This window comes from Tiliqua scincoides, chromosome 3 (genome assembly GCF_035046505.1).
Source record: "Tiliqua scincoides isolate rTilSci1 chromosome 3, rTilSci1.hap2, whole genome shotgun sequence".
In the NCBI taxonomy this organism is placed as follows: Eukaryota; Metazoa; Chordata; class Lepidosauria; order Squamata; family Scincidae; genus Tiliqua; species Tiliqua scincoides.
Window position 1 is genome coordinate 216,430,806 of NC_089823.1, and position 144,179 is coordinate 216,574,984.

The 144,179-nt window shown below is 44.8% G+C and overlaps 3 protein-coding genes and 2 pseudogenes across 3 annotated transcripts in view; 2 read left to right on the top strand and 3 right to left on the bottom strand.

The window, feature by feature from the left end:
• Nucleotides 1-321: 321 nt before the first annotated feature.
• Nucleotides 322-441, top strand: LOC136646651 (5S ribosomal RNA; annotated as a pseudogene).
• Nucleotides 442-21,832: 21,391 nt separating this feature from the next.
• On the top strand, nucleotides 21,833-95,675 carry MME (membrane metalloendopeptidase). Its single transcript, XM_066618986.1, has 22 exons — nucleotides 21,833-21,992; nucleotides 24,509-24,544; nucleotides 45,301-45,462; nucleotides 46,273-46,353; nucleotides 49,140-49,235; nucleotides 49,336-49,454; nucleotides 51,500-51,565; nucleotides 55,184-55,318; nucleotides 57,168-57,269; nucleotides 61,775-61,911; nucleotides 62,004-62,097; nucleotides 67,045-67,173; nucleotides 70,124-70,222; nucleotides 71,516-71,596; nucleotides 74,693-74,796; nucleotides 77,515-77,573; nucleotides 84,859-84,978; nucleotides 85,732-85,865; nucleotides 88,125-88,190; nucleotides 91,016-91,111; nucleotides 91,530-91,606; nucleotides 92,993-95,675. Exons 1-22 carry the CDS (start codon nucleotides 21,833-21,835, stop codon nucleotides 93,090-93,092), a joined length of 2,253 nt encoding a protein of 750 aa, XP_066475083.1. The 3' UTR covers nucleotides 93,093-95,675.
• Nucleotides 95,676-95,913: 238 nt separating this feature from the next.
• Nucleotides 95,914-96,033, bottom strand: LOC136646177 (5S ribosomal RNA; annotated as a pseudogene).
• Nucleotides 96,034-108,990: 12,957 nt separating this feature from the next.
• STRIT1 (small transmembrane regulator of ion transport 1) lies at nucleotides 108,991-116,981 on the bottom strand. The gene is made up of 3 exons (XM_066622303.1): nucleotides 116,933-116,981; nucleotides 111,034-111,132; nucleotides 108,991-110,418 (listed from the first exon to the last, which is right to left on the bottom strand). Exons 1-2 carry the CDS (start codon nucleotides 116,943-116,945, stop codon nucleotides 111,038-111,040), a joined length of 108 nt encoding a protein of 35 aa, XP_066478400.1. The 5' UTR covers nucleotides 116,946-116,981; the 3' UTR covers nucleotides 108,991-110,418; nucleotides 111,034-111,037.
• Nucleotides 116,982-130,658: 13,677 nt separating this feature from the next.
• Nucleotides 130,659-144,179, bottom strand: part of LOC136645292 (amine oxidase [copper-containing] 3-like) — a 14,501-nt gene continuing 980 nt past the window's right edge. Inside the window, exons 1-4 of the mRNA XM_066621528.1 lie at nucleotides 143,677-144,179; nucleotides 134,722-135,007; nucleotides 133,892-134,021; nucleotides 130,659-130,943 (exon numbers count right to left, since the gene is read on the bottom strand). The exon at nucleotides 143,677-144,179 is cut by the window's right edge and continues 980 nt beyond it. Of these exons, the coding sequence (XP_066477625.1) occupies nucleotides 130,659-130,943; nucleotides 133,892-134,021; nucleotides 134,722-135,007; nucleotides 143,677-144,179 (1,204 nt within the window). The remainder of the gene's footprint in view (nucleotides 130,944-133,891; nucleotides 134,022-134,721; nucleotides 135,008-143,676) is intronic.

The following is a 144,179-nucleotide window of genomic DNA, read 5'->3' on the forward strand; positions in this document are numbered from 1 at the left end:
TCAGATGCAACAGAGCAGTATTTGTGTTTAGGGGAGAAGATCATGAGCACTGCCGTAACTCCAGAGCCCAGGTCAACAAGGTGGATAGACCTGGGCTCCCGGCTGAACTTTGGCCTCTGTGGTCCTGCCCAGATTCAGAGTTCAGATCTACCTGCCAGGTAGACCTAGGCTCCCATTCTGACTCTACCCTCTTACAGTGGGCGTTCCCCAGGCACCCAACTTTGCTTCCAATCTCAGCAGGTGCCCTTCCCCACTGGCATGACAGTTTGAGGAGAGCCATGCACCCATGCCCCCCCCCCCCGAATGCATCCCTGCAGCAGACACTACAGCAACTGTTACCCTGCACATGCCTGATTTCATCTGATCTCGGAAGCTAAGCAGGGTCAGGCCTGGTTAGTACTTGGATGGGAGACCGCCTGGGAATACCAGGTGCTGTAGGCTTGTACCATAGTCTTTCGAGACTGAAGGTTGCCAACCATTTATCAAGCAACAGTGGATTGAGTGAGGATTGAGTGGTTATTTTTTCAGTGTAAGAGCTGAAATACACAGTATTCAACTGTTACCCTACACATGCCCAATCTACTCTGATCTTGGAAGCTAAGCAGGATCAGGCCTGGTTAGTTCTTGGATGGGAGAGCGCTTGGGAATACCAGGTGCTGTAGGCTTATACCATAGTCTTTCAGACTGAAGGTTGCCAACCATTATTAAATTTTTCTGATTACTATTATTATGATTAACAGTAACAACTTTGAATTAATATACACAGTCCTCTAAGAGCAAAATAACATACAGAAGTAATATATTCCTGATGCCACATTGGACAAGACACAAGCAGAGTAATTCCCTTGTTACCAGAGCTGTAGAGTTATAGAGAGGGACTCTTGGGGACTCCATCAAAACCTGAGCTTCCTTCAGAACTGTTGTAAAGCAAATGTTATTTGAGCTGCCTTATATGCGCAAGGTTGAGATGTGAGAGGGTATGGCTCAGCAATAATAAAATGTGTTACATATTCAGTTATTTGTACGTAAATAGGACATTACATGGCTAATGTTATCCACCCTGAAATTTTGAAATGCTGTGGTTTATAGTAAAAGACAATTTATTGCCCAATCCTATGCTGGCCACCTCTCTATGGAGGGGGGATAGAATGCAGCAGAACAGAGGCGTAGCTAGGTCATTTGACACACGAGGCCCATAAATTTTTGTCACCCCATATGACTTAATTAATTAATTAATTAATTAATTAATTAATTAATTAATTAATTAATTAATTAATTAATTAATTAATTGTTTAATTGTTTAATTAATTAATTCACTTTTTATACCACCCTTCCTCTAAGCAGCTCAGGGTGGTGTACATGGTTCCTCCCCTTATTTTGTCCTCACAACAACCCTGTGAGGTAGGTGAGACAGAGATAGTAATAGTCATGACATGGAATGAATAACAATGATGACCAGAAAAATAAATGCAGTGAATATTTCCCCACAAGCAATGGATGAAATTCTGCATCAAATGGTATATAACATGATGGTATTATTCCTTAAAGCCATGATTTCCAGAATTTTGGTCACTAGGGTGTCACCCGCCCCCTCTGGATGCCTCATTGGCCTGTTTTGAGTTAAGGCAGTGGTTCTCAAACTTTTAACACTGGAACCACTTGTTAGAATGACAATCTGTCCAGGAACCACCGGGAGTGATGTCATGGCTGGAAGTGACATCATCAAGCAAAATAAAATAATTATAAATAATTAAATTAAAGAAAAACAGATAACTAAGGGGAAGCCAGCCCTATTTCACCAAGTGAATTTTCTCTGTAGCCTGCCTGCCATAACACCCTGCCCCCAAATAAATCAGTGAGATTTTCAGCCCTCCCCAGTGCCCACCTTACCAGCTCAAGCCTCTGGTTTATTCTTGGGGGGGGGGGGCTGCTTTCTGAAGCATTTGTTGAGCTCCACTTTCATCAGATGGGGACCATGCAGCTAGCCTTGCATTCCTCTTTGCCTGACTTGACCAGGAGCCAAGGCACATTTGCTTACTCGCAAGTAAACGCGACCTTGTGGCTTCCTTTTGCTTTCCATAGGGCTCAATACATTCCTCTGCTTGGAGGGAGGAAGGGCATTCTTGGGTGTTTTTGGGGGGCTGCTTTCATTGGATAGGAACCATTCTGGTGTCATTGGATTCCACTCAGCCTGCCCTTTCCAATGAACTATGGCACGTTCACCTACTCGCGAGTAAACGCGCGATATAGCTCAGTTTCATTTTCCATAGGGTTCAATGCATTTTTTTGTTTCCGGTTTTTTGGCCATAATTTTTGATGGAAAGGAGATATTTCAATCTGGTTGAGGTGCATTGCATTCTGCTGGAAATTCCACATCCAACGGTATATGGCATGATGGGGTTACACCTACCCTTCGCGATGTTAGCGATGTTGGGGCATTTGTGGTGTTACACCCCCCAAGGGTGGTACCTGAGGCAGACCGCCCCCGCCCCCTGCTAGCTATGCCACTGCAGCAGCGGCTGAGGCTACCATACCCCCCTCCCTGGCCTGAACCACTCTGGGCTGCCGTCCCCTATCCAGAAACATGCCCCTACATAAAAGCATTCAAGAACTTTCAAGATACAAACATGCCCAGCTGTATGTCCATAGATGGCAGTAGCGCCTTTTTCCAAATATTCCTCATCTGAGGGCCCAATCCTATCCAACTTTCGAATGCCGGTGCCGTTGAAATGCAGCCTTGAAGAAAGGGAACAAATGTTCCCTAACTTGGAGGAGGCCTCCATGCTTGCCCCTCCCCCACAAGATGCAGCTCATGCCCCACTGTCACAGCTGCACTGGAAAATTGGATAGGATTTGGCCCTTATTCATCTAGCTGAGCATGCCCTGTTAACTTGCTTTTCAAGGTAAGACCACACAACATAGCATACAGTACTGGGGGGGGGTACTGTAAATACATTTTTTGTCATATTTCACAACACATTTGCTACTGATAATAGTGACGTTGGACTTAAGAACAGACAGACAGATCCCTGGGACCCAACCTGACCTTAAGCAGGGGAGCTTCTGTATGCTAGTGATAAAGGTGCAGGATTCCAACCAAAAAAATAAATGGCAACTTCTCACTTCTTCTGTGTTTTTGCTCTCTCTCTCTCTCTCTCTCTCTCTCTCTCCCTCCCCTTAATCTAGGCTGCATTTTAAATCTTAGTCCTTATAATGGAAAACTTTTAGACCTATAAATAGAGCAAAATGGCTTTCCTGCCATCAAAGTTTTGCAAGTTAGTACAATTTAGAAAGCTGACAGTGATAATGGGATAAGACTTGGGAGTCGATTTTAAAGCCGCATTAAAAAGGACATTAGGATGGGCTTGTAAAGCAGATGGGCTGCTCTAATAACCAAAGTGGCAAGTCTTGAAAGAATCGTGGGGGGAAAAAAAGTGGAAATTGAGATAGTTTGATTAATTGGGGAACTTTTTCCTTCTTTTTAAAGACAGGGGTATCATTATGGTTGTGAGACGTCATTTATCATTTTATTAGCAGAAAATGAAATATCTGTTCATTTGCTTAATGCTCATTTGCTTAATGGAAAAATTTTGATACACTGTTGGACGCTTTTCCTTGCATCCTGTGCAGTATATGAAAACGTTTTGTCACTTTTCACCCCATCCTCTTCCAGGAGCTTCATATCATGCTTTTCTGCTTAATTGCTGCCTATCCATCTTCATTGTGCTAATCTCCATTCTGAGCCATTTGCTCCTGGCTGACAAAGATTCTTTTTTTCTTCTTCTTCTTCTTCTTTTTCCACTGCATTTCTGAGAAAGCAAATATTTGAATTGGCTAGACTAACAATATCCTACAGCCTGTTCATGACTTTCTTGCACCAGTGCTGGGCTTTTATTTTCTTTTGCCCAGACTAATTGTACTTCCCAGGTGGGGCGTCACAGAGTGATGAGTTGGAATGGCCCAGGGCTCACCAGAACCCAGGCACAGTATATATTTTCAACACAACATGGCTCAACCCTGAAACAAAACAGAAGGAATTTTTTAAATTAGAAACCTGTGTATTCTCCAAGCAAGTGAGAGTGCATTTTCCAAACCACCAAGTCAATACAAAGAGCCTCCACACATCAGGGATTAGGGAACAAGGTTTCTGGACTGGGGGATTGTTGGCAGCAGGGCGGGTCTTAAGGCAATTTGGCCCTGTACATGGAGGAGCCCTGCACTGGAGCAAAGAGAGGAGTGCCTGCAGTTGCGGCTGGCTCTCACTCTGATGCTCTGGCTCATGGACTTTTCTCATGCAGAGGTATCATGATCAGATGGAAAGCTCTTCAACCTCTCCAGACTGAGAGCAAAGTCCAAAGTCCAGCTGAAATGTCTTCGTGACTTCCTCTTTGCCGACGATGCAGCTGTCACTACCCACTCTGCCAAAGATCTCCAGCAGCTCATGGATCGTTTTAGCAAGGCCTGCCAAGATTTTGGACTGACAATCAGCCTGAAGAAAACACAGGTCATGGTTCAGGATGTGGACTCACCTCCCTGCATTACAATCTCTGCGCATGAACTGGAGGTTGTCCATGACTTTGTGTACCTTGGCTCAACGATCTCCGACACTCTTTCTCTCGATACCGAGCTAAACAAACGCATCAGTAAAGCAGCTACCACGTTTTCCAGACTCACAAAGAGAGTCTGGTCCAACAAGAAGCTGACGGAACATAACAAGATCCAGGTCTACAGAGCTTGCGTCCTGAGTACACTTCTGTACTGCAGTGAGTCATGGACTCTCCGCTCACAACAGGAGAGGAAACTGAACGCTTTCCACATGCGCTGCCTCCGGCGCATTCTCGGCATCACCTGGCAGGACAAAGTTCCTAACAACACAGTCCTGGAACGTGCTGGAATCCCTAGCATGTATGTGCTGCTGAAACAGAGACGCCTGCGTTGGCTCGGTCATGTCGTGAGAATGGATGATGGCCGGATCCCAAAGGATCTCCTCTATGAAGAACTCGTGCAAGGAAAGCGCCCTACAGGTAGACCACAGCTGCGATACAAGGACATCTGCAAGAGGGATCTGAAGGCCTTAGGGATGGACCTCAACAAGTGGGAAACCCTGGCCTCCGAGTGGTCCGCTTGGAGGCAGGCTGTGCAGCATGGCCTTTCCCAGTTTGAAGAGACACTTTGCCAGCAGTCTGAGGCAAAGAGGCAAAGAAGGAAGGCCCATAGCCAGGGAGACAGACCAGGGACACACTGCACTTGCTCCCGGTGTGGAAGGGATTGTCACTCCCGGATTGGCCTTTTCAGCCACACTAGACGCTGTGCCAGAACCACCTTCCAGAGCGCAATACCATAGTCTTTCGAGACTGAAGGTTGCCAATACAATACTGGTATCATGATGTAAGTGTAGCAGGCAGAACATTGCCACTGGATGGCCCTCCCTCCTGCCTGCCTCTGGGTTTGATGTCTTGAAATACCCCCCCCCCAGCAGTTGGTGGTGATGCCACTACTGGGTGCCTCGCTGCTGCTGCTCCTCCTGGGGTGGGGGGTCCACAAAAATGTATTGCATTGGACCCCACAGCTCCTAAGGATGGCCTTGTTTAGCAGATAGACCTGGGCTCCATCGTCTCTTTGCCTGGAAAGCATAAGAGGAGATCCTGTTTGAGGAGATCCTGTTTGAGGTGGACAGAATTATGACTAGCTTCACCACTGCCATGTTCCTTTTAAGCCACTTTCCATCTTTGCCTACTTGGCATCTGTAAAGCCCTTTTCACCAATACAGGAGCTCTGCCCAACAGCCACACTAGGTGAGATGTTGGAGTTATGTGACTTGATCTCTCTTGTCTCTACATTTAAAAAAGCATTGGGCGGCAATCGGAAACAGACTGAAACCATAGCTTTGGTGGGCAGACAATTTAACCTTTTCCCTTGCACCTCCCAAACTGCTGTTTATCCCATTAGGGAAAATCTGTAAGTCTTTCCAACCAACATGTGGAGCTGGACTTCTGGCTGGAGAGATGTAAGGAGAAGACTAGGACAAGAGCAAAGCCTCATGTAGCCGAAGCCTGTTTACTTGACAGTCAGTTTATCTGAGCTAAGTGGGACTTACTTCCTGGTCAACAAGGTTAAGACATCGCTAAGGGGATGCAGGGGTGTGGGTTGCACTGGGTGACATACTCGGGGGGGGGGAAACACCACTACTGGCCAAAATTGTGAAATCTTGGTATTTTCGAATAGTACCATAATGTTATATATCATTTGATGTGTGATTTACTGCAGAATGCAATGAAACAAACCATGTTGAAACATCTGTATTCTGTCAAACGTAACAGCCAATTAACCCGAAAAGGAAAACACAACTGCTTTATGGAACAAAAAGTGGATTTTCATAACTCAAAACTGACCAATGAGATTGATTGTTCTGAGAGCCAATGAAGTGTTATTAGGACACAGCAGGGAACCAATAAGGTGTTATGAGAAGTCAGCTCTCACTTCCATGTATCAAATACTAGAACTCTTATTCAGTTGTGTGAGTGTCATCAAGTTGACCACTGGTTTTTTTTGTTGGTTACTGATTTGCTTAGTGACCTGTACTGTTATATATCAAAATAATTAAATAAAGTAAATGGGGGTGACACCAACCCTGGTGATGCCGTTGTGTTTAGGCTGTGCATATGATGTTGTAAAGTATTCTGTATGGTCTGGTCCATCATGGGGGTGACGCAATGAGGTCTTGCACCAGGTGACACAAACCCTAGTGAAATCTCTGGGCAGTGATGCAGCAGTTACCTTACGCAACTTTATTTGGAATCCAGTTCCACCCAGTACTGGAGTCACGCTAGAGCACTCAGACAGTCAGGCTGTGCTCAGAATTAGAGTCACGCTGGAGCAGTCAGGCTGTTGAGCTTAGTGTCAATTACAGCCCGCCCTTAGGATCAGGTTGTGAGTTGCCATTGTATCCTGCTCTGATCTGTATCTGCTCTGATGCTCCTGTATCTGATGGAAAGTATTTTGGCTGAGCCCTGTAGCTGTGCCTTGATGACTTGATTTGCAACAATAAGCAGATGAAACTTTTTCAGCCCTTGGAGATATACATTACCCCCTCTAAGTGCTGCAGATCCCAACATAGTTAATAGCAGATTCAGCAATTAGCTGAACCTTTGGAAGCCCTGCCCTAGGCAGTTTTTGATAGCATCAGGACTTCGGTTTCAAGACAGACTTTGGGAAAAATACAGGTGAGTGTGAGTATGTGGGTGGGTGGGTGGTGGATGTGTTGAGAGAGCAAGAGCAAATCTCAAATCACCTTAAAGATTAAGAGATTTGCTGGGTTGCAAGCTGTCATAGTCTTTTGCCCATTCATCAGCAATTTGAAAAGGTGGGAGAAAATGGTTGTGTTTTTTTCAGAGACTTTGGTGTTTTCCAACAGTTAGAAGTACAGAAAGTGGTGTTTTAATTCAAAATTTACATTATAATGATAAATTACAATCATTTTTAAAATGTACTAGGTAGGTCATATGGGTGGTATGTCAGCAGATGCAGCCAAAGTAATTACCCATATAGCCACCCATTAAATAATAAATAAAAAACCAAATAAAATGGGGTGTTTTTCAGATTTTGGATTTTTTTTTTTTTACAAAAATTAGGTGCAGAAAGAGGTGCTTTGTGTTTTTATTTCATTATCACTGTTTTCTATCACCTCTAGCTATATTTTGGGTTATCCTCTGTTGACAGATATCCATATACAGGGTATGGGGGGGGGGGGGAAATATAAACAATGGGAGGGAAAGGCCATGAAACTCAAGTGGTACAGCTACAGCCTATAAACTGCATAGATATGTGAATGGACTGCATGGACTTATGTGGACTGGGTGGAGAAATGTGAATGGACTGGATGTGGATGGATTGAAGACCTTTTGATTCCAAGGCTTTCATGGTCTTTTCTCCTTATATCCATGTCCAAATACATCTGCCAAGTGAAGATAATGTTTCAAGCATCTGATTGAGTGGTCCCTTGTCCACAAAAGGTTCTGCCTTTTGAGACTAATCAATCTGTTAGTCTTAGGGCGCAATCCTAACTGTGCCCACGGCTGGCGCACGTCCCTTGCACCAGCCTGGGAGGGTCACAAATGTACTGTAAAGTAAGTTTGCACCTCCTTAGGAGTCAGCCGTGCTGGCACACGGAAGCCAGATCCAGCCTCTGCAGCAGCAGTGGAAGGTAAGTCCGTACCAGCCAAGCTCAGCCAGCATAGGGATTGGAGGGCATGGTGATGACAGGCATTGGGGGGAGGGGAGGCAGGTGGCAGGCAGACCTGTGGTCAAGTGGCAGGAGAGTGGTTGGTGGAGCTAGGACTCCGCAGTTCTACCTGATCCTGACCCCGTTCCAGGGCAGTGTGGAGCAGCTCCAGGCTGCTAGGTTCTGCTTGGATCTGCAGCACCTCTTTAAGTGACGCAGATCTGAGTAGACCCATTGGGGCTGCTACAGTTATACCCGGGGTAAGGGGAATTAGTATTTCTCCTTGCCTCAGGCTGAGCCAGAACCAACCCGAAACTTGCACTGGATACAGCACAGCGAGCTGGCCTGCCTGTTCCAGCGGAAGTTAGGATTGTGCTGTTAATGTGTCAGAAGAGTGTTCTTTGATTTTGCCGTAACAAACTCACAGCCCAATCCTATCCACACTTTCCTAGGAGTAAGCCACTTTGACTCTAATGGAATTTACTTCTGAGTAGACATGTATAGGATTTTGGCTGTAACACAGCAAATTTCAACCAGTGTGCCACAGCACATTTGTGTGCCATGAATGGTCCACAGCAGTGCCAAGGGGGGGACATTCATTTATTAGTAGGGCCATGGGGAGTGTGTGAGCCCCCCACAGGCAGTGTGCCTTGTCAATTGTAAAAAAAAAAAAAAAAAAAGCTGATGGTGTGCCCTGAAAATTTTAGCACCTTGTCAGCACACCATGAAATGAAGAAGGTTGACAATTGATGGACTAACAGCACCGTCCTATTTGGGCTCACGTGGAATGGAATTCTGTGCACTCCTTGGGACTTCACAAATAATTGTGCAAGCCCGAGGCTACAATCCTGCACACAATTACTTGAGAATGAAACCCATGAAATGCAACCAGACTTACCTCTGAGTAGACATGTAGAGGATTGGACTGCATCAGATGCTCCCTTTAGGGCAGCCATTTTCAACCAGTGCGCTGCTGCACATTGGCATGCCTTGAGTGGTCCACAGGTGTGCTGCAGTTTTGGGGAGAGTCGTTAGTAGATGTGAGCCCCTCATTGGCAGTGTGGTGCACCTTGTCGATTGTTGAAAAACAGATTGTGTGCCCTGACAATTATAGCGCCTTCTCAGTGCGCCAGGAGATGAAAAAGGTTGGAAATCACTGCTCGAGGGATATGGGTGGTGTGGGAGAAGCATCTTTGTACAGACAATGGCATCCATGAGACCTGGACCCCTCTGGAAGATCCTGTGTGCTTTAGCCACTTAAACCCTGTTTGGTCTGCTTTGGAAGTCCTCTGTCTTCCTAGCTGAGGAGCAAAGGGAAAGTCCTTCTTCCCAGAGCGTGCACTTCCATGTGGGACCCCACGCTGCACACAGAGGGACAACTGTGGGACTGAGCTGTTTCTAGCCAAGAGCTGAGCTGTCCCCACAGGTCGTGGGGGGGGTCCCCCCCACAGGTCAGCTCTTCTGGAGGAGTGAGGACACTCACAGTGCCCCCAGGGCACCTCCTTGCCTGCTAGAGGCTGACTAATCTTGGAGGGGGGGGTGCAAAAGCCAGCCCTGCTGGGTTTCCCCGTGGGGGGGGGTGAAGAGATGATGATGAGGAGTCCTTCCTCCTGCCCCCACACTCGCCTGTGAGCACCTGGTGGGCGCCAGGACCAGAGCAGGGGGGGCTCCTCCAGCAGCAGCAGAGAGTGGCGAGGCGAGCCCAGCGCCTGTCTCTCGGCTGCGGCTGGGCAAGCCCACTCCTCTCTCCCTCCCGAGCGGCGCCTGGGCTCCCGGGGGGCCTGGCGCTGCTGGCCAGAGGCGCCGCCTGAGCCCCGGGGGAGCCCCCGCAGCCCAGCGCACGCCCCTCTCCGGATCGGTGCGCCCTGCGAGCGACTCCCCCGCTGCCCTCCTCGCCTTGCCTCATTGGCTGGGGATGTGTCCATTTACGTCTGCTCCGCACTTCTGGCAGGACCCGCTTGGTAAGTCCAGGGACGGGGAGGCGCAGACCCAAGCGGAGCCCGCGCGGGGCGGGAAGGGGCTCCGAGAGGGGCTGGCGTGGGGTGGGGGGGCAGTGCCCAGGGGACGTCGAGCCTCGGGGGCAGCGCGGTGGTGGGCAGAAAGGCAAGGCAAGAGACAAATCTCGGGATGAGCTCCAATCTTCACTGGAGCCAGCTCAGCCCTCCAACCGCAGTGCAACTCCGGGGACAAAGAAGAGTGCCTCTGAGCATGTGGAGAGTGCTTTGCTTTCCCACCCCTGGGATAGTCGCAACCAGCCGCAGGGATGTGGGAGCTTCTGAGCCAAAGGGGTCACTTCTCTAAGAAGGCTGGAGTCGTGCATCTTTCTTGGGGCGGGGGGGGAAGTGGAGAGAAAGGGACGTCGAGCCTAGTGGCCAGCGCGGTGTGGGGAAAGGCAAGGAAAGAGAAGATCTCGAGGCAAATCTTGGGATGAGCTCAAATCTTCACTGGAGACAGCTCAGCCCTCTTAACTGCAGTGCAAATCTGGGGATGAAGAGTGCCTCTGAGCATGTGGAGAATGCTTTTCTTTCCCACCCCTGGGATAGTCGGAACCAGCCTCAGGGAGCTTCTGAGTCAAAGGGGTCACTTCTCTAAGAAGGCTGGAGTCATACATCTTTCGGGGGGGGGGGGGCTTGGAGGGAAGTGGAGAAAAAGGCATCTCTCTTCTTTAAACTTCTGGCTCATCTCACAGCACCCCCCTCACTTCTGTCTGCGCTCTCTCCCCAGCTGTTTTGAAGAGAGGTTTTTAATTTGATCTGTCAGCTATGACGATTTCTCAGTTAAGTGCATGCAAATTGCGGTTCAGGTGGACAAGCAGAACCCGCTCACTGTGTTCAGACCTTGCCTTTCTTTCTCAAAACAGCCTTGGCTTTTCTTAGACACCAGTTCCAAAACCTGAGACATGCAGTTCAAGCGCTAGACCAATAACTAGATGTGTTTGCTGACGGTGAGCGAGATAGAATTTACAGCCTAAGTCTTGCTGAACACACAGCGCAGTCCTATGCATGTCAACTCAGGAGTAAGCCCCATTGGGTTCAGTAGTGCTTACTTCCAGGAAAGTGTGTAGGATTGCAGCCACAATGGGCTAACTCCTGAGTAAAAGAAATCACATCATTTTCAAGCCCCTCTACCAACCAGACTAAATGTGGTGCTATTTTCCCTTGTAAATAAACCTGAAAACTTTCATGTCGTTGGTATCGCATCTTTTAACTGCAGCCCTGGCAAATTCGACCACAGTCTGCCTGGATTGAACTTTTATCACTCTCTTTTCTGAGATGGGCACCAGGAACTATATATTGGAAGACAGTGGGGTTGGCTCCTTCATCCATTATTTTGTGGATGTGAACAGTAAGCGTTCAGTTATTGGCTCCCTATTGTCCTGAGCTTGCAACTCAGAGAGTTTTGGAAGAATGCTCTTTTGCTGTGTTGGTCCCAGAGAGTATATATAAGTTGATGAGCACTTGGCTTCTATTGCAGTAGCTTGCCAGAGCAGCAACAACACACACACAGAGGGGGGGGGGAATGAGGGCACAATCCTAACCAGGTCTACTCAGAAGTAAGTCCTATTTTGTTCAATGGGGCTTACTCTCAGGAAAGTGTGGTTAGGATGCAGCTTGAGTCTCCTTGAACTCAGTGGTAGTTACTTTTGACTCAGCCTGCATAGGATGGGGCTGTGAATTACAATAACCCCTTAATCAAGCTTGCATACTCTTAGATGAGTTCAAACATGATAAAGAATTGGATCCCTGCGCAAGGCTATCTTGGCACCTAATGGACGGAAAGAGATTTCTAATACTGTATGTACTCATAATATCAACTAAGGGGCTTATAGTTATTTCTGGCGAATCTACTAGTCAGATGCCTCATATGCCTGGTTTGAGTTCTGTATAAGCCATTCTCCTTTAATACGCATCAAATAGTAATGGACTTGACTATTTTTCTTTTCATGATATGATTTCTTCCAAAAGTTTAATGGCTACAAGCTCTTTTTTTAAGGAAACTCACAGTGAGCAGCCTTTTCATTCATGAAAAATGTTGAGCTTTCAGAAGTGCAGCCTTTACTTTAGCTTGTGAAAAACATGCATTGCATTGTCAAGTATTTGCAGTAGGAAGACTGGAATAGATTATGGGGTTCTTGCAAAATCTGATACACAATCCTCCTCCCCTTTCCTCATTTCTCTTTAGGACATTAAATGTTCACTATACTCAGTGTTTAAATTTACCTTATACAATCCCATGCTATAAAAGGCCAATCAGTCCCAATTTATTCAGCAACCTTGCAGCCATTGGTCAATCAATCTTGTAATTTATTATCAAACTGTTGGTAAATTTCTTGTTAGATATTGTGTGTGAGTGCATGCGTGAGAAAGAAGGGTGTCAAGGATGCCACCTAGTGAACAGTAGTGATTGGCCCCTAAAAGTCTGGCATCTGATCCAATTAGCATCAGGAGATAAGATCTGGAACCCAGATAGAAGGAGTTGCAAAGAATGCGTTATCTAGATTTGCTAATCAGTAACAAACTCAGCTCTGTTCTGCAAGGAATTCAAAACTGTAGATGTATATAGTTGCCTTTGCTTCTTTTAAATGTCCCCACATGACTTTATATGAAGGAAAGTTTCTTTATTTCAGAAGATTGCTGATTATCTGAATGATAATGGCTTACTCCCAGAAAAGCGTGCATAGGATTGCAGCCTGAAGGCCCAATCCTATCCAACTTTCCAGGGGCAAAGCAGCCACAATGCAGCCCCAAAGTAAGGGAAAAAAATCTTCCCTTACCTGGAGGGGGCCTCTGTGACTATCCCCATACCACAGTATACAGCACTCACCCTGTTGACTGCCTCAGCATTGAAAAGTTGGGTAGGATTGGGCCCTGAATCATTAGTATTTTCTTTTTTATGGAGTACAATCCAGAGTACAATCCTATGCATGCCTACTTAGAAGCAAGCTCTGGGAATTCAGTAAGACTGACTCCCAGGTAAATGAGCATAGGATTGCAGTCCAAGAATCCAAAAAATGGTCTTTATTGTTTTAAAGAAAGATACCATTGTATTTCCTGAATGAGTGTACTTCATATTTGGTTCCACTTTTGAGGTCTCACAGTTTTCAGGTCATCCCTCTCAGAGCTCAGTTACATTCAGTCATGATATTCTCCTTGCATTTAACCTGAAAGGGGGGAGGCAGCCCATGGTTGCCATAAATTCCTATTTGTCAAACTAATTCTCCACCATAAATGGCAATCAGGATCTCTCAATGTTCTAGCTCTCCCTCCGGCCGTGAACTTTCTCACTGGAGTGCTGCTTCTGAAGTCTCTCCATATCAACAGCACCAACAATTAAAATGCATGCCTTAGAAGGGGTAGAAGAATTTCAGTTTCTGTGAGCTAGTAAGCACTTCTTTTTCACCCTGGAGGCACCAGGTCAGTAACCCTTCCTAGCAAAGCACTGTCTCTGAAAGGAAACTGACACAGCAGTCAAGGCGTCATTGTGACATGCCCCTTACCTTTCTCCCAACTTATGTCAAAGACGTGCATCTCTATAATTTGAGAAATGCCAGTGTATACTCTCTACACATTTTGATAAGCCTTTTCTGAGCCACTCAACCAAATGAGAGTTTCATAGAAAGCTTAAATTATAAAATAATTATAGAAATATAAAACACTTCATTTTATTTATTTTTCACATTTTTATACCACCTTTCCGCGGAGGAGTTTAGGGTGGTGTACATAGCTCCTCTCCTCCTCTTGTCCTCGCAACAACCCTGTGAGGTGAGTGAGTCTGAGAGAGAGTGACTGGCCCAAGGTCACCTAACAAGTTTCATGGCTGAGTGGGAATTTAAAGCTGGATCTTTCAAGCCTGACTCCTGAACCACTACACCATTGTGGCTTTCTCTAAAATTCTATAAATTTTATATTTATATAATACCCAAATTATATGCCGTTCTTTTTGAAAAATCCACTCCCCTGCTTTTTTTTTCTTTTTAAGCACAATATAAAGAATACTCTCTCTCTCTCTCTCTCTCTCTCTCTCTCTCTCTCTCTCTCTCTCTCTCTCTAAGTATAGTATAGTATAGTAGTTGCTCACATCTCATGTGTCGTCATCTCCCCAAAAATGAAATTGCCTTCAGTCAATCATTATGCTATAGTACCTCATAAGAACACAAAAATAACCCTTCTGGGTCAGGCCAAAGGCCTATCTAGTCCAGCTTCCTGTTTCCCCACAAGTGGCCCACCAGCTGCCTCTAGGCAGCCCAGAAGCAGAAGACATAGTTAACTCCTACCTTTGATTTCCTGCAACTGATTTTCAGAGGCACACCTGGAGGTAGCATCCTACCCAGTAGTTCCCAATCTCTACCATGCCACAACCCACCTTGTCCAACGTGATGCTCCTAGTGGTGCCAGGGGAAGTTCCAGAGGCCTCTTCTGAGTCATACTGGGATGGTGACCACCTTGACTGGCCTACACATGCTCAGAATGGCCTGCAGAAGCCTCTGGAAGCTATTTCCGATTTGTGGAGGCAAATCAGACATTGCCTTCTTAGAACAAGAAGTAGCTTTTGGAGGCTTCTGCAGGCCATTATGAGGCACATAGAGGCCTGTAGGGGGGTTCATCATCCCAGTGCAACCCAGAAGAGGCCTTTGGGGCCTCCCTACACCTACCTTGCAATCTACCTGGCATGGGCTCACAACAACTAGTGGGTCATGACCCACACTTTGGGAAACGCTGATCTAGTCTAGTCATCACAGTTAGTAGCCAGTGATAAACTTGTCTTCCATGAATTAGCCTAATTCTCTTTTAAAGCCATCTGTGCTAGTGACCACCATAATACCTTGTGCAACAAGTTCCATGAATTAATGATGTGCTTAATTAATGATCTCACAGGGACAGTCTACCAATGGCTAGTTAGAGCATATGAAGTAGAGTGGCTCAAAAGTTATTTTGGAGAGGACAGCTGTGCTCCCCTCCTTCAGGCTGCTTCTGCACATATGAATTGAATAAAAAACCAGAAACCAACATCAGCTCCAGCTACTAACGTAATGTTTGGAGCTAACAGTTCCTAAGTATGTGTGTTTCTATTACAGGATATGCTTTTCCAACAAACTATTTTACCTGCAACATTTTAAGTAAGAACATGCAGTCCATTCCAACTAGCAGTGAGTTTTAAATAGAGACAGAAATGAAAAGGCAAATGCGTTAATTCCCATTAACGCAGCAGTCTATAACGGGTCAAAATACTTACAGTTGTCTGTTTCATGTGCATGGTAGAAGGCAGTTGTGGGAGAGTCACAGGAGCACTAGGAGAAATAGAATGCAACTAAAAGACCTACAGGTCAATCCTATTCATGTCTGCTCAGCAGAAAGTCCCCATTAAGTTCAATGGGGCTTACCCCCAGGAAAGTGTGCAAAAGATTGTAGCCCTAAGCTCATATTTGCTTTAATTATTCCCAGAACTTTGTGGTATCTGAAATTAACACTGAAAGAGACCCTTTCTAAGGCAGGCTTCACTGGGTTTCTGAAAAATAACAAGTAAGAACAAATGAATGGGATGTCCTCAGATAACAGAACCACCACAGCAGCAATATGAAGACTTACAGCCCAATCCTGGAGTGCCCGGCGCCCAGGGCTGGAGCGGCACCAAAATGGCAGCCACTTCATCCTATGGATACCGGGCAGCCACCTGACATCTCCTTGAAAAGAAGGGGACGTTTGCCCCCTTTCCCCTGGTAAGGTAAGGAGCCCCGCAATTGCGCTACTCAATTCTGCACCAGCTATTTAACCGGTGCATAGTAAAGCAGTCCTGTGCTGGGAGACCTGATATGGGGCTATGGATCCAGTGGAGCTCTGTTCTGCTGGTCCCGCTCTTCCCGTCCCACTCCCTCCTCCTGCCACACCTTCCCCCATCTTTCCCCTGCCCAGTCTTACCTTTCCACAGCCTGGTGCTTACCCAGAGCTCTGGGTGGCGGTCCTCTTTTCGTCGGTTGGCACTAGCTCAGCGCAGACTTGCACTGAGCCTGCTCAGATGCTGGACCAGCGGAGACTGTTGCAGGTGTGCCTTACAGCACATTTGCTACAGTGTGCACCAGTGGTGGACCGGCATGCATTGCATAGTATCTGCCCCCGCACCCACTCACTTGACCCAGGAGGGTGGAGTTCTCTTGGAGTGGTCCACATGCCACAGGAGAGGCAGAGGGCAAGGGTTGGCAGGCAGACAGCCATCATGAATGGGCAATTTACTCACAAAACAGTATTTTATTTTTACTCTACAGAGCTTTGCAACCTGCCTCCAACATACCCACAACCCCATACTTTGAGAAACCCTGAACTTATTGAGTTCAGGGACTTACTGAGGGAGGGACAGGATATTAAGTGAGGGAAATTCTAAACTTAAAGGGTGCAGTTCTACACCATTTCAAGCCATTTGGATTCTCATGGTTTGTTGTAAAAGAAAATATTCAAGGTGGCATTTTTTGTGTGTGTTAGCTGTTTGTGCATTGAAAAAGTTATCTCTACTTTCCTCACAGTGGCACTTCAATTGCAAATTTCTTTAGGGGTTTATTGATTAGGTAACATTAATTACGCTCATTTTAGACTGTTCAAAGCACTTCACATATTTTCTTGGTGACCATCTTGCAACAAATCCTATAAGTATTAACCCTACATTGCTGTTATTAACCCTACATTGCAGTTCAGGATGAGATTGAGGGGATTTTTGTTGCTGTTGTAAAGCAGGACCTAAATATTCTTAAGAATAAAAAAAAATATGCAATTGCATGAGCACATTCTGAAGGACAATAACAAATGAGGCATGATTTGATTTATTTGACCAACAAATGGAATAGCCATCCTGAGCGTCCCATTATTGAGGGGCGGGTGTAGGGTATAAAGCTTTTCATTATATAAATAAATAAAAATCTACCATGTTTTCCATTATGTCATCCATCATATCAGCTGCCCTGAATCTGACAAGGACACAGTGCATTAAAAAAAAAAAAGTTTGTCTATGAGTTTGTCTGCTCCTTAATCCTGCTGAGTGTGTGCACATGGGATGAAGAAGTCATTTGGAAAACAGAGGAGAGGTAATAGGCTGTGTTTGGGTACTCAACAACCTTTCACCTAGGAGAGTACAGTATTCCTCTAGGCTACTTCCTCTAAGGCAGGGGTCTCCAAACCCTGGCCCAGGGGCCAGATGCGGCCTACAGCAAGCCTCTATCGGGCCGCAGCCAGCCTCTGATCCCTTGAGAGCTCTGGCCCAGTTGAGCAAACACAACCAGAGTAGTGCTTGTGGGGTATGGGAATTTAAGTGTCTGCTTTGTTTCTTGGGCTGTAGTGTTTGGAGAATACCTGGACATTTGAGCCCATTCATTTATTCATACATCTAAGTTCCATCCCTAATGTATTTATTTAAATTTTATATTTAATTTTTTTTCCGGCCCTCGACACTTATATTGCCAGATATTTGATGTGGCCCTTCAGCCAAAATGTTTAGAGAACGCTGCCCTAAGGAAATGCTTCACATGGTTTCCCCTTGTTATAAGAAAGGGCAAGCCCTTCTCTTAATGCTTTCAAGATATCGGCAACTTATTGTATTCATCTCTACCCTCCACTGAGAACTATACACGTGTCCAGAAACCAACACACCTGCGTTAAGGAATGAAGCAACAATGCCATACTTAACTGGCCTAAAAACAAAGGATTGCGAATGAATGAAGTGGATCAGAGGTGTACAGCCTCTGTAGTTTCTTTGAATGAAATGAGGTTTCTGATTAGTGTATTGCACTGAGCAAAACACATAAATATCCTGAAAACCACATAATATCCATCCTTGATTTACATCTGAACTACAGTTGAAGGGAAGCACAGTGTCAGTGTGTGCGCATTGGTGTGATGGCATCTGCTTATCCAACAAGTGTGATGGCATCTGCTTATCCAACTTAAGTAATGTCAACACCAATTCTCATGCCCCTTTACACAGAGATAACTACATGTACCAGGATGCAAAGTTTGTTTCATAGTTGGAGAAATGACATTTGAAATTGAGTTGTGTCACCATCCCCACTATTCTAAAGATGGGAAGCCAAAGGGGGGGGGGCATCTAAGGTTGATCTTAGTATCTGAGCAGGTTCACAGTAACTAAGATCTAGAGAAGTCCGTATTGGGTGAGTAGTAGATGGGGAGGACCAAGGGAAACAGAGTAGAGAAATTCTATACAAGGAGTGGTGAAGTCATGAGCAGGAGTTCTCAGGTTTTGCCTTTGGAACTTTTTTTAAAGGTCCTTAGCCAATCTCAGAAATCTCAGGTTCAACAGGAGGCAAACTGAGAACATCTCAGCTATTTTCTGGCCCAAGGGATCCCTGAGAGACAGTATGTGGCTCACACTGAGGATGCATTCCTATGCAAATTTACCTGAGAATGAGTCCCTTTGAACAGTGAGACTTATTAAGCTAGCATGCTAATACTGTATACCAGCATTTCTCAACATTTGTCTTTCACCATACCACTTTGCATGGTCCACCTATTGAAAGTACTACTGGAAGTAACTGGTGATTGTGTCATCATCAGTTACTTCTGGGTTGGCAGGCCAGATGCAATGCGACAAACACCAATAAGAGGTTCAGGATGGATGGGAGGCCTTTTGCGAGCACCTGAAAAGCATGCTTTGTAGCTCTGTCTACCGTGCCAAGCCTTCTACCACTGTTTGTCGTGTCATGGCACTGGTCTCACTGCTGGGCTGCAGGTGTCCTATCCATACCACCAGACACCACCAGTGGTGGTACCTGTACTACTGGTTGAGAAACACTGCTGTAAACCTCTTAGATTTATTTGGGATGTTTTTAACCTCATTTTTCAACTTTTATGCATTTAATTTAATGATTGTAACCACTTGAAGGGTTTGGGGTGAAACAGCTACATTGTAGAATGTAGTACGGTAAGTTTCAAATTGGAAGCAAATGGTAAGAGAAGAAAACACTCTAATAAAGCTATCGAAAGCTGACTTTGTTGTTGCTGAGCAGAGCTATGTGGAGTGTGTCCTGATAACCTTCTGCGTTTCAATATCTAACACTATGCAACTGCTCTGTATGCCTTGAGGCTAGGCTGGAGATCAAGCAAGGAAGGGCCTTTTTTGTGGCACTTCACAGTTCTGGGGCTCAGTCTCTCCTGACTCATAGGCTTAAACTATATGCAAGCCAGAATGCTCCCATTCCCCCAACAATTATTTTAATCAAAAGCAGCTGCAGAAGCTGGAATAGAATCTGCAAATGCCACCTGAGAAATGGAGGGGGGGAGAGAAGGAGGAGGAGCAGGAGAAGGCTTAACCCTTTCATCTTCAGCTGTTTTTCTGTTCAATTCCTCTTTTCTCCACCTTCCAAGCTGCATTTGTTATTATTATTATTGATATTCTTAATTTTATTAAGAATATTTGCATACCACTTTTCAACAAAAATGTTTACATGGCAGAATAAATTTAAAAATGGTACATTTTTCCAAAGGGACACACAATCTTTAAAAAAAAAATCCAACAAACAGCTATTTAAATTGATGCAGGAACAAAAAGGGGGGAAAAATTGCTCTCCCCTGGCTAAATATCAGAGAACCACCACTGAAAGGTACCAATGAGAGAAAAGATATGTGTCTCCATATCTTCAAGTCTGCATGGGGGGAAAAAAAAGTGGGGAAGTGATTTTGATAGTAAATCAGCCAGTGGGATTAAGCAGCCCCTTCCCCATCTCCTGCACCCTCTGGGGTCCTATACTCAAGACTTGTCATCTCTGTGGGTGCTTTTGGTTAGAGCCACCTCGCCATGTAAAAAAAGAAAAGAAAAGCCTCTATTAAAACACAGAATACTGGGTGCTGTAGGCTTATACCATAGTCTTTCGAGACTGAAGGTTGCCAACCAGAAGTGTCGCATCAAATTGGGACTTTAGAAGGCTTGTCAAAACTTTCCCATGTTGATACTACTAGATTTTCATTTCACCCACATTGACTGTTTTAATATTAGGAGTTTTAGGCTGCTGTCCTATACATCAGGGGTCTCCAAACGTTTTGGTCAGAGGGACGCATCAAATATCTGGTGTGGTGTTGAGGGCCGGAAAAGAATTTAAATATAAAATTTAAATAAATAAATTAGAGATGGAACTTAGATGAATGAATAAATGAATGAATGGGCTCATTCATTCAGTCTCTCAGGCCCTCAGAACACCCTCCAGACACAACCAGAGCACAGCTTGGTCATGTACAGTTGAGTGGGCCAGAGGCTTTCAGGGGACAAGAGGCTGGCTGTGGGCCGGATAGAGGCTTGTCGCAGGCCGCATCTGGCCCCCGGGCCAGGGTTTGGAGACCCCTGCTATACATACTTACCTAGAAGTAAGCTCCATTGAATTCAATGGGAGCTACTTCTGAGTAAGACATGCTGAGGATTGTACTGTTCATGTTATGCTTCAGGTGTTTGCTTGTGAAAAACAATTGTGCATCACCTCAAGCAGCCATTTGGGGGAAAAGGCGGCATTGGAATTACAAGTCGGCCTCATGGTGAGTCAGGTCAACAGTCTATATAGGACGGCAATATTTATTTTTGAATTCTAGTCTCCCTCCAAGGAGCTCAGAGTGGTATACCAAATCCTAATTTCATACTCATGGTAGTCCTGTGAGGTAGACTGAGATGTTGACTGTTGACTAGGGGCCCACTCCTATCCAACCTTCCAGCACCAGTGCAACCACAACGCAGCCCTGAGGTAAGGGAACAAGTGTTCCCACACCTTGAGGAGGCCTCTGTGACAGCTTCCCCACCCTAGGATGCAGTGCATGCCCCATTGGCACAGCTGCACTGGCACTGGAAAATTGGATAGGCTTGAGCCCTTAGTCACCCATTGAGCTTCATGACTGAGTACAGATTTGAATCCAGATCTCCCTGTACATAGACTAACACACTAACCACTACACCATACTGGCTTTCCAGTATACCACTAATGACTGTGCCACACTAGCCATTTCTGGGCCTGATTTGATTTGAAAATGCTGGCCCAAATCTTTGGGTCCAGATTAAAACTCTTTTGCTCTCTCTTAGATACTACAGGAGTCATATCTAATCATTAATTGTCAAAACCCATTTTTAAAATGACAGAGAAGCAAAACAAAACACTGCTGACCATTGACAGAAGATTAAAGATTGAAAGGTTGCGATCCTATGCACGTTTTCTTGGGAGTAAGCCTCACTGAATACGGTGGGACTTACCTCTGAGGAAACATGCATAGGATTGCACTGTGAGTTAATCTTTATTCAGACTGCAAGGATGGCATTTCACTTGTTTGTGAACTCTTGGACCAGGACATGCAATTAAATTTGATACGCCAGCAATAAAACCCATTGCTGGTTTTTTTTCATTCCTTTTTAGAGCTGCTCAGTGTGTAAGAACACAGTTGTTCTGCTAATTGTACGTGTCAATGTCGTGTGCCAATTTACTGTCACAACTAACAATTTTGAGTTTTTATGAAATCAGTGTTTCCTCTTCTTCACAGGAAAAAAAATATCCTTGCTGGGGTGGGAGGAACTTCAGATTTCCATTCTTTTCCAATGAATAACTGTTTCCCTCCTCCTCCCTCCCTCTGCAGACTCTAGGTTATGGGCAAGTCAGAAAGTCAGATGGATATAACTGACATGAACTCTCCCAAACAGAAGAAAAAACAGCGATGGAGCGCACTGGAAATTGGGCTTGCCGTTGTGGCTGTCCTCTTTGCTATTGTAGCCATCACCATGATCATTCTGTATGCAACTTATGACGGTAAGTAGGAGCTCAATCAACTCTTATTTCAGTGGCAAAAGTTCTTTATTTTAGCCTTTACGTTCAAGGGGAGAGTGAAAATGATTAGAATACCATGTTCAAATATTTTAGTTCAGCTCAACTTGTTAGTTGGACGTTGTTGCCATTTTAGCTGCTAAACAAGAAAGAAGGCCGTGCTTCTCTTGTTACCAGAATGTAAAAAGCATTTGTTGATGTCTAATAAAAGAAGTTACATGTTTAAAGTAAAGCATGATCCAGTCAAAATGAGGCCACGGTAAGTCCCATTGATTTTGTTTAGAAAATCAGTGGGACTCCAGAGTGTTTAATTGTGTCTGGATCGTGACTATAATGATGGCAAAAGCCCTACTGGGAGGTTGTGACAGAAGCCCTACTGGTTGTGAATTGTTTCTCAGCATCAATATAATGACCAGTAGGAATCTGGGTTTGAACTGCGGAAGGGGAAATTTTTAATCCCAGCCCAGAGCCCTGAATCTGCGATGTATATTTTAAAAACCAAGCATGCAATAACATTTACTAGGGGCATCTCCAGTTTGCACAAACATGCAAAAGAATCAGCAGGGTGTCAAACAATCAAAATCCTGATGTTCTTGGACTATTTATTTATTTATTTAAAATATTTCTACCCCGCCTTTCCTTTGCTGAAAGCATATGCCCAACTGAAAGCAGATGGACTACACTTCTGCATGGCATGAAATTAAGATTACTGGCTCATGTTTTGAGAAAGCCGCTGACCCTTTAAGAGAATACAGAAGATAGTTAACCAGGTGTAATTTTTCCCATCATAACACTGCCCTGAGGGGAAGCTTCATGTGGTGAAATTTCTCACACTGTGCACCTCCTAAGGGTAACCCTTTCAGGGTCTGGAGTGGGCAACCTGAGTGAAGACACCAGGCTCCAGACTCCCAGAAGCTACCTGTAGCTGGAGGGCCTGACAGATAAAATGTGTGCCTAGGAATCATGTTGAAATGTACACTTTTTATGATGTGGTGTAGTGGCTAGTATGATGGGTTTGGGTATGAGAAATCCTCTCAGCCATAAAGCAAGTTACTACTTTTCAACCAAACTTTCCTTTCCAGACTGTTGTAGGAAAGGATAAGATACCAATGTGAACTATTAAATAAACATCCCTGTGTGAAATTGGCTTCAGGTAGACCAAACAAGGAAGATGTCAGGCATTCGGTCTAATGGATAAAAGAAGTAAATGTGAGGTCACATGGTGCTGAGGTGAGCAGAGTGGCCAACTTTGCTACGACCCTTTTGGTATTTGAATATTGTTGAACATCCTTAGGTTATGCCAGGTAGTTAGGGCACAGTCCTATGAGCCTTTACTGCCAGCGCTGAGCTCAAGCACTGACACTACATGTTATAAAGCACATTTACGGTACAGTGGGAGGAGGGAGAATTGGTGCCAGGTCACCGCTAGTCAGCACTGGGCCTAGCACAGGAAGGATGCCACCTGGAGCAAGGTAAGAGCCCTGGGCAGTGGTGTGGGCTTTTGGGGCAGGGAGAGAGGCATTCCAGGGTGGGGGGAGGTGGGGCAGGAGGATGAAACAGCCCAGGAGACCAGGGGAGGATCCTATCCTCTGTGTTGGGTTGAAGAGTCCAGCATGGAGGTCCTCTTGTCTGAGCTGGCAAAATAGCATTTGGCAAAATAGCCAGCGCAGACATAAGAAGTCCCATTGAAGGGCCTGGGGCTTTCCTTGGAGGAAGGGGACGAAGGTCTCTTCCCCCAAGGAGAAGGAAAGTCCCCTTCTCCCACAGAGACCTCTGGTGGCTTCCCAGCACCCTTGGGACACAGTAGTCAACATTTTGGCACCGCCGTTCCTCCAGCAGCTGGGAAACTTAGGACTGGGCTGTTAAAAATACTGTCCTCGCCTCACTTAGTCAGAAGCTTGAGGTGGAAGAATGGATTATACCACTTCAGACTGCAGATGTGCACATCACATTTTAGCAAGTATCCCACATTAAACAGAGAAAAAGCCTCCCTGGAAGGAAAACAGAAAACAAAATGGGGAGAAAGGTTCTGGCCCAGTGTACTTTTTGGTGTGCTAGTTTCTACTTGCAGGGAGGTTCTGATTTTCATGAATGCAGGGGAATATTCAAAAATGTGGTATCCATATGCAAGAGGAGGTGGTATGGTATCTTACCTGAGGACTTTGCCTCATCTGTTGCTTGCACCGAACAAGCCTTTTGTGGGATCAGGTTCCACTGAACTCAGTGGTACTTCTGAGTCAGCAAGCATGGGATTATACAGGAGCTGTGAAAAATTCAAAAGCACTTATCTCACAATGGTACTTTGCACATAGGCATTCAGGAAAAAAGAGCTTTATAACACCATAACAGTTTCCTATATAAGAGCAGACACTTTTTGTTATATTTGTACATTTCTGGCATTTTGTTATTTCAAACATTTTTATCAGTTAGGTTCAAAATATTGAGCAGCATCATTCTGATATCAATATGTCCTTAAATCTCTTTCTTCTTTTACTCCCCAGATGGTGTTTGCAAAACTTCAGATTGCACCAAAGCAGGTAAGAGTGATATCATTTTTCCGTTGACTGTAGTGTATCAGTGTGTTTCTGAAAGCAATTTGTCTCAAAGCAATGCTGTAAGAGAGCTGTGGATTTACGATGATGGGAAGCTGCCTTATATTGAATCAGATCTGTATAGGTCTACATAGGTATAGGTCTATAGGTCTGTATAGAATTTTTCCCTGCCATACCTAGAGATACTGGGGATCGCAACATCTTAAAACCGGGAGGTTAGTGCATCGATATTATCCACCACAAGTAACTAAAGGGTTTTGGCTTCTTCCGAGTTAGGAATTGGTACACACTGCACAAAAATAAATTCTTTCGATTTTGTAGATAAATCCAAAAATAGTATCCAGTGCTTTAGAGCCCATTCCTGTCTAACTGCTTCTTCCCCACAAATGCAGCAATTCTAAAACAGCTGCCACTGCATCCCTCAAGGGGCGGCCGCAGAGGTCTTATATGGGTAGGGGAATATTTGTTCCCTCACCTGGGGCAAACCTCTGAAGTGTGTGTGTGTGAAGACATCTACTCAAACCTGTGCTAGCCAATTTGGACAAATTGGACCAGTGCCATGGAATTTAATCTGAGAAGGGGGGCAGGATTCAGCAGGAGCAGCCACTAATCCTGCCCCCTTCCTGAACCCAATCTGTCCTTCCCCTGCCCCCGTCAATGCTTTGTTCCACCCTCCACCCACCCTGTTCCACTTCCCTTGCTGTTTGCGTGGCCAGAGATCCCCTGGTGTGCATGGGAATGCTCCAGCCTTCCCACTAGCGCTTCAGCAGTGCACTACTTCACACACTGCCTGAAGGGCTTTTATAACAACTATAAAGAACGTTCCACCAGTGCTGCAACCCCATAGGTTTGGGCTGTGAAATATGAACATGGCAAGATACATAACAGGCATGTGATCAGATGATCCATTGTCTCCACAGAATTTTGCAAACACAAAGCCTTGTGGTGAGATATTAATAGATTTCTCTGGAAAGGGTTTTCATTCAGTGTATGATGCATATCTGTAAAATACCTACTGATGTAGGAAGTGGTATTGGTGATTCATGAAGTCCCCTTTTTGTTCCTTCTGCGTTAGTGCTGAAACTAGTACAAGCAGAAACTCGCACTGTTAGTGCTGAAACTAGTTAGTTACTAGTGCTGAAACTAGTACTGAAACTAGTTAGTGCTGAAACTAGTACGAGCATTCTCGTATTTGCAGAATGACATTGTGACTCTGTAATGTTGCAGTATATCCTGTATCAGCTAAATGAGATGTTACACACAGTGTCAACCTTTCAGCCTCAAGACCCATGTTCCTCTCCCCTGAAATGACTATGAATCAGTCATTGTTTCCATATGGATTTGGGACAGCATTTGTAATCATGAGCAGCCTGTAGCCCAGCTGTGGTCAACTCATTAACAGGCTCAAGTGAACCCTTCTCAGAGTGACTGTGAAGGTCATCTTTGGCCAAGTGCTGACCACTCATAGGATCAGAAGCCTATGTAGGTTCTGTCAGGGAAAGGAAGTCCCAAGAGAAGGCTGGCTGACCAAGGGGAGCAGAGCCTAGTGGTCAGCGAGCACACATACTCTTTCCTGTTCCCTCTTTCCCTTTACTGGATCAGCAACTGAACAGGAAAAAAAAAAAACTTGGTAGAGTATCTGCTGCTGCTATCCCAGGTTACAGAGACCAAGAGGGGGGCATCTGGGACCTCCCCTCAGGAGAGCATTGAACTCCAATAGCGTCTGCAGGGTGAAGAGATCTGAATTACACTGAATTACACAGACCAACACACATTTTGCTTCCTTAAACGTTATACCAATTCCTGGGCATATTTGGGGTGCTGATTCCAAAAATGGCATCCGTTTTTCCCTAGTACGTCTAGTTTTGGAGACACGGCATAGCCTCTTTAGCGAATGGTTCAAGCAGCTTCCTTATGAGGAAGCCTACACCATGGCTTCCTCATGAGAAAGCTGCTTGAACCATTCGCTAACGAGGCCATACTATATCTCCAAAACTAGACGTGATGGGGCAAAACAGATGTCATCTTTGGAATCTGCACCCCAAATTCATATCAAACCACCATAAAGTTTGGGAAAAACGTTTCTGACCCTCAATTTTGTAGGCCTGTGTTACCTGTGAATATGGACCAGACACATCAAGGGTGCAAATGTTACTGGTTTATTAAAAGTCCAAATGAAAAGGGAGTTAACAAAATGGGAAAAGAAAGGCAGGGAGTAGAAGTACAAGCAGGCTGATGCAAAATACCACAGCTTGTCTGGAAAGCACAAACACAAGTTTTCACCAAATGGATGCAGTAGCTGTTAATGCCCAGCAGATTGTGTGATGCTATTCAAAACTCTCAGTGCACCCCCCCCCCCAAAGAAACCTGAATTAAACCTGAGGATGTTTGCATTCTGCCTAGAGTCACTTAGCAGGCAAAGCAACATAAAGGCCCTGCTTGCAACAGACAGTTGCTATCTGGCTAGAGAGTTGGTGATTTTGCAGGGGCTCCTTGAGAAGATGGTATAAATGTTTGTGGCCTCACTCAGTAGTGGGAAGGGATATCTGGACTGGTTTAAATCAGACTTTTCACCTAGTCAGGCAATCACAAAGTTTTTTTCCCCTGCCTCATTCCCTTTGTTACGCAAAGTGCACTTTTAGATATGTAAAACAAAACCCTTCAGATTCATTTATTTTTTATTCATTTTTTTTTTATTTTTAGTAACTTATTCATTGTTTTTAGAATTGATGGTTTTTATGCTGCTATGTGCTGCCAGCTGGCTTTGAATGTGCATTTTATAGTTTATAGTTTGTATATTTTATAGTTAATGTGTAAGCGTACCCCCTTATGAACGGGGGTTCCAATCTGGAACCCACTGTGGACAGCTGAAACCGCGGATACGGATGAACGCCCATCCCTGAGGCCTGGACCTTCGGAAGACGAGGGTAGTCTACCTCCCTTCACCTCCGGAGGAGGTGTGTCTGCGGCCTTGGTGGGCATCAGAATGGCTGTGTTTGGTCGAAAAACATCGCTTCAAGTTTTCAGCCTACAACTGGAAGTGACATTTTAATGCCCATAAAAGGCGTTAGGAGGGCCAGGGGAAGCCATGGAGGGAAACACCAGCCCTCCTAAAGCCTTTTACGGGCATTAAAATGTCACTTCTGGTTTTTGGTGGAAAACCAGAAGTGATGTTTTTCAGCCAAAAATGGCCATTCTGAGGCCCGCTGAGGCTGTGGGCAGACACCCGTGGCCTCAGCAGGCAACCCCTCCAGAGGCAAGGGGAGCACAGATCCCCTCACCTCCGTAGGGTGGGGGAGCACTTTAGGGGAGCACTCATAAAATAAATAATAATAATAAACTTTATTTATACCCCGCCCTTCTCCCCAAAGGGACCCAGGGATGTGTGAAACCGCAGATATGGAATCGTGGATACGCCAACCCTCTCCCCCCCCATATTGTATATGTATTTTTAAAATTATCATGAGCCACCTTGGCAGCCCTTGAGGGAGAAAGGTGGGGTTATAAATAGAATGTATGTAAAATAATGATGCTAATAATATGTGAAATATAATAGATTTTTAACTTTCTCGATTAATTTCTCCTACTTTTTTTTTTGCTTTAATTGACTGCAAAAATGTACTCCACGCCTGTGCACAACACCTCTGATATCTTTTAAAATGAAATTACCCAAAGCTGTTGAAATTTCTGGCATGGTCCTGAATGCATGGAGATAGGAGAGTGGCAGGATACATCTTCTGCCTCTCTGATATATGTATACAAGACAGAATAGCTGCTTTCTATCCATAACTGGTCCATAGGAGCAAAAAGAAGTACTGATGATTGTGAATTCTAATCTGTGCGATTAGAGACAATACTGTTGGACCCTGAAGACCAAAGTTTGCATCATTAACTAGCTGGTTTCCATGAGTCAGTGGATGTAGTTAGATATTAGGAGTTTCTACTGTGCTGTCTTTATTTTGATTTATTTATTTATCGGAGACTCCTAGCTGATCTGATAAACTAGGCTACTGTTCAACATGAATTTATATTGAGGTTATAGCCTAGTTAACATTAAAAAAAAATTAAATTAACATTTGCCTTCAACCTGATTGACAAAATAGGATATAATATAGTTCATATTTCCAAAGCATCAATATGCTGGTCAGGTTCAGGTGCAATGTGACCCTTTGGTTTCCCCACTGTAGGAATGACAGTGCAATCCTATACATGTTTACTCACAGGTTAGTCCCACTGCATTCAGTGAGGCTTACTCCCAAGTAAGTGTGTACAGGATTGCAGCCCTAGCCTTAGAGAGTTGTAGACTCATGCGTTCTTCCCATTCTTTCTCTATCTGAGGAGGAAATTGAAAATGCTTATATTGTGTGTTTCAGGTGGGAGGGGGACAATGTGAACCCACAGCAGCTTGTCCTCATAGTGGGCAAGGCTGGTGCCAGATTGCTGGGGGCCCTAGGACTAACCCCTGCACTAGACTCCTAATCACACATTGGATGCTCCTGCTGTCAGGGCAGGGCCTAGGAGAGAGGGGTAAAGGGGGTAATTTGTACCCAGGCCTAGGGTCAAAAGGGCCCTGGTGCCAAAGGTGGGGGCCCAGAAATTTCCTGGGATCTTACATTTTCCTATCTACTCAGACTTGTTGCCTTCTGGGGACACTACCATGACTGGGGATATTGGGGACATTACTGATGCTGCATGGGTTGGTAGACCTGGGCTTCAAAGACTTTTCTAGCTGTCTCTATCCTCCCCCTACCCTGTTTTGCCCCTCCCTGCCCCTATTCTGCTTGCCCGTCACTACTCTTCCCCACTCTCATCCCTCTCTCTTTGCAAAGGGGCCCAAAAGAAACTTTGTACCCCCTGATAAAAGTCCTCTCAAAGGCCCTGTGTCAGGGGACCCCTTTGACCATTCTCTGATGCCCTGATAATGGGAACTCTATCCCACTACTCCAGCGGTTCCCAAACTCTCAGGGAGAGTTTGAGCCATAGTAAGTTTGTGCAGGTTTGGGGTAAAAGTCAGTGACACAATCCTCTGGATCAGCCATTTTCAACCACTGTGCCATGGCACACTGGTGTGCCGCGAGTGGTCCACAGGTGTGCCACAGGAATTTGGGGGAAGGTCATTTATTAGTAGGGTCAATGGGAGATGTGAGCCACCCACTGGCAGCATGGTGTGCCTTGTCAGTTGTCAAAAACTTGATGGTGTGCCTTGACCATTTTAGTGCCTTCTCAGTGTGCTATGAGATGAAAAAGACTGAAAATCACTGCTCTGGATTGTACTACTTTGGAGGGGCGCAGGGGCTTGCTACCACTTACCAGAGCCTGCATCAGCCTCCCAGAGGTGTGGGGAGCCCCCCACACCAGCCTCCACAGGGCTCCCCACACTGCGGAAACCCTCAAAATCGCGATTGTGACCACTTCCGGTTTTGTGTTTGTGAAATCAGAAGTGGTCATGATCATGATTTTTACTTACTCTGCAGTGTGGGGGGCCCTGCGGAAGCTGGCGCGGGAGCTCCCTGCACCCCCAGGAGGATGCTGCAGGCTCTGGTAAGTAGCAGCAAGCCCCTGAGACCGTCCAAAGTGGCTCAATCCAGTAGATCATGTTGCTGGCTTCCCCCCTCCCCCTCCCACCTCTTAAGGGGGATGAGACTAGGGCTCTCTGGCTGGGGCATCTCCAGTTTGAGAACCACTGCAGGACCCTGATAGTCGGAACTCATAGCTTCCTGGTACATCTGAACCCAACACTGTCTATTTCAGACACTGAAATGTGGAGGGTCTACAATTAAATGAATAATTACCAAACTTTGTTAAGAGGGAAAGCCATCCTTAATCTTTTCTTTTTCATTCCCTATTACTGTAATACACCAGAACCGAACCCCCCCCCCCCAATAAACAAGCTTTATTCTTCATTGAGGGTTTTCAACAATTACTCAATTGATGCTTTATCTGATGCAGTTATGGATTTCATCTACTAACAGTGTGAAGCCATGATCGAAATATATGTAGGCAATTTATGCCATAGACTCTACTGAAGCCAGTGCAACTAAAGCCACATACAGGTTGAGTCTCATTATTCTCGAGGGTTCCGTTTCCAGAATTCACCTGGATGGCAAAAAGCACTAAAGCAAATCAATCTTAAAAACAAAGTCTCTTGCTCTTTGTGATTTAAAACAGCCTGGCTGACCTTTTGAAATGCAAACAGAGGCAATCAGTCTCTCTCCAGGAGCTTCTGCTTCTCTAGGAGGCAGCAATTCCTCCCTTCACCAGGAGCCACAATGAAGGGAAAAGAATGGAAGTGATAATCACTGCCATTTAGCTTCCTTCACATGCTCAGGGGGAAGAGAGGGGTTTGTCTTGCACCTGGAGAGAGAATGATTGATGGATTGTCAGCCAGCTGCCCTCTCTCCCATTAACAAGGCTATTGTTAAAGGATTTTTTTTTTTAACATACAACTAGCATACGATAAATAAAAGCATACTAATTCAAGTAATGGGCCTTTCTTATACAAGTAATTGCACAAGCACAAGTTTCAGGGAAAGTTCCTGCAGTTTCTCCTGTTGCCAAATCAGCTGCTACTGAAGGGTCAACTGTTTTCAATCTTCCATATCACAGTCCTTTGATCCACTGGATTAATCAGAATTTTTAGGGTGGACTATGTAAGATCATGTCTCTTTTGAAAACATGAAGCTAATTGTGCTGGTTGAATGAAAGAGATAAATTCTGAAAGTAAAATATAGCATGCAATCCTAACCAAGTTTCTAGCACCGAGGTAAGGGCAATATAACTCTGAGGTAAAGGAACAAATATTGCTTTACCTTGAGGAGGCCTCTGCGACTGCCCCACAACTGTAGGATGCAGTACATGCCCCACTGGCACGGCTATGCCATTGCTGGAAAGTTGGTTAGGATTGTGCCCTTAGTAAACTTAAATGGCCTTTATTATGCAAATGTGTTTTTGCTTTTTTCAAAGGGAGACTTTCTGCTGTTAACAGAGATTTAGCATTGATTTTTTTTTCTACCATAAAGTTATTTGTGTTGTTGTCTATTCTGTGTGCATCATGTCAATTGTTCAGTTTGTCCAGTTGTGGCTTCTGGTCTTCAGGCTGAAAGGATTCCAGGCACATTACAATAGTAAATTATGCCGCAATCTTATGCATGCCTTCTTAAGAGTAAGTCCATTGAGCTCTATGGCAGTGGTTCTCAAACTGAAGCATCATGATGCCTGAGCCTGAGGACTGCAGCCTCTGTCTCTTAAGGGGAGGGGGAAGGCAGAGATGTCATCCCCAGGATCGCACAGCTGTGGTTGGTTGGCAACCTTCAGTCTCGAAAGACTATAGTATAAGCCTACAGCACCTGGTATTCCCAGATGGTCTCCCATCCAAGTACTAACCAGGCCTGACTCTGCTTAGCTTCTGGGGCAGAGTTTTTTTAAAAACCTATTTTACCTGCTGCCAGGGTCTGGGGTGTGTGGGGAGCCCTGCAGAACCCTCTGAAGTGCTCCCTGTGGCTTGTAGAAAGTGAAAATAGTGATTGTGACCCACTTCTGGTTTCACAATCATGACCCAGAAGTAGATCACAATTGCTATTTTCACTGTCTCTTGAGAAATTTGAGATACCCAGCTCTATGGGATTTATGTTTGATTAATAGGATTGAGCTGTAAATCATAAACTTTCTTTATCTATGTTGTGAAAATCACTTTCTTCCTTACTGCAGTATTATCTAGCAAACATGAATGGCAAATAGGATCATTAGTCCTTTGCAGGCATTCAAAATATGAATAATGAATGCATGTAGTTTGGAGGGTAGAACATGCTGCAAAGACCCCCCCCCCCACAAACAAACAAAAATGATCAGCACTGAAGAAATTGCTCTGATACTATTCTGTACGAAAAGTGAGAACCTGTTTGAGGAACAGACTCAACATCATTTCACAATGATAAGTTACTTCCCAGAACACTTTAATCATCCTTACAGTTGCACAAAGACCACACAAGTGCGCAGACATGGCAGAGATGTAGACATATTCCCCTGCACAAGCATCCCAATTGTGGCCTGCACTTTGATCTGACCCGGATTACTCTAGAACTTAATGCACCTAATCAGGCCTAGTTTGAGTCAGGTTCCTGAAAGCTCAGCCTCAGGACCTAATCTAAATATCAAAACTCCTCCCTAGAGCATATGAAAAAATAAAAAGAGATTGCTTCTGGGCAAATGCAGAATGCTTTCTTTCCCAGCACAAATTACCCCAGTCCATCTTGTCTACATCCAATAATAATAAATACTTATAGTATTTGAAGAGTGCTTTTAAGTGTTCAGAGTGCTCCATATTCATATGATTCTTGTGATTCTTACAAGAACCCTGTGAATTAGGTGACTACCCATGCTGAAGATGAGAGAGTTGGTGCTTGAGAGGCTTGACCATGGTAGATGCAGGATTCAGGGTGTGGCTTCCTGGTTTTTCATGCAGAGTCTTACTCCTAAGGCTACAAAAGAGAAGCTTTGCAACCCAGAATGCATGATCTTGGCAGGCATCAGTCATGGCACCTCTTTGATAAGAAATTAACCCTTTGCTATTCCATCTGAGCCCATCATTCACAGCCTCAAAATCTTGCCATTCCTCTTGAACATAAGAACATAAGAACATAAGAACAGCCCCACTGGATCAGGCCATAGGCCCATCTAGTCCAGCTTCCTGTATCTCACAGCGGCCCACCAAATGCCCCAGGGAGCACACCAGATAACAAGAGACCTCATCCTGGTGCTCTCCCCTACATCTGGCATTCTGACTTAACCCATTCCTAAAATCAGGAGGTTGCGCATACACATCATGGCTTGTACCCCATAATGGATTTTTCCTCCAGAAACTCGTCCAATCCCCTTTTAAAGGCGTCTAGGCTAGACGCCAGCACCACATCCTGTGGCAAGGAGTTCCACAGACCGACCACACGCTGAGTAAAGAAATATTTTCTTTTGTCTGTCCTAACCCGCCCAACACTCAATTTTAGTGGATGTCCCCTGGTTCTGGTATTATGTGAGAGTGTAAAGAGCATCTCCCTATCCACTCTGTCCATCCCCTGCATAATTTTGTATGTCTCAATCATGTCCCCCCTCAAGCGTCTCTTTTCTAGGCTGAAGAGGCCCAAACGCCGTAGCCTTTCCTCATAAGGAAGGTGCCCCAGCCCCGTAATCATCTTAGTTGCTCTCTTTTGCACCTTTTCCATTTCCACTATGTCTTTTTTGAGATGCGGCGACCAGAACTGGACACAATACTCCAGGTGTGGCCTTACCATAAGAACATAAGAACATAAGAACAGCCCCACTGGATCAGGCCATAGGCCCATCTAGTCCAGCTTCCTGTATCTCACAGCGGCCCACCAAATGCCCCAGGGAGCACACCAGATAACAAGAGACCTCATCCTGGTGCTCTCCCCTACATCTGGCATTCTGACTTAACCCATTCCTAAAATCAGGAGGTTGCGCATACACATCATGGCTTGTACCCCATAATGGATTTTTCCTCCAGAAACTCATCCAATCCCCTTTTAAAGGCGTCTAGGCTAGACGCCAGCACCACATCCTGTGGCAAGGAGTTCCACAGACCGACCACGCGCTGAGTAAAGAAATATTTTCTTTTGTCTGTCCTAACCCGCCCAACACTCAATTTTAGTGGATGTCCCCTGGTTCTGGTATTATGTGAGAGTGTAAAGAGCATCTCCCTATCCACTCTGTCCATCCCCTGCATAATTTTGTATGTCTCAATCATGTCCCCCCTCAAGCGTCTCTTTTCTAGGCTGAAGAGGCCCAAACGCCGTAGCCTTTCCTCATAAGGAAGGTGCCCCAGCCCCGTAATCATCTTAGTCGCTCTCTTTTGCACCTTTTCCATTTCCACTATGTCTTTTTTGAGATGCGGCGACCAGAACTGGACACAATACTCCAGGTGTGGCCTTACCATAGATTTGTACAACGGCATTATAATACTAACCGTTTTGTTCTCAATACCCTTCCTAATGATCCCAAGCATAGAATTGGCCTTCTTCACTGCCGCCGCACATTGGGTCGACACTTTCATCGACCTGTCCACCACCACCCCAAGATCTCTCTCCTGATCTGTCACAGACAGCTCAGAACCCATCAGCCTATATCTAAAGTTTTGATTTTTTGCCCCAATGTGCATGACTTTACACTTACTGACATTGAAGCGCATCTGCCATTTTGCTGCCCATTCTGCCAGTCTGGAGAGATCCTTCTGGAGCTCCTCACAAGCACTTCTGGTCTTTACCACTCGGAAAAGTTTGGTGTCATCTGCAAACTTAGCCACTTCACTGCTCAATCCTGTCTCCAGGTCATTTATGAAGAGGTTGAAAAGCACCGGTCCCAGGACAGATCCTTGGGGCACACCGCTTTTCACCTCTCTCCATTGTGAAAATTGCCCATTGACACCCACTCTCTGCTTCCTGGCCTCCAACCAGTTCTCAATCCAGGAGAGGACCTGTCCTCTAATTCCCTGACTGTGGAGTTTTTTCAGTAGTCTTTGGTGAGGGACCGTGTCAAACGCCTTCTGAAAGTCCAGATATATAATGTCCACGGGTTCTCCCGCATCCACATGCCTGTTGACCTTTTCAAAGAATTCTATAAGGTTTGTGAGGCAAGACTTACCCTTACAGAAGCCATGCTGACTCTCCCTCAGCAAGGCCTGTCCGTCTATGTGTTTTGAGATCCTATCTTTGATGAGGCATTCCACCATCTTACCCGGTATGGATGTTAGGCTGACCGGCCTATAGTTTCCCGGGTCCCCCCTCTTTCCCTTTTTAAAAATAGGCGTGACATTTGCTATCCTCCAATCTTCTGGCACCATGGCCGTTTTGAGGGACAAGTTGCATACCTTAGTCAAGAGATCTGCAACTTCATTCTTCAATTCCTTAATAACCCTTGGGTGTATGCCATCAGGGCCCGGTGACTTATTGATCTTTAATTTATCAATGAGGTCTGAAACATCTTCTCTTTTAACCTCTATCTGACTTAACTCCTCGGTTAGGAGGGGCCGTTCGGGCAGCGGTATCTGCCCGAGGTCTTCTGCCGTGAAGACAGATGCAAAGAACTCATTTAATTTCTCTGCCATCTCTAAGTCTCCTTTTATCTCCCCTTTCCCTCCCTCACCATCCAGAGGGCCAACCGCTTCTCTGGCGGGTTTCCTGCTTCTAACATATTTGAAGAAGCTTTTATTATTCCCCTTAATGTTGCTGGCCATGCGTTCCTCATAGTCTCGCTTGGCCTCCCCTATCACCTTCTTACATTTCTTTTGCCACAGTTTATGTTCCTTTTTATTCTCTTCATTAGGGCAAGACTTCCATTTACGGAAGGAAGCTTCCTTGCCCTTCACAGCCTCTCTAACTTGGCTGGTTAGCCATGCAGGCACCCTCCTGGATTTAGTGGAACCCTTCTTTCTTTGCGGTATACACCTCTGCTGGGCCTCTATTACTGTTGTTTTAAGCAGCCTCCATGCACTCTGGAGAGACTGGACTCTTTTTACCCTCCCTTTCAACCTCCTTCTAACCAGCCTCCTCATTTGAGGGAAGTCCGCCCGTCGGAAGTCAAGGGTTTTTGTTAGAGATTTGCCTGGTATTCTTCCCCCAACGTGCACGTCAAAACGGATCGCAGCATGATCACTGTTCCCCAATGGCTCAGTAACGTTTACATCTCTAACCAGGTCCTGCGTACCGCACAAAATTAAATCCAGAGTCACCTGTCCTCTGGTGGGCTCCGTGACTAGCTGGTCTAAGCCACAGTCATTTAGCACGTCAAGAAATCCGGTTTCCTTATCGTGACCAGAACACAAATTGACCCAGTCAATATGAGGATAATTGAAGTCCCCCATGATTACAACCCTGTCCTTCCTTGTCACCTCCCTGATCTGTTTCCTCATTTCAAGGTCCCCATCAGATTTCTGGTCTGGAGGACGATAGCACACCCCCAGTATTACATCGCTGCTCAAGCCTGGTAATTTAACCCACAGAGATTCTACAGTGGAGTCGGACCCACCTTCAATCTCTACTTTGCTGGATTCTATCCCTTCCTTAACATAAAGGGCCACCCCACCTCCAACACGCCCCTGCCTGTCCCTCCTGTAGAGTTTATAGCCCGGGATTGCGGTATCCCACTGATTCTCCGCATTCCACCAGGTTTCCGTTATGCCCACTATGTCAATATTTTCCCTTGTCACCAGACATTCCAGTTCTCCCACCTTTGCTCGTAGACTTCGGGCATTCGCATAAAAGCATTTATACACGGAATGCCCCAGGATGGGCTGCTTATTCGCTCCTTTGTCCCCGCATCCTCTCATTGTGCCAAACTGTCTATCACATCCCATCTCCCTACCTTTCCCAATTTCTTCTCCTACCCTGCCTTTGTCTTGTTGTTCTCTAACCTCCCCATCCTCATCCCATAGGGATGAGGAGTCCCGAACCGGATGCCCCTCGGCTCCTGTCGGCCTTCCCCCAGGGATCAGTTTAAAAGCTGCTCTGCCACCTTTTTAATGTTATGCGCCAGCAGTCTGGTTCCATTCTGGTTCAAATGGAGCCCGTCCCTCTTGTACAGGCCCCGCTTGTCCCAAAACGTTCCCCAGTGCCTAACGAATCTAAACCCCTCCTCCCTACACCACCGTCTCATCCACGCATTGAGACCCCTGATCTCCGCCTGCCTAGCTGGCCCTGTGCGTGGAACAGGTAGCACTTCAGAGAACGCTACCTTTGAGGTCCTGGCTTTCAGCTTCCTGCCTAAAAGCCTAAATTTGGCCTCCAGGACCTCCCAGCTACACTTGCCCACGTCGTTGGTGCCGACATGCACCACAGCCGCTACCTCTCCCCCAGCACTGTCTACTAGCCTGTCTAGACGAGAAGTGATGTCCGCAACCTTCGCACCAGGCAGGCAAGTCACCATGCGGTCCTCACATCCGTCGCAAACCCCCCTCTCTATGTTTCTAATAATCGAATCCCCCACTACAAGAAGCCCCCGACCCCCCTCCCGCCGAGGAGTATCCCGAGTGCGCTCGGATACGGGCCCATCTCCTGGAGAAGGGATCCCCCCTAGGGGATTGTTTCCCTCCTCTCCAGGATGACGTCCTCTAGTCCCGAGACTTCCCACCCGGGCAGCCGTGGAGCTGCACGCCTGAGGTTGGGACGAAGCCTGATCGTCCCCAGAAGTCTCCCCACGGTCCTCCTCTGGCTGCCTGCGCTTCTCCAGGTCGGCCACCAAGGCTTCAAGGGAGCGGACGCGTTCCCTGAGAGCCTGGAGCTCCTTGCACCGAGGACACACCCATGACTTATGCCCCAGAGGCATATAATCATACATGTGGCACTCGATGCAGAACACTGGATAGCCCCCACCCTGCTGCTGGCTGTCTGACTGCATAGCTTTTTTGTTGTTGTTGTTGTTGTTGTTTTATTTAGGGGTCCTTTTAAAAACCGTACACTGGATAGCAGCCTTTTCTCTAGGGAAGAGGAAGGGCAGTGTATGGGGCCCTGGCCTCCTCGCCCTGCTGCTGAACTCGCCCAGATGCTAAACTCTTGTGCCTTACCTGGCACTTAGTTCCCAGAGGCACTGGGTTCCCAGAGGCCACACGCGTCTGCAGAGAGCCTCACGCGATGGCCTGCCTAGCTTTATACTCCTGGCTGGCTCCTCCCTCCTCCTTCCTTCCTGATTGAAAGGGGGCTGGCCTTCCCAGGTGAGTTTACAAAAGCTCGGGAAGGCAAATGGCTGCTGATGGGCGTGACCTACTCTGCAGGCGCCTGAATGGACTGCTTGGATTAGCCTAATGGGGCTCTTAATGGGTTGGGAATTGGCCCTTCCTAGGTCCTTTCCCTCCTAGTTCTGTTCTCTTAGGCTGGACTGTTTTTGTAACCTCAAGCTAGTTTTTATTTGGGCTTGTTTAATTATTTATTGCTCTCTAGATCCTGTGTCCCAATTTACTGACCTGTTTAGGTTATGTTCTAACTTAGATTAGGTTTAACCTGGGTTAAGTATAGGTTTAATTTAAACAAGTAGAAAACCTGCTTTTCACTTTATCCTCCTCCCTTCCTTCGATTAAGTGCTACCTTAGGTGCAGCTAACTTTCAATTTTGATTTAAATGCCTGACCCTTGGGCACTTACTCACGAGTAGGACTCTGCTCTTACTCACGAGTAGGACTCTGCTCCTGCTCAGAGTAGCCCTATGTACCTCCCTTAGGTGCTAACTTTCAATTTGTACCATAGATTTGTACAACGGCATTATAATACTAACCGTTTTGTTCTCAATACCCTTCCTAATGATCCCAAGCATAGAATTGGCCTTCTTCACTGCCGCCGCACATTGGGTCGACACTTTCATCGACCTGTCCACCACCACCCCAAGATCTCTCTCCTGATCTGTCACAGACAGCTCAGAACCCATCAGCCTATATCTAAAGTTTTGATTTTTTGCCCCAATGTGCATGACTTTACACTTACCAACATTGAAGCGCATCTGCCATTTTGCTGCCCATTCTGCCAGTCTGGAGAGATCCTTCTGGAGCTCCTCACAATCACTTCTGGTCTTCACCACTCGGAAAAGTTTGGTGTCATCTGCAAACTTAGCCACTTCACTGCTCAACCCTGTCTCCAGGTCATTTATGAAGAGGTTGAAAAGCACCGGTCCCAGGACAGATCCTTGGGGCACACCACTTTTCACCTCTCTCCATTGTGAAAATTGCCCATTGACACCCACTCTCTGCTTCCTGGCCTCCAACCAGTTCTCAATCCACGAGAGGACCTGTCCTCTAATTCCCTGATTGTGGAGTTTTTTCAGTAGCCTTTGGTGAGGGACCGTGTCAAACGCCTTCTGAAAGTCCAGATATATAATGTCCACGGGTTCTCCCGCATCCACATGCCTGTTGACCTTTTCAAAGAATTCTATAAGGTTCGTGAGGCAAGACTTACCCTTACAGAAGCCATGCTGACTCTCCCTCAGCAAGGCCTGTTCGTCTATCCCAGTCTCTTGGGCCCAGTCTATCCCCAAAGATCACTAGCTGGGGCTCATGCCTCAAGTTTTCCAGTATCTTTGATTTCTCTCCAGCCTGAATTATAGCACGGAGTGCAGCTCCCTCTGTTTCCTTTTATTCCAGGACGGGTGAGAAGGTGGATCCACTCTTACCTGACTATTGCTGACAAGCTGTCTTCCCCATGTCTAAATTGTCAAACATCCTAAAGGCAGCAAGGCCGAAACAAGTTTCATTATGTGCAAGCTTACTGGGAGTGCAGAGTCTGGGTTTGGTATAAAGCTGCAACTTTTAACACTCAAAAGAATGCTGGGGCCAGATTTCCCACAAGGATAAACCGAAACAAAGCCATGATAATCATAGAATGACCACTGTATTTCATTATCATTCTTGGCACCAGCTATCTTCGAAGGAAACTAAAACAGGGGAATTTTGTAATGTTTTGCTGTTTACTATATAATAATAATAATAAAAAAAACCAGATGCTGTGGAAAGTGAATGGAAAGATATTCTGTGCTGAGCCACAGGAAAATGAGAGAACTTTATGAAGCCATCAGGAATTTTTATCTAGAAATATGAGTGTCGGGGGGGGGGGAATAAAAAGCTTATCGGAGAAACACTGTTTTTTCTTAAAATCAAATTGAAAAAGGTTACATTGAAAAGGAAGTTTGAACGTACAGGTGGGCCTCAGTATCCGAGGGGGATCTGTTCTCAAGCATCTCATTGATACTGAAAATCGTGGATAATGAAATCTGTGACCTTCGCCCCCTTAAGCCCTCCAAAGGGGACCACAGCTGTGCTCCAGTCCCATCTGGAAGGCTTTCTGAAGTCTGGAGAGGTAAGTGCATGTCCACCCATTGCCTCTGCAGGCTTCAGAATGTTTTTACCAGTGCACCCCCCCCCCTCCCAAAAAAAAATAAATGCACCAGACTGCAGCTTGGGTTAAAACTAGGCCACTTTATTTATCTTAAATTAAAGCAGGGTGACTGGGGGTAGTTAACTAAACTCCTAGTCCCAAGGCGTGCAGGGTTGTTAATAGGGGGAAACAAACTTAGCCATCTACCTCCCCCAAGGTCAAAGGGCGAAACCGTCCAACTTGAGGCTGTCACCAGACCAGCGGCCTGGGACAACCTGTCATGTTGCCCAAATGGTTAAGACAGCAGGACTGCTGACCCACAGGTCAAGCCTTGCCAGGTGTGCCAGTCCAGTCAAAGGGGCTTGCCAGCCAGCCTCTTCGAGCCAGGAAAGCATCATGTGAGCGGTACTGGCTCACCCCTTCACCTTGCTGTTTTAGACGGACACTGAGGTGTGCCTACCTACCCTGACCCCACACGCTTCACACTAAAGTGACCAAAAGTACCATAACCATGGGAGAGAACCTAGCCACAACAGTCTGGGTTGGCAGCACGCTCGACCCAGCATAGGCTTCCCACCCCGCAGCAGCAGATGGGCCAATGGGAAGCAAGCCTCAGCCTGTCTGCATTAGGTGGGGGCGGGGCAACAACTGTTAGCGCCAAAGGCGCCAATGGTCATTTATGCCTTTTAAGGCATTCTGAGACCCAGGGAAGCCCATTTAAGGCATCCTGAGTCTGGGGAAGTTGTTTCCTGAGGGAAACCAGAAGTAGCATTTTTTTTAGCTCTGGTTTAATGAGGGTCCAGTGGATCTACGATGAGCCAGATCCGCAGATGTGAAATCCACGTATAAACAGGCTCCACCTGTATTTTGCCTTGCATTCTAAGGTACTTTGCCTTCTCGTTACCTCCTGGCCTATAGTCTGCTTTGTACTTTAACCCCATCACTGGGGTGACCTTGGTTCAGTCACACTCTCATAGCCTAACCAACCTCATAGGGTTGTTATGAGAATAAAAGGAAGCAACCCACGTCCACTGGCCTGAGTGTCTTGTAGAAAAGGCAGGACCCAAATGTGAATTGTAATAATGAATTACTACCAACGTATGGAAGGTCCCAGTGCTTCTCTTGGATGCTACTACTAGGATGGGAAGATTCTCCACAAGGTGTCAGCAGTCCACATGGTATGACAGTCTCTGTGTCTTACAGCAAGAAATGCTTGTCACAGGAAGGCTGATTCTGGTGGCCTCCCTGTGATGAGTGTAACACATGTTTTGTTTTTGCCTGAGTTAGGAACTGATGGCCCAATCCTAACAAGTGCTGGGGCAGGCGGCCAAATGGCCTCAGTTGTATCCAGCACTTGTCAGGAGCAGGCTGGAGGTCTACTTGGGGTAAGGGGATATTTTTTTCCTTACCCCCAAGTAATGCTCCAGTCTGTCCAATGGGGCTGCTCAGATCTGCATCTGGCCAGGGAGAAAGGATAGGATACAGTTTAAATTCGCTCCGCCAATCCCACCCCCCTCCCAGACTTGATCTGCCCCCTGTTCCACCACTCTCCCATTCCAAAACAACCACACCTCACCTCCATTCCGCCCTCCTACCGCCCTCTCCCAGCCCTTGTGCTACATGGCGCTCTTCTTACTTCCACTGGAGACTGGGGCCTTGGATGCAGCAGCAATGGGCTGGCATGGGCCTCCCCACCAGCGCTGCTTAGAGTCTTTGCATATGTGCTTTATGGCACATTTGCAGCTCTCTAGGCTGGCCAGCGGCCACTCTGTTGGCGGAAGAGGCCCTGAGGATTGCATTGTGAAATTCAGAAACCAAAATTTGTCAAGAGGTTCTTCAGTTTCTCCAAATTCTGTGCTTATATACTGAAGAGTCTTATTTTTTGGTCTTGTTGGAGAGATGGCCTTTGTTTTGACCTTTGATGATAACAGGAATAGCTAATTTCCCTTACCCCAAGTAATGTTCCAGTCTGTCCAATGGGGCTGCCATACCTATAGCTCTGCAGAGGCGCTTTGGAAAGGAAGGAAGGAAGGAAGGAAGGAAGGAAGGAAGGAAGGAAGGAAGAGGTCAGCAGACTGGCTAGGAGGGGCCAGTAGCATAGCTATGGCGGACACAGTATAAAGTTTTCCAGGGCACCTCAATGCACCATGTAAGTGGCCTGTCTCCTTGCCGCTGGAACCATTCCCAGCGTTGAGAGCAAGTTGGAGGCCTCTCCTCCAATTTGCTCTCACTACCAGGAATGGCTCTGATGGCGAAGGGTAGGGGCAGTTTGCACGATGTGTTGAGGCACCCTGAAAAACTTTGTGCTGTGCTCCCCCATAGCTATGCTACTGGGAGGGGCTCCTTTGATTAGGTGATCTGTAGAGTCCTTTCTGTTTTTCCTCGATTCATTGGTCCTGGTGCTCTGTGCCCTACCAGTGTGAGGGTATGGGGGGGTGTGATGGGACTATTTTCAGCAATTCCATCTGCCCAGTGTAGTTCAGTAGATAAGTAGATTGCCTTATCACCTAATTGGATTGCGCAATCCTAACCAACTTTCCAGCACTGGCGCAGCTGTGCCAGTCTGGTGTGCACTACATCCTGCAGTGGGGAGCTAATCAAGGGAGCCTCTCAAGGTAGGGGCATGTTTGTTATCTTACCTTGGGGCTACACTGAGGCTAGGTCAGTGCTGGAAAGTCGGTTAGGATTGCACTCTAAATTACTGCATATTTAATTACCTTTTTTAATGGATGCCCTGAAGACAGTTTTCAATTTAAAACCATCTCTAGCAATCTAAGAGATATCATACAAGAAGAAGAAAGAGAGAGGCTGAGAAATATAAGCAAAATCAGGTAGCCATGTGTTCCTTCTGTTATACACGTATTTAGAGAATGGCCAAGTCAAGTGGTGACAGTGGTCACTGCACTTCTGTGGGCCTGGAGTAAAGTCAAATGACAATCTCAGCTGAATCAATGCGGGATGGTGTCATCCCTTCTGTGCCAGTTGGGTGGAATGGCTGTTAATGGAGGCATTTCAGTGCAGGCCAGAATCAAATGGCACTTGGTCCCAGTGAATCTGATAGAAGCTGATTTGGTACTCCCTATCCCAGTATTGCCCCAAAATGTGACCACTGGAAAAACCTTCACCCCAGTGTTAACACTCTCCTCACTGCCCTCCAAAACAAAGTCAGACAAGACCAAAGGTCTTTCTGGAGGAGAATGTCAGGCAGACCTTCCACTCCTGTATTTCTATGGTGTTGCACGTTTACCACTGAAAATCCATAGGTACTTAGCCTCATTATGTTCTCTCCATGCATATTTTGAAATATCTTCCCATCCTCAGAAGGAAAATTGCAGTATAATTTAAACCTATTCCGTCCATTACCTCAATGAAATAGGGTCCTTAACTATAATTTCAAAGAGCATTGTCAGGAGATCCTCATTTTGAAAAGCTGATGGGGGGGGGGGAGGGAAATAGGATTAAATAAATCAGCTTTTCATTTGACAGACTTCACAGCAAGCAAGAAGTTCAACAAAGCTTTTTTCCTGGTCAATTGCCATCGGCTAGTATCTGTAACCTCAGATCTTATGGGGAACTGAGTGTTATCAAGCCCATCTCCAAGCATAAGACTGCTTGGCCCACTGGGGGCAACAGTTGCTCAGTACCTCACATGTTTGGAGTTGTCGTATTGCACTTTTTAAATGTGCTCACCGCACGGTAACTGACTACACAATGCCACCCATGTTCTCATGAAACAAGAGGTAGTTTAACGCATGAACTTAAGAATGTGCAGTTATTCCGTGAGAAAATACACCCACAAGTCATAACCATGAATTTCCACCTGCATGGAATTTGCAACCTCATATTCACAGCAATCCATTGGTTTCTTTGTGGCAAAAGCCATGCTAGTCTCTCCTTCGGTACTGTCAATCATCCTTTGGCAGACTTCCTCTGTTTGCATGTATCCCAGCAGCACTTGCCCCCTGAAAGGGATGGGAATTTGCCCCTGATGGCTTGCCATTCTGAGGGGGAGAATATTTCCTGGTTCAAGTGTATCATGTGATTTGCTGGTCCAACTTTCACAGGGAAGTTTTTACCTCATTGTTCAGTTCGGTTCTTTGAGAAAGGAAGTGGTTCAGCTCCCCTCCCTGCCCTGCACTACAACAGCTCGTGTTTGGTCTGCATTGCCACTAATGGCAAAAGTAAATGTTTTCTGTGCAGGAGTAGTATCATCTGCTGATGGTGCATGCATTCAGAAGTATTGTCTTCACTAACACCTCAGCTTGAGATCACCTGGGAGTAGATCCCACTGAATTCAGTGAGACTTACTTCTGAGTAGACATGGGGCTGCACTGTAACTGTGTGAACATTTGTGGAGATAAAACCGTGACTTCCTCCTGGTAGCTGTTTTACATACCCTGTTGCCCTTGACAGTTTGCAACAGCATACTGCAGTACCTACATCTACATTTCAAGCCACTGCAGATGAAAAGCTCACTACCTGGAGGTGGCCATCATAGCATACAATTTAAAGGTGCCCTTGTAGGGTATCTGTTTTGCAGGAAACAACCCTGAATCACAATCGCTTACAATCATCTTCTCACTTAGTGGAGTAGGTAAAATGCTGTCACTTCATCTGTTGTGCTAATTATGAGAGCTACTACCTGTGCAGCCCAGTCCTGTCCATCTCAACTCGGATATAATTTCCACTTATTTCGGTGGCCCTTATTCCCAAATAAGCGTGCAGCCTTAATCATAGATCCAGCAAGATTTAGATTAAACATGACTACTTTGCAATGATGGCTATGGAGTGAATTATATTACTTCTCTTTTGTATCGGCAATGTAGATTTTCCTCAAGTTATCCACTTTGTTTCACACGTCTTGGATTGTTTCTTATGGCAGCTGCCCGAATAATTGAAACCATGGATACTACTGCAAACCCTTGCAAAGATTTTTATCAGTATGCCTGTGGAGGATGGCTGAAGAAGAACATCATTCCAGAGACCAGTTCCCATTATAGTAACTTTGACATTTTGAGAGATGAACTAGAAGTTGTTCTGAAAGGTCAGTAGAATACACATTGGTGGCCCAGACAGATTAGGACCATTTTAATCTTCTCTTCTGTGCTGTCCCTTCAACATTGTGTTAGAAAAGTCAAAAATATTTGATGCCACATGTTTTTATGTGTTCTTCTGTACTCCAGTTTTCCTAAAATCAATGCAGACTGTTTGCTTGGTTATATCTGAATGCAGGTTTGGGGAATAGTCTGGCATAAAGCAGTAAGAGACCATTGGAGGCTTGGCTAGATCTCACCCCACTCTGCGAAATGAACTTTGAATTGCATCCAGACTTTAAAAACAGCTGACATCTCTGCCCGCATGACTCAACATAGGGGGCAGGTGTCCTAGGTGTGAGAAAGCAGTGTTTTTACTTCAGACAACACAGCTGGAAATGCTGCTGAAAATACCAGCAGCGGCCAACTTTATATCCAATATTAAGCATCAACTAAGCATTTTCTCAACATAGATATATCAGAGTTATATCAAGATATCTGCCTTTCAAAAAAATCAGAACTGTGACCAAATTCAGATAAGCAACCTGTGTTCCTAAGAGGAAGATAAAATAGTTGATCAACCTTCATCAGACTTCCCATACAGATAGCAATTGAGGCTGAGAAAAGAAGATAGATGAGAATATTTTGTTGACCTTGCAGCACTTACAGACCAAGAGGCTTTAAACGGCACTCTCAAAATTGTATATTTTTGCATGTTTGAGGCTACGATGAGAAAAAGAGCATCATTACCCAAGATCTGGTATGACACCCAAAGAATTTAAGCATTTCAGTTATGACTTGTATGTATCCCTTGTTTTCAGATGTCCTCAGCAAGGAAAACAGCAATGACATACCAGCTATTCAGAAAGCAAAAACTCTCTACAGATCTTGTATAAATGAAAGTAAGTCCCTGAATAAATAACTGTATATAAGAGTAGTGATGACTTGATTGCAGCAGTATCTCCAGGATACTGTGTCCCAGGGATGGGAATTCGAGTCAAGTGACTCAAACTAGAGTCATGAAAATGCACTTTCTTTGCTGAATCATTGACTTGTGAGTCGCATGCATGAAAGACTCTGGAAAACTCTTGAGTTGGGGCCCCCTGACTCAGCACTCATTGCCAAGCATGAAGACTCGAGTCTCCATGTGTCTGGGTTTGCTTGCTTACTGTTTTTGCAGCATGAAAAACCCGTGGGGCCAGCATTCAGACCGGGAGAGCATCAGGGAGTTCCAGCTGGGAGGCAGGAGAGGGTTAATGTTTTCCTCTTGCAATGAATAGAGGGGAGGCAGGAGTGGGCTTTTTCCCCATCTCTGATAGGAAAGAAGGAACAGATGATCATTGGATGCAGGAGGAGGAGCCTAAGGGCGATTCTTGCCTTATGATTGGGTGTAGAACCCCATAAGAACATAAGAAGAGCCCTGCTGGATCAGGCCAAAGGCTAAACTCCAGAGATGAAGAGAAAAGAGGCAGAGAAGTGGGGGGGGGGAGGTGGTTTGAAGCAATCATGCTTTCCTCTGCATGGCTGTTACGGGAGGAGGAAGCCTCAATGAATGACTGGCTACAGTGGGACTACTTCTGAGCAGAGCTGCAAAGGATCATCCTGGTAAACCTCACAGCAGCTGCGCATGACCCTTCTCACTCTTGCCACTTCTGTTCCCACTCTCTCGCAGTTCCTCCCACACCCTCCTGCTCTCTTTACAGATGAGATGGGGCAGCAGGGGAGCCTTTAAATTGAACTTACACACACACACACACACACACACACACACAGAGTCTGGCAGCAGCCCTGTTTTTTCTGCAGTGGGCTTTTTAAAGAGGAGACAACTCAATTTGAGTCCTTTAAAGTCTCAAAGGGGTGACTTGGCAACTTGGAAAGTGCTCCCATTATGACTCTTTTTCAAGTCAAGTCGCGGGGGTTGGTGACTCTAGACTCGAGTCAAGCCCTGCAGGATTTTCCCATCCCTGCTGCTTCCTTTAGCTCTGATTTGTTAATTACGCTTTCATTCTCCGCCGCCTTGGGCGCTCTTCTGGGAGAAAGAAGGAATATAAATAAATAAATTCTGGCTATGATTGACAGCCATTGGAGCCAATGGGATAAGTGCATTCTGGGTACTGTGGAGCCAATCAGTGCCATTTTCTTGCCTCATAGCAAACAATGTCCCTGATAGCACCATTTTGTGCAGCACCTAACTTTTGGGGATTTTTTTCCGCACACTATCAGAGGAAAGGCTATACAGGGTGGCCATAAAGTTCCTATGCAGGCTGAATGACTTCAGTTCCAAATCCACACAATCTGATGCATAGGGACTTTGTGGACATGCTGTACATGTTCTCTTACAGGTGCACACACATCTCTCTTTAGTCAAATTCTTGCAGTAGCCCCCATGAAATTCTGGCAAGATCGGTTATGCTTCATACACATCTCTGAATAGAGGTGGGTGAACTCCACCCAATTACATTGAGTTGACTTAGAAATAGGTCAAGCTACTTGCAGAAAAAGATCTGAAATCACTCAGCTTATTTGCAGAGTCAGTTCAACATTGGGAAGTCTCACAGCTGCACAACTCCTGCAAACCAAACCACTTCCTACCCCCTAAACGGCCCCCTTCCCATCTGCCACCCACTACCAACAAAACATACCCATATCTAGGGCAGTGGTAGCAGCATTTTGACCAAAGAAGGTAGATATTATTGCCCCCACCCTTTGCTCATTAGAGGCATCAGGAAGAAAAGTGCGGGTGGCCCTTCAGAAATGTGTTCTTTTTTCCAAGAAAATAGTTCATTTCCCAAGAGCCAATGGGATTTATCTTCTGGATCTTATAATGTGTACCAGAGAAGGGAGAGGGAGTGATCAAAGAAGAGCAAGAAACAACCACTTATTTAGCCAGCATTGTCATCCAAGTTGAAAAGTGTGATGCAGTAACAGGCGAAATGGTCTTTTATTTCATATAGACATTAGCACAGTTCTGGTTGTATCAGCCAATTGTATCAGCTTATATCAGTTTTAAAAGTTTGGGAAACACAATGCAGATCACCAGCTAGAATCACGTAACCTTTGTTATGAAGTTGACTGCAGGCTTAAGATGATAACTACTTCCATCTGTTCCTATGTTTTTAATCTTTCTTGTGGAAAAAAAATAACCTTCAGTTTTTCTTAAAGAGCTTTAGACTCTGGAACAAACTTTGTCAGGGAAAAGGTGATTCTGCGGAACCAGAGTTTACATGACCATTTTTATATGGGTACAATCCTAACCCACTTTCCAGCTCCGACATAAGGGTAATGCAGTTCCGAGGTAAGGGAACAAACATTCCCTTACTTTGAGGAGGCCTCCATGAGTGCCACCCAACTGCAGGGTGCAGCACATGCCCCACTGGCACAGCTATCCCAGTGCTGGAAAGTTGGTTTGGACTCGGGCCTGTGTTACAATTCGGTACACAAGACATGCATGTCCTAATTCAAGGCTACCCAAACTGTGCAGCATAGTGCACCCTGTTGCCACACGGCCCTCACCAGGCTGAGATCATGCAAAATCTTGCTCGATTGCGCACCATTTCGCACCATTTTGGCGCAGCAAGTCAGGAAGAATTGGCTGCACAGTGCCCCTGTGAATACAGAGGGTGCCACAGCTGTGGTGAGTTTGGGAACTGCTGCCCTAACTCATGGGATCCACTTTTGTTTTCACAAGCCGCTATTGATAACAGAGGAGGAAAACCACTAATTGACATACTGCACACCATTTCGGACTGGCCTGTAGCATCAGACAACTGGGACCAAAACGTTGGTAAAGTATCTCTGGTTATGTTTCCACTACCACTTTTCAAAGACTTTAATGGGGAGAGACTGTCCATTACTGAGTACAAATGTGTTTTCCATTGCTGTAGGGGCCTCTTGGACAGCTGAGAAGTCAATTGCAGAGCTAAACTCTCAGTATGGGAAAAAAGTTATCATTAACATGTATGTTGGTACAGACGATAAAAACTCAACACAGCATATAATTCACGTAAGTTGATCGCTGTTGGAAAGTTCTGAACGGACTTTTTCCAGGGTCCACAAGATTGGGAACTGGGGTTACCATGAATTCTCTACCTACATAGTGGTGCCAGTTCACACCAAGTGCCGCCATACAGTTCCTGTAAACTGTGAGTTTGATGGTGGCTTTCCCCATTTTACCCACAGACAACTGTTCAACAATCAGTAAATGTCTGCGGCTCATATGTGAACCAGCTCACAGTATATGAACATCTGCCTATCCCATTTTGTTAGACTTCTTTACCAATATCTTCTGTTCTTAGAAAACACTTCTATTTCTCTGTTTGTGCTGCAAGTTTTGTATGCTGCCCAACTCCCTATCCCCTCTGATACTCAGATCAGAGTGATCCCCTCCCCCCAAAATGCCTGAACACCTTGAATTAAACCAGGACTGCAACATTTCCTTAGCATTCTATGTTGGAATATGTCTGGTCAGCCAAAGCCATAACAGCATAATTCTCTGTTATTACTATGAATATTTATATACGGCTTTTAAACAAAGGGTTTATAAAGCAATTTCCAGAGAAAATCAAATAACTAAATGGTGTCTCCCTGTTCCAAAAGGGCTCACAGTCTACAAAAAAAAAAAAAGATGCAGAAGAAACACCAACAAATAGCCACTAGAAAAGTCACTGGGCCAGGGTGAATAGGCACTTTTATGCTCCCTCTGCTAAATGTAAGAGGAACATCACTTGAAAAAGTGCCTCTTTGCCAAGTTAGCAGGGACAGAATATCCATTAAGGAGGATGTTGCAATTATGTAACAGTCAAATAATTAACTTTTGTTTTCACAAGCCGCTATTAGCTTAACCTGGTGATGTATAAGCCACTGTGAACTGGCTTCTACATCAATGTATAAGCTAGGGAGGTTGCTTGTAGTATATACCTGTGGAGTTGCTTGTAGTATATATACAGGAAGAGATGGTATATGCCTGCTCACTGCCTGAATGCCACCTGATGAGGGGGGAGGGCATGTAGGCAAGAGGTGACCAAAAGCATGGTCTCAGTGTGCCCAAGCGCTTTGTTTCCCTCTCCTGTTCCATGGCAGAAGAGGGAATCATTGGCCATGCCTGGCCAAGACATTCAGAACTGTCTCCTCCAATTGGTCATCCAGAGCAGGGGAGGGAAGCAAGGAGAGGGTAGGCTTCTTCATGCTGGCAACCATAATTGGGGAAGCTGACTCTGGATGCCTTGATGGAGCATGTGAGTACCCTAATTCTGTTCCACTGCCAGATTGGGAAGCACAGGGAGGAAGCTATTGACCATGCTCAGTTGAGGCATCTGAAACCACCTCCTTCACATGCTCTCCCAGAACAGGAAAGGTGAGCATCAGGGGCAGGAAGCTGATTATGGAAGCAACCATAATTGTGGCCTCATGAGCATAACCATCCAGCAGTTGTGAAGTGCTGGGCATATGGGCATCATGTATAGGGGCCTGGTCCATACTCCCTGCCTTGAGTTCCCTTACTCCCTTGTGTTAGGTCCTATATTGTCTCCTTCTCCACTTCCAATGGTGGTCAATAAGAGAGTAAAGCTTGGAGACATAAGCGGCTTAACTGGCCAGCAGAACCATGTGAGGGCTTGAGATGCCAATGTTAGTGGCTGCATACAGAGTGCTACTGTTTGGTCAGTTCCTGCACCTTTACAGCGTTGAGCCAGCTCTCCTGCCTCTGGTGTCACTTTGCTTTCAACAATTGGGCCCCACTTCCCCTTGGTCAGGACTCTGGTTGTAATCTGTCCCATTAGTCTTTATTGCTTCCTCTCCTTCCAAAGCAAGGTTCCTTTTTTCTTTTTGTGGAACAATCTTCCATCTCTTCTCTTTAAGTCAACGGTCTAGAAAAAGTTCTGTTTAGGACTGTTTGTCATGTTATTATATTAATTCTTCTGCAAAGTTGTTTTGAGGGAGATAAAGTTGTTCAGAAGAAGTAGCAATTTCATTGGTCTCAGACTTCTATCTGCCCATCGATTGCTATCTTGTTGGTAGTATGAATATTTTTTTAAAAAATTGGTTTTATAGATTGATCAGGCTGGACTTGGACTCCCTTCCCGGGACTACTTTGAATGCAGCGGACCATATAAAGAGGTGAGCCTGAACTCACAAATCAGCAAAGACTTTCAAACTCTTGACCAGAGGAAGAGACTTCTTCTCCCAAATTTTCGGCAGTCCAACTCATTGAGAACCCTCATTGAGGAGAATGTGTCTTTAGTTGAAGATGGTGAAGGAGGGAATGGTATCTTCAAAGCATTATGCATTAATCCACTCTGCCACTATGCTGAAAATCCACTGTCCAAAGCAGCCACCACACTTTGCCTGAGTGCCTAAGGTTGTGCCTGACAAGTGTACAACTCTGCTTAATTGCATGTGTATGGAATGCCAGACCATCCATTCAGCCACTTGATGCGGGTTGCATCAGTGGTAGATTGCAGGGGTCTGTCCCTACTACCAGATTCAGGGTGGCTTTCACCCTGAGTCCACGGCCACCTTCCTCCAACTTGTTGCCGCTGCAAGCAGTACTCTTCTGCTTCCTATTCACTTACTATATTTACGCACTGCCACGAATCCTGAGAGTTTCATTTAACTTCCAGTTTTATTTTCAGGGGCAGCGCAAATTCACGCTGTCCCTGGAATTAAAATCCGAAATTCCATGGTTTGGCTTGTTTTCATTTTGTAGCACAGAAGTAGCAGATTCAGGATGGCATCAGGCAGTGTTCCAGGTAACACCACTCCTGTGTATGGGAGTGTGTCGCTTAACAACCTTCCGTCTAACGATGGACCGCATATATGACGGTGGTCAAAGCACATCAAAGAGGCTCTTAATGAGGCAATCAGGTCTCCCATTTCTTACAGCAGAGTTTCTGCTTACACAGCAAAGAAGTGGCTCTTAATGCAAAGAAGAGGCAGTGGGTCTCCAGTAGCCTGAGCAGTGAGTGTCTGGCAGAGAGTGTCTGTTTACACAACCAAGGCATTAGATTGGGCTGAGTATTCGCATAATGACCTAACTGCATAACAACGGGGATAGGAGAACACACCCCCATTGTTAGTTAAGTGACACACACTTGTATATACAACAGGAAAGTGAGACTGATTGCAACATGTGTACATAGATATTTCCTGTATGGAAGTCAATATCCATGTAAGAAAGTGTGAAGCAAAACACTCTTCTTCATACAGATATCCAGCAAAGATATGGTGGTGGTGTTGACAACACTGAAACATTTTTACTGTAACTGAATCTCAGGTTCAGGCTCATTGCATAACAACCTGGTCAGGATGCAGCATTTTAATTATGTAAGCTGGTTAGGAAATGAACAACTCAAGGGGTAACGTTTAGATAACACAGTGGTAACTATCTAATTGCACATAATTAAAACCTTTCACTGCTTAATCAAAACCTTTCAGAGTCTAATTACAGAAAATTAAATTAGAGTATTATGGTTAGTCTTGATTAGACCTCAAGATAATTTTTAGAAGTAATTTCATATTTCTTTTTATTATTAATATTATTTTTAACATTAATTGGCATGTGTGGTTTTAGCCAGCTATTCCAACCACTAGTAATTTTACAAAGCTTTACGCTTTAAGCTATGTATTATCCTTAATACATAGGAGCCACCAAGACCATTATAATGAATGAAGAAGAAAACAAGCTTAGGGTGCAATCCTAACCCCTTATGTCAGTGCTTTCCAGCACTGGCATCGTGGTGCCAAAGGGACATGTGCTGCATCCTGCAGTTGGGTGTCACTCACGGAGGTCTCCTCAAAGTAAGGGAATGTTTGTTCCCTTACCTCGAAGCTGCATTGCCCTTATGTCAGTGCTGGCAGGCACTGACATAAGGGGTTAGGACTGCGCCCTTAGTAAACTAAGAGTAGAACAACAGGACAGGGCACGGGATCCTACATATGTAATGTTGGTGCTCAAAATAGAATCACCAAGTCATGGTCTCCATCATATGTAGAAGCATTTGCCTTGTACCTGTAGTTCTCAAATGTTTTAGCAGCAGTCGTTTTTAAAATGACACTCTATCGGGAGCCACCTAACTTTAAGAGACTTTAAAAAAAAGTGATCTAGAAAGAAATAACATTTATATTTATTCACCAGTAATATTTATTTATTTATTTATTTATTTATTTGCAAATAACTCGATCTATTTCTCATAATGAGGCTGTCCTAGTGAACAGTCTCAAGGCTTGAGGGGCTTAGTTATGTGACCCGGCCTTCACCTGCCCCGTTACCTGTCATTGATAGACTTGGAAAAATACACACCAGAAAAAAAGATGTTCAGATATTTATCTCTCTACATTTACACAAGCTTGCAAACTGCAGGAGCTCAGTTCTTTGCAGGGCAGTTAACAGCTATCTGATTTGGAATAGCCTCAGAGCTTGAGGCAATTAGGGCCTCATCCTGAACATTGTGTGCCAGTTCATCGCCGGCACGCACTATCGCAAACGTGTGGTACGGCACGTTTGCGAGCCCTGACCACAGGCCCAGTGCTGGACCGCCTGGTGGCAGAGAGGTGAGTGGGGGTGTGGGAGGAGGCAGGTAGGAGGTGTTTTGGGGCGGGGGGGCAGGGGAAGGTGAGTGGAGAGGAGGTGTGGCAGGGAGGGAGTGGGGTGGGAGGAGGGCAGGACTGGTGGAGCTTGGCTCCACCGGATCCTGAGCCCCATGTGGATATATGCAGTCTGACACAGGACTCTCTGATTCTGCAACAGCTCCAGAGCTGCCATAGAATTGAGTAACCTCATTGTGAGGCTGTGTCCTTTACCCAGGGGAAGGGGACAAAAGTCCTCTCCCCCCTGGGAGCTGCCAGCAGCTGCCTTGTGGCATGCTGGATACCGCAGCAGCCATTTTGGCACCACAGCAGCCCCTCGCACAGGGCATCTCAGGATTGGGCTGCCTGTTATCTGATCTTTCCAATGCCTGTGTTTTTCCTGGAGATTCTGCAGGACCCACCAGAAATTGGCTCCCGACCAACAGTTTGAGAAACGCTGCCTTGTACTGTGATATCATTATGTTTGCTGCACATTTCCTAACTCCATTCCATACCATTGACTGGTGGCTGTTGCTGTGGGTGGAGGGGCACACAAATGAACACAGGTTGCACAAGAGCACTCCCAATGGATTGTGCTATTCTTCCGACACCCACACTGCAACCTGTGTGAAGCCTGCTGCCCTGTTGCCCTGAAACGTGCTGCCCCTATGCAGCTGAATATGCATGGGGGGGGGGAGATCTCACCAGCTGGTTCTATCCCATGCACACTAAGGGGGAGCATCAGAAAGACCATGAGTGTGCACAAACTGTCTGTGGACACTGAATAAACAGGGTCTGCAATTGTGTGGACAGAGTCTGTGTGTATACATTTTGGGTGGCACTTAGGCTCTTTCAAAAAATTCTCTGTGTGTAAAGGTGAGGCAGGCAGAAGTGAGTCTGCTCCCCTTCAGATGTTCAGACAAACATATGAACAATGAGAACATTATGACAGCCTTATATCAGGTAAGTATCCAACACATTCCATAGGACAGGAGGAGAATTTAATACCAGTGCGGTATTTTGGAGCGGCAGGCCCTCGCCCAATGTAGCTCCAGCCTAAATATCAAGGACAAAAAGGCAATGTAAGCATGGCCCAACCATCCACTTGGCGATTCTGCATAATGCTCAAGAATCATTTGCAAGAGATTTTTTTTTTTTCATTCCTTACAGGCATGTTCCGCCTATGTGGACTTCATGATTGCCGTAGCAAAGCTGATCCGCCAGGAAAGAAATCTCATTGTTAATGAGACCCAAATTTCTATGGAAATGAGAAGAGTGATGGAGCTGGAAAGAGAAATTGCAAACGTAAGTCATTTTCTCTATTTTTCTGCACAGATTTTGTGCCAGTGTGTTTGATTCTCTTCCAGAGGTTAGTATTAGGATCCTAAGCAAAAGAAATTTAACCCATTTCTGCCCAGTCCACAGGTGCACACATTTGGTCCCTGTGGCATATATGCAATGTTGGGCAGATATGGTTTAATGCATGTTTGCAAGTGCATAGCTTTACATTGGGTAGGACACACGGTTGCTGGGAATAAGGGCAGGAAGGCACTCAGCCATTCTGTGTTGGGGAACAGATTATATTAAATTGGAATAAATGCTCTCTACATCTATACGTACTTCTCAAAATGTTTTGAGGGGTAGGCTTGAGTTCAACTTTTTTTATAGTTTCTTTCCTTAGTTCATCTACAGAATCTGAAGCTTGGCCTTGCCCATTCCTCCATAGTAGGTGTCCACACAAGAGGAACAGAACAAAGTACCCAAGAGCATAAGGACAAAGGACTCTGTTACCAGGATGTCCCTCCCCTACATCTTTTCAGTGGCCCCATCTCTTTAATTACGAGAAGCTTCCATTCAGTTCTAAACTGGTAAAACATGCTTAAAATTCTCAATGGCCCACATGCAAGCTCTCATTTAGCCTTTGAGAAAGATAATAGCCCCAGTTTGCATTTGGACTGTTTTTGCCTCGCCTCTTTCCTAGATGTACGGTGCAATCCTAACCCACTTTCCAGCACCGACGTAAGGGCAATGCAGCTCCAAGAAAAGGGAACAAACATTCCCTTGTCTTGAGGAGGCCTCTGTGGCTGCCACCCAACTGCAGGATGCAGCATACATCCCATTGGCACAGCTATGCCAGTGCGGGAAAGTTGGTTAGGATTTGGGTTGTACTCATGTACAATCTCTCTATCAACTTGAAGCCCAGTGTTGAGGAACTAGCTCCAGAGCAGGGGTGCCCAAACCCCAGCCCTCAAGGCTTTTCAATGCGGCCCTCAGGGAGCCCCCAGTCTCCAATGAGCCTCTGGCCCTCCGGTGATTTATTGGAGCCCACACTGGCCCGATGCAACTACTCTCAGCGTGACGGCGACTGTTTGACCTCTTGCGTGAGCTGTGGGATGGGGCCTCCCTCCACTGCTTGCTGTTTCATGGCTATGATGCAGCAGAGGCAGCAAAGGAAAGGCCTGCCTTGCTTTGTGTAACGCCTTTTATAGACCCTGAGCTAGTGCAAGACCTTCACTCATTCATATAAGTTCATCTTTAATATATTCATTTATGTAAACTTATGCAAATTTATTCAAATTTTAAATGTAAATCAATTCTTTTTTTTTCCCCAGCCACAGTGTCAGAGAGATGATATGGCCCTCCAGCCAAAAACTTTGGACACCCCTGGTCTAGAGCATAGAAAAAGAGTGCAAACAAAACTACAGAAAACAAAACAAAAAACCCACATTTCCTGTAGGGGTAAAGGCCCTTTTTACCAGAGTAAACTCAAAGCCTGACTCATAGACCCATAGCCAAAGTATCATAAATAACACATTCAAGTTTAACATAATACATCCAAAACAGGAGTTATTCTAACAAAATAAAACAAAATATTGAGTGTTGTCATATCTGTCATTCCAGCAGTTCACAAAATCAACCCATTTCTAAATAAATGCACCATTTCTAAATAAATGTTGTTTGAAGGCCTTTTCTGACTCTGGTGTATAGTCACCTTCATAAGTTCAGCTGGCTTTTCTGCTTAATGAGACAGCTGTAAACATATTTATCTTGACAGTTACAGGTATCTCTATGCTTTTTTATTAAGATTTTCCACAGCTCTGTTTTCATTTCCTCAAAGTTCCCTCCTTTTATTTGGTCACTTTGTGTTTTCTAGGCGACTACCAAAGCTGAGGACAGAAGTGATCCACTTCTGCTTTACAATAAAATGACACTCGCTGATGTGCAAAAGAACTTCTCTCTGGAAATCAATAACCAGGTGAAAGATCAATAATATGTTGCTTTCAGCACCTGCCACTGATTGGTACTATGTAGCTTTGATACTGTTATCTTGGTACTACGACACTGTGCTACAATAGTATAACATCTTAATTAAGCTTCTGAAGATGAACTGAACTTTGAAAATTCTGACCCTTTTTAAACAAATCCCCTATACATTGGTTCTCGAACTTTAGCACTGGGACCCACTTTTTAGGATGACAATAGGTCAGGACCCACTGGAAGTGATTTCATTACCCTGGAAGTGATGTCATGGCTGGAAGTGACATCATCAAGCTGGAACATTTTTAACAATCCTAGGCTGCAATCCAATCCACACTTACCCAGGAGTAAGCCCCATTGATTATCATTGTTAAAAGCATATACAGAGTAGCCTGTTAAAAGTACAGAGATTGTAACATTTCCCCAAATGCAGTCACATACCATGGTAACACCAAGTCTATTAAAAATAAAATATTGAAATGAATGAGGACCCACCTGAAATTAGCTCATGACCCACCAAGTGAATCCCGACCCACAGCTTGAGAAACACTGCTCTATCAGAAATTCAATCAGGCTGTTGTATATTGTGCAGGAAAAGGTAAGAGGCACTTTTTCAAGTGGGTGCTCCTTTTTTTAGCAGGGGGAGAGTAACTGGCCCACCTCACCCCAGCAGTGTCTGTTCTAGTGGCTGTCTGCTGGCATTCTTTTGCATCTTTTTAGACTGTGAGCCCTTTTGGGACAGGGAGCCATTTAGTTATTTGATTTTTCTCTGTAAACCGCTTTGTGAACTTTTAGTTGAAAAGCGGTATATAAATACTGTTAATAATAATAATAATAATAATAATAATAATAATAATAATAATAATAATAATAATAATAATAGAAGCCTGTCCCCCCATTCTTTAACCCTCTCCATTCCCCTCTCAAACACCCCATCAGCACAATTACTGATTTTTCAACAGGGCTATGTATGTAGAACTGCTTGATAGATCATGGAAGGAACTGAGCTCATCACCTGTTTTGCACAGGCGGTTTCTCATCCGGCTAGGAATATGTGCTCAGAAGCCTACTTCTGTATGCCTCTCTCCCCTAGATAGTTCAGGACAACAAAATTTAACCACTAAAAATAGTTATCAAGCTAACACTTGGCAGCAAAACAAAGTTTTATTGCGTATGCGGTTCCACTATCACAAACCACTGAGGTCAAGCGTATTTTCTCATCATAAGTATACTATTCATCTGTACATATGAAGGAAAAACAACATATGGATAAGACCTGGGGCCAAAGACTAATATCTTTGGCACTTGAGATGGATTTCTATAGCAGGCAGCTGATCAGAAGAATTTTACAGTTCAATCCTAACCAACTTTCTAATGCTGATGTAGCTGTGATGCAGCACCAAAGCAAGGGAACAAACATTAGGAGTGCAGTATGCGCTCCATTGGTATGGCTGCATTGGCACTGGAATGTTGGTTAGGATTGGGTTGTGGACATGTATTGCCTACATGCCATGTTTGGGGGCTTCTCCAAATCATGTAGTTGGCCCCTGTGGAAAGCTGGATGCTGGACTCTCAGGGCCCAATCCTATCCAACTTTCCAGCACTGGTACAGCCGCAATGCAGCCTCTGTGACTGCCTCCCCACCACCAGATGCAGCGCACACCCCATTGGCACAGCAGCACCAGCACTGGAAAATTGGTTAGGATTCGGTCCTCAGAAAGACCTTTGGTGTGATCCATCAGAGACTTGTTTTTGTTTTCCATCCCCTATAACTGTAACTTACCAGAACCAAAGCAGGCAAATGCCCCCCCCCCAGCTTCCCTTTAATTTGCAGGATCCGAATAAGCCCCCAAGTGGTTAATCACCAACATGTTTAGTTGACCTCCCCTAATTACTTCAATAGTGCTCCGTAGGTGTTGTAAAGCAGTCTAGCATTTTTTTTTTTTAAACTCATACCCTATGAGCTCCTATGCAAGCAAAACAGTTCATGCAGTTGGTGCATGATGCAGGTACGAGCCCCCCCTCCCCCCCCCGTTGACCAAGTGCCCAACCCAGGGAACAACTACAGTGAGGACACAGGTGCTGCTACCAACTGTACTCAAAAGGTGGTGACCCTCTGCCCCTCCTGTAACAAAGAAGTCCATGAGTACATACCATTGAATACCATTGGATGAGATAGGACAAGATCCCTACAGTCTTTTGTGTGGCATTTGAAGACTCCTGGAGCCTATGAAAGTTGAGAGTATTGACATATATGGGCAACATAATTTAGTAAATGTTGCACTAACTTAATTCTTAAACTAATCACACTGCAGGCTCTGGAAGAGATAAAGCATCCAAACAATCAAATTTCAGATTCTAATGCCGAATTTCAATTCTAAAAATGCAAACATCAGTTTTTATTTCAAAATCAAAATTGTGCCGCATGAAAAAAACCAATTTTTTTTTCCCCAAATGTTTCAGTTCTAATCAGGGAGCAATTTTCTTTGATACTGAGCACATCAGGTATAATCCAGCCAAACTAAGTACATTTAAGCCCCATTGAAACTTTGGTGGATGATGTCCAGTATGTGGAAGTAAGTCTAAATGATTATAAGAAGTAACACCTCATAAGTGCACTTTGATTGTTTTACAGTTCATTACCCTTAAATTAAAGCTAATTCAGCTAACTTTATTACCCATTAGCCAAGAGTTTCCTTCAGTCATGGAAAATTACTTAACAGATAGTTATCTACAAACTGAGTAAATTTTTTTTTTGATACCTATGACGCGTTTTTTTTTTAATAGCAGCAAAGCAAAACAAAATGATATGTTGTGGAAATGTTATAAACTTTTTTGATATATCAGGTATGCACATGTAAATGTATATGAAGACATATAGTTGAATCTTCCATTGGAATGTTATTTATTTCATGTCAATCTCCTTTTCCCCCAAGAATATATGTGGTCTCTCCCACTTTTATCCTTATAACTGCCCTTTGAAGTAGAATAGACTGAGAGATGGTGTGGGTTGCATAGATCTCTGCAGGGATCCAGGACTGCTTCCTGGTTGGTTGGTTGGCTGGCAACCTTCAGTCTCGAAAGACTATGGTATAAGTCTACAGCACAAGGTATTCCCAAGCAGTCTCCCATCTAAGTACTAACCAGGCCTGACCCTGCTTAGCTTCTGAGATCAGATGAGACTGGGCATGTGCAGGGTAACAGTTGCTGCTTGCTTCCAGTTGACTATGTCATCACCTTGTGCCAGCTCAGACACTGTCAGCTCCCCAGCTGGTGGTGACTGAGGTAGGGTGGGGATCAAGGTGGAGAGAGAGGATTTAAGATCCACAGGTAAAGGCTCCAGGAAAGAGCCTGAGAGTCCCCTTGCCTGGGGTGCAGGTAGAGACCCCTGGGCATGCTTGGCCAGGCTTTGCTGCCATTAGCCACTCTTCCTACTCCCGCCAGCCAACTGTTTCCACCCCAAAACAACTGAATCCAAGTGAAAGCAACTATGGATCCATGCCAGGCCCTTCACTGAAAAGCAGCTCCTAAGGCCAAAACCTGGAGAAACCTGGAACAAATTAATTAAGCTCAAGTTGCATAAGTGTATTGTTCAAAAATGGTTGCTTTGAAAACAATTTGATTTGGATCTGGATTTTCAATTATATGGACTGATGGAGGAGGCAGGATATTATGTTTAAGACTGTGCATATTGCCATCATGGGTTATTTTTGCTTGTGTGTGTTTTTGTTTGTGAGCTTTCCTGAAAGCACCCAAGTAGCCCAATCCTAACCTGCACTCGGAACAGCTAGGCTGTGTGGCCTGTGGTGTAACCAGCACAGAATAGGAGACAGCTAGAGGTCTCCTCAGGGTAAGGGGGTATTCTTCCCCTTACCCTGTGTCTAGCTCCAGCCTGCCCTATGGGTCTTCTCAGATCTGTGCCAGCTATATAGTTGGCACAAATCTAGGAAGCCTGGGACAGGGTAAGGATGCAGTGGAGGAGGTCTCAGCTGATCCTGCATCCCTCCTGGACCCAATCCATCCCTCATTTCACCCTCCTCCTGCCCAGAAACTCATCTCCCCATCACCCTCCCCATCATCTCCCAAGCCCCTCCGCCACCCAGTGCAACCTTACCTGCACCAGCTGATCATCGGGATGCAGCATCGGCAGGGCAGTGCAGGGTCCTCATCAGCTTAGCCACCTCTCTGGGTGCTGCAAATATGCTTTATGACCCATTCACAACACCTTCAGCCAGTGCAGCAGCCACTGCACCAGCCAAAAGTGTGCTTAGGATTGCACTCTGTGCCAGTTATACAGTACTATAAACCTCCCCAAGACATGCAAGACACTCAACACTCCAAATCATAAAGGGTTAAAGATTAAGAATAAAACTCTGTCCCCCATCCCAGTGTTTTTGATCAAATTACATATTTTGAATGCCGTGAGGGAGATAAAACATAGTATAAATTTGTAAATAAATAACTTTGAATATATACCTAAAGTGCATATTTTTCCACCCACAGCAATTCAACTGGTTAACCTTCATAAATAATATAATGACAACTGTGAACATTAATATTCAAAATACCGAAGATGTGATTGTTTGTGCTCCAGAATATCTTGTCAAGCTAAAATCTATTCTTAATAAATATACTGCCAGGTAAGTATGCCGGATAGATGTCTGTTTTTAAATTGCCAGTACGTTCCACTGTTCTTAAAACATCACCAGCTTCTTTTTGCTTTATTGTGCAGAGAAATTCAAAACTATATGAGCTGGCGATACATCATGGATCTGGTAAACAGCCTCAGTCGCAAGTACAAGGACACCAGGAGCACATTTCGTAAGGTGCCGGAAAGATTTGTAAAATCTGTGATATTAAGAGTTTTTGGAAAGCTAGCTCTGCCATATAGAAACATTTCAATTTTATGTAGAACTTAGCAATACAAGAAGCTGCAGGTCTTAGGGCTCAATCCTAACCAACTTTCCAGCACTGACCTAAGGGCAATGCAGCTCCAAGGTAAGGGAACAAACAGTTCCTCACCTTGAAGAGGCCTCCGTGACTGCCCCCCAACTGCAGGATGCAGCACACGTCCCATTCACACGGCTATGTCAGAGCTGGAAAGTTGTTAGGATTTGGGCCTTATTTGCAGGAGCTCTGGAAGGAGTCTGACACCACAGTCCAACAAAGACTTGCAGAATAAGTGATCTTTAACATCTGTAGCCATTGCTTTGGCTAAGCATTGTGGAAGGAAATTGGATACATTTCAGGTGTCTCAGGTGTGCATCTGAATGTATGCCTGACTGTGGCACTTAATATGCCCGCTGAATTGCTAACAGAATGCACCCCTCAGGGTCAGCCGTGTTGCATTGGGCCCTGGGGCAAAACCATGAGATAAGCCATGCAGAGCCCCTCGCCATGGCACCCTTCTATTGGTTCCCAGCTCACCTTTGGACAGGGGAAGAGGATAAAGTGCTTCTTCAGCTTTGACTGCAGTGCAAACTCCTTCCCGTGAATTTTATCCAATGGCTTAGAAAGCTGAGAGTCACCTAGCAAGTTGCATGGCATTTTCTGCTCATGAGGCGATTGGGCTTTGCTCCATGTGCCCCTTTTGTTATCACAGGAGCCACCTGAGAGAACCCATTGACTGCTGTTCAAGTCACACTACTGTAGAACTAGTGTACTACAATATTATAGCTACTTGTAATGTGTGCATGGCCCCCGATGGGACTCCTCTGATCTACACCTGGTTTGTATCTGACTTACAGCGCAATCCTATCTTGTGCTGGAACAGGCAGGCAAGGAGGCCTGCGCTGTATCCAGCGCAAGATTGGGGTCAGAAGTGGTTCAGCCGGAGGCAAGGGGAAACTCTTCCCCTTATCCCCAGGTAAGCCACCATGGCCCCAATGGTTCTTTTTGGACTTGTACCACCTCAGGAGGTGGCACAAGTCTGAGGAGAACGCTGTGGTTTGCAACTTCTCCACGCTGCTTGGGGAACAGAGTTGGGATCCAGCATGACAGCTGGGTCCCAGCCACACCTACTGCTCCCACCCACCTGCGCCCAGGACCACCCTCTGCTCACCCTCCCCCCACCCCGGAATGCCTTCCTCGCGCCTCCTCCCTGCCTTCTCCCTGCTCTACCCAGACCCTGGCATCAGCCTAGCTTAGCCAATGCAAGCCTCCCTGCCTGAGTCGCTGCAGAGGCTGGATTCAGCTTCCACAGGCCAATGCACATCACTGTGCCGGCCCAACCAACTCGTGAGGAGGTGCAAATGTGCTTTTATGTTTGTGACCCTCCAGGGCCAGTGCAAAGGAGTAGCACTGACTCGAGGGCACTCAGGATTGTGCTCTTAGTGATTTTCTGCAGAAAGAGATATGTCTGCCCTGTGGTGTGGGGATAGGATTTGGCACTGCCATGCCTGTGCTGCTCGGCCCACATCATGCCTGCAACATGCCCAAGAAACTCCCATTAACCCCCACCCCACCCCCAGCATCATTGAGGTTGTTGGCAGCTGGTCTGCATCAGGTTTCAGTTGACTCAGTGTTTCAGGCATGCATAAGCTTATGCATATCTACTCAGAAATAAGTCCCATTGAGCTCAGTGAAACTTACTCCCAGGATAATGTGTGTAGTATTGTAGCCAAGCAGTCTAATCCTATCCAAGGCTTACAATAGCAGATCTCACAACTTGCTACCATTAGTCCTGATCTTGCAATCCACCAACGTAAGCCCCAGACTGGTGGTGTGAAAGATGTCCGAGAGATGTCATGATGTCCAAGAGATGTCATGGCCACCAACTCAAATGGCCAGAGGCCACATGTGCATTAAAGTGGCTCCCAGATGACCGGCCAGAGCAGGTAGGTCAGCTGTAGGGGCAATTCGGGGTAGGGGATCATGGGCAGGGAGCAGGCTGGGAGGAGGAGGATCTCAGTGGCAGCCATGCAAACCAAGATCCTATCCCTCTTTCCCCACTCCCCTTTGATTCTCTTCAGACTTATGCCAGCAATATATCTGGTATAGGTCTGAGGAGACTCATTGGAAGCCAGGTAGCCTATGGGGAGGTATGAAAATTTTACTTTCCTCTCCCAGACCATCTGCTTGGCTTCCCCATAGCATGCAGCCCATGCTCCATCAGCGGGGCTGCATTCTATGGGCTGGCAAGAGCTAGGATTGTGCCCTACATCCCACTGATTTCAGCAGAAGATTTTGGAACATGAGCTTAATTCTACCATTGAAAGAAGTAGGATAAAGAACACTTAACTTTCACTAGATTGCAGTCCATATTGTCTTTGATTCAGGACATGACACTTATGTACTCGTATTTGTGAGTGGAAAAATAAATTAGAAGTTAAAGGATGGTTCTGTTGTGTTCAGATATTCCTTCACAACACTAAATCACAAAAAGCTGAAGCAGTGTAGTCTTCAGGGGAGTTAGGATAGCAGCAGGCTGTTGCTTTTGTGCTTTGCTGATAATACTTCCCCAAAGACCTCTCCTCTCTCCACCTAATTCTTTATACACTTATTAGGACTGAAAACAACCTGTTCCTTCTCAATGCCATTAATCCAGTCCAAAGGGTGGAATTAATAAATGATTACTTAGAACTTAAGGCATGAGCTGAAGTCAGTTGGCACCTGGGAACTAGTTCAGCAGTGAAGAACGTTCCCGGGAATAGTTTAGGGAAGAACTACATCATGCGCAACTTCAGGCAGTCAATTCATCATAGTTAGGATTGTGAATGCATCCTGAGCCCATGCATTCTCTTCAGCCCCCTCTCCTCTTTGGTGCAGAGCCATAACATCAACATCCTCCTTTGTTTAAAAACCATGGCTTCATGGTTTAGGTGAAGCCAGCAACTGAGTTGACCCTGGCTTACAAACCCTGGTGCTAAACTCACCAGATTACTTGCAAAGCCACAGTTCCCAGCTTTGCAAGAGCCATGGTTTAACTAGCCAGAAAGTAAACTCCTTAGCCAGTGGCATTCCTGGAGAGGGGACAAAACGCCTGTGGAAAGCACCCCCCTCCCCCCAGCTTCAGAGCCTTTGCTTTCAAAGCCGCGACTGTGCTTTCAAAACTGCAACTTTCACACTGCTTTGGTATCAAACCTCAGCACAGGTCACCATTGCCTTTCGCATTTGGTACATCAGCAGTACAGGAAGATTCCACCACGATCAGTGCAGACTTTTCTGCATGCACAGATGGTTTGCATGGGTTCTGCACAAGGTGAGCCTATCTCCCCCCCCCACCCATAAGTATCAGTAGCAGCAGCATTAAGTACCTTGGGACACCCCTCTCATGTTGCACTTGAAATGATGTAGTAGCTAAGTATAAATAACCAAGAGAATCATGATTATTCACTCCTACCTTGAAGTGTTGTTTCTGGGCTTGTAACAAAATGGAAACTGATGAGATTGTTGTCTTTGTATTTCACATTAGTATAGGAGAGGAAATAATGGAGAATGCAGGGAGTCATTTGATAACATAGCAAATCAATTTTTTTTAAGAACAAAAACTGTAGTCAAACAAGTAAAGTTCTTCTATGCTGCCAATGGGCAACATCTGCTGAATGCTGAATATCTCTGGATTTCCCCAGTTGTAATAACATACTTTTTTCCAAATATAAAGCACAAAAGCCAACTTTTTTGAGGGGGGGGGGGAACTCACCACTGCACTGAACCATGAATGGCTTTTGTTTGCCAGAGGAGTGATTGGATATTTACTAAGCCTCCTGGGTCATGTCTCAATCTCCACCTGGTTGTTAAGTCTAGGTTTCTGGCTCGTGAGTTCAGCAAGGTCACTGAGCCTGAGCAGCCCAAGGATCCAGTTTGTGAGCTTCCCAGTCCTTGAAAGGGAAACAGAACTCACAGAGGAGTCATCTAGCTGGGAGGGTTTTGCATGCAGAGGTGTGAAATTGACAGGGAGCTCTTTCTGCAGGGGAGAGAGATGATATTAATCAGTGTGGCACCTCCCTGCTGCAAGCCAGTTCTTTACTAAATTTCACATCCCTTCCTTGCTCTCTTTTGGAGTCTGTGTTTGAAACTGAATTCTGTCTTTAAATCTTGCAAGTATATGTAAAAGACACCAAGGAGAAATGAAGGAGCTCCCAAAGTGCTGAAAAACAGTATGAAACTATGGAGAATGCAAAATTCATATGTAGCTTCATCATAAGATGTTGGTCACTTTGATCTTTATGGGGTCATTTTCTATTTAGGATGAGTAGGATAAAACTAAATGGATGATGGTCTTACCTGCGGGTTTGCCCTAGCAGTAGTGTAGATACAATGGGGGCACAGCACTTAGTTTTGCAGGGTGCATCAATGCACCAGGTAAGCTGTCCCTCCCCCTAGCCATCAGAGCCATTCCAAGTGGCAAGAGCAAAGCAGAGGATTTTGCTCTCATTGCCCAGAATGACTCCAATGGCAAGGAGGAGGGAAAGCTTACCTGGTGCATTGATGCACCCTGCAAAACTAAATGCTGTGCCTTCCTTCCCTCCCCATAGCTACGTGACTGCTTCCCAGAGCCTGTGCTTACCACATTACTGGGTGAAATCAGAATTTTTCACACTTTTCCAGGTTGTTTCCACAGCAAGAGGCAAGAGCAGTTCATTGTTACAGAGAGGAAACAGGGAGAGAGTCACATGTTCTCACTTGTGTTCTTTAACTACCGCTTACCTTCCATTAACAATAATAGCAATTGAAGGCTCTCAGAGATTATAGGAGGCCTCTCCAAAACTCCTAAGCTCTTGCCTACATTGCTAACGGATGCAACTGATGTAGCTGATGTTTCTCTCTGACAGGTGCTGTATGGTACAACCTCAGACACTGCTGCGTGGCGGCGTTGTGCAAACTACGTTAACGGCAATATGGAGAATGCGGTGGGAAGGCTGTATGTCGCAGAAGCATTTGCTGGAGAGAGCAAACACGTGGTAACGTTCTCTGTCATTAGCTGTTTCATTTTTTTAATTTAGGCATGGGAATAGAAGATAATGGGGAAATCTAGTGGCTGCTACTTACCAAAACAGACACACGTGTCATCTCCTAAGGTGTTTCTTTTGTCCATGCTTCATCCTGGAATGCTAAAAATGAGAAAAGTGTGCCACTGTTGGACTGATTTCCATACTATGTTTTGCACTCAGGTACACATACATCAATTAGAAATGCAAATGGATCCCGTCAAATGTGACTGGTGCCTGAAGAGCATTTTGCGCTTTTTGCTCCAAAACAATTACAAGTTTTGCCCACTGAAGTTTTGCCCGGTACAGCTCAAGCAGATTTTGAAAAGTGTCAGATTGTGCACACATGTTCCACTCACATTCAACAATATTCATGATGTGGCGTACCTAGGGGGGTCCACGGGATCAAGTGACCCTGGGCAGCATGTCTAGGGGGGTGCCCCCACACGCAGCCATGCTGCCCCCCACCGGTCGCTCCTGCTACCTCCTGTCCGGAAGCCTTCGGAAGGCTGTAGAGGTCACCCACGGCCTCCCTGATCCTCAGAAAGCCTTGTAAGACCTTCGGAGGGGCAAAAAATATCAGTTCAGGTTTTTGGGTGAAAACCGGAAGCTACGTTTTTATGCCCTTAGGACTTCTGAGGGGCAGCCTTCTAAGGGCATAAAAAAGTCACTGCCAGTTTTCACCCCAAAAACTGGAAGTTCCACTTTCCGGAACTAACATTTTTTGCCCCTCCAAAGGCCTTACACCTGCGGCCTCTCCAGCCCTCTGAAGGCCTATAGATGGAAAATAGCAGGTGCGACTGGTGAGGGGGTTGGCAGCCTGGCTGGTGAGGGCCCCAGCAATTTGCAGCTGTGGACCCGGGCAGCACTGGGTCCAGGATCGCCACTGTTCATGATAGTGGTCCTGCAGGGAATGGTTTGGATTGGCTACCTCACTGGGGAGAGGTAACTTTCCTCCATGCATAATTTTTAAAAACTAGATATTTGCAAATGTCATGCTTAAAATCACAGGGTTTACCCTCAGAAGGAATCATCTCAAGTTTCACCCCATTGTACCCCTCCAAACAGCTTCAGTTAAGAAAACACTAGTGGTGCTTGCTCCATTGGCATCAGAGTTGTTAGAAAAAGTGGTTATGAATTTCAATAGGACTTGGGTAACACGTCCTATTGAATTCTTGATTCTTGATTCCTTGACTCTTCTGCCAATCTATGGTACTGACTATTGAGAGCTCAATGGAGCCCTGCTGGTAAGATATAAGTTTTATAATAAGTAAGTAAAAAGACATTGTGCCCAACCACTTATTCAGTTCTAATGGTAATTATGAGGATAGGCTGGTGCAGGCGCCACAACACACACTGCAATGCTGGTGTGGTGGTTCACAATGCCACCCTTGTGGCAATGGTGATGTTGAAGGTTGCAACACAAACTCCCTTTTCTCTAGAGCTCTGGTTTGAAGAGCCTGGGAAATGTTAGTAGATCATGAAATCTATTTGGCATCTATTAGCGGGAAAACTTGGGTGCCAAAAAAGGAGCAAAGCACAACTTCTTACGCACGGAATCTTTTTTTTTTTTAAAGTAGATTTAAGATGCTGGAAGAAAGCAACATCTTTTGGCAGTCAGACAGCTGATGGGATTATGTAGCTCTTCCAGGAGAGTAAGCCAAGTTATTAGCTAATGGTGAAGATTAGAAGAAGTTCTCACTTGTTGTGGTGTTTCAGAACAGGAGATTACAGGAACAGAAACCATTGTGGTTGTGTCCTCCTTATATGAGTAATAACCTCCCTCTTAGGGAAACATGCAAATAAGAATAAAACACTATATTGCAGACTAACCATAAGTATTTGGCTAATCACAGTGATTCTGGATCTGAAGAATCATGGGAGAAGCAGTGTTTGCATGGTCCCCTGCCTTCTTCCTTCTGAACAGATGCTTAGTGGAAGATAGGAAGTTTTCACCCACAAATGGTGTGTGTGTGGGGGGGGGGGGTTCCAGAAGCCTAGCAATGGCTATGCTTATGTGCCACTGCTCCATCACTCTGATCTTTAGTTTGAGCTGGATGAGATATAATTGGGTTGCTTGATGCAGGCAAGTTCTATTCTAAACACTTTGTGATCTGTGTGTTGCCGATCCCCTCTGTTTCGACGGCTTCTTGATATACTGGGACCTACCTCTGTATGTCTCAACTTTTTCTCATTTCAGCAGTAGGGGCACACACATCCACACATGCATGCACGCACTCATCTAGCAACACACAAATGTGCGAAGTAAGCAGCTGGCAAAGGTCAGGTCCACAGGGAAGCTTCTCATACTCACAGTTATGTATGGCTGTAGAGTCAGTGGTTTGCCAGGGTAAATAGCAGCTGCAAGGCAGCCCAGGCCAGACTGGGACCATGGTGAAGGCAGAGGGGGCGTAGCCCCAATCCATGCTACCTTTCCCTCCATCCAGCTGCTATTTACTGAATAAGAAACAAAATGCTAGCCCCAAACACATACTTAAAAATGTATGGTTTTTGATAGAGACTTGAACTGGCTTTCCCTCTCCCCTGGAAAGTCTGGGATCTGTCATTCTGCTAAGCTCATGAACAGGACCACTAATTTCTCAGCAACCTCATCAAGTGTCAATTCCCAGGACTTTTTTTGGTGATGGCCATTCCAGTTACAGAAAAGTCTACCATGCTGGCATGCCTTTATATTGCCTTTTTATTTGAAGACATAGAGATGTGTTAAATAGCAAAGGGAACTAATTGGAATTACCATTCTACTTAGTAACTTTGGCTGGGAACAGCTTAACCTTTTGTCATTATCTTTAACCTTTCTTGCAAAACAAAAATTAGCATTTCAGGCAGCAGCTGGAATCTGGCACTCCAGAATCTGTGGGGCCCAAAGTGGATGATTTGATCTCACTGTATTGCATGTCCCCAGGTGCAAGATATGATTACACAAATTCGTGAAACTTTTATAAAAATCCTGGATGACCTCACGTGGATGGATGCAGAAACCAAAAAGAAAGCTGAAGAAAAGGCAAGTGTTTGTAATTATAAAGGCAAGTTTATAATTTGGGAGTAAATAAATGCCTGTTATTTTGTTGGCATCCTTCAGTCTCGGAAGACTATGTTGTCACGCTCTGAATGGTGATTCTGGAACAGAGTGTCCTCTCCAGTGCGCCAAGCCTGGGTAAAGTAGATATGGAGGATAGACTGTTAGCCATGCAGCAAATCCCCCCTCTCCACGTCGCTGAAATGGTCCAATGGAAAGGCAGAGGCCAATACGTTTGGTTCCAGCGGCGTCGCAGGAGTTGCCAGAACGTGACTGTGTTCAGCCATGAACTGCCTCAGGGACTCCAGCTCCGGATTTTACCTCGAGGTTGACTCCTGAAGCCTTTTCCATAACTGGATGTAGCCACAAGGCAGTGGAAGTTATTTTAATTCTCCAAAATCTGAAGAGAACTGACAAAGAATTATTTGGGAGGAAAACAAATGGAGCATTTCTCAAATACTCCCTGTAAAGTTTAGCACGGTGAATTGTGGGTCATGACCAGGGGCGGATCCGAGGGGGGGCCATGGGTGTGTGCCCCCCCAAAAACTGTCACACCAGCATGGAAGGGCACCTGCTGGGATGGGGAGCAGCCCAAGCACAGCCGTGAGCCCAGGTCTATCTGGCTGTAAGAGGTGGCTTCCAGCCAAGGCAGAGTTGAAACGGGAGCTCAGTTCTACCCAGCAGATAGATCTGGGCTCCAAGTCCAGGTGGGGCCCAGGTCTACCTGCCCGGCAAACCTTGGCCACAGAGGCCAAAGTTCAACCGGGAGCCCAGGTCTACCCACCTGGTTGACCTGGGCTCTGAAGTTAAGGTAGTGCTCAAGGTCCCATCGCTCTCCCAAACTCAAACACTGGATCCACCCTTGGTATTGACCCACCAGGGGGTGTGAGTTTATTTTTGGTGGGTTGTGAAAAGTTTGCAGCATTTCCAACTGGAACCAAGTGGAGGTCTGAGGGGGCCCCACAGTTGCTCCAGCCAACTCAGTGACACTCCTGGGACTTACCACCAGCTGCCTCTCTTGTTGCCACCCAAGCCTCTGCTTGGTTGACCTTGGACCACTCCAGGCCTCATCACATCACGTTTTTGTTGCTCTAGCCAGTGCATGGTCTGGGATTCAACACTTTTGCTAACAAGCGATGAAAACACTGGTATTAAATGCAGAGTGCCAGTTGCACAGAATGTGGAATGTTTCCCATTTGTAAAATCTGCCTCTGTCGGTTTGGGTATACCAACTGTATAATGTCTGAATTCATACTTCATTTCTCAATTCATTTTCAGGCTGTAGCAATTAGAGAAAGAATTGGTTACCCTGATGAGATCATGAAAAATGATACTATGCTAAATGAGGAATACAAAGATGTAAGTACATATGAAAACATTCTGTTAATAACTATTAGGAACAGCTATATAAAGAATAGGGCTTAAGACCAAGTATACCACACTGAGGCCAGTGGAGATATAAGCAGAAATCTTCATTTGGGGCACAATCCATAGGAAAATTCCTTTGTGTGAACCTCACTGGTAAACTTGCACAGCTCCCACTCATTTCACAGGGGCTTCTACAAGAGTATTACCTAGTGCATCATGCCGAGTACATGGACTTTGGCCATGATCCATACATAGTACACTACAGTCACAGAGCACTTACTGCAAGTTGTGGTGTTTGGGAAGTCCCATAAGTGCACAGATTCCAAAGCTAACAGAAGTGGGGCTTGCAGATTTGAGGTTGTCTCATTACTGCAGCCACTGAATCCACCTACATAAGTTATGTTGCCAGCTTATCACAGAGCCATCAAAATATGGGAGTAAAACTGTGAGAGAGCACTGCTCCTCATTACAGGGGGATATCTGCGGATTTGGTTTCCACAGACTGGGTTTGTGGGGCCTCCTTGCACATGCCTCCCTCTGTGTGCCCCCTCCTGAGGCAAGGGAAGCTCTGCTCCCCTTACCTTCAGAGGGTCCTCTGAGCCCAGCAGTGTTCGCAGGCATTCGTCCGCGACCTTAAAAACATCACTTCCGGTTTTTCCTTGAAACCAGAAGTCACATGTTTTGAACTCTAGAGCTCTGCCAAGCTCAGACTGAGAAAGTTTCATGGAGAAACTGGGTGTTTTTAATGCCTTATAAGGGTCCCAGAAGACCCTTCCAAGGTGGGTGGAGCTGAGCTCCCCTTGGCTGGGGGGCTGAGATTAGGCAGTTTCAGGTAACCACAGAGGGTTCTGGAATGGAACCCTCATGGATATGGAGCATGCCTCTATTCATTTGAACAGCTGATCTGCATTGCTGGGGTACTTTGACTCATATTTTTTCTTAGTCTTGCACTCAGGCATTCACATCCATTGTGTAATGTTTCATAGCTGAATGTGGGAACTAACTCTTAAATAGCATTTTGTGAACACATATTAACATTAATCTGGAATTTTGGAATTTTGGAATTCTGCAATATTTGCAATTTTGTGTTGCTTTAATGGACATTGTCTCACTATTTTGTTATAATCAAAACAGATAACTCTGATCTGAACATTTGCTGATATTAAAATTCTCTCGGTCATGTTTGATCCATGACAGTTCATTCATACATGCAAGTCCTCCCTTGCTATGACAGCCATATACAAACATGTATGTACGAACTATGCATTTGTCTACATCAGTGCTGAGGTCAGCAATGGTTTTTTTCCAGTGCTGAACTCAGCATTAACTGCTTCTACTTCTACTTCATTAACTACTCTTCTTCAATAATCTACTTCATGAACGAATTTCAGTTATTTATTTAACTCCTTAATTCCTGCCCTTCTTCCATGATGACATACAAGGCAGTGTACATAAGATTTCCAGACAGACTCCCTTCCAGGCTTTACCAAAATATACTTACACCCAGCAAAATTGCTACAGCATGTGCCTTGAGGCTATGTCTTGACTTTTTCTTGACACTTTTGCTCCCATTTCCCCATGATTCTTCCCCAATTCTTATTCTTATGCTATGAAAAATCTGACCAATCCTTCTTATGCTAAGAAAAATCTGACTTTGCACAAAGCATTCCTATATAGAAGACACTGGCTTTGATGTTATAGCCAACTACTGTTATCTCTCCGTCCCTAAATGTTTGGTCTTTGTTTGCTGGGTGTTTTTCACTGCTCTTTATCACTTGTTTTGCTTTAATTGATTGGGTTGTTAAATTGTTTTTATCCCCTTGGCCATAAACTCACATTGTGGCCTTAGATAAAGTACTTCATCTCAGCCTTTCAACATGTGCAATGCAGAAGAATAATGCTTACTCATCTTACTGGGTTGTTGTTAGGACAGTGTCAAGGTAATGCATGTGAGTGTTTGGCACACTCACAAAACACTGCATAAATGATGTTACTGATGAAGCAGTCTCCACATTCATTACACATTAATAGTCCAATCCTAACTAACCCCCCCCACCAATGCAGTTTCACCTACTGAGTGCACTCTGCATCCTTTGTGGCGGGGGGGGGGGGGTTCCAGAGGCCTCCTCAAGTTAAGGAAACATTTCTTCCCTTACCTTGGAGTAAGCCTCCACTGTGCCGATGGGACTCCTCAAATCAACTTCAGCCAATTTGTGGAACCAAGGTTAGTAAGGGGGAAGGAATGGGAATAGAATCCTGGCACACGCTGGTGCCACCAGTATTCACCCCTCCTCCCCATCTGCCTCCCACCAGCCCCCCCGTTCCACCCCCCCACATATCACTCCTCCCTTGAGAACTTCCCTGCCTCTGCACAGGTTGCCCTCTCCAGCAGCTGCAGAGGGCAACCCAGGTACACCACTACTATTTGCAGGTTTGTCCCTGAAATAGCTGTAGGCATCATGCTGTTTACAATGTTGTACAGGCACGTATGCTGTTATACATGCCTTTACAACGTCAGCCCAATTAGGATTGGGCCCTTATTTTAGAAAAAAAACACACTCTTCACTGGCCCTTTCACATGTTTAGTGAGTGAGGCCCTGTCTTGCTTGGGCCTAGTGAGGATTTTTTCCATGGTAAATAAATAAACTTCACACCAAACTATGACTGGAATAAAGTTGCCTATAGGTTTATCTATAGGAATGAATACCAAAATACTATTACTTTTCAAGAAAAAAGGAAAAGCAATTGTTTGTTCCTGGCATAACTCACAACCTAAAGTCAAGGACTAAATCAATGCACGTTTCAAGAGATTTCCCAGTACATTAACTGAGATGATCTGATTTTTACAGACCTGACAATTAGGGTAATATTAAATGTGCATGTGCTGAATGGCTGCTGCCCTACATGAATTAGGTAGTGTCTGCCCCATTATTCACTTTCGCCTTTCACTTGTCAACTGATTTTACATAACTATAAGTCATTCAACAAGTCTGTTGATAATTCTCTCCTAGGAATGTTGTAAGGATCAGTTTGAAGTTTACATAAAGCACCTTTCTGTTTCACTTCCCTTTCTCTTTTTCTTTAAAGCTGAGTTACAAAGAAGATGAATATTTCCAGAACATAATTGCAAGCTTAAAGTTTAACCAGAAGGAAAGGCTAAAGAAGCTTAGAAAGAAGTTGGACAAAGAAGAGTACGTACTTAAGCTGTTTAATCTGTGAATGTAATGCTCTTTTTAAAGTACCTGATACTGGTTATCTGCTATCCTGCCACAAGTTCACCTTTTATTTATTTTTTTATTTTATTTACTGTGCTATCTTAACATATTTTATTGTGCTTAGTTTTGTAATGACACAGGATCATGCTGCGCCATTTCACTTCATATCTGAGGCAGTAGTAGACCAGCCCCCATGGTGCCCGGGGCACAGGTCCGCGACATGCTGCTCCCCCACATCATGCCACTCTCCCCAACGGGATACTTACTGAGATGTGATGCTCCACAACACTCGAGAAGCTTCTGGCACCATCTTAAAGAGTTCTTCCAGTTTCCTCACGAAACTGGAAGTACTGTCCTCTTTAAGATAGCACTAGAAGCCTCCGAAGGCTTTCCGCGCACAGCAGAGCACCGTGCAGGGCTTCGCCTGCCTGTGGAATGGCTCTGGAATGCAGGCAGGGCAGTGCAGCAGGTGGAGGCAGCAGCAACGGGGGTGTGGCGGGCATGGCACCTGGGGCTTTTGCCCTGCGACCCCCCTCCAGGCCTGCCATTGATCTGAGGTGAAATCTAAGGCATCTGGTGTGCCACTATGAGATACATGAAGCTGGACTAGATGGGCCTTTGACCTGGTCCAGCCAGACTCTTCTTATGTTCTTATCTTGTTGTGAGGCAAAATGTCACCTGGGCCAGGACAATCAAAGGGCTACAGCACCATCATATAGAAGGGACATTCTCTACTGCACCAGAACTGGTGATTTTACCCGGGGGGGGGGGGGGGATTTGAGTTCTTTTAGATCTGACATAGCAATCAAGAAGTGAAAGACCACATTAGTTCCTTGTATCTTTGATCGAAACCAGTCAGGGCCAACACATACACTCTCTTAACTTGTGGTTGTGAAATTGAGAGGGAGCCACAGAATTGTATACCCTCTACCATTTTGGGATTAAATTTATTATGTTGTATTTCCTATCAAGCTTCAACGGCAGATAACTTTTAGCTCAGCACTAACTGTGTTTGAGACTAACCAAGGTTCCCACCCAAGCATAATAACAGCCCAATTCTTTCCTCCAGTGGGGCCCAGAGAAACAGCAGCACTTAAATGGCCACCACTGCATCCTATGGGGCTGCGGCATCTGCCAGAGTCTCCTCGGGAAAAACTTCTGGTGGCCCCAATGGGTCTCCTCGGGCTGCACCAGCTATTTTTCTGGCGCAGAACCAAGGAGGCCTATGTAGAGCTGCACAAGCCTGGAGGGGGCGTAGAATTCATTGGCAGAGTCTGTGCCATCTCCACTCCCCTCCTGGACCTGATCTTTTAGGAGGTGATGCACACATCCGTTGACTCCAAGCTGAACTGAAGGAGTTGACATGTGCTATTGTACCTCTGTGCTGCTCAATGCCTTACCTGCAATTGAGACATACAAAATTATGCAGGGGATGGACAGAGTGGATAGGGAGATGCTCTTTACACTCTCACATAACACCAGAACCAGGGGACATCCACTAAAATTGAGTGTTGGGAGAGTTAAAACAGACAAAAGAAAATATTTCTTTACTCAGCATGTGGTTGGTCTGTGGAACTCCTTGCCACAGGATGTGGTGATGGCGACTGGCCTGGATGCCTTTAAAGGGGGATTGGACAAGTTTCTGGAGGAAAAATCCATTACGGGTTACAAGCCATGATGTGTATGTGCAACCTCCTGATTTTAGAAATGGGCTATGTCAGAAGGCCAGATGCAAGGGAGGGCACCAGGATGAGGTTTCTTGTTATCTGGTGTGCTCCCTGGGGCATTTGGTGGGCCACTGTGAGATACAGGAAGCTGGACTAGATGGGCCTATGACCTGATCCAGTGGGGCTGTTCTTATGTGCTGGTAGCCAGGGCTCCATATGCAGCAGCAGTGGGGTGGCATATACCTTCTCACCAGCGCTGCTTGCTCACAAGTCAGCATAAAGTGCTTTACAGCACTTTTATGACAGTACAAGCCACACAGCACAATGATCGGATAGCGCAATGAGTTTGGTATATTCCCTTGAGTCTGGTGTCCCTTACATGTGTTTCATCTTATTATGTAGTCCTACATGAAAGGCTGCAATTCAGTTCATGAACCCAGTTTCTTAACTTTCATACTCTTTGTACCTCCATTAATTACAGAACAGAGTCCTATTTATAGAGTCAACTCCTGTGCCACTGTTGGCAAACACAAGGCCAGCAAAGTTAATTGATTTATAATCAGTTGGAGTTTGCTGCGTACACAAAAGGGAACACAGTGTAGCGTATATCAGTTTATGAGCATGTAAAGTATAAAGGACAGGAGATCAGTATCTTACAAATTACTTTTCAGATGGTGCATGTATATTTTTACTTTCAACAGGTTCAGTAAATTGAACTTTCAAAGTAAGGCAGATCATGATATTGGTTTAGAGATCCCATAGCATCACCAAGCAGGATAATTGGAAGGATTCAATTTTTCATAGTGAACCTTAATTATTTCTAATGCAACACATATGTGGCTGAAATTCACATATGCGAATTTCAGTGGAATTTGTGCCCACGATCTTTTCAGTAACTCATGTCTTCGTCAAAGAAATTGTAAACTTTTTGCTATCCAGATTCAGAAGGATTGAAAACCATTCAAAATTTCTCCTCCCACTAATGTCATCATTAACGCCATTCATCTCTCTTTCCAATTTTCCAAAGGTGGATAAGTGGAGCAGCTGTAGTCAATGCCTTTTATTCAGCAAACAGGAATCAAATTGGTAAGTTGGACTTCTGTGAGAAGCACTGCCAAAATATTTTGGGGGAAATGAGTTTTTTTTCCTGCCTGTCACACAACTCAGATTTTGTGGCCTCATTCAGATACAATCCTAAACTATGGTTTAGCACTATGTGAACATAGGGTTTTGTTTTTAAACCTTCCGCTTTCACCTTCAAAATGAATGGTAGCTCCTTGTTTCAGAAACTTACAGATCTGAGTTCTGTTAGCTAGAGTTAGGAGAAGCCTGACTCTAGGCCTGGTTTGATATCCTGGTGTTCATACTGTAGCTGATGAACAGACCACAGTTCCCTGAGCTCATAAATAACATGGAACTGCAGTATGTTTTAAACTTAAAGCAAAACCTTTTACTCATTTTCTTCTTGTGCTTGAGAGAGGAGGTGAGGGAATGGAGGAGTGCAGAGCTGGCCTAAGTCCTACTGACACTTCAGGCAGCATGCCAAATGCTGTTCCTCACCTACTGGTGTGCCAGCCCTCCTGCTTCCTGAATTATAAAAGGAAGAGAGGGATCGAGGGAAGAGGAAGGGGAGAAGAGTACTAGGCTAAGTGCCTCACTCTCCTTCACTCCTCTTCCTTTTCCAATCCAGTGGGAGGAAGAAGAAGAGCAAAGAAGGCAGGTGGGCCTGCAGAATGAGTGCCCCTTGCCGGTCGGCTACCTGAGGCAACCATCTCAGTTGGCCTCATGAACGGCCAGCCCTGGGATAGTGCTTAAGCTTTCAAGTCTCTATGTCCTACACATGGTTTAGTACTATTTCTGAAATAGGCCTGTCTGTGCCTTGGCTGGGTTACAAAGTTACAAATTCTCCCATCCTCTGCCTGTTCAGCACAATACTACAGTACTTATACTGTACTATACCTACTTATTTTGACATTTCATGATCATGAGCTCCAGCTAAAGGTTTAGCTATGAAGAATTCTTTTTTCCACTTGTGGTTTCCTTGGTTTCTACTTCTGTGACATCAGCCAGGTACTTTTCAGATTGACCTCCTTTGGAAAAGGAAACAGCTATTTAATTTGGTTTCCTTGGAAAAAAAAAGTGAAAATATCAACGTAAGAGACTCAGCAAAGTGCTAAATGAGTTAAGAGTGGGAAAGTTAGGGGCAATTCACAAGAGCATGGTCTTTTGTCTCAGATTCACAAACAGAGTGGATGTCATCTTGTGTTTTTATTCTGCAAGCAAAACACCAATATAGCTGTGAAGTGCAGTTCCTGCCTTTGAATACTTTTTTGGAAAAGCAGAAAAAAAAACCCTACACTTCACGTAGGCTGATAAACAACACCATGTAAAAGATAGCCTAAATAATACTTTGAGTGAGGAAGGATGATAACCAGCATTACTACTACTGGGACTGGCAATGAATGAAGATTGCAAAATTTTCATTCCGTCAGAGACAATATAAATATTCTTAGAATGTCAATATAAATATTTTAAGAATATAAATATCCTTAGAATTATTCTCATTCTTAGAATGTAATATAAACCAGTCTCAGGCTCATATTGCACATTTATGTGGTTCTATAATTCTTACCTCGGTGTTCTTTAGCCAAAACAGCTCTGGGCAGGACAAAACTAAGAAAGATTGTTTCCCCTCTGGATGTTTTTCTGCTCAAAATTGCTGCTTTACTCCAATGGGGAAAGAAATGGTAAAAACTACAGAGAAGCTGTACTTGTGTATTAAAAAGCAGTTTGGGGAGACTGATTTTTGAACTTAAAAAGGCCCACCCTTCCTCCAGTCAACATGCAACTTGCCCTGAGTTTCTTTGTTACATACAAAATCTGAAACACAGAGCTCTGCTTAGCTTATTATTTGAGCCTCAGCTAGTTGAGCTCTGTCCTCAAATGCACCACACAATGATAAAGACAGTACAGGTGGAGCCTATTTATCCGCATTAGTTCCATTCTGTGACTCGGCGCGATTAACAAAAAAGACGTTGTGCTAAATTCCATAGAGTTATGCAAGTATGCTGCAGCCTGACACTTCCGGATGGAAGGAAACTAAGGCAGCTGTTATCAGTCCCCTCCCCTACGCGGTACTCAGCCCTCCCATTGCCAGCTGTCCTGCTTCTTTCACAGGTGGGATGCTGAGTCCAGTCCTATGCCTGCCTACTCAGAAGTAAGCCCCATTGTAGTCAATGGTGCTTACTCCCAGGAAAGTGTGGGTCATTTTGTTTGTCCGCTGGAGCAGGAGAGCCTGCACCATGGGGGGGGGAATTTGGCAAACACTCCCTGGGTTTTTTAAAGCAATCCCCTCTCCTCCGCCTCCTGCCTCCCCCTCTGTTCTCAGCCCTCACCATTGCCAGCTGTCCTGCTTTCACAGGTGGGATGCTGACCTTTTGATAGTCCAGTCCTATGCATTTCTACTCAGAAGTAAGTCCCATTCTAGTCAATGGGACTTACTCCCAGGAAAGTAGGGAGAGGATTGTAGCCTTGCTGGGCTGTTTTGTTTCCGTAGGCTGGAGCACAGAGAGCCTGCACAATCTGGGGCGGGGGGGGGGGGAATTGGGCATACACTCCCTGGGTTTTTTAAAGCAATCCCCTCTGTTGCTACTGAACCTGCCCCTGTGTGTGTGTGTGCGAGAGAGAGAGAGCGTGAGAGCGAGCGTGCGTGCACGGGCTCCACCTTGCTGCAAGTGCTCTGGCTACAGAAGTTTTCTGCCCCCCTTCCCCTCTTCAGCCTCTTTGCTGGCTCAGGCACTCCAGGAGTCTTACTGTTCCTCTGCAAGGGGAACCTCTTCCATGGCTCCAGGGCTATTTCCCTGTCTGGGCGAAGTGGAGCCTTTTTGCAGTGTTTTGGGGTGTCTGGAAAAGGAGTGAGATGCCAGCGAAGGGCAAAGGAGGCAAAGGTGTGTGTGACTTTCAGTTCCCCCCACCCTATTCTCATTGAGACAAATCTGCATATAAAAAATCCGTGGATAAATGGGCTGCACCTGTACTGCCTTTGAACATGCACAAAGTGCTTTCTCCTACCTTTTAAATTTCACTAAAATTATCCTTTGCACACACGTTTGTCTAGGGTTGAGAAACAAATCTGTCCAGATAGAGAATATAGCTTCTTAAGCAGGCTTAACTTTAGACCAGGTCTCTCCATACCCCAGCACGCAGGCTGGATCTGGCACGGCTGGATCTGTAACCTGGGTGAATGGCGCTTACTGTTCCTCCAGGGAGCCGCTGTTCTGAGCCACTGATCTTCCCAAAAACACGCCCCAGTGAGCTGCTTCCAGGTTCCACCACCCCAGCAGCCATTGTGCCCAGATTTCTGGGCAGACACAGCTGGCCAGGGCTCAGGCAGATTGGTAGCTTGGAACATCAGTTCCCCGGTGGAATGGTAAGCGCTGTTTGCACAGCGGAAGCTTTTCCCGGTGCTCAGCAATCTCCAGTTTGGAGACTGTTGCTTTAGACTCTTGTCTGGGAACTAAACACTGCATACTGATTTAGTAAGTCCCAATTCTATGGGCTTCTGATTATGTTCAAAATAGAAACAACAGAGCCCTTCTGTGATTCTTCCCAATCTGCATCACAGACTTTTCAGCACAAGCTGTTTTGGTACAGCTAGTTATATAGTGCCAGCTAAGCCAAAAAAAACAGATATGTGGATGTCTGTTGAATTATAAGTAATTTTCAAGTGTGTAAACAAACCACTTTGTGAACTTGATTTTTTGGAAAGTGATATATAAATACTGTATAATCATACAGTTATAATAATAAATAAAACTACAATGTGATGCTGCAGTCCTTGCCCCAACAAGGGAGAAATTATTTAATGCTTACACACTGAAGTGTGTGGTTGTGTTTGTAACCCTTTCTCATCAAGATATTTGTGAAATAAGCCATTGATTACTTCCTTTAATGTTTTTATTTTAAGCTAAGCACTCAGTCCATCAGGTTGCCAGGCAATTTTTCAGGGTGCTGAACTTTCATAAGAGTGGTGTTAAAAAATGTCAATTTTCTTGTGCATGATTGACCTCCTCAGCAATCTTTCCAGAAATGAAAACTGCAGTTTGAAACTATCCGGGGACTGTATTTCACACTTTATTAACACAGCAGAAAGTGTAGTTCAACCTGAACAAGCACATCTCTGTTCACTGAGATGGAGATGACTTTCCTTGTTTATTTTTTTTTCTTCCTTCTGAGCTGTTAACTTTTGTGGCAGCCTGACTGTACAGCAGTGCAAAGAATGGGGCATGACTAGTTTTGTGGCTATGTTTATATTAAGGCTGAGATGAATATTCTTGTGAGAACTTTCAGCTTGCAATCTTGGGGGATGGGAGAGATAAATGGGGCTAAAGCTGGTCCTGTGCTATATGGGCCAAGACTCGGATGACTCAAGTCACAAAAACATGCATTTTGGGGGACTCATAGAGGCTCGAGATGCAAGCGTCAAAAATTGGGCACTGATTCGGGACACAGGGGTTTTATCCTAAAAATGAAAAAACTTGTCAAGACTCAATATTGTGACTTGTCAAGACTCACTTTTGTGTGTGCTTGCGACTCTGTTTTGTGTGTGTGCTTGCTTGCTTCCTCCCCCAAATCTCCCCAAAAAAATGGTTGGCAACCTTCAGTCTCAAAAGACTATGGTATAAGCCTACAGCACCCAGTAGTCCCAGGCAGTCTCCCATCCAAGTACTAACCAGGCCTGACCCTCCTTAGCTTCCTAGATCAGACAAGATCAGGCATGTGTAAGGTAACACTTGGCCCTATTAATAAACAATTCTCTCCCAAACTATCACAGCACACTGCAGACCATTCACGGCACACCAGTTTGCCACAGCACACTGGCTGAAAATCACTGGCCTAGGTGGATTTGAAATCAGCAGTAGTCTCTCTGATTGCTGTAGTTTTAAAAAGCAGCTTAGTTCTCAACATGACTCTAGACTGCTTTTCTCACTTCTAGTGGCATTACACTCACTTCCCACCATTATTTATTTATTTATCTATTTGTGCCCTTACACAAAAGCAGGAATAAAAATGACTTAAACAAATTAAGATCAAACCCTTCCTTAATGCATGATTATCCCGGAGAACCTGAATTTGGCAGCCCAGCTTGTCTTTTGGTCTGGATTCTTAAACACCATGTTTAGTCCTCCTAGGTCAGAGAAACAGAGCTAGAGGAGGTGCCTTGTGCTCTCGTTGTTCACCATTAAGAGCTATGATACATGTAGGGAAGCCAACATCATCTGTTAATCGCAATCATAGCTAAGTGAGGACAAAGTAGAAGCAGGTGTGGTAAACTCATCCTCCACACAGCTGATGTGGAAGGAGATGGATGGGAATAAATAAAGGACATGAATTATATACTTAGATCAGAAGGAAGCTGTAAACCATCAGGCAATAGTAATGTATGTTGATTGCAACAAGGTGAAAACTTGTGCTATGCAAACCCAGACAAACCCAAAGAATCCACTAATGAGAATGCTTAGTCTTCCATTATCAAAAAGAACACATTTAGTGTATAAAGATATTATGGCAAATGCCTATGTGGCAATGCATGAGTTACAAGTATTTAGGAATTGTGGATTCCTTTCCTGGCAGTCTTAAGATGGGCAGCCAGGAAAATAATTATAATTCCCCAGCCAGCTATATTTATTGTTGATACGGGCAAATGTTTTGCTAGTGAAGAAGAGCCTCACAGGAATAATTTTCATCTCTCACATTGCTTGAGATTGCTCCATTTTTGTAAATGTTGCAAGGAAGTCCTGGTTTGTTATGAACTACTTTAGGATAAATACTTCATTCATTTGAGTTGCATTTATAGAATACATTTGCCATCAGAATGTTTTGACATTTCCAAGTGCTAAAATTCGAAGCAAAGCAATTCACCAAATTGCAAAGTAGATGCAATAAAAATATGTATTTATTTTTGTATATACCACTATTCCCCAACTCCATATGTGGTGGCGGCTATGTAGGACTTAACCTCACGTCAGGATAGTTTAACTCTCAGAGGAGAATTGTATTCTCCTGGTTTTTGTTTTTGCTTTTTTTTCCTGGCTACGCTGTGCTATGCTTGACAAGGATAGCATGTTATTTGCAAAAACCACGGGAAATGTGATAACACCAAAGGGCATCAGTCCAAGAGCCTTCATAGGTCGATGTCTTTGTATGGCTACATCACTGTTTCTTTTTTGGGCCTACAAGGGCAATGCCCACATTTTTGGAAGGCTACAGTATTACTGCTGGTTAGTGTGACCTTTAGTAAAGCATTGGACAAACTTAACTGTTGCTGGTTGCAACATCGGGATCAATTCCTCAGAGAACAGTTTGATTGTGGAAAAAGCAGAATAGGTCAAATTTATCAAATCCTGAAATTTCAGGCTGAAGCTATGGGGTCATGAGAAGTTTCAGAAAGGATGACTGAAAGAATCAGGAAAGCAGAGGGAGCAGGCTGAGAGAGCAGAGAGCAGGCTGAAGGAAAGATGCATAGAGGAAACTATATTGAAGGAGAGAGGGGTGGAAGAGGCATGGGACAGACAGCCCAATCCAAACTCCTAGTTGAGCCAGGGCAGGCCTCCTGCTCCGGTTCCCAAGCATCGTAAACATGATGCAAGGCATGTTTGTGCCAACTTGGGAGTTGGCTAGGCCGGTGTGGAGGCCCATGCTGGCTCGCCAGGGCCGGATCCAGCCCCTGTGCCAGCCAGAGGGGGTAAGTTTGTGCTGGACACCACAAGAAGTTGCAGAGGGTGGCAGGAGGGCATTTTGGAGCTGAGAAGGGAACGGTTTTGGGTGATGAGGATGGAACAGGGGATGATCAGGCCCAGAGGGCGGGCAGAATCAGCAGTGGTAGTGCATGCTGCACCCTAAGTCCGGTGCCCATCCTGAGCAGGCTTGCACTGAATAGTTGGCACGATTCCAAGTAGCCCCATATGGCAGGCTGGAGTGGAAAAATATTGCTTTATCCTGAGATGACCTCCAGCCTGCACCTAACCTGCATTGGATACAGCACAAGCCACTATGGCCTGGCTGTACCAGCACAGGTTAGAGGCATCCTTAGGAAAAGAAAAAAAGATGTCTTACATGAGGTGTTCTGGGCTAAACAAGAAAGCAGTAGACAGGCAAGTGAGCTTTGAAGGCTAAGGCGCATGCATTTCTTTGCATGCACTTGCAGAAGTGGTGATGCAATTCAGTGTGATGCAATCTAAGGTTACAAGGGTGCATTTGTGAACAAAATGCCCATTGAATGGGACGGATTACGTGGATTGCTCCCACACAATGGGTTTTGCAAGTGTGCAGGACAGTACAGCCGTGTCTCTAATTTCATGTCTCTTTGCAGTCTTTCCTGCAGGAATTCTGCAACCACCTTTCTTTGGTGCTTCCCAGCCAAAATCGCTGAATTATGGTGCCATTGGCATGGTCATTGGCCACGAAATCACTCATGGCTTTGATGATAGCGGTAAGACAAAGAGATAATACTTCATCATCTGTATCGTTGTATCTGTGTTGCCTAGCACATGAAAAAAGCTCTATGATAAAATTCCACACAGATTGAGAACTGCTACACATGTAACCTGAAACCCTTTGCACATTACTTTGGAAGTGCAAAAGTAGTTGCATAAGTTGCTCACTCACCTGCTTCTTGTTAACAATCATTGTAAGGGATGAAGCTGTCATAGAGTAACAAATCTATGAGTAACAAACATAGGGTGCAATCCTATCCTGCACTGGAACAGGCAAGCCGAGAGGCGTGCGCTGTATCCAGTGCAGGATAGGGGCCATAAGCGACTCAGCCAGAGGTAAGGGGAAACATTTTCCCTTATCTTCAGGTAAGGGCCACTGGCAGCCATGGGTCTCCTTGGACTTGCGGTACATCTTCAGGTGGCGCAAGTCCGAGGAGAGCAGAGCGGCTTGGAGCCACTCCATTCTCCCCAGGAATGGGGGTTGGGATCCGGCATAACTGCCGGACCCCAGCCCTACCTCCCACTCCCCGCCCGCCTCCCACCTCCCTCCTCAATCAATCACTTGATGTTCCACTGACATACTGTTGACTTGGATGTGGTACAAACTCACCTTAATTGCCAAGGTGTTGTCCACTTCTTTTTATAAGATACAAAATAGACATAGACACCTTGGAGAAATGATACCAATCAGAATAAGCAATAGTTGAAGACAATCAGAGCATCTTCCTTGTGTGTGTATGTTATTTCAGGCAGAAATTTTAATGAGAATGGAGATCTTGTAGACTGGTGGACTTCAGAATCTGCAAAAAATTTCAAGGACCAGTCTCGGTGCATGGTATACCAGTATGGAAACTTCACATGGAATCTGGCTGATGGACAACACGTATGCCCTTTCTTTCTTATTGAAACAATCATTTATGTTGACATTTTTATGTACATTCTTTTACTTCTTCATTCAGTGAAGCTCATGTGGTTTGGGAAGAAGTTGTTGAAAGATTGAACACCACCTCAATATATATATATATATATGTATAAATACATACATACATACATACATACATACATACATACATACATACATACATACATAACTGCTGGAGACCAAATTTGATCCTGTATGTGAAGACCAAGACACAATCCCCCCAAAGTTCACACAATCTACACATTACACAGAATGTGGTGATAAGAACTATTCTACTTCCAACTGCAGGTGTGGGATCATATTTTACTCAAGGTCAGCTTAGTGTCACATGATCCTGCTCACTCAAAGAAACCTTGTGGGAGGGCCCTGCCCTGCTTGCCATCATCAGCTGAAATTTGATTAATATGCATGCTGAACAGGACCTTCTCTGTGGTGGATCCCAAGGCTTACAGCCCAATTCACCATACTTCCCTGCAGTGATGCAGTGGTGCCAATGCAGTGTCTGCTATATCCCACAGGGGAGTTTCAGCATCTTGAGGCCTCCTCAGGGTAAGGGAACATTTTTTCCCTTGCCCTGGGGTAAACCACTGCTACCACCATGGGTCAACGCAGACCTGCACCAGTAATATTGCTGATGCAAGCCCGCATTGCCAAGGCCTGATCTGCTCTCCACCCACCCCATCTCTTCCCCATTCTGTGTCCCCCACCCCACCCCATTCCACTTCCTCCTTCCCAATTCCTGCACATCCTTACCTACACCAGTGAGCATCCTTGGTTCATCTTCGCACAGACCTGGCCACTCACTTCTTGAGGCCAGGCCATGTGCTCTAGTGGTGTCATATTTGCAACAACCACAAAGCATGTTATACCAGCAAAAAGTGCACCCTACCAGCCTAACACACCCATAGGATTGGGCTGTAAATTTTATTAGCTGCCTTGGGGCCATTATGACTTTGGAAGCTTGTTGGTACCGGGGTTGGGTTTACCAGCATGTTCTCACCCCCACCCCACATACATATGCACTAAATTTGCCTAAATGCTATTCATTTGCCTAATGCTTGCCTAAATGTTAGTGTTTAGTGTTTAGTGTTTAGTGTTTGCCTAAATGCTATTCAGAATGTCTGAACAGGGTTCGATAAAAGGATGTTCACACAAAGAGACAAGGAATAGACCTCAAGAAAGGATACCTTTCAGTCAGAAGACTGCATAAGTTTGCAGAAAACTTTGACATGTGCACAGATGCATGTACACAAAGACAGGCTCCCTGTAGAATTCAAGTCAAGTGAGATGTTTTATGCACTGACAACACACTTTGAATGTCTCCAAGGTAAAATTTTCAGGCTCCATCGTATGTAGTCTGTTGGCAGCTTGCTTATGATGGCACTTAATGAGATTTTCCGTTTGATTTTGTACTTCCTATACAACTCACAGGAATTGTATATCATTCTGGCTGTTTCTGTTGATGGATGATGAACTATCTTTCCATTGCCACAGACCAGTTCCTTCTTTATTTTGGTCCAGCATAATGTCCGTTGCAGGCAGGGGTGATATTTGTAGAGAGAAGACGCGTATATTGTAGATATCTTGAGCTGTGTGTGTGCAGGGCATCTGAATATATTCTGCCTCATTTTCACATTCCACAACCCCATCTTGATACTCTTTGTGCGTGCTTGCATATGTGTGTGTGTGTGTGTGTGTGTGTGTGTGTGTGTTTTGATTTGTACTCCAAATCCTGAGACTAGAAAGATTATTTATATTTATTACATGTTTGTGCAGCCTGTTCTCCAAGGAATTCAGGACCACATATACGGTTCTCCTTTTTTTTTTTTTTTTGTTCACAACAACCCTGTGAAGTTAACTAGACTGAAAATGAACGACTGGCCTAATGTCACCCAGTCCTAACCATTATGGTATGCTGGATCTGAAAAGAATAATCTAATAGTAAAATAATGTTATGAGCAGTTACTTCAGAGTTTCCCATTCTCAAGTGATACCGGCAAGTGTTGCATCACTGAGCCCTCCACCTCATCCAATAATGAGGCCATCACCCTCTAAAAGTAGTTCCATAGATTTCATATTCTCCTTTTCACATCTAGGCTTCCTCAACTGTCAGTCTGACCTTGCACTTGCTGATCCTGAACTGAGAATTATCACTTCTTTGAACTGATAATTTCTTTCTGCAAGTCGGCAACGTTTTCAGTTCTTCCTTTTTCTCTGCAGCTCAGTGGAATCAATACCCTCGGGGAAAACATTGCAGACAATGGTGGCATCAGACAAGCATACAGGGTGAGAAATGTTCATTTGCACTGTCTTCACAGCTAAGATCATTGTGGTTGGGACAGATCCCTTAAAAGTCTGTTGTTGTTTTTTCAAGTATGTCTATAGCCAGAGCTAGGACAAGTTGGTATTTCTTTCACATACAGGGCGCAATCCTAACCAACTTTCCAGCACCGGGATAAGGGCATTCCCTTTTCTTGAGGAAGCCTCTGTGACTGCTCCCCTACCACAGGATGCAACACATGTCCCATTGGCACAGCTGTGTCAGTGCGGGAAAGTTGGTGAGGTTTTGGGCCACAGCTGGTTTATTAAACCCCCAAAATTAGCTACATGTTCTTCAGTGCCTGTTCAAGTACTTTTCTGTATACAGTGTCAATAGTTCTAACCATACATCTGAATGCAAGGCTTCCAGTTTGCACTCACTCTCTGAAAGCCCCTTCTCTTCATACTCACCACAACAATATATAAAATATAAAACGCAACAATATGTTAATAATAGAATATATTAATAGCTCTCATACATAAGGCAGGAAAATTTTGTCACTTTAAATAAAGTCCAGTTTTGATTAAATGCTAACTACTGTGAATCTTTCCCAAGTGTGGTCATGGGAGAAAACAATTTCTGCCCTATATTTTCTTTATCTTCATTAAAAGAGTACGGAACACACTGTCAAATTGGCTGAGTGTCCAGGACAAGTCCATTCCAGTAGGGAGCACACTGTTTATGATGTTTGTACCGAGATTGCAACTCTCTTATCTTACATTGTATATCCTTCAACAATGTTCCCACCAGTGTAACCACCAAAAACTAAGATAAACAATACCAGCATAAAGATACCTAAGAGATTCCCTATTTCCTTTTTGCATTGTGACCTCTCATACCTCTACAAGCTGATTCTATCAGAAACTATTCTTATTATTGGTTCCCAAAAACATTTTGGGCTGTGTGAGGTCTTCCACAAGGGAATGCAAGCTGATTTTTAAATTACCTTTTACATGGTCCTAGAGAAGATGTAGAAAACTCATATCCGGCAATGAATGGGGAATGTGGCATTGCAATGTCATATTCACTGTGGGATTGGCTGGGATCATGTCTTGAAGAAACTTTAAAAAGAGTTCCAAAGTTGTGGCATATTGGAGCTCTGAACAAGTATTAAATCGGAAAGTCACAAAGATGGGACCTTTTGGAGGTGGGTGGAGGTTAGATAAATAGATATGATAAATGTTTGTATCGCCCTTTGTTAATATGTTAATATATTTATGTTGAAAATTGAAAATAAAATATGAAAAATTAACAGTGCAAGAACTGGCAAGAAAACGTCCCTATGATCAATAATGAGCAAGCATTCCAACTGGTTGAACAGAGCAGTGTTTTGAAGTCTTCTGCCTCCCAAGAGATTGTTACAGCAGCCAGGATTTTAAAAAAAAAAATGGTTGGCAGTCACAGTGGTGTCACTAGGGTTCACGTCACCTAGTGTGGGATGCCAGCGCGTCACCCCCCATGCAGTGGGCGGGGCAACACCCCAGGTGGTGGGTATGGTGATGTACCATCACTCTGCCCCCACTGGTTTTTTGGGTGTACCTTTTGATAGAACACATTCTGCATGAAATTACGCATTGATTGATATATAACATGATGGTATTATTCCTCCAAACTGATTTTAGTGATTTTGGTCAGTAGTGGTGTCACACAGACCCCCAGGGTGTCGACTTACTAATACCTTATTGCAGCAGTTCTCAAACTTTTAGCAGTGGGACCCACTTTTTAGAATGACAATCTGTCCAAGACCCACCAGAAGTAATGCCCTGGTGGAAGTGACATCATCAGGCAAATTAAAATAAATAAGTATAAATAATTAAAGTAAAACAATTAAATAAGCGGAAGCCAGCCCTGCTCCACCAAGTGAATTTCCTCTGTAGCCTGCCTGCAATAACACCCCCCTCCAAAATCAGTATGGTTTTCAGTCCCACCCAGTGCCCAGTTCAGTTTAAGGACTTCTGTTTAAACCAGATCACTGTCAGGATCCACCTGGCTTTGCAAGTCTCAGAAAGGTTCACCTTATCAGTTGAAGCCTCTGTTTTGATCCTTTTTAGTGGGGGGTGAGGGGAGGCTGCCTTCTGGAGCATATGTTTAACTGCAGGAGCATAGGATCAGGACCATTCTGGTAGCCTTGCACTCTCCTTCACCTGATCTTCAACACTAGCCAAGGCACATTTGCTTACTCATGAGTAAACATGACTGTGAGGCTTAGTTTCGCTTTCTATAGGGCTCAATACATTAATCTGCCTGGAGGGAGGGACTTCCTTCTCAGGTGTTTTTGGGGGCTGAATTCATTGGATCAGGACCATTCTGGTGTCATTGGATTCCTTTCAGCCTGCCCTTTTCAGTGGACTAAGGCAAGTTCGCCTACTCATGAGTAAATGCGAGATATAGCTCACTTTCACTTTCCATAGGGATCCATGCATTTTTTGTTCTCCAGTTTTTTGGCCATAACTTTTGATTAAAAGGAGATATTTCACTAGGGTTTTTTGCATTGCATTTGGCTCGAAATTCCACATCCAATGGTATATAATATGATGGGTTACTCCTAACCACTGCAATTTTAGCATGTCACCCCCCCCAATGATCATCACCCCCCCCCGTGCATGTCACCCGGTGCGGCCTGCACCCCCCGTAGCGATGCCACTGGGGAGTAACTCCAAGTAGTTGTCTTCTTGAGGGTTACCGATTTCCTGCCAATTTCTCATTTTTATCACAAGGGTTAGGGGGTTCCAGTTGCCAGCCCTGTGAGGTTTGCCCTCCAATCTCACCACATTTCCTCTTCACTTGGCAGGCCTATCAAAACTATGTGAAAAAGAATGGAGAAGAGAAACTGCTTCCCGGGCTTCACCTCAGCCATAAGCAGCTATTCTTTATGAACTTTGCCCAGGTACTATTCTCTGCTTGATTGAAAGCTTTGAAAATTACTTTGAGTTACAATTTCACAGTTAAGTTGGAGACAGCGAGCTGACTTTTCTCCCTTTAATGTGAACTGGCAGAATTGCTAAGTCGAGCAGCCTTCCTCGCAGGGCCGAGAGGAGAGTGGCCTGTCAGATGAAGTTAATCACTGCTAAGAGCATGAATGCATCCAGGAGCCAAGTCTGCAATGCAGTCACATGACAGTCCATGTATTTTTTTTTTTTTAAGTACTTCATAACATGCAGAAGCTTAAGCCTGTTCTTCTACTGTCTTGGATTTGAAGTTCATGTTGCAACCTTGAATATGCAGCCTTAAATTTATAGTGGAATTGCTCTTAAACAATCCTTTTAGTAACAAATTGTGTGTGTGTGTGTGTGTTTATTTTAAAGGTTTGGTGTGGAGAATACAGGCCAGAATATGCCATCAGCTCTATCAAAACAGATGTCCACAGCCCAGGGAAATTCAGGTCAGTATTTTAAAGCACCCATGACTTAAATACCATAACTAACAAAGCATAGGTTCTTACCTACCAATATTCACACCATAATAAATGTGTTGGTTTTCACAGTGTCACGGTGCTCTTTTTTGTTCTTATTCCAGCAGGAGTTGTCAGTTCATAGATTGCACCTGTAAATCAAAAATCAATGTCAGGATCCTTCTGACGTCACCTAATTGGTTTAGGGACTTCTATGGCATGTTCTCCACTTGGGTGACATCAGAAAGCCTGTTCTGTTTGGGTAATTGTAAAAGATCTCAGCCATGTGGAAAGATTCCATGCAACTCCTTCCAACACTTCCAGTATTGTTTCAAGAGAGGTGGTGCCTGTCACACCTTTGGCATCCCAGGCCCTGAAATTGTTGTAAGCCAGGATGCAGCAGGAGGGGCCTCAATGTCCAGGCCTAGTGTGAAATGTAAATTAAAGGAACAGCAGCTGCACTGTATATGTGTGTGATTAGTAATCAGATGCACCTGTTACAGGTGGGAGTCATGTGACCTGGGGAGAGAGGTGTGCAGAGTCACGTAGGCTATGGTGGAGTGGTGCAATGCACCACTGGACAGCCAATCAGAATGGGTCACAAAACTGTCTTGTGAATATGAGGTTGCCCTACTCTGATTGGCTGACCCCGGTATATATGGGCAAGCACAGACACCAAGGTGTGGGTTGTTGTGGTGGAGTTTCTGCATGCTGTGCTGCTGGTTTGTGTACTGATTTTGGACTGCCTTCTCATGACTGTGACCTGCTGTATCCCTGACTTCTGGACTGTTTGACTGACTACTCTTCTGCCTGCTCCTTTTACCAATACATGCTTCTGCAACAAACAAGCCTGTGTCTACTCCTTTGGCTCTGTTTGGGATACCTGCTTCTTGTGCTTTCTTGCGCTCCCTCGGATCCACAGAGGGGCAGGCTGTATATGCAGTTTAGATAAGCAGCCTAAATGTTATTTTTGCTTTATATCCAAGGCCTATTGTGCTGTTAAGGCTAAATAAATATGTACGTAGTTCTAGAAGTGATGGTTAATCTATTTGGGAACCTTATGGTGAAAGGGCTGGTATTTTAGAGTCCATCACAGGTTACAAGCCATAATGGGTACGTGCAACCTCCTAATTTTAGAGGCAGGCTATCTCAGAATGGTAGATGTGAGGGAGGGATGCAGGTCTTCTGTTGTGTACTCCATGCGACATCTGGTGGGCCAGTGTGAGATACAGGAGGTTGGACTGGATGGGCTTTTGGCCTGATCTAGCCGGGCTTTTCATATGTTCTTATAATTCAATGAGAGCAAGACAGACTTTTAAAATGCTTGTCTGTGAAGCAGGGTCAGTGATATCAAAGTGTTCTTATCTTGTTTTCAAGGGTCTTGGGAACACTGCAGAACCTTCCAGAGTTTTCTGAGGTCTTTCAATGCACCAACTCAGACTACATGAATCCTGCAAAGAAGTGCCGTATTTGGTGATAGGGCTACAAAAGTGCAACTCAAGAAGGACAAAGCACCCAGAAGTCTGGAATATTTTGAGGATGACAGATGTGGGTTTGCCACAAGAGGAACAATAACAGAGACCCATCAAGTGCACCAAAGCAATGCAGTCTCGAGAAAAAGGAAAAAAAACCTAAAAGCAGCAAATACCAGCGATTATGACTAAACTCAAGAAACTGCAAGATGCGACATACATAAAGCTTCTTCACTTTTCAACAGTTTTACAATGAAATTCTGATTACCATTTGGCATACAGATTTTATTTCACCTTTTATCCTATCATCCACACTTTCTTGAAACTAAGTCCCACCACTTCAGTGGAACTTACTTCCATGGAAGTTTGCTTAGCATCTCAGCCTTAACAGACTGTAGTCCTGTGAATGCGTGCCGAATCACCCGACCAGCCAAAAGAAAGCAATGCCAAGTCACAGATCAACTTGGACGTAGATCATAACCATGAGTCAAAAGTTTACATCAAGAGTGTTGGATTCAATAATGTGTGCTGTTGGGGTGAATGTGCTTTACCAAATGTTTGTTTTTTCAGAGGTGGCCTTAAGAACCACAGAGCCAGAGCGAAGAGAAATCTGTTGGGGCCCTAATGTTCTATATGTGGGAAAATTCACACTAAGTTTACCCCAAAAATTCATGTCACATTTAGACATTCTCATGCAATAATATCAGAGCCACTGAGAGGAATTTTATCAGGGGGTACAAAGTTTCTTTTGGGACCCTTCCCTTCTGCCTTCAAATGTGAATTTGGCTCCCAGGGCCCCCTTTTGGCTCTCGGGACCCCATTTTGACCCCAGACCCAAGTACAATGTACGCTTTGTGCCCCCCTCTCAGAGGCCCCAGTCTAGGTGTAGTAAAGGCAAGTAGTCACGTGAAACAACTGGCAGCCCCAGATGCAGGTGCATATCCAGTGGTCTTCAATCTTTTTCGTGCCACAACCCAATAAACAAATAAAGTACGAGATTGGGGACCCACCACTGATCCTACCCCCTCTCCCCGGTCCCAATCTGCCCACCTTGCCCTCATCACCACCCACACCTGCCCCCGCCTGCCCTGTTTCCCCCCTACCTCTTGTGTCTTCACAACAACTGTGTGAGGTAGCAGGCCTGAGCAGGGCTGGTCTTAAGAGCTGCAAGGCAAGGCAGGGAGATGAGGCTGTGCAGGATTATATCAATAATTTAGTTTTGACAAGGCAGTACCATGATTGGATTGGATCAGTCTTTGAATGGTTACTGCAACCCCTCCCCCCAAATGAGACTTTACAATCCCATTGGGTAACAACCCAGAGGTTGAAGAACATTGTCTTAAGCGATAGAGATGCATCCACTCAGGTCAACAGAACTTGGATGAACATTGCAACACATATGGAAATGTGTACCCAGATGTTCACATCTGGCAATGCAAGCCTGCAAAACTCTGCTTTTGTGCACAGATTTTATTTGTGAGATAAGGGCATATGAGTTTGGCTTAGTCTCCCATGTCCTGATTTGCAACTCTTGTCATTGATCCCTGTTTCCCTGTTTCATCTCTGGATGAAAAAAAAAGTCACCAAACTGGATTCCCCCCCCCCTTTCTCACTGTATCTGCTGCTTTAGTCTTAATGGGGAAGAGGTAGCAGAGCAAAGTCTTTCTCCCTTCTCCCTCTATTATATACTATGTACAGGGCTCCTGGCCATGCAAATGCATGCAACCTGTGGTCTCCACTCTCAGGCCTTTCCATGTTGTCTCATTTTATTTTGGAACTATTCATATGAGATCAGTCCAAAGACAAATTGTAATTTACCGAAGTGATGAACTATTGACCAAATTTGTTGTTTGCTGCTTTCCAGACAAAATGATACTGTAGATAATTTGTTAATTTTTTTTTTTTTTAGCATATATTGTACTCAGTATAGCTATAATCAGAAACTCCATGTTTTTTCTAAGATTTTCCTGCTTTATTTCAAAACTTGGTCTTTTTTGGAAAAAAAGTATTTGTAATAATATATAAGATCACACTTTTTTATATTTAATTCTGAACTACATGGGACATGAATTGTTATATATTATTACAATGAGTACATATCTTTGGAGTGTCAGAATATTAACTGTTCAACAGATTATAGACTTTCAGAACAGAAATCTCTATTAACATGGTGTACTGACTAATGACTAATCTTAAAATGAACAGCTAGAGGCCAGTTCTACCAATCCGGGGACGTATACACCTAACACAAAGGATGCTTGTAACATATTTGAATCACCAAGACCTTTTGCTTCAGTAATGTAACATTTGATGGCATTTATAGAGCTGAACCCTCATTATTACAAAATCTTTTAAATCTATTGCAAAAGATTTGAAATTTCCCCCTGCAGGTGGCCAATGCATAGATTGCTTCGGATATTGAAGCGCATGAGGGAGTCTCAAATAATTCATACCAGATACCTCAGATGACTGGAATGTGTCTGTTTCTGAGCATTTGAAGACTGTGTGTGCATTTTACTTTTAAAATTTGTCATCTGATGAAACATTTTGATAAACGTCAGCCACCTAGGTCCGACTGTCTATAAACATTGCAGCATGTCTCTGTTTGTATGTGGGATGAGGGGAGACACATTGACATGGACAAACTCATCCAGTCTACAGAACTGAATGGAATAGCCAGCACTCTTTAAGCATATATAGTGAAGGCTGCCCACGCATGGGAGTGTTTTGCATGAGAAAGCCATTTTTCCCCCCTGTGTCTGTAGTAGTTGTGTCCTTCTGGTGAATGGTGGTTGGCAACCTTCAGTCTCGAAAGACTGTGGTATAAGCCTACAGCACCCGGTATTCCCAGGCGGTCTCCCATCCAAGTACTAACCAGGCCTGACCCTGCTTAGCTTCCAAGATCAGACAAGATCAGGCATGTGCAGGGTAACAGTTGCTGTCGAAGGAGCCACCTGATTCTTTCTCATGAGCTGAGGGTGAAATTCTCCATTGCAAAATCCCTCAGTGTGAAATGAGTGGAGATTTGGGAATTTTCAACTTCTGTTCATGGTAGGTATACCTGGTGACCTGCTACATAGCAGCCATTTTTTAAGCTTGAGTGCAGTCCCACCTTTCTAAATGGACTCATCAATTTGGCAAGCCGTACATCTCCGGCAGCACTCACTGTAACCTGCATCCTTAGATTGTGACTTGTCCTGTCTCCAAGGGCATATCTGTACTTCCACCATGATATTGTATCTTCATCCTAGTACACAGCAACCTTTAAGATCTCCATTGTGGCTCCTGGGTTCAGGGTTTGTGTTACACAGCAGGGCGATCACTGAAGACAGTGGGTTCCAGCAATCTGCCTGCTTTCAGAAGTAGAATTGCTGATTAATCCTTCAGCTGGCCCACCCTCATCACCATCCTAACCATCCATCAGCCATCATGTGGATTCAGGATATGAAATCGCTTACACTTATCTGTGTACTCTGGTATATTGGGCTAGAAACAAGAAATGACAGAGATAATGATCCAAACATTAATAGGATGAGAAGACTGAGACAGATGGTTGAAAGGTGGGAAAGAATCACTCAGTGGAAATAAGCATGATATATCTCTTAAGGATCACTTCACACATCTGTTGGCAATCTTGAGATTAGATTGCTTACTGTGGGCTCAATAAAGCAGAAATGTTAGGCTAAAGCTTTTGAAGACCAAAGAAATTGTGTTGATCTAGGACAGTGCTTCTCAATCAGTGGTATGAGTACCACAGTGGTACTTGAGGTGGTGTCTAGTGGTACCTGAGGGACCCCCAGACATCTGCTGCCTGGCAGCGAGACGAGCAATGTGACGTGACAAACATTGGCAGGAGGATTGGCTTGGTGGGCAGAGCTCCAAAGCATGCTTTTCACGCACTCTAAAAAGCCCTCCTGCCCACGCACATCGCATCTGGTCTCTCAACCCAAAAGTAACTGGCAAAGATGTCATCATCAATTACTTCTGGTGGTACTTCCAATAGGTGAATTGTGCAAAGTGATACAGCCAGGGACAAACATTGAGAAATGCTGATTTAGGATTAGTGCCACTCCTTAACCCATTTCTGCCCAGCCCACAGGTGTACACATTTGGTCCCTGTTGTGTATATGCAATGTTAGGCAGAAGTGGCTTAAGCTCTTTCTAGCCATGTTAACTGACATAATAGTATTTAGCCATATTTATAGGGTTGTAGCCAAAGTTAATCCCGACTACTTCTCATCAGAATGAGTAGGGCTTAATATAGTCCCAAGTAACCTATCTCATTGATTTCAACGGTGCTTAGTCAAGTTGCGTTTGGATGAGACTTGTACTATTTTTGAGATGGCTCAAAGAGCTTCACAGATATTCTCCCTATCTGTGAGAGAATAGATAAGTGACTTGCATAAGACCACCTAGTGAGTCCACGGTTCTGCTGAGATTTGGAACTGGTACACCATTTAAGAGCCTTACTGTCCCCGTCCCCCACTCCCAATCTGAATTTCAGGCTAAATATGATTAATTCTCAGGGACACGTACATCTCTGTCCAACCAGTTCTATACACTGAGAAGCTATTCCTATAAACAATGAAATAAATGTTTGTCTTATGTCAATAGCATTGCTCTAGTAATCATGGTATGTCAAAAATAACCACAATGCAAGCTCTTTTCATATACCGCATTGGTCAAATTGAATTTTGACTGAATTCAAATGAAGTTTTTAAATCATACTGAGAAATTTGCCCAGCACTACCTACTTAAATTACAAATCACACCCTTGCAGCCAGAGACTTCCCAGCTCTTAGTTCATACCCTTAGGGTCTACACGACACCAGTCCTTGATCGGTAAATAGCTGAAGTATTCTTTGGAGTTCATTAGGGGATGCTGAAACATTAAGCATCTGTCAATCCCAATTTTGCTTTGTTACACTCAGGACTCTGGTTCAAGTTGGAAGTGTCTGATGGAATACCATACTTAATTAAGAGATTAGTGACCCCACTGAAGTTGTTTAGCATGCGAGCAATTAAAGTAATCAGAACATTTGGTTACATCTGTCTTCCCCATTTTCTGGGCACTTCAACTGAAAACCTATTCCATAAATATGCAAATATGATTGCTGCATGAGATGCCCCTTATTTATTTGCTTGCTATGTTTTCATATCTCAGAACCTCTCAAGGATTTGGGGCGGGGGGGGGGGTGTCCCCAGCCACCTGATCAAGCCATTGTCTACTACAACAAAGGTTTGGGTGAAATCAGCAGGATTTTTCCTCCAGCCAGTTAGACTGAACAACTTGGGGATGAGCTAAATGTCCGACAGGATTCTGGCCAGTGCCAAAGAGGATTTTGTTGACACCTTTTAAAATAGAGGTACGGAAAGTTCCTGCAGGGGTAAGTAAACCTCCGAGGGAAAACATGGCAGAAACATGATATTTGCCTCATGACACGGGCCTTTCGGCTGTTATACCTCAACGGACTCTCCTTGGCAGTTACAAGACTGAGGGCTTGAACAAAAAGAGCTGCTTTGCCAATTAAGGCTTGTTTGTTATACTCCAACGGGGTACTCAAGCCCTTGCAGCAACATTCACACTGAAGCAGGTGGCATGCTATACACACACACCCTAAGGTGGTACCATCTCTGTGATTGGAAACTGCATCTTTCCAAGCCACCAACACAGCGCTTGCTCCAGGTCAGGGAGATTCAAGAAAATCAAATTTTTATTCATGAGGAACAACTGCCTTGATTCCTCAGAGGCCTAAGCAGAAGACCAGTCTCACTCAGGGCTCCAATACAACTGTCTATTTCTCGCCATCTTTTCCGCAAACATACTTATTTATTTTTCACATTTTTATACCACCCTTCCTCCAAGGAGCTCAGGCTGGTGTATGTAGTTCATCCCCTCCTTTTGTCTGCACAACAACCCTGTGAGGGAGGTGAGGCTAAGAGATAGTGACTGGTCAAAGGGCCCACAGAAAGCTTCATGGCTGAGCGGGGATTTGAATAGATCTTACAGGTCTGAACGACTACACCAACATAAACATATTACATAATATTTTAACCATCACTGGCAACAAAGTTTAAGGTATCCTTTAATTACATATCACATTCCTCCCCCCCCGGGGGGGGGAATTATTGCCTTGAATCAGTGGGGGTGATGTATGGTTTAGGGCCCAAGCCTATACAATTTTCCAGCACAGATGCAGTCCCAGAGGCCTCCTAAGAGTAAGGAAATGTTTGTTCCCTTAGCTTGGAGATGCACTGTGGTTGCACTGGTGCTGGAAAGTTGGATAAGATTGGGCCCAGAGTATCAGAACTGGATCACAATATGGCAATTAACACTGCGGATAAAGGCAAGGTACAGTCATCTGTGCCACAGTAGGAGGAAGACACTGTTAAGAGCATGTCCCTATCTGATCATAGGTCAGCTTTTCAGGGAGCTCATATCTCTCTAGTTGAACAAGACAGCAGCATTCTGGGAACATGTGGAAAAACCATGCTGTGGTGTCTCACTGCATGGATTCATGAGAAGGATCTGGTTCTTCTACACCAAGTAGCCCAGTCCTAACTTGTGCTGGAACAGACAGGCTGAGTGGCCTGCACTGTACCCAGCACAAGATTGGTGCTGGCTAGAGGGCAGTTCAGGGTAAGGGCATATTTTTCCCCTCACCGCAAGCAACGTCCCAGCCAGTCCTATAGGGCTACTTGGATCTACATCAGCAATTTCACTGGCACAAATCTGAGCAGCCCATGTAAGGTTGATTGGGCCAGGGCCAGGGGTTAGGATTCGGCCTGCACTGCTGCAGCCAATACCTCTCTCCTCCTGGGCCTGATCCAACTCCTGGTCTGCCCTTCCCGCCCAAAAATGTCCCCTTCCAACCTGAATTCTGCTCTCCCACTACCCTCTCCCATCCCCTGTACTGATCTGCCTTGGCCAGCATGAACTTACCCCCTCTGGTTCCTGATCTGGTGCTGGCAGGCTAAGCCAGCTCAAGAGTAGTTGCAAACGTGCTTTACAACACATTTGTGACACTCCTGGGCCAGAGCAGGGGACCACCGGATTCACCGCTGACTTTTTGGGTTTGCTGACTTTTGGGTTGGTGGTGAATCGAATAGCCCCAGTGCAGGGTTACTGCGCTTACTGGGGGGAAGGGGACAAAAGTCCCCTTCTCCCAAAGTACCGCCTTGGATGCCCAGGATGCAGCGGTAGCCATTTTCGGCGCTGCCACAGTCGCGCACCCCGGGCAGCTCAGGATTGGGTTGTTATTCACCCCAGCGCTGTCATTTCTAGAGGCTGTTTGCTGGTGTCCTTTTAAGATTGTGAGCCCTTTTGGGATAGGAAGACATTTAGTAATTAAATTTTCTCTTTAAACCACTTTGTGAACTTTTATGTTGAAAAGTGGTATATAAATCATCATCAATATCATCATCTTCATCATCATTCATTGCTGCTTTTATTTTTCTGTGCTGCTACGCAGTTTTTACGCTCCTATATTTTTACATATCACTGATGCTTTTATGATTTTTTTGTGCTACTGCCTCCAGCTTTCTTGCTGCCTTATTGCTGCCTTGTTTTTCTGTTGGTGGTTCTTATGTTAATTTGATGTAAGCTGCCTTGGGCATTCATGGTAGTAGGGAAAAAGCAGGGTAAAAATGTATTAAATAGATAAATAATATACCAGCCTCCACATTTGATTTTTCTGGGTGATAGTTTATACTCTGAGGTTTTGTTTAAAAAAAAATTATTCTATTTGATAGGTCCTGCAAAGTCAAAGTGCTGTTTCACATATTACAGCTACCACATGGCCACTTTAAATTGCCACATATAGTCGTCCTGTGATGATCCCACAAACAAGCAAAAAGAGGCGCTCCAAGTGGCAAGGCTTACTTCCAGTGGCATTCTTCACATGGAGCTATTTCGAGCAGCGTCCATGTGATGGCCTTGTGTATACATTTCACTTTAGTCTAGAGAGCAAAGAGATAGAAGATCCAACAGGCTCAAGAATGAAAGCATCTGTGCTTTAAATACACTTTGGAACTAGCCATGCAATTCTACAGCATCTAAAAATAGAGCGCAAGCTCATCATCTGTGCCAAATATTCAGATCACCTCTTTCCGTGTACTGTAGTTTACAGATGATTCTTCCTTAGAATCATAGAGCTAGAAGTGATGCACAAGATCCACAAGATCCAACCCCCTTCCTGTCGCAGGAAACCCTCCTAGAGCAGTGGTTCCCAAACTTTTCAGCTCTGTAACCCACTTTGTCCTATGCAGCGGGTTGCAACACAATGCTCCTGGTGGTGCCGGACTGGCCCAGGAGACCTGGGTTATGCCTGGCCCATCACCCACTCTGTTGGCCTGTAGGTGAATCATCAGAGAGTTTAATATTTATTATTTATTTATTATTTATTAGATTTATATTCTGCCTTTCTCCCCGAAGGGCACCCAAGGCGGCTAGTAATAGTACTAGTAGTAGTAAAAAGTAATAGTACTTATTAATAACAATACTAGTTGTCATTTGCAAAGTACTTTCTGCTTACTACAATCGCTTTACATATATTTCTTGGTGTACAAAAATCCTCTTACAACAATCTTACAAGAATCCAGTTAGGTGAGTAAGGCTGCAATAATATCCAAACTTACCTGGGAGTAAACCCCATGGACTATAATGGGACTTACTTCTGAGTAGACATGCCTAGGATTGGGCTCTTAGTAGTATTATCCCCATACTGCCACTGGTTGTCTGAGAAGCCAATCCTAGGCATGTGTACTCAGAAGTAAGCCCCATTATAGTCAATGGGGCTTACTCTCTGGTAAATGTGGATAGGATTGCAGCCTAAGGCTACTGGTAAGAATTCATGGCAGAGGCAAGTTTGCAACCAAGGCAGTCCTGACTCGTAATGGGCAGCCCAATCCTGCCTAAGTTCCCCTTGTGCTGATTCAGTGGCACTGGTACAGCTTCTACTCCATCCCACAGGGAAATTTCAACTGCTGGAGGTCCCCTTGAGGTAAGGGTACATTTGTCCCCATCCCCTGGAGTAAGCCTCGGCAGCCATAATGGGTCAACATGAGCCTGCACCAGCTATATAGTTGCCACAAGTTTGTGTTGATCTATGACAGTGGATCAGGCCCGGGAAGGGAGACAGGATATGATACACCCTAGTGCTGCCAATCCCGAACCCTTTCTGTTCCTGATTCACCCACCCCCTACCACCACCCTCCCCTTCCCTGTCCCACCCTGTCCCTGCCCACCCCTGCTTTTCACCCACTCTTTTGCTAGAACTACCTGCCCTGGCAGGTGTCACTTGCTGCACTGGTACCAACAGGAAGGCTCTGGCCTCTCCCTCCCAGCACTGCTTGCAGGCGTACCATTGCAAAGTGCCTTATGGCACTTTCGCTATGGCAGAGCATATGTTCCGTTGGCACACAGGTAGATAGGATTGGGCCATTAGTCACCTCCACACTATGCCTTATGTGATTATTGCAATGTCTTGCTGCTCAGAGAAGTAAGGAATCATTTTTAAAAAAACGCTAATATTTTAAAGACTATATCAGTGGTTCTCACACACATCCTCGGCATCACCTGGCAGGACAAAGTTCCAAACAACACAGTCCTGGAATGTGCTGGAATCCCTAGCATGTATGCACTACTGAAACAGAGACGCCTGCGTTGGCTCGGTCATGTCGTGAGAATGGATGATGGCCGGATCCCAAAGGATCTCCTCCATGGACAACTCGTGCAAGGAAAGCACCCTACAGGTAGACCACAGCTGCGATACAAGGACATCTGCAAGAGGGATCTGAAGGCCTTAGGAGTGGACCTCAACAGGTGGGAAACCCTGGCCTCTGAGCGGCCCGCTTGGAGGCAGGCTGTGCAGCATGGCCTTTCCCAGTTTGAAGAGACACTTTGCCAACAGACTGAGGCAAAGAGGCAAAGAAGGAAGGCCCATAGCCAGGGAGACAGACCAGGGACAGACTGCACTTGCTTCCAGTGTGGAAGGGATTGATTCCCAAATCGGCCTTTTCAGCCACACTAGACGCTGTTCCAGAACCACCATTCAGAGCACGATACCATAGTCTTCCAAGACTGAAGGTTGCCAACTAACAGTGGTTCTCACACATATAGCACTGGGACACACTTTTTAGAATGAGAATCTGTCAGGACCCACCAGAAGTGATATCATGACCAGAAGTGACATCATCAAGCAGGAACATTTTTAACAATCCTAAGCTGCAATCCTACCCACACTTACCCAAGAGTAAGTCCCATTTGCTATCATTGTTGAAAGCATATACAGAGTAGCCAGTTAAAAGTACAGGTATGTAGCATTTCCCCAAATGCAGTCACATGTCATGGGAGCATCAAGTCTAATATATTAAACATAAAATATTGAAATGAATGAGGACCCACCTAAAATAGGTTCGTGACCCACCTAGTGGGTCCCAACCCACAGTTTGAGAAACACTGGACTATATAATAGTGGTCAAGTGTCTGTGACTGTTTTAATTCTTACTGCTATGAATAGTAATTGCACTTTATATAATCATGGACCTCGATTTGACCTCTTCTGTCCTGTTGTCATTTGAGCTTACAGTTTTTTCATTCTCTCCCCCCCCCCCCCGTGTGTGTTCATGTGTGTGCAAAATCTGCCACTGACTGGGGATAACACTTCAAGATGCTAGAAGACTCTGTTGTTCTGCAACAATATGTAACACTTCCGATGCTGCTCCTTTGAATTGCAACAAAGCCAAAGTGGCCTTGGTAAAAAACGGTTGCAGGCAGATGGAGGCTGAGAATTGATGCCAAACAGGGAAGGTCAGAGTGAAAGAATGATGAGGTCAAGTCCAGCCGGCTGCTGAATGCAGGACGGGAGGCACCAGCCCAGCACGCAAATTGTTCTGTTATGAAAAGAGGACCTTTGCGTGGGCCCGTCGGGGAATGGAAATCACACAACAAAAGGTGACTGTGGAAAAAGTCACTCCACCATCAGGCTAGTGGGTGGCAGACTGAGAGGGTGTGCTTGGCAGAAAAGAGAGTGCTGGCCTTACACATTTTGGTATTGACCTAATGCACAAAATGAAATAACTCTTCCCTGGCCATGCCTGCCAAGCAGTGACCCACCCTAAAACGCTATCTATCTCCCATCACGTTGGTACTTACTAATGGCAGGGAAGGGGTGGAGGTGAACAGAGGTACCTCTAAAATATCGTACTCATGATGGCTGAATTCTGTAACCAGCCTGTGAGATAGGGTAGTAGCCAGTGGGTGAAGCTGAGGTGTTCAGGAGTTATGAGGTTCAGCTCCTGGCTTGCTGTTCTGCTCAGCAGCTCCACAATGGGAAGGTCCACCAGCATACAAAGGGGGTGTGCATTCCTCAGCATTCCAGGTTTTTTCTAGGCTCCCAACGGGGGGGGGGGGTTGCTCAGTGGTTGCTGCTTGATGTGGTGAGTGGAGCGAAGATGGGCCCACCTTCCTCCCATGTCTCCAAAATGGAGCCATTCCAAAAGTGGGGGAGGGTGCCAAGTGCAGGCATGGGGGTGATGTGGTAACATAGCAGGGGACTTCGCCATATTATAATGTCACCCCAGCCCAGGTGCCATTGGGCCTTGGTTTAATTTGTGTGAGGCTCCTGGGGCAGGGCCTCTGTTCAGCCTGACTGGCCCTTTAAGGGAGCCCTGGGAAGGTCTCCGACTGGCTCAGGGAGAGGGGGTTACAGCACCTAGGTCCTCTTCCCTGGCTGGATCCTGGGCAGGGGATGTTGACTGCACAGCCTCCCAGCTTCTGGCCAGCCTCATCATCACTGGCCTCCCAGCTTTTGTAGGGCCAGCTACCCTCCCCGCAGCCCCCCTCAGGGGAGGTAAAAAGGGTGGTTCCCTGGGAGCTGCCCTTCCTGGGTTTAAAGGCCTCCCTTCTTCCCCTGTGCTGCCTTCACCTTGCTCTTCCTCCCACCCTGCTGGCTTCCTCCAACCCGTACGGCTCCATTTTGCTCCCCCCGCCAGGAATGGCTCCGAAGGGAGGGGCCGCTTGGCCACCCTGCTGAGGCTCCCTGCCAGGCTGAGTGTTTCACCCCCCTCCAGCTATGCCACCGGACCTCCTCATGGGGCATCTTGTTTATTTCACACTTCTGCCTGGCACAGACTACTCTCAGAATGTGGGTAGAATCAGGTGTATGGTGGACTGTCAGTGATGTTGTATAATACACATGAAAGGGTGGGGTTAATCTGAGCAAGCAGTGGTCAAGAGCTCACACACATCAGAGCAGTGTTTATCAAACTGTGGGTCGGGACCCACTAGGTAGGTCCTCATTCAATATTTTATTTTTAATATATTAGACTTGATGCTACCATGGTATATGAATGCATTTGGGGAAATGTTACAGATCTGTTCTTTTAACAGGCTATTGTGTATATGATAGTAAATGGGACTTACTCCTGGGAAGGACTGGGTAGAAATGCAGCCTAGGATTGTTAAAAATTTTGCTGCTTACTTATGTAACTTCCAGCCATGACATCACTTCCGGTGGGTCCTGACAGATTCTCATTCTAAAAAGCGTGTCCCAGTGCTAAAAGTGTGAGAACCACTGCATCAGAGGGTCTACCCAGCCAAGCCAACTTTTGAACCCTCAGCATCCTATGCAATATAATGTAGTGGAGGGGCCAGCACAGGGTTCTCTGTAACCTGGTACCAGGACTATGAAGAGGGGATAGCAAGGTTGTGACAAAGGACAGATTTAACTATTGGTTTAATGGCCAGGTGTGGCGAAGGAAGGGGTTAAGAATGTGTTTAAAGTGTGTTATACTTTGCTTATCCAGTAGATTGAATGTGTGATATGCTGCTATATATCCAAGAGAAGAAATCAGATACCTGATATGGTTTTAAGTGCCTCAGAGGCTGAAGTTGCTCATCGCTGGCACCCTTCCAGAGATGTGATGCTTTGATTTAATTTGTTTCAGATTTCAGTTAGACCTGTTTTCAGAATGTAACAGCCTTTTTCTCTGTGCTTAACAGAAGGCCTCTGGGAGCACAAACAGTTTCGCATCAACAAAATATTTTGCCTCTTTTCTCGCACTTCTCTTTCGGCTTCTGTGATTTTAATTATATCCTCCAGATTCTGTAAATATAAGGAAATGAAACGCCTCGATGCATTTTGTAATTGTTGCTGCAAAGCCATAGATTTAAGTGCGAAGGCAGTGCCATCTACCGACTAAGGATGAGATGTGCCATCCCAAAAAGTAATCTCAAAATCACATAGCCCCACCATGTGGCAAATAAACAGTTGCTATTATGAGGATTATAGAAGTTCCAGCAGCTGTACTATAGCTTTGTGTGCTACCTGGTTTTGTTAAATATCAAAAACAAAAATGGCTACAAAGTTGTAATTTCTTCTTAAGAACAATTAATACTTTAACACCGCAATCCTAACCAACTTTCCAGCACTGATTTAAGATCAATGCAACTCCGAGGTAAGGGAACAAACATTGCCTTACCTTGAGGAGGCCTCCATGACTGCCCCCCAAAGGCAGGATGCAGCTCATGCCCCACTGGCACAGCTATGCCAGTGCTGGGAAGTTGGTTAGGATTGCACCCTAAAACAGATATTTATTCTTTGAGTCTGCAAGCACACTGCACAGCGGCAAAAACAGAGAGTTATAGAGAACGTAGGGAAGGGGTACAGCCTAAGGCGGTGTAACTGTGGGTTGGAACCCACTAGGTGGGTCATGAGGAAATTTCAGGTGTGTATTTATTTTGTGTATCAATGTGTATTTATTTTGAATATATTAGACTTGATGCTACCAAATGTGACTACATTTGGGGAAATGTCACAGATCTGTACTTTGAACAGGCTACTATGTATATGCTTTTAACAATGATAGTCAATGAGGTTTATTCCCGGATAAGTGTGGATAGGATTGCAACGTTTGGGATAATGGGAATTTTTTTTAAAACAGAACAGCTACTGCTTGGGAAGGTTAGGAGGTTTCTTCATTTAAAATACATTTTTAATCTCATACTTATTGTAAACTTTTAATTTACTTAATTTATTTGATTTTGCCATAAGGAGGTGTAAAAAATTTTCCTTCTTGATGATGTCACATCTAAGCGCTAAAAAATTTGGAAACCATTGCTTTAGTGTATTTGCTGTGAGGAAAATAATAGCTTTGGGAGGTAATTATAATAAAAGTGACATGGAGAGAAGGGTAATATGCCCTCAGCACCCTGGTTGTGACCCAGTCCTCTATATACTTATGCACATGGAAGCATGCACGTACAAATGCTAAAAAAAAAAATCATAATTCATTTAAATCTAGAATTTAGGAATTTAGAAACAGGATGGATTCACTCGGGCTGCACAAATGTTGCAAGTTTGCCCCAGGTGAAAAGGTGTTATTGCACAGTGTATGACAGAACATGTTTTATGGCCCACTATAAACCTGAATTTCACAACCTGAAAAGCTGGCACATGATTTTGGGAGAGTGTGGGATTTCCAGCAAGAAATGCTTACTTCAGTCTTTGCTCGAAATGAAGTTCTTTCAATAAAGAAAATGAATGTGTATAGCATCTAATGCCTCTGCCTCTGTGTCTGTCAGTGTGGTTGGTCTTTTATGTGGATAGAGTCCAGCCTTAGGCCTAGACACATGATCCATAATTATTTTGCCAGCAAATAGCACTGGCTAAAAGCAAGAGTGGCCCTGCAAGTGAGGCAAGATCCAATGAATGCAAATCCTTACACCTGTGAGAATCTGCTACCACCACCAGAAAGCCCATGGAAATTCTTACTGGAAGTTTTGAGAAGAAACAGCAGCAGAGCTTCATCTTCGTTCCCCAGTGCCATTTTACTGTTCCCCAGTGTCCTGGTCTGGAGACTTGCATCAAGGATTGAGATATCTAGGAACTGTTAAACATTTGGTGATGTCCATCTGTGAGTCCATCTGTAGCTGCTGCCTGCATTCCACTGCCTCTTAGTGAGCTTCTTCATTTGGCCCTGGGTCCCCGGCTGGCTTACCAAGAAGCAGAGGGGAACAGTGGAAAATGGATCATCATTTTCTTCCCCTGGTGCTATTTCACCACCTTTGCTGCTACTCCTCAACTCCATCACTCAGTAAACCAATCAAGGGAAGGGGTGAAATCAGAGGCACAAGTGTGCACCCAGATCCTATCCACAGATTAGTCTGTGGAACACCTTGCCACAGGATGTGGTGGTGGCATCTGGCCTAGATGCCTTTAAAAGGGAACTGGATAAATTTCTGGAGGAAAAGTCCATCATAAGTTACAAGCAATGATGTGTATGTCCAACCTCCTGATTTTAGAAGTAGGCTACCTCAGAATGCCAAATGCAGGGGAGGACACCAGGATGTAGGCCTCTTGCAGTCTTGTGTGCTCCCTGAGGCATCTGGTGGGCCACTGTGTGATACAGGAAGCTGGACTAGAGGGGCCTTTGGCCTGATCCAATGGGACTCTTCTTATGTTCTATCCCTTTGCTTTTCTGCCACTGTTAAACTCTGTTCTATGCCAGCAAAATAGCTGGAGCAGAACTGAGGAAACTCATGAGAGAAGCAGTGGCGTTCCCCAGTGTAAGAAAACAAAATTTGGATAGGATTGGGCTTTTAGCTAGTGCAAATATTACCAAAATGTTGCTCCAAGATTTAATTTGAGGATTTTAATAGCGACATTAATAGTGTATTTTATCTTTCTGATGATATCTGGGATTGTACATTTTTCATTTGGTATCTAACTCGTCCAAGGAATGACGTAGATCAACGATTGAACAAAGTAATAATAACTGAGAAAACATACAATCAATCAACCTGAACCTTATAAACCCAATTACTCTTTCAACAATGAATCCAATGAAGTGCATTTTCCTCACAAATGAATTATTCACAGAAATGTTTTAAAATCATCTCTCATATTTTACAGGGTAGGCTTCTATCTTTGTCTGCATTTTCTATGACAGTATCAAAACAAAATAAGCATATCTTTAGCATTACACTGTGTAACCCAAAAATTGTTTATGTTGAATGTTTCTTATACAATTCAGAGGCACTGATCCCAGCAGTAATCTTAGACTTTTTGTATCATCAAAACTTTTTCAGTTATTTTAAATTTTGTGTTTCTGTTAATTCTATTGACTAATGCAGTGGTTCCCAAACTTTTAAGCATCAGGACCCACTTCAAAAAAAAGTTTCACTTTACCAGCTGCTCACATCTCTGTGGCTATAATGGTGATTGGGTAGCAGTGCTGTCCCTCAACAAACAGCAGATTGTTTAACTCTTGATGCACATAGTCTAAAACCCACCAAAAATCAGGTCATGACCCACTGGTTGGCCACGAACCCACAGTTTGGAAACCGCTGGCCTACTGCATTGTAATACGTGTCGTGTCATACAACTGCATAGATTTTGGAACTGTATAACTATTGAATAGAGTTATTTTTAGAATCTTCACACCAAAGTTAATAAAGAAACATCAAAATATTAAGATAAATGTGGTATTGTTCACATTTTGTTACACAGTGTTATGCAGAAAGCTGACATTATGGAGCTTTGTAGGAAACAGGCCCATTGTTCCTGAATTGTGTGGTATTGTTCACATTTTGTTACACAGTGCTATGCAGAAAGCAGACATTATGGAGCTTTGTAGGAAACAGGTCCATTGTTCCTGAATTGTGTGGTATTGTTCACATTTTGTTACACAGTGCTATGCAGAAAGCAGACATTATGGAGCTTTGTAGGAAACAGGCCCATTGTTTCTGAATTGTGTGCTGTCATAACTGAACATAAAGCATCATTGATAAGGCAACTGAATCATTCAAAGGCAGAGAGCATGAAAAGTTAGTCTTCATTTTCCAAGCCATAACAATACAAAGGTTGAATGTTGAGATTGTCATCAAATTCACGAAACATAGAAGCTATTGAATCAAGGATAATGAAATTAAGAGGGTAGCGAGAGGGAGGCAAAGTTGATTCTACTGCTAAACATCCAGTAAAATTTGAATTCACAACTAATGAAATTTACAGAACTGTTTTGGTGACTGTTTCCTCATTACAGCACAATCATACACATGTATCTTCATAAGTAAGTCCCCTTGAATACCCTAGAACTTACTCCGAGAGGAGTGCATATAGGATTACAGTTATGTTTACAGCCTTAAAGCACAAGCCTTTGCTTGTCATAAGTCCCATTGTCTTCAGTGGGGTTTGCTCTCAGGAAAGTGTGCATAAGACTGCAGCCTTAGACGCTGAAGGATATGTATTGTGACTGCATGTCATATTATTCATATATAATTTGCAATAAGAAACAGACATCTTCATCCATTTGCATGGCTCTTCTTTCCTGTAGAATAAAAATAAGAATGAGTACGTTTCAGTAGTTGAGGGCACTATCCTATTCTCATCTGGCCTAAATGATGCAGGGACACTGACACAGGCTCTATGGCACCCCATGGGCTGACTGGGGATCAGGCAGGCAGTAAGAGATAAGTAATGGCCATTTTTTACTTACCTCCTCCAATGCTCCCTGGTCCCCAATAGACCTATTCAAATCTACCCCACCTATTTTGCTGGCATAAATCTATTAGGCCAAAAAAGATTTGTCAAGCCTGAGCCAGAGCATAGGATCCTGCAGTCACTGCTACTGCCGAGTTCGGTCCCCAACCAGCCCCTGACCTACCCAATCTCCAACCTGATCCATGCCAATCTGCCTCCACCACCACCTTACCTCCTCTGACAGCTCATCTGCAGACAGTCACTGTTGGTGCAAGTCTTACCTACAGTCACTGCATTGGCAGCAAGCCACAGAATGATGAAGCAGCTGATGCACCAGCAACCAAAAAATTTACTAACTGACCTCACAGTCCGCTAGCGTATCCCATGAACAGCTGGTGTGGGCCATAAACCTCTAGTACAAAAGACACTGTCCACTACATGTGGGGTTATAGCAACCACTTACCCGCTTAAGAGAAGACAAAGTAAACCATTAAGGCACAACCTATAATCCACCCAACACAGAGAAGGGCAGGTACAACATAACGGGAATATGGGATTGCCTCTGAAGAGAGAAAATAAAGATTTTATTGGAATGTTGGGATGAGACACAAAGAACAATCTCTGAAGTGTAACCATTGTCAAAATATGAGGATTTTAAGAATAATATGCTACTGACATTCTAATAATCACAAATGCAATCAACATGGAAACCTATTAGGAGTCTTTTTTAATACACGGGGGGTCCTTCCTCCAAAATTGCAGTTTTTGGTGAACAAACACTTCCTATGCTTTCACTAAACGAATTATACTTTGACGTCTATGCTTTAAGCATAATCGCCCAGCCCAAGGCCACAGTCCACCTTCTGAGTAGTGGCAACATGACCACCTTGGCTGATTAAGTGGACTGCAGTTCATAAAAGGTTATGCTGAAATAAATTGATTAGACCATTTAAGTAAGATAAGTACCATAAGACTCTTTGTTGCAATGTCTTCTTTCAACTGAGAAAGCTGCTTTGTCACTGTGTCCTCCTGCCCTCCCAATCTATGACAAAGCCTTCCTCCAAATGACCTCTGGGGGGTCTCTTGGGGAAAGCTTCACTTACGGTTGGGAGCGGTGCCTGGACTAGAGGACAGGAAGTGATGGTGGATGAGCCCTGCTCAGGGCTTTGGCATTATAGTCATGGGATCTGCAGCCATTTCTGGTGGAGTCAGAGGTTTTGTGGATCAAATCCACAGCCCTGGTGTTCACACATTATGCTAAATGCCTCAAAAGCAACACATACACTATCTCTACCATGTATTTGAGAGCACCCATCCCTAGGTTTATGTCATGAAACTGTTGTTTCATGTAGGTCTTTGCTTCTTCCATTGGTGTTAGAGTAGTTGGGACTCCTCAGGTGTAAAAGATCCAGGTGAGAGGGGGTTGGGTTTATTACTAAAGAGGATTAAAAAAAAAACTTTAGAGAAGAAACCTTTGCTGTCTCCTTGGTGGATGAGATCAGAAGGAGAGTTATCTTCATTCTGGTATTGTGAGTGAGAGAAATTAAACTAGTTCTGGCTAGTGTCAGAAAAAAGGTTAGAATGCATTAGGGTTTTTATCTTTTCTTTGTAGTTGTTTTCTTTAGCAAGTTCATAAAAGGGTTGGGGGGGGGGGAGTCCTGAAGGTTTGGGAGCCTCCTCTTACTGTAGTGCTTTAACCAACTACATATTTAGGTTTCTGTTAAAGCCTTTTATTTGTTAATGGATCTTAATAAATTCTGTGTTCCTCACTCCTTTTTGTTTGGGCCTTAGTGAGAGACCTAGGACTGTTACTCTCTTCCCCTAGAGAGTAAGAGAGAGGAACTAAAGAGTTCCTAAATGAACCAAAGAGAGAGGAACTAAAGAGTTATGTTATAAGGAAGGGGGATTCAGCCCAGGGAATTCCTCTGGTGATCCTGGCTCTTGGGCTGGTGGCAGCAGGGTAGCAACCTGGGGGGTATTCTTCTGCCCTCCTGGACCCTGACAATTTATCTTTGTGCAGATAGCTGTGCATGCATAAGGTGGTTTATGTATGCTGCATAAAAGCTAACTCCACGTCCAGCATGTGCCTAAGGAACAAAGCGTATATTACATGCAGTGCAAAGCATGGCCCAATGTTGTTGCATTATTAAGAACACACCTACACTGCTTTTCAACAACAACAATTCACAAAGCAATTTTAGCTGCCTGCCAAGGCCCAAAGGCGAATGAGATTTAAATGTGAGCCCTGACACCCAGGCCATTTCAGCATTTCTCGAGGCCTCCAAGTACATTGGCTGCCCTCTTCAACAACCTGCTATGCCAATAGCAGCCCACATTGTTCCCTTGTAAGCATTTGGCACAGAGTCATTGGAACAACTGCAAGAAGCTATTGTTTTACTTCTTCTCTGAATTGGTTTACGCTTCTGAGTTTTTCCCATGCAAAATTTTCTAGGCAGAATTTCTGTCCGGAAAAATAGCAGAAGGTTTACATGAGCCAGGAGCAAAATGCTGTTACACTAATGGAGATGGCTCTTGGCTTATCTATAACTGGATCCACATGGTCATGGGTCCAGGCGCACAATCCAAAGGGGAAGTTCAGTTTGAGATCTTGTAGTTTGTAGAGGTCATCGTGCTGCAGGAGTGGAAAGAACCAGGTTCAAATCCCCTCTCGGTCTTGAATACCTTGAATCACCTTGAGTCATGCACTCTTTCTTAACCTAACTTACTCACATGGTTGTTGTGATGATAAAAGTGGGGGGAAGCCAATGATGCAACCATAAGCTCTTTGGGAGAAGGTTGTGGTATGTGTAGTAACAAAAGTGTGAGCTAGTCCTAGGTTTTTCAAGGATAACTACAAGTGAAAATTGCTGTGTCTATACTGCTGCTATCATATCTTTACATAAGAACATAAGAACAGCCCCACTGGATCAGGCCATAGGCCCATCTAGTCCAGCTTCCTGTATCTCACAGCGGCCCACCAAATGCCCCAGGGAGCACACCAGATAACAAGAGACCTCATCCTGGTGCTCTCCCCTACATCTGGCATTCTGACTTAACCCATTCCTAAAATCAGGAGGTTGCGCATACACATCATGGCTTGTACCCCATAATGGATTTTTCCTCCAGAAACTCGTCCAATCCCCTTTTAAAGGCGTCTAGGCTAGACGCCAGCACCACATCCTGTGGCAAGGAGTTCCACAGACCGACCACGCGCTGAGTAAAGAAATATTTTCTTTTGTCTGTCCTAACCCGCCCAACACTCAATTTTAGTGGATGTCCCCTGGTTCTGGTATTATGTGAGAGTGTAAAGAGCATCTCCCTATCCACTCTGTCCATCCCCTGCATAATTGTGTATGTCTCAATCATGTCCCCCCTCAAGCGTCTCTTTTCTAGGCTGAAGAGGCCCAAACGCCGTAGCCTTTCCTCATAAGGAAGGTGCCCCAGCCCCGTAATCATCTTAGTCGCTCTCTTTTGCACCTTTTCCATTTCCACTATGTCTTTTTTGAGATGCGGCGACCAGAACTGGACACAATACTCCAGGTGTGGCCTTACCATAGATTTGTACAACGGCATTATAATATTAGCTGTTTTGTTCTCAATACCCTTCCTAATGATCCCAAGCATAGAATTGGCCTTCTTCACTGCCGCCGCACATTGGGTCGACACTTTCATCGACCTGTCCACCACCACCCCAAGATCTCTCTCCTGATCTGTCACAGACAGCTCAGAACCCATCAGCCTATATCTAAAGTTTTGATTTTTTGCCCCAATGTGCATGACTTTACACTTACTGACATTGAAGCGCATCTGCCATTTTGCTGCCCATTCTTTGCATATGTCTTTCATTTACAACATAAATAAACCCTGCTAACTGGACAAAGAGGCACTTTGTTAAGTGGTTCTCCTCTTATATTTAGCAGGGGGAGAGTAACTGTCCCTCTTTAGCCCAGCACAGTGTCCTTCCTAGTGGCTATTTGCTGGTATTCTGCATCTTTTTAGCTTGTGAGCCCTTTGTAGACAGAGAGTCATTTATTTCATTTCCTCTGGAAACCGTAGGGATGGGAAAATCCAGTGCAGCGTGACTTGAGTCAAGTCTACTGGCCCCCTGCAACTCAACTAAAAATGAGTCATAATGAGACCACTTTCCAAGTCGCTGAGTCACCCTTTTGTGACTCTAAAGGACTCAAATCAAGTTGCCCACCCCCCTTAAAAAGCCCGCCATGGAAAAAACAAGGCTGCTGCTGAGGGGTATGTGTGTGTCAGAGTTCTCTTTGAACACTCCCCTGATGTCTGCACCCATCTGTAAACAGGGCGGGATGGGATGGGAGGGACAGAAGCAGCAAGAGGAAGGAAGGTCATGAGCAACAGCTGCAAGGCTTACCAGAGCAACCTGATCCTTGGCAGCTCTACTCAGAAGTCGTCCCACTGCAGCCAGTCATTTAATAAGGCTTCTGCCAGAAGGAGCCATGCATTTGGAAAGCATGATCACTACAAACTGCCTCCACCCCTACCCCCTGCTTCCCTGTCTCCTCCCCATCCCTGGGCATCTCCAGTTAATTGTAGGGCAAAAACCCCCTTCAGTTTCTCCTCCTGCCCTCCATCAGCCAAAGAAAATTTCAGAGTGCCCATCCTTTGTCCGATGATCACTGGTTCCTTCCTTCCTATCAGAGATGAGCAAAAGAGCTATCTCTTGCCTCCCTGCTCCTGCTCAGATGCATTAACCCTTCCCTGCCTTGTGGCTGGAACCTCCCTGCTGCTTACCCAGTCGGAATGATGGCCCCACAAGGTTTTTCACACCACAAAAACAGTAAGCAAGCACATCAGCGCAGGCAGACTCGAGGCTGCATGCGTGGGAACAAATGCCAAGTCTGGGGACCCCTGACTCAAGTGTTTGTCTGAGTCCCCCAGGCATTTTTCTGAGACTTCCTGAGTCTTCACAGGTCAGCAAAAACTGCACTTTTTTGGCAACTCGAGTCCAAGTCACCAGGCTCGAGTTCCCATCCCTGGGAAACTGCTTTGTGAACTTCTTTGTTGAAAAGCAGTGCATAAATATTCATCATCATGAACATCACATGCCTGCACAGCTGCTTATGAATGGGTCATCACTAGTCATCATTAGAACTGATATTCACTATTGGTTCTTCAGAGGTTCCTTGAACAGGTGGTAAAACTGCCATTCTCAGTCGCCTTTATTGTTGTGAGTTGGGGTGGTGAGCCCAACTGATAATAAAATTGCTGAAGTTACACCAAAGCCAATGGTCCAGCATTTGCATTGCTCAGTCTTCTAGTGCAAGTGATATTGCATCCAAATATTTATAATACAGGACAATTGACACAGACCATGCTTCAGAGAAGTGGATGAGTTCTTTACAGGCAAAGGGTTTTCTGAAGTCCAAATGGTGCCTGGTTGACATTCAACAAGTCAATTTTCAACCTTGGGGGAAACTTCAGCACTGACTATAAATGCAGTGTGGGAACTTGCATTTGGAGGGTAGAAAAGCAAGATACCCTGGGGAATGTCCAAACATCTTGTGGTGGAGGGGCAGTCACTGGGGCCTTCTTAAGGTATGGGTACATGTGTTCCCTTACCATGGGGCTGCACTGTGGCTACACCAGAGCTGGAAAGTTGGATAGGATTGGGCCCTCAAAGTGTAGCACTTCAGCAGGAGGTAGATACTCTTTGAGTGGTTTTGCTGTTTGCTGGCCACTGAAAAGATTTTGCATGCTTTCACTGTGCTCTGCTTGCATACTGTATTTGCTGAGAAAATAATTACAAGGTCCTATAAGGTCTCCAGCACTTTCTCATCCAAACTGCTACCCTGGACCTATCACCACTTAGGTAAATGAGATATGTACAGCGGTAGATATCATTTAATATCTTTCTGTCCTGTCTGCTTTGTGCAAAAAATCTATTCACAGTTTTTTGTGCAATTGATTAGCAACCAAAACTGATTTAAACAAAATCAATCTTCATTCTCCTCTTCTTGGCTGTGCTCAAAACCTTAAACATTCACAACAATTTAGTTGTGTTTAAATTTCCATACAGTTCAGGAATGCACGGGTAAGGCTCACTCACAGAATAGCCACAGCATCTGTCTTATCTTGGAATCCTTCCTGAGAAGGAAAAGGTTTTCTCACCTCTGCAAAGAACACTTATTAAAATGACAAAACCATCAAAGTGATTGTGAAGGAAGAGAAAGTCCCTCTTAATCCAAAAGAGAATGCAATAGGTTTCCAATGGATGAAATTACTGGGTCAGAAAAATATACAAGCTGAAACCCATGCCCAAGCTAAGCTCTTGCAGATTACTTTCTGTACGCATGAATAATAATAGTTCAAAAACATTTGGTTTTGCATCATACCTGGCTGTGCCATTCCTCTCTGCTGTGTCTAAATGGGACGGGTTTCACGTCTGCCGCTGTTATCTCTGAACTGGCTGATCCTTTAAATAGAGCGATATTTGGAATGTGCTTGCACCTGCTTCCCTCGCTGGTACCAGTCTGATGCAATCTGCATGTAGCAGTTGGAAATGAAGGGGATTTTAGGTCCACTCTGTAATGCTTTGAGGTCCACTCTGCTCATTACTACTCATTAACTCAGAAAACGTGGGCTATGCTTTCATTTTCCAGCTAAGCCAGCCAAATCAAATTCCTTTCAGTGATAGTTATGGCATATTTCGTGATCACTTTTATCACTGCATAATGATATGGAATTTTGCTCAGATGTAAAATTTGAATACACAAGTGGTTGTTCTTTTCTTTTTCTCTTTTAATAAGCCAGACTGGAAATCCAGCTGAAGAGGGATACTTTAAAACTTGAAGCTTAAAATCCTGTGTGTCAGAAGTTTTAACATGGAGATGTTTCTAATGCAAACCTCGGAATAACATTCTCACACCTCTTCAGGATTCAAGTGATCTGCCCAGTAACGACCAATCAGATGCTTTAGAGAAGTTCACAGGCAGGACAAGAAAGTGATATTGTGTCCTATGGCTTTATCCCAGAATGGTTCAGGGAAAGCGTGTATGTTTGTACATGAGCATGACCGACATTTGAAATGCTAGATTTAAAGTCACTTGGTCACAGTGTACAATAAACTTTGGAGAACTTTTTAAAATTCATCCCATACATGATGCATATGCATTCTCCAAGATCTGTTTTCAGTATTGTGCTTTGGTTCCCATGAAGCTCCAGCACATCGTGGGAAAATGTGATTTCTCAATATGCAAATGGTAAAATGAGTCTACACACCAATTAATCTGGAGTTCTGTTCTCCTTCCCTTATTTGCCTCCCTCTCTGCCTGACACCTTTTGCATTTCACATGCTTGTCCTGGTTTCTCCCCTTTCCAACCATCAACAATGAAGCCACCTTGGTTGTTTCCTTTTGCTATGGTGCAGAACAAACTGTGGGCCAGAACAGCTGTGGGTCAGAAAAGCCAGTACTGCAGGCTAGATCCAGCCCATGGGCCATAGTTTGGAAACTCCTGCTCTAACCATGGTTTGGCGGGTCAAGAATGTGACATCTGAATGTGACCTGTAATAAGTCACAGCCCAGTCTACGCTGGGGCAGCGATGGCAACCAGCGTGCTGCCCCAGCAATGGCTGTCACAAACATGCCATCAGACGTGTCACAGTATGTCCATGGCACTGGATCTCAGCAACAGGAAGACCTATTTCCCTTATCCCGAGGAGACCTCTGGTTGCTTCCATAAGAAATTAAGAAGGGCCCTGCTAGATCAGGCCAAAGGCCCATCTAATCCAGCTTCCTGTATCTCAAAGTGGCCCACCAGGTGCCTCAGCGATCACGTAAGACAACAAGAGACCTTCATCCTGGTGACCTTCAGGCATTCTGAGGTAGCCTGCTTCTGAAAACAGGAAGTTACACATACCCATCATAGCCCCAGGATACAGCAGTGGCCTTTTTGATGCCACTGAACTGCTAGGCACCAGGGAAGCGTAGGATTGGGCCCTAAGTCACAGATTCTTACACCTCCAGATCTTTTGAGGAGACTCAATTGCAGGTGCCCATACCATTTGAGTAGTGGCATGGCACAATGGATCTATTACCTTCTCCACTGTGGTCCCCTAGTTATAGAATTCCTTATCCAGAGACATCTTCCTGCCCAGCATACTTCTAATTCTTAGGAAGGTGAGAACCATTACAATGAGTTTTTCACTGTGTACAGTAAAATATTATTATTAACAGTATTTATATACGGCTTTTCAACTAAAAGTTCACAAAGCGGTTTACAGAGAAAAATCAAACAACTAAATAGCTAAAACAGCTACTCACAGTTGGAAACTGTTATATAGTTTCATGCTGCTATGTAGCTTTATAGTCCATTATCTATCAGGCAGTTCAGTCCTAAACTATGCTGGCACGGCAGGATCACATGGTACCCATTGCAGGCTGGAGCTCTCCATGGAGTAAGTGAATATTTTGCTGCTTGTCCTGAGTAATGCCCCAGCCTGCCCAATGGGGTTACTTGGATCTGCACCAGCTACCTAGCTGGCACAAATCCAGTAAGCCCCATGTAAGGCTGCCAGACCTGGAAGGGAAAATATGGCAGAGGTCTCCTCCACTGATCCTGCCTTGCTCCCTGGCCTGATCCACCCCTTTGTTCTGCCCTCCTCTGCCTTAAAATGCCCACTCCCTGCCTCCAGAATGCCCTCCCACCACCCTCTCAACCCCTGGACAACACAACACTTCACTTATGTCTACCAGTGGCCAGGGGCTCACAGCGCTGGCGGGATGGTGCAGGCCTTCCCTCAAGTAACGCTTACTCTAACGTTGTTACAAGCATGCTTTATGGCACATTTGTGACACTCAAGGCCTGCTCAGCAGCCACTGCTCCAGCTGAAGGTTTCCTTCAGTTACACTGATGGTTCAGTTACTTCCTGATGGTTACACTGTTTTAATATTGATTTTAGCCAACTATTTCATGCGCGTTTGGTTGGGGAAGCAGATGTAAATCCAAGGGACAGCAATAAGGAATAATGGGGTCTTTTTGCAAAGCCTAGACATCCTTCACCATTTGCACTTTCACTTCTTTAAAGAAGCAGGTTTCTAGTCCTCATAGTTGAGGATAAAAGTGGACATTGGATAGATGTATCAGATTACAGATCAGACTGCTGTTTGCTGTGCAATATGATCTCAGTCATGCAATAATGCAATAAGCATGACTTATCAACCTGCTTATCAACCATCTGTTGGTGTGAGGCAGTCGCTCTCTTACAAGGATACAATTAATATTTAAATGGTATCTCCTCAAAAAATGGCATGTTAATTAAATGATGGGCACGTCTGAAGTCCATAAAACTTCTCTGGGTCCATTCGTATTTTAAAGGCTAATGGTTGGCAACCTTCAGTCTCAAAAGACTATGGTACAGCCTGCAGCACCCAGTATTCCCAGGCGGTCTCCCATCCAAGTACTAACCAGGCCTGACCCTGCTTAGCTTCCGAGATCAGACAAGATCAGGCATGTGCAAACACCCCACCAAAATATGCCTGGCATATAATGACACACAGGGAGACAAGGGAGGCACAGAGCTTTAAATCCCTTTTGTTAACTCTGGCACTAGAGAGAACAGGCCACTGGAGAACAGGACCCAGGAAAGATATATGAACAGGAACAGAACAGGATCTGCCGAAAGATATATGGTTCGGTGCCCTTTATAACATAAATATTTATTTCAAAATTCACCGGTGCAGGGCTGAGAAGCTGGAGCCAGGACAACCCTATCTGTTGTGCTTCTGCTAATTATATACCACACACCTGATCTAGTGGAAATAATTTCCACTGCGAACAAAGTATTCCTAACAAGACGTGTTGACCTTTGTAGGTTTGGTTCTGTTCCAGTCCTTGTTGTTTGGATCAAGGGCATGAACGTCAGCGTTGGCCATTCCAGGTGGTGGGAGCAAAACAGAGGCATTCGCCTCCCTGCCCGCCTGCATTCACCTCCATTTTGCTCCTATCACTTGGAATGGCTCTGAAGGGGAGGGGGAGGGGAGGGGCCACTTGCATGTTGTATTCAGGCGCCTGCACAACTTAGTGCTTTGCACTCCCTCTAGCTATGCCACTGCTCACAATCACTCCAGTGGATGGCAACCAAAGGAAAAAGGCATTCCATGTGGACACCCAGTTCCCAGAGAAGAAAAACACTCTCCAAGCACACACACCCCCACACACCCCAAATTATGGCACGTGCACATAAGACATTGATTCCAGGTTGTGGGCTTCCCAGAAGCATCAGAAGCATCTGCTTACTTGCACATTTCTCAGCTTCTTCTTCCCTGAACCTGGATTCAACCCGGTTGTACAGGTTTCTTGTCATTCAAGGTGTGGTAAGTGGGAAAGGATTGCATAGATGTTTTCCTCGTACTGAGTTCAGCTTTCGACATACTCCTGACTGGAGAGAGTAATTGCCTATTGTACTGCACCAACTGTACATTTCAATTTGCATTTCACGTACTGCACATGCCAAATGCACTAAGCAGATTGAAATGTAGACTTGGTGGAGTGCCATAGGCTATCATTTCATATTTTTTTTTGTCATTGGGGTAATGACTTTCCTTGTAGGGGTTAGCCCAGGTGAACCTCCGTATGAGATCTGCAGTCAGGTTCTGAGGTCTTTCTCATTGACCCATCACCAACGAAAAGGTTGTTCGTGGAGACAAGACAAGGACCTCTTCATGTGTGGCATCTACAGTAAGGAATGGGCATCTACAGCAGGTTCATCTAGCCCTCTAAACAGGCTCTTAACCCATTTTTGCCCAGCCCACAGGTGTGCACATTTGGTCCCTGTGGCTTTTATGCAATGTTGGGCAGGAACGGCTTAAGAATGTCTTATTCTGGTGAGCATTTTTTGTTGAGAGTCTGTGGTGATACCTATTTGACAGCACAAGCCTTTCCTGTGCACCATGCTGTGATGCAATGGCACCAGAACAGTCTCTGCTGTATCCAGTGAAGGGAAAGAGGCTGCTCGAAGTCTCCCTGAGATAAGGGGACCATCATCCGCTTTTCCCAAGGAAAGCCCCAGCAGCCTCAATGGGGCTACTCAGGTTTGCACCAGCAAAATAGCTAGCACAAGTCCGAGCAGCCTAGTGTCAGGCAATCTGGCCTAGGAAGAGGGATAGGATATTGCCATTGTCACTGCCACCAATCCGCCCTTCTCCCTGTCTTCCCCTGTCCCATTACACCCACTCTCATTCTGACCTCCCCCTGCCCCTCCACCTGCCTGCGTGGAGCTTCCCTGCTCGAGTACAGGTTGGTCCTCTGCTTACCGCCAGCGCAACAATCGCCGCAAGGTGCTTGATCCACATTTGTGAGAGTGTGCGTGCTCATTCCGCGGGCCCAAGGCCAGTAAGGATTGGGCGGTAAAATATGTCTGCCAATAGGGCGGGAGTATTTAGTTTGTGTTGTTTTTAATGATGCTATTTTCACTGCTTTTAGGTGAGCCCAGCAGTTCTGAGCAACTCAAGAGCCTCGCCTCACCTTGCCCAGCTTCTGCTGGAGTGTCTTTCTTGGTGCTTGATTGCAACATGGCCTTCTTTTGCCTTCTGCTTTGGCCCTCTACTTGACTGTAACCCAGCACCCAACCTTGGTCCAGACTTGACTGTTCTTCCTATCTCTGGCCCTCTGTTTTTCACCCACTCATGCCTGAACTGGGCCTTCCTCCCATAACCACTCTCAGCTATGGTATCACAGATTTCCATTTACAGACATCCATCTCAGGGATTCTATCAGGGGTTGCAAAACAATATGCTGGGCATACTTTTAAGAACATCTCCAATTTAGACAGAACAGGACATGTAAAGAGATGTCTAGGGACTAGACACTCCGTTTTTAACAGACTGAATGTCACATATGACAGCTTGCCTATTACAAAGAAGCCACAATGTACCCAAAAAATGACCAGGGCCTCTTTTTTGAGCCTGGCAGGTGAAACAACAGGTTGACATTTACTGACATTTGCGAAACAAACACACAAAAACTAATTTAAAATTAAAAGAAAAAAAAAACAACTCCATCTGCTCTGAATTTTTGCTAAACTGAATAATACGTGTCAATAATTTGGTTTTGAGTAAAACGGCATAAAAGACACTATGTTAATTGACTTTGGGAGACATGTATCAATTAAGGCAATAACAAGTGCTGGTGCATGCAGAAATAGCCAATTACAAGTGGACATATAATTCAGGTGGTACTTTAAAAAAAACTGATGAAAGTTTTGATCTTTGACTTTACATTTCCCTCCCCAATCTGCTGAGAGCTTTACTCGGTGACTCTCTGTTTTTGAATTGGCACCAGCATAACCGATATGAATAAATCTTTGTGACAGGCTGCATTTATGAGCTGTCACATCATGCGGGATTTCTTAGTAATAGGCCTGAGCTCCAAGGAAGACAAAGAGCACTGTAAATTGATAGCCTGTGTGTAAGGCAGTATGGTTACTGGAAAATGATATTTGAGGTCTTGCGGCCCCCACGAACACAGTGCAGATTTGCATGGCAAATAATAGCAAGCGATATAACTCAATGGCCTAATTGACATGCCATTTCCCCCCTTCACCTGTCAAACGAGTTCTGCTTCCCCAACTTTTACAAAGTCTCATACCAGGTTTTGGCTTTCAAATCCATTTTCAGTGCCAAGAATCAGCCACAGTGTACAACACAGTAAATGGAAGAGTTTCTCTAAGCATGTGCAAAGTGCATTCTCTGTCTACATACACCACACACCTGGGGTAAGGGGAAAGCATTTTTAGGTAGTGGTGTCACTAAGGGAGTGGGGGACGGATGCGGACTGCACTAGGTCACACTTGGGAAGGTAACACCACTATTTCATGTGAATGTTCATGCAGAATGCCATGAAACAAACCATATTTAAATATCTGTATTCTATCAAACATTATGGACAAATAGCCAGAAAAGGAAAACACAACTGCCTTATGTAACAAAAAAATGGATTTCTTTAACTCAGAACTGACCAGTGAGACTGATTGTTCCAAGAGCCCATGAAGTATTTTTAGGACACAGCAGGGAACCAATGAGGTGTTAGTATAAGTCAGCTGTCATTTCCATGTATCAGAGAGCTAACTCTCTTTCTGTTGTGTGAATGTCATCGAGTTAGCCACTGGCTTTTGGTACTGATTTCTTGGGTGACATGTGTTGGTCTATATTAAAATAGGGCGCAATCCTGACCCATATTTGGGGTGGTGCAAGTCCCTTGCGCCAGCCCAGGAGGGCACATTTGCACTTCCCCGAGGGAAAGCCAGGCCGGCGCTCAGAGAAATGCCAGAGGCTGACGCAAGCCTCCGCACCGGCTTCCTCTTGAATGCTTGTGTAGGCCTGGCTGGGCCAACACAAGCACAAAAGGTAGGCGGGGGAGGCAGGAGGAAGGCACTCCTGGGCAGGGGGAGGGCAGGTGGTGGGTGATCCCGGGGTGGGCAGGCAGGGAGTGGGAGGCGGGGCTGGGATCTGGCAGTTATGCCAGATCCTAACCCCCGTTCCCAGGGAGAACAGAGTGGCTTTAAGCCGCTCTGCTTTCCTTGGACTTGCGCCACCTCTTGAGGAGGAGACCCATAGTGGCCAGCAGCCCTTACCTGGAGGTAAGGGGAAATGTTTCCCCTTACCTCTGGCTGAGCTGCTTCTGGCCACTGTCCTGCGCTGGATACAGCCAAGCCTCCTGTGACATACCAGGTGACACAAATCTTAGTGACGCCTCTGGCTATAGGCACTGTGTCCTCCATTGTATCTGGCCACCCTGACCCAGCTTCTTTAGTTCCTGCTTGGCTCAGAGCAGCAGAAAGCATTCAGCAACTCACAGGATCCATTGTTACAAGGTAGCATTGCCTTTGCCACAAGATAAAATAATTATTAGTTTGATAACAATCTTTTAAAAGAGAGAGGAAAATTGTGCACTGAATATACAATGGCAGCAGTATAATCACACTGCCACAGGTCTTTTCTGTACTGTACCTGAGTTGCTCAGACCAGCTCCCTGATCTGTTTGCCTCTCAGGGGTCTCATGGCTGAGCAAATCAGTGCACTAAATCCATAAAAGTTTCTGATGTCAATAGGCAAGGGGGTTGGAGTGAAGTTTCAAACAAGGCATACTGGGAATGGACCCAGTCGGGGAGAGCAAGTGTTTGCAATTCACCAGCCTGCCGGTAGTGTTCTGCTTAATTGGGAAAACAAAATCATTTCAAAAATCTCTGTTGAGACATCAGCTAGTTCTCTGCAAAGTAGCTGTATGGCCCTTATGTTGGCATCCTTCAGTCTCGGAAGACTATGGTATCGCACTCTGAATGGTGGTTCTGGAACAGAGTGTCCTCTCCAGTGTGTGAAGCCTGGGTAAAGAAGGTATGGAGGATAGGCTGTTTCCCATGCAGCAAATCCCCCCTCTCCACATCGCTGAAATGGTCCAATGGAAAGGCAGAAGCCAATATGGTTGGTTCCAGCGGCGTCGCAGGAGTTGCCAGAACGTGACTGTGTTCAACCATGAACTGCCTCAGGGACTCCGGCTCCGGATTTTGCCTCGAGGTTGACTCCTGAAGCCTTTTCCATAACTGGATGTAGCCACAAGGCAGTGGAGGTTTGCGATCAGAGTTTTCCTTCTCTCAGACGAGCTCCCTTCCCAGGCTATCAAGTCCCATCTACCTGGTGGCTGTTTAGTCACCTCTTACGACAAGTACAGCCAAACTGAGGGCCTATTCTTATCCCCCAGCCCCCAGCGGGAATGGCCCTGTATGGCCCTAAATGCTACTTAATGGCACAAGGACATCTCCAGCTCCCAGAATTTGTGAGCCGCAACTTCCTCTTGCTCAGGTTCCTCTCTCTCTCTCTCTCTCTCTCTCTCTCTCTCTCTCCTTACTAAGCAATATCAGAGGTTTTCTAAAGGGCATATATTCTATTTGTACAGTCTGTAATGCTTTCCCCTATTATTCCAGACCTTCCCTGTATCCATGTAGCTTGATTAAGGGCACAATTCAAACTGCACCATGGGCTGGCGTAAGTCCCTTGTGCCAGCACAGGAGGGTCCCAAAGTGCCGTAAGGCACATTTGCACCTCTTTGAGAGTTGGCTGGGCCAGTGCAGGAATGCGCGCTAGTCCATGGAGGCTGACTCTAGCTTCCATGCGAACTTTAAAGGGAAGACTTGCACCAGCCAAGCTCGGCCAACACAAGGGTCTGGGGAGGGCGGGGAGGAGGTGGGAGGGAAGCTTTCAGAGCAGGGAGAGGGCAGGCAGAGCAGGCAGGGAGTGGAAGGCAGGGCTGGGACCCAGCAGATATAACAGATCCTAACCCCCTTTCCTGAGCGGCAGGGAACGGCTGCAAGCCTCTCTGCTTATGCTACCTCCTGAGATGGTGCAAGTCCAAGGATACCCACCAAAGCCACTTTGGGCCCCTATCTTGCACTGGGTACAGCACAGGCCTCCTGGCCTACCTGTTCCAACACAGGATAGGATTGTGCTGCATGTTGTTCAAGGCATCTACAGGCACTGCAATGCAACTCACTGGCTCCTGGTCTCTGCTTATAGTATGCTGAGGACTGGATTGTATGGAGTGATATGTGAAAGCAGTTTGTAAAAGTGGGCAGGATACACAGGGTCAGGGGAGGAGACATGTTGAGGGCAGGAAAGACCCAGTATTGGCAGTGGCATCTACACTGATCTCCCTTCCAGGCCTTGATCCCCTGACCCAGGTCCACTCAGACTAGCTGGGGCAGATCGACCCATCAGTTAACTGGGGCAGGGAACAAATGTTCCTTTACTCTGAGAAGGCTCAAGGACCTGAAATTCCCCCATGGGACACAGCATATACCCTGTTGGTGCTAGTGCATCAGAGCCTGGGGTGTTAGGTGGGACTGGGCTGTCACTGTTTCCCTGCCCTGTTTCTAGTCTGCTTCACCACCGACTCTCTGCAAGCTAATCTTGTCCCAGAGAGGTGGATAAGAAACCCTTTGAGAAAAATTCTTCTTTCTCCAGAGTCAAAATGCAGTGCCCAGATGGAGAAAGGACTTTGGAGTGGATGATGTTCATTGAGATTTCTTGCCATATGCTGTAAGACAATCTCTCATTAGCTGGGCGGAGAAGAGACTGATATCAGCTCACTAGGCACCTTTTATTGAGACTGTTCAAAAACACTTTTCTACGTGATGCTCACAGGGACCCCCTTACCTCCCTCCCTGTAGATTTAACTGAGCCCTCTCTACACCAACCAGCTCTGCCATGGTCATGGGATGTGCACATCTCTCTCAGTCCCTTGGACTCCCCAATGAGGATGTCTAAATAACAAGCAGCACAATTCGAATTGAGGGCTCACTGAAAAACATCCAGCTTTCTATCAGCTGTCCCTTTATGGTGCTGGGAATGCTTCGTCAATGGAAAAGGAGCGCTTTGAAGTAAGAGCCATTTCCTAGGAATCTTGCCCTGCTGGCAGCGCAAAGTGCTTTAAGGTATTTTCCTTAGACAGCATAATGCTTTCCAGTATCTATTAAGTACAATTATCTGCCAGTCCAAAGGAACAGGATTGTGTGTTAAAGATCAGGTAATGCTAAGAAACAGGATACTCTCATTCGCAATGTTGTACCTCCCCTGGGGGCTGGGGGATAAGAATAGGCCCTCGGTTTGGCTGTACTTGTTGTAAGAAGCGACTAAACAGCCACCGGGTAGATGGGACTCTTTAGCCTGGGAAGGCAGCTCATCTGAGAGAAGGAAAACTCTGATCCCAAACCTCCACTGCCTTGTGGCTACATCCAGTTATGGAAAAGGCTTCAGGAGTCAACCTCGAGGCAAAATCCGGAGCTGGAGTCCCTGAGGCAGTTCATGGTTGAACTTTGCAGATAAAGGTGTTTTCACTCTCTCTGACCTGGATACCACTTTACCGGTGTGGTGCTTGAGGTGTCTATTGTTTCTTTTTATCAGGTTCCTAGAGATGCCTTCCCATTTGTTTATTCCTAACCCGAATATAAGAAGGGCCCTGGCAAATCAGAACAAGATTCATCTCGTCTTTCCCACAGCAATCACCCAGATGCCTCAGGGAAGCTCAGAGGTTAGATACGTAGGCAAATCACCAGGCAATCCCAGTTCCTGGTATTGAGAAACATACCACCTTTGAACCTCAAGGAAGTACACTGTGATTATAACCAGTACTCACAAATATACATGTCCTCCATGAACTTTTCTTGTCCCGCCCAAGGATGTGGACAGGATTTGTTGAGCCTGCCTAGTTAAATAAAATGTCCAGAGCAGGACTTTGTCTGATCTGCAAAGGTTACTTAATGCAATCCTGTACACACCTATGTGGGAGTAAGATCCACTGAACCCAATGGAACTTACTTCTGAGTAGACATGCATAGGATTGCACTGTAAGAGTGGGTTATATACCAACTACAGTAGCCCCTCCTCATTTGCGAGTTTGAAACCTGCGAATTTGACCCGGCGCAGGTTCTGAACCCATGTAGGATGGGCCCAGAGGACCTCCCAGATGCAACTGGTCTCTGGCATACATTCTGAGTCACAAGGAGGCTGCATGCATGTGACCTTCCCACACCTCAGGTCCGACCATGGATTTCATTATCCTCAATTTTTGGCATCCATGGGAATTCTGGGAATGGAGCCCCCACGGATGCTGAAGGCAGACCTGTATGTTAAAAGAAACAGCTGTGTGCTGAGGCATCTTGAGATACAGGAAGCTGGACTAGATGGGCCTTTGGCCTGATCCAGCAGGGCTCTGCTTATGTTCATATGTTTGCATCCTTCACTTAAAAAGCCACCTCTGGACCCCTGATTTAAATAATTACCATCCTGTATCAAATATTCCATTTTGGGGGGCACATTGTCTTTGAGGTGTTTGAGCCCATTGTGGTGACCTTTCTCTGGTTTTCCTGGTTGAAACAGATTTTCTGGATCCCTTTCGGTCTGGCTTCTGACCTGGATTTGGAACAGAAATTACCTTGGTTGTCCTACTGAATAATTTATATCAGGGGACAGTGTGACTCAGTTGATTCTCCTGGATCTGTCTGTGGCATTTCAACCATGGAATTTTTCTAGGCCACCTTTCAAGGCTAGGGCTGAGGGGGTGAGGGCAACATTTTTTGATGGCTCCATTCATTCCTACAGGTCCCAGAAGGTGGTCCTGGAGAACAACTGCCCTTCCCATAGCCATTGGTATATAGGGTGCTTACAGTGTTCCATTTGTCCTGCATATTTCTCAGTATGTATTATTACTGATGCACTAATGTATTTCGTTCCTGATGTTGAATCTTTTTTACTGCTTCATGAATTTTTATGCCTCTGTGTTATTTAATTACTGTTGCTTACTTGTTTTGGGTTATGTTGAGGTGTTGATGTTTTATTACTGTCAGCTGCTTTCATTCTTGGATGATGAGGCAGATCCATTTTAAAATAAATAAATGGATAAAATTAAGCTTACAAAGACACACAATGGAGGCAAGTATACATGCCAATATAATGTGTTGGAGAAATGAAGACCCAGAGTGCCTTGTTGACACAAGTGAACCTAAAATGGCTCATGCTATAAGCCACTACTTTCCTTACAGCTTTGTAAAAACCCACGTAGCTTCTGTCAAAATTAAAAGCTTTATTGCAAGAAGATGCTTGTGAGTTAGAGATACTATACTTGAACATACACCTTGTCCTTGTCTTATTATTCCAGCAAAGCTTGAAAATCTAGCTGCACCAAGCTACATCAGTAGTAAAGTTGAAACACTATGTCTGAGGCAGGCCAATAAGTTTCTGGAGGTCATGTTTTTTTAAATGTTGGGTGATTTAGAAGATGGAGAGTCAAGGACAGTTACTGTGCAGGTTGGCATTATATAACTGAATTCTTATAACATGGGCGGTACACATGCTTAATTTTAGGTACCAGAAATATGGTCAAATATAGTAGTGGGTTGTGCTTCTTTTATTAATGTCATAGATACGCATAACAGGCACAAAAGCACCATTGTTAAGGGTGTTCATCCTTTCACAGCTAACCTGTGTCAAGGGAGAAGACAGCGTGTCCCAGGTAATTGCTCTATAAAATAAAGATAAGAAGAAAGTCTCTAAAGTGGGGGCTGCTAGTGTTTCAGAGGGCGATTTCTCCACATTCAGAACGCTGATGGGCAGAAGGCTTTTAACACAGCGTTCTTCAACCTGTGTGGATCTTGACCCCATTAGGGTTGTTCGCCTGGGGCTTTCTGGCCAGGGCTAGAGATTCTTTGGATTCTGAGGAAGAAGCAAGTCTAGTCCAAGGTTGGCGTAAAAGCGTTTTATTTGTCTAAAAGCTTTATTTGTCTAAAGACAAATCAACTAAGAACATCGATTTACAGGAGAACCTCTAGGCATCCAGAAGCATCACTAGGAATAGATTGACAGCATTTCAGGCAACTCTATGGGTGGCACAACCTGCCATTGTCCAGCAAGGTCCAAGAGCAAAGCAATGGCCAAATGCAGGGTCTTATATAGGCTAGCAGTTTACTCTGGGAGACACACAGAGGATGGTTGACAGGCACACAAGATGGAAGATGTTTGTCAGGCCTTGCACTGGCCATTACAGGTTACATTAAGCCTCATTTGGGGGGTCACAACAACCTTTCAAAGCCTGTGCAAGAAAAAGCTTGGATCCAATCCAATAATGGTGCTCCCTTATCAAAACGGAGTTCTTGGTATAATCCTGCACAGCCTTTTCTTGCTGTCTTGCCCTGCAGTTCCTAAGGCAGGCCCTGCTCAGACTGCTATCTCACAAGGTTGTTGTGATGACACAAGAAGGAGGGGGACATGGGAAGGACTGGAGCTAATGGATTGGGTCCTGGCAGGGTGGCCAGGACCCACCGCTGGGGACCCACCACTGACCCTACCACCCTGCCTTTTATTTATTTATTTATTTATTTGGGCCATGGCACAAGAAAGGCTAGAGACCACTGCCTTAACACATAAAAGTATAGAAGATACTGCACTGACAAAATTCAGGACAATTCGCCATTAACTTGATGTTTATTTGACTATTTTCTATTGTCACACACATACTGCATGCTGAGCTGTTGCCCCTCAGCTATTGCCCCTCATCTCAATCCCTCAAGAAGAATCACGGCTTTGTCATATTTTGGAAGCCTTCATAAGTGAAAGGTGGCAAGTTGGGTAAGCAAGCAGCTACTTTCGGCAGGCATGCAAGGTGGTTGACGTCACAGGAAGTGGGGTCCTGCTCACTGGTAAGGAAAACACTGTCAGGAGAATACATGGATGGGTCATCGTCATAGTAGTTGTACGGTCTCAGAAGGAAGCCAATCACATTTCCAAGTGTTACTGTGTTGGGTATGTCTTCAGAATGTGGAATATGCAAGAAGCCAACGGTGATCCAGGCAACCAGATCCTGATGAAGGTAGAAGAAAAAGACAATGTTATTTGATTATCTAAGAGGAAAGCCTGAGAAGGGGAAATGGCGCAAAGATGATGCAGGAGCAGACTTGGAGAAACCGAGCCACGGTAGTACAGCAAATGTTGAATGAAGATCCTTTGGGGTCCTACTAGGCTATATCTCTCGTTGGGGGTAAAGCCGTATAGTTACGAAGGGTGAGTATATTTCTTATTTGCTACAGTTACACTAATTAAGCGTTTCTCAAACTGTGGGTCAGGACCCACTAGGTGGGCTGTGATCAATTTCAGGTGGGTTGCATAGCACCTAGCTCAGCCACCATTGAAAATACAGAGCTGAAAATACAGGATACAGAGCTGCTGGGTAAGGCAGGCTCCTGAAGGGAGAGAGACATGGTGCTTTGCCTGAAATGGGTGGGCAGGTGGGATACTGGAAAGGGAGGAGGGCTGTGTGGCTGGAGAAGGATCCAAGTCTGCATTCTGCTTTGACTTCTGAGCTGGAATGTTTGAACTCCGAGCTACGCAAAATAACAGCATGAGTGCGCTGTGTAAAGGAACCTCTGGCTGAATGTGGCTTAGGTCTGAAGCCTAAACTGATGATGTCACTTCTGGCCATGACATCACTTCTAGGTTAATGACATCACTTCCAGTGGGTCCCAACAGATTGTCATTCTAAAAAGTGGGTTCTGATGTTAAAAAATTTGAGAACCACTGCTCTTTTATCTTTTCCTTTGTTTCGCAATGTACAGCCATCATTTTTAATTAATTATTTCTTTCTCATTGGTGGGTCATTACTTTTGTATTTGTTATTTTTCTGAGTTTAGGTGTCGGTTTTTTTAATTGAATGTTTTCTCTCTGAAATGGAATACTTATAACGAGTAGATAAGAGGGGTTGTTGGAGATATAACATATTTATGGGTGGAAATTTAGATTATTAAGATATAAAGCTGTAAGTAATCAGAACATTCGAATTTGCCCATGCTACGTTATTAGAAGTATTCTTTGGATTTTTTACATATATATCGCTTTTTAGAATATTTTTTAGGAATCCTTAATGTTTGTTTGTTTTTGTTTTCTTGTTGTTTGTTACTGGGTTTTTCTTTTCTTTTTTTTCTTTATTATTATGAATTAATGAAATTAGAATGTTTTCTTGTCAATTATAGCCTTTTCCTTGTCATTTGGAAAAAACACATGTAAGGAAGATCTTTGATCTAACGTGAACAACCTAGCATGCACCTTTTGCACTGAAGGTGCAAAAGATCATGAGCTCTCTTAACAGATTCCAAGCCTACCCTGGCCAAGTTAATGCGAATATGTGTTGGGGAGAATGAACAGGTATGTGTAGGAAAGGATAAGTGACCAGAAGGGGGTACTTAACCCCTCCTGCACTTGCCAATACTTCCCTGCAAATGCCTCCAATGGATTTTGTCTCCAATCAAGCTTATGCCCAGTTTTGCAAACCACCTGGGGGAAAAACGGTGTTCAAAATGACCATTTGGAGAGCGTTTGGAGGGTAAAGTAATAGGTGACGGTTTAAGTGCACCTTCATTCATATGGCTTCTCCTTTGCAGCTACCCCACATACTGACATTCAAGTTAACCAGATTTAGAGAAACTCAGATTTGCCATGTTATGTGTGTTTCTACACATAAAATCTGTAAAAGGTGTTACGACTCTCTTCCCCATTACACTCCATATGCTAGACCAATTTTAACAAACGGACGTTATGTGAGGTGGGGGGAACAGATGGGCCTAGCATCCAGTTCCAAGTTGTGGTCCTCACCTTATTAGTAACAGGTGTCACCCTTAACCATGGATTCAGTATCCATGGTTCTCTGTACCCCCCCATGCCCACGACCTTCTTTTTTCTTCATTAGCAAGCAGGGTTTTGTTTTCTTTTTTAGCTTTTGCAGATGCTAGAATAGGAACACAACAAGCAGGCAGGCAGCCTGAATGCTAGGGGGACACAGTCAGAATGTTGACAGGAAGCCGCAGCCTGCGGGCTGCCTGGCTGCTGGTTGCATTCCTGTTCTAGCATCTGTAAAAGCAAGGAACAAAGATAGTACTAAGTGCTATCTCAGTACTACTAAGAGATAGTAGTTCTCAGAGTGGCTGATTGGCCAAGGACACCTTGATTATGAATTTGTTCCAGCTGTAGGTTTCAGGTTGGGGTGACCCTCCATGAGTGACTTGCCTGACTGCATGTACACCACTAGAACCTTTAAGTGATTCTAATTTCTAATTGGTTGTTGAGCTCAAGTCAGCTATATGAATCACCTGTTAGGAACATCCTTTGTCTTAGTTCTTCTATGGCCTGTGGGACCTGAGCTTTGACCACTCTGTCCCAAGATGGATGACCCTGACCACAGCAGGGCCGGGGGAGGGACAGATGGACTGAGATTTATTGATGTGAAACTTCTGATGAGTGATAGTATTAGCTTTTATTATTTTAGTTATGGTGTGTATTGTATGCGCTCTCTAAATTCCTAAATCTGTGCCTAAGCAAAGTGCCTGTCTTATGTTATTCTCTATCCTTTAATAAATCTTATCTATTTACAGCTGTGTGGATTATTGGAATCCAGGAAGGGGGAAACTGGTGGTTTTGGGCTTCCAGTGACTCGGTCTTACACTATCCTGATGCCCATTAAGTGTGTCTGACTTCCTGATGCAAGCCGAGTGGGGACTCTGGCTGGGAAGTCAAGGCTTTGGAGGGCAAAATTGACCTGTTGGTATGGTCTGTGAGCTCCTCAAGTTGAGAGAGCAATTGGCAGTAAGCAGAAGCTGGTTGAGTAATTAGAGGGTGATTGGGTTATTGTCCTGCCAATTGCCTGACTTGTGAAAAGCTTCTTCTCACAGTAGGGGTGGTGGTGGCTGGAATGGGTCCCCCACAAATATGGAGGGGTGCCAATATAAGTTTTGTCAGCAACCTAGAGAGAGCACAACTCACCTCATTGACAATGGTCTCATTGTTTATGAAGTCAGCAAAGGCAACTGAAGGTGACCATGGGTCCATTTGGTTATAGGGACAAGTACTGACAGGTTCTGACTCTTTTCGCTTGGTGACTGCCAGCTTGTACCTAAGAAGCAGAGTAAAACAGAGTAAAACAGAATATTGCTGATACTCACTTCTCACTTTCCTAGTCAGGATGCCCAGTGATACATTGCTATTTGTCTTTGGTCATGGCCCACAGTAAGCAGCTCCCAATCTGGTGGTTGATGTCCAAAAATGGTCTCTGCAGAATCTTTTATTCATTTCTCCTCCAACATGACTACAGCTTTGCAAAGACTCCAACCAAAACTTCTGAAAAATAACAGCAGGATCCATGCATTCTCCCCCCCCCTTCCCACCCCAGCAGCTAATTTCTAAACAGAAGAGATGACAAGAAATCACAGATTTGTGAGGATACGTGGAGGTGAGTGAAAAGTAATTGGCACGTGCTGGGCATGTGCTCCTTCACATGTGGCACATAACTGAGCATGTGTTCCTTCACACGTTCCCTGGCTGCTCTCTGACATTAGGAGAACAATCCCTGACAAAGATTAACCCACTATCCAAGCATATGGAATATTCTAAAGACCCAGGGGATTCACCTAACCCAGTGGTTAGACATACATTAGATGAAATCAGGTGAGAGACAGAGTGGTGGTCATATAGACCACAATAAAACTTTGAAGGTCCACTCTATATCATTCAAGTGCTTAAACCCACAGGTTTAGGGAACTCCAACAGCCAAGGTGAACAAACTGGGGGTCAGAGCCTTGAAATTAGTCACTTACCTTCCCCAACTGATGGCACGCTCCATTGGATCCGTTTCTGGCATGTGGTCCCCAGAAAAGCTGACTATCTGAATCCGGTAGCCGCGGTTAAGGCCCCACTTGTTTGTGCTGTTGGCTGCAAAATATATGTAGTTGGGCATCTTTTCATGAAGTCGAAAGGCAGCCTGATCTTCAGTACGCAAGACTTTTTTAACCATTCTCATCCGATGGATCTTATTCTGAGGGCTCCAAGGAGCCTTTACTGTCTCAAAAGCCATGTCGTTTGCAAGCAGGGAATTTTTCACACCTAGGGGGAAAAAAAACAAATTTAAAAAAGTACTGGAAAGACATATTCTTGAGTTGCTTACAGCCCTATCTGAACTAAATTCAGAGCTGGCATCCCAGCCCAAAGGAGTCTTGGAAGAAATGGATTTTCTGGACCCCTATCAATCTGGTTTCAGACCAGTCTTTGCGACTGAAACAGCCTTAGTAGCCCTGGTGGATGACCTATGCTGGGGGCTAGACAGGGGGAGAGCTTCCTTGTTGGTCCTGCTAGACCTCTCAGTGGTTTCGATACCATTGACCATGGTTCCCTCCTGGGCCGGCTGGCTGAGTTGGGGCTCAGAGGCACAGTACTGCAGTGATTCTGCTTCTTCTTGGCCAACTGTGCCCAGGTGGTGGTGCCAGGGGACTCGTATTCTCCACCCTGGCCTCTCATTTGTGGGGTTCCATCCTGTCCCCACGCTGCTTAACATGAACATGAAACCATAGGGGGAAGTCATCAAGAGATTTGGAATGGAGTGTCCTCAATATGTTGATGATACTCAGCTCTCTTTCTCCTTTTCATCATATCCCAGGGGGGCTGTTGAGGATGTGGAGCACTACCTGGAGGCAGTTGGGGTCTGGATGAGGGCCAATAAACTGAAATTAAATACAGAGGTCCTCTTGGTTCAGAAACTTGTGATGCAGGTATTAGACTATCAACCTGTTCTGCATAGGTTTGGTTGGCAACCTTCAGTCTCGAAAGACTATGGTATAAGCCTACAGCATCTGGTATTCCCAGGCAGTCTCCCATCCAAGTACTAACCAGGCCCAACCTACTTAGCTTCCAAGATCAGACGAGATCGGGCATGTGCAGGGTAACAGTTGCACTCTGAAAGATAAGGTGTGCAGCCTGAGGGTGCTTCTGGATCGACAGCTCCTCCTGGATGCCCAGGTGAGTGCGGTGGCCAGGGGGGCCTTCACCCAGCTTTGGCCTGTGTGCTGGTTGCAGCAGTACCTGTGTCAGTCTGATTGGGCAACAGTGGTCCATGCCTTGGTGACATTCCATTTAGACTACTGTAACGCACTCTATGTGGGCCCGCCCCTGAAGACGGTCGGAAATTGCAGTTAGTACAGAATGTGGAAGTCTATGTGGTTGCAGGGCCTCAATAGCTTAACTCAGGTGAGCTGCTGCTCTGGAAGATACACTGAATGCCCATTCATTTCCAGGCCCAATTCAAGGTGCTGGTACTTACCTTTAAAGCGCTGTATGGGTTGGGTCCATGACATCTGAAGGACCGCCTACTCCCATATAATCCTGCCTACCCTCTTGGGTCAAACAACTTCTGTGTTGAGAGTGTTGCTGCCAGGAGGGGTGCAGCAGCAAGAAACAGGGCCTTCTCATCTGACAACATCATGGAACTCACTACCAGAACATCTAAAATTTGTCCCTTCGGTAGAGAGTTTCCAGAGAGGCCTAAAAACATTTTTATTCACATTAGCTTTTGGGGGTGGGTAAGGGTGGAACATTCCTTTATTTATAATTGACACACACAGAAATACAAACATATAACGTACATTTAGGAGTGCTAAATACCATATACCATTACTAATTAATCATACCATATCTCCTAATCTACTGCTCATCTACTTCTAGCTTTTATTAATTTATCCATTTATTTATATAATATATAATAAATTTTCCCTAATGCCCTATACTATATTTTCTAAATACAGTAGAACGTCCAAAGTTGACCACCTCTCTATAATGACTACCTCCTTAAGTTGACCTAATTCTCACAGTATGGACAGACACTGCATATACACTATGGGAGACCAACCTCTCTATATTGACCACCTCCGTAAGTTGTATCTTGACCACTTCGACCATTGCACAGAGTATTAATTTACCCTCCATAAGTTGCCCATTGAACGCAATACTGTGGGCCTGTGTTTTGTCTGGTTTGTCCCATCTTGGAAATTTTTTTTTAACCTTATGAATTTTCAGGGGTTTTTTTAAACACTGATTGTGGGCTGTTTATTCTCTCTCTCTTGATATAGATGATATAAATAGTAAGCATCACAAGAGGATCAATTCTCATTGATATTTGCAATAAAACTTTTAAAAAATCCAATCTAAATAATAACTTGGCCTTGCATTTATTCTCCTGGGAGCTAAACATGATAATATTTAAATGCCTTTTTTCCCCATATGTTGACCAGCTCCCTATGTTGACCAATTTCCTCCAGTCCCTTGGTTGGTCAACTTAAATAGGTTCTACTGTATTCACTTTCTATGAATCGTAAACTAACTTCAATTGCTCATTAATATTAAAACAAAATAATCTAGACACCAAAATATAACATATAAAACAATTCTTCCATCTATTTCTAACTCTTCTACTCATTTATATATTTCTTACATAATATATAATAAATTTTTCCTAATTCCCTATAATATATTTTCAAAATATTCACTTTCTATCATCTCAATTAATTCAATTACTCATTAATATCAAAGAAAAATAATCTAATTTCCAAAACTATTATGGAACCAACCATCTCTTATAATATATTCTTTACCATTCTCCAATCTAATTTTCCAATTCTTCAATCTCATTCTCCAATTTAATTACATTTCTTTTTCTTTGACATAATAGCCACATATAAAACAATTCATCTACACGTTAACATTTCCAGCTATTTTTTAATACATTCTAATTCATATATATCAATTTCATATGTATTTTTTTTTTTAAAAAAAAATAGATTTTGACCATTATTTATTTATTTATTTATTTATTTATTTATTTATTTATTTATTTATTAGATTTGTATTTCGCCTTTCTCCCTGAAGGGCACCCAAGGGCACCCAAGATCCTCCAATTTTCTTTAACCTTCAGGTTAACCCTCAGGTTTCTTTTTCTTTCTTACTTTCCATTTTTTCTCCCGTAATATCTTTAATATTTGTTTATCTCTATAACAAAATCTAATAGGTCCACACTTTCTTATATAAAATATGTTCATTCTTCCAGTTAACTGAAATATATTTTCTCTTTCTTGTTCCAACAAATTTTGTATTTTGCGCACCCATGTTACTCTGTCCATCTGCACCTCCTCTCCATCCTGTTGACTTCTTCCTGTGTCCAATCTTCTGGTTTCGTCCCTCACCAGCATCCTTTCCGTTTTCTCACTCCCTTGCTTATCTTGTTTATCTTCTGCTTGTTTCTTCACGTCTTCCACTTGCTCCTTGCACACATCCATCTGATGGGAGAGAGTCTCTAAACTGGTCTTTGAACCTGCAAAGACCGACTCAACTGCTGTCTTCTCATTGTGAGCAATTTTTCCATATTTATCAGGATAATTTGAATCCAAATATCTGGAAAAGGTTAGGGTGGAACATTCCTCATTGTCTTTTATGTAATCTGTTTTTATTGTGTATTCATGTGTTTTTGGCTGATTATGTATTTTTTTGGTCACCACCTATGGGTTTTAAGAATTATTATATTACTGCTGTGCTGGTTTTAAATGATCAAAATTTTAACTTTTTAAAAATCATTTTATGCCCTGTTTTATGTATTATGTTTTGTAAGCCACCTTGAGCTTTTTGGAAAGATGGAATATAAATAAATACATTTCCATATGGTGATGTGGCAGCACTAGCATAGGCTATGCTGCATTGGGGAAGGGGGATTTTGTCTCCTTGATATCTTGAGGTAAGGGAACCTTTGTCCCCTAGCCCTGCAGTAAGCCGTAGCAGCCAGTTTGGGCCAATGCAGACCTGCACCAGTGATATTGCCACTGATCCTATCTACTTCCTGGGCCCAATCTACCCTTCCCCACCCCTGTTGCCGTCCTCCCCCCCCCCACCTGGTTCAACCCCTACCCCACCTGTTCCAGCCAGGCAGTTTTAGTTGCAGGCTGCAGGTTCTTTTGGATTCAGAGGAAGAAATATGCTCAGTCCAGTGTCAGGATGCAAAAGCACTTTATCTCTCTTAAGTCTAAAAAGCATCTAGAGCAGGGGTGTCCAAAGTTTTTGGCAGGAGGGCCACATCAGCTCTCTGACACTGTGTCAGGGGCCGGGGGGGGGGAAAGAATTTACATTTAAAATTTGAATAAATTTACATAAGTTTACATAAATGAATATATTAAAGATGAACTTATATGAATGAATGAAGGTCTTGCAATAGCTCAATGCCTATAAAAGGCCTTGCACAAAGCAAGGCTGGCTTTTCCTTTGCTGCCGCTGCTGCATCACAGATGTGAAAGAGCAAGCAGTGGAGGGAACTCTCATCCCACAGTTCACACGAGAGGTCAAACAGTCGCCCTCACGCTGAGAGAAGTTGCATTGGGCCAGTGCGGGCTTCAACAAATCTCCAGAGGGCCAGAGGCTCATTGGAGACTGGGGACTCCCTGAAGGCCGCATTGAGAGGGCTCAAGGGCCGCAAGTGGCCCCCGGGCCGGGGTTTGGGCACCCCTGATCTAGAGCAAAGCAAAGTATAAAAGTATTATAAAGTATAAAAGACTTATAAAGTATTATCAGGTGGACTCATGGAGCGACACAGCAGCATGCTGGTGTTGAAAATCAAGTCTCCAGGATGACCTAAGTTATTGCAACACTATATAGGCTCACTTACAAAACCTAACTCCATTGATTCCATAGGATCAACAGTTCATTATTTGCAAATTTGCTATCTGCAAGAGTTTCCTGAAACCTAACTGTAGTAGATACTGAGAACTGACTGTATGTATTATTGTAAATATAGCTATTGCCTGGGTTCTCATAATCTTATCAGACATGTGCAAAGACAATGGCCAGGCTGTTGCCAGCAAAACCATGCTCCTATCATTGGGTCCAGCTAAATTAATACACATTAAAAATAAACATAGCCAAGGGTTTTGAAGTGGACACTTCTTATCACATCATTCTCTTAACATCGAGCAGCTGTAGTGGCTAAGGTCCTTGGTTTGAGTACAACTTCTTTTTGCTTCTCATGGGAACAGCTCAGCGAGATGCAGGCAGTTCCCAGAGGCTGGGAGACACAGAGAAGATCATTAACAGGCCCACAAGGATGGAAGATGGTTGCTGGGCCTTGTACCAGCTGTTACCCCACCCTCCCCCACGTCTGTGCTGGACTTACCTGCTCCAGCGGGCTGTGGCCTTCCCACCGGCGCACCTTGGCCTTGCACTATCGCAAAGCCCCTGGGTGTAAAGGGCATAGAGGAAGAAGAAGGAGATGGGGTGGGGAGGAGGGCAAATCGAGGTTGGGAAGGGACATTATCAGTGTTAGCAGTGCCGTTGATATCCTATCCCCCATTCCCACCTCAATCCCCCAACCTGGGTTCACAAGGATTTGCACGAGCTAAATCACAGGCACAAGTCCACTCAGCAGGCAGGTGTGAACTTATTCCAGAGCAAGGGAGCAAATATTTCCTAACCTTGAAGAGGCCCCCAGGGCCCAAAACTCCCCTACAGAATACAGTGTGCACCCTGCCATGACAGCTGTATCACCACACAGGGAATCAGCTTGGATTGGGCTACCCCAGAGTTCCTACAGGTGGAAGGAAAAATTGGGAGACTTTTGTGCTTGTATTACAGTAAAAGTCCAAAATCCATTATTAGTCGTTCTAACTGGTAAAAACCAGAAGCAATGGACAGTTTTGGAGGTTTCTAGTATTGCCTAATAAAATCTAGAAACTACTGCACCTGGCAGGAAAAACTAGTTCCAACTAGGAAAATCCTATCTCCAATACCTTGAAAACACCTGGAGCTTCTCATTCTCCCTTACATAAGCAGTAGTTTTCTAGTTCTGACAAGGCAATACTAAAAACCTTGAATGCTGCTCAGAGCATGGTACATTCTAGTTCTTCCTAGGCAGCATTAGGTTCCTCCAACAATGCGTGGAACTTCTAGTTTTTACTAGACAGAGTCAATAATAACGGATTGTGAGATTTTAATAATAATGGATTGTGGGCAGGAGGTCTGGTCTAGAGGGTAGAGCCTCCGTTAGCCCGAAGATAACATCAGAAAGTCGCCAGTTCAAGGACACCGGCAACTCCCTGAACGGCTGAGAGTGGCGAGACCTTGAAGCAGCTGACAAGCCCAGCTGAGAGATTCCACCTGCTCTTGGTGTGAGCAAGAGCGTCTTGGCTGCCCTCCATGTGAGAGATGGAGCTGCTTGTCAACCTGCGTGGGAGAACTGGAGGCCAGAAGTGAGACCAAACCAGGAAGATCCATCTGAAATGTTGTTGGTTCTTGAAAGAGAGAACCTCTATGATTGTAAAATCCCCTTGAGGGGTTTAGAAATGCCTGCCTATGTAGACCACCTTGAATAAAGCCAGAGGAGTAATCCATTGACCAGAAAGGCGGCATATAAATACCTAGTTGTTGTTGTTGTTGTTATTTTACCATAACATATGCATATAATTTGTAAATCAGTGCATGAATTTTGATACACACAGACCACCACCTTTCTGTTTTCCTACGGTCAAACCACATGGTATTTCTATTCATGGTCAACCTTTGTTGTAGAACAATGCTTTCCAAACTTTTTAGCACTGGGACCCACTTTTTAAAATGACACGCTGTTGGGACCCACCTAAGTTTACCAGACTTTAAAAATATCCACAGCTTCTGCTGGGTTCAGAGGATCCTCCAGAGGCGAGGAGAGCAAAGCTCCCCTCACCTCCGGAGGGGCTGCGCGGGGGGCTGACCTGAACTGCAGATAAGTGAATCCATGGATGAGGGATCTGTGGATATGGGGCCTCCTATACTGCTTTTTCCTTTACATTTTGGAAGGCAAGTAAGGTATGATAGCTGCCCTTTATACCAACTAGAGTAAGTTATTAGGAGACGAAACCAACATTATTGTAGATATTATTATTATTATTATTTTTATTATTATTATTATTATTATTATTATTATTATTATTAATTTATACCCCGCCTTTTTGCCCAACAGGCACACAAGGCGGCATACAACACTTTAAGAATACAAAAAAATACAACATTAAAAACAATCATTAAACAATTTACAATAATTAAAAAATCTAAAAACATAAAAGATATATTAGGCTGCAATCCTATACATACTTACCTGAGAGGATCTCCCACTAAATTTCTGAGTAATCTTGCATACGATAGCCTATGTATGCTTACTCAGAAATAAGTCCCACTGTGTTCAGTAGGCCTTATTCATCGGTAAGTTGCAAACAATTGTAACCAAACAGCCCAATGTGGTGATACAGCAGCACCAGCACAGCTTCCTGCAGGGGTTTTTGGCTGCTGGAGGTCTCTTCAAGGTAAGGGGACATTTGGGGTAAGCCCCAGCAGCTACTACAGGTCAACATGGACCTGCACTAGCTACAGACCTGGTGCAAGTCAGAACTGATACAGGCACAAGGATCAGGCCCAGGAAGGGGGTCTGGAATTGGTGTGCACCACTGCAAAACCTGCCCCCATCTGGGCTCAATCTGCCCATCCTCACCCCGTCTCCTCCACAATCTGAGCTCCCCCAACCCCTTTCCACCTCCCTGCCCTTCGCCATTCCTCCCCCTGCACTGGACTAACGTCATCTGGCAGGCCTCCTGACGTCCAACAGTGCACAACAGAAGGTTATGGCCTTCCCCCCAGTGTGCTGGCTGATTGTGCTGCCACAAAGTGCTTTATGGTTGCTTTTGCAGCAGCCTGTAGCAGCATGCAACACCAAAACACATGTTCCACAGGCGTTCCGGTTAGATAGGATTGGGCCATTAATGTAACTTGAGCTCTATACTGTCATGCAGACAGTGCTTGGGAAAGACTATAGCCTGGATAGTTGCACTTTCATGTAAACATATTTCTCAATTTGCCTACTGCTGAGTCTGATGCTGCTTCTTGGCTGAAGTATTTTGAAGAAAACTGCAAAGGCAGCACCTGCATGTTCCTGCAAAACATCATCTCCACTCATATTGCTGTAAAAGTCTGGGAATTCTGCTCCCCACTCCCACTCCCCCGCAACTACACCACTGGAGCTGGATCTCACAGAGGCTGCAGGGACCACCTGATCTTCCTTTTCAATGGTTTTCCATCCTTACTGTTAACAGACACAAGGATGTGGGAATGAAGAAAGTCATGTTCACAAGTCAGGAAAACTATAAAACACCGAACATATATTGTATGCCATAGACCAGTGCTTCTCACACCTTTAGCACGGGGACCCGCTTTTCGAATGAGAATCTGTCAAAGACCCACCGGAAGTGATGTCATGACCAGAAGTGACATCATCATCAAGCAGGAACATTTTTTACAATCCTAGGCTGCAATCCTACCCACACTTACCCAGGAGTAAATCCCATTTACTACCATTGATAAAAGCATATACAGAGTAGCCTGATAAAAATACAGATCTGTAACATTTCCCCAAATTCAGTCACATACCAGGGTGGCACCAAGCCTGATATATTAAAAATAAAATATTGAAATGAATGGGGACCCACCTGAAATTGGCTCGCAACCCACCTAGTTGGTCCCAACCCACAGTTTGAAAAACACTGCCATAGATTACGCCCAAAGAAGTGTGCTATTTCCAGGAGTCAAAAAACAATGGGCCGTTTCTCTCATTCTAAAAAGGAACGGCACTTAAAAAAGTAATTCTAGGCAGTCAGCAAGCAACTCTAAACAAGCATAGATGCTACTGCATATTTTTGAAAGTCAAAAATTAGACAGACACTTACCACCAACATCCATATCCACTTTGAGGTTAATATTGTGAGTGTGTATCGCTCCCAGTGTCCACTCTTCAACCCTGTTGCCAAATTCCGAGGAATCACCAAAGTAAAATGCAGACTGAATGTACCCAGAGGCATGGACCCTGACACCAACAGCTCCATTTTGGTGAAACATAAAATCTGAGATGTAGTCATAATTATCAACTGTGATTATGGATCTGAAAACCAGAACGGAATCGACCAACCCTCCATAAAAGGGCTTTTGTGCCCTGTCAAAATGGCGTCGCAAAAGCATCTCAGCATTCTCCTCAAAAATGCAGATGGAATTTTTGTGGGTGACAGGTAATGCAGAATCAAAGAAATAGTGCCTGTCCAAATAGGTGGCTAGGTAAGGACAATCGATGCCCTGGACAAGTGAGAAGGCATTATATCCAAGACCATAGCTTAAATCCATGTATCTGGTCATCATTGATGCTGGACTGTTAGAACCATAAATGGCACTTGCATCT

What these genes read in the sequence shown, in the direction of transcription:
- MME (XM_066618986.1), top strand. Translation starts at nt 21,833, where the DNA reads ATGGGCAAGTCAGAAAGTCAGATGGATATAACTGACATGAACTCTCCC. An exon ending in TCATGGCTTTGATGATAGCG is followed by an intron (nt 84,979 to 85,731) that starts GTAAGACAAAGA and finishes ATGTTATTTCAG; the next exon opens with GCAGAAATTTTAATGAGAAT. An exon ending in CACAGCCCAGGGAAATTCAG is followed by an intron (nt 91,607 to 92,992) that starts GTCAGTATTTTA and finishes CTTGTTTTCAAG; the next exon opens with GGTCTTGGGAACACTGCAGA.